Source organism: Heptranchias perlo, chromosome 35, assembly GCF_035084215.1.
Source record: "Heptranchias perlo isolate sHepPer1 chromosome 35, sHepPer1.hap1, whole genome shotgun sequence".
In the NCBI taxonomy this organism is placed as follows: Eukaryota; Metazoa; Chordata; class Chondrichthyes; order Hexanchiformes; family Hexanchidae; genus Heptranchias; species Heptranchias perlo.
The window spans coordinates 27390609-27532739 of NC_090359.1; the positions used below are offsets into that span (position 1 = coordinate 27390609).

Consider the following 142131-nt stretch of genomic DNA (forward strand, 5'->3'; position numbering starts at 1 on the left):
CTCGCCTCTGGCCTCCAACCCCTCTCTCCATGGCAACCTTACTCGAATATTGATTATTTAATCAATAATCCCACAAGCACCTCCTCTTCCCTACATCCTCATCCTCATCCTCAATGTGTTGACAATTCAGACCCATCGTACCATCTCCTACTCTAACGCACTCCTCACCCGGACCACAATACTGTGGAACCCCTCACCTCCCTCCCTCTCCTAGAATCGAAAGGCTTTTAAAACCCAAGCATTAGTTGTATTCATTAGTTAATTAATCAAAACTTGTGGGGGAGTCCAAAACTAGGGGTCATAAACATAAGATAAATAAATCCAATAGGGAATTCAACAACTTGCATTTATATAGCACCTTTAACATCGTAAAACGTCCCAAGGCGCATCACAGGAGCGATTATCAGACAAAATTTGGTCAAAGAGGCAGGTTTTAAGGAGCATCTCAAAGGAGGAGAGAGAGGCGGAGAGGTTTAGGGAGGGAATTCCAGAGCTTAGGGCCGAGGCAGCTCAAGGCACGGCCGCCAATGGTGGAGCGATGGAAATCGGGGATGCGCAAGAGGCCAGAATTGGAGGAGCGCAGAGATCTCGGAGGGTTGTAGGGCTGGAGGAGGTTACAGAGGTGGCGAGGCCATGGTGGGATTTGAAAACGAGGATGAGAGTTTTAAAATCGATGTGTTCCCAGACCGGGTGCCGATGTAGGTCAGCGAGCACAGGGAGTGATGGGTGAACGGGACTTGATGCGAGTTAGGATACGGGGCAGCAGAGTTTTGGATGAGCTCAAGTTTACGGAGGGTGGAAGATGGGAGGCCGGCCAGGAGAGCATTGGAATAGTCGGGTCTGGAGGTAACAAAGGCACGGATGAGGGTTTCAGCAGCAGATGAGCTGAGGCAGGAGCGGAGACGGGCGATGTTACAGAGGTGGAAGTAGGCAGTCTTAGTGATGGAGCGAATATGTGGTCGGAAGCTCATCTCAGGGTCAAATAGGACGCCAAGGTTGCGAACGGTCAGGTTCAGCCTCAGACAGTGGCCAGGGAGAGGGATGGAGTCGGTGGCGGGGACCAAAGACAATGGCTTTCGTCTTCCCGATATTTAGTTGGAGGAAATTTTTGCTCATCCAGTACTGGATGACAGACAAGCAATGTGACAAATGAGAGACAGTGGTGGGGTCGAGGGAGGTGGTTGTCGTCACTGTACATGTGGAATCTGACGTATTTTCAGATGATGTCACCGAGGGGCAGTACGTAGATGAGAAATAGGAGGGGGCCAAGGATAGATCCTTGGGGGATTCCAGAGGTAACGGTGAGGGAGCGGGAAGAGAAGCCATTGCAGGAGATTCTCTGGATAGATAAGAATGGAACCAGGAGAGCGCAGTCCCACCCAGCTGGATGACGGAGGGGAGGTGTTGGAGGAGGATGGTGTGGTCAATGGTGTCAAAGGCTGCAGACGGGTTGAGAAGGATGAGGAGGGATAGTTCACCATGGTCACAGTCACATCGAATGTCATTTGTGACTTTGATGAGGGCCGTTTCCGTACCGTGGCAGGGGTGGAAACCTGATTCGAGGGATTCAAACATGAAGTTTGGGTTCCGCCAGGACCACTCGGCTCCAGACCTCATTACAGCCTTGGTCCAAACATGGACAAAAGAGCTGAATTCCAGAGGTGAGGTGAGAGTGACTGCCCTTGACATCAAGGCAGCATTTGACCGAGTGTGGCACCAAGGAGCCCAAGTAAAATTGAAGTCAATGGCAATCAGGGGGAAAACTCTCCAGTGGCTGGAGTCATACCTAGCACAAAGGAAGATGGTCGCGGTTGTTGGAGGCCAATCATCTCAGCCCCAGGACATTGCTGCAGGAGTTCCTCAGGGCAGTGTCCTAGGCCCAACCACCTTCAGCTGCTTCATCAATGACCTTCCCTCCATCATAAGGTCAGAAATGGGGATGTTCGCTGATGACTGCACAGTGTTCAGTTCCATTCGCAACCCCTCAGATAATGAAGCAGTCCGAGCCTGCATGCAGCAAGACCTGAACAACATCCAGGCTTGGGCTCATAAGTGGCAAGTAACATTCACGCCAGATAAGTGCCAGGCAATGACCATCTCCAACAAGAGAGAGTCTAACCACCTCCCCTTGACATTCAACGGCATTACCATCGCCGAATCCCCCACCATCAACATCCTGGGGGTCACCATTGACCAGAAACTTAACTGGACCAGCCATATAAATACTGTGGCTACGAGAGCAGGTCAGAGGCTGGGTATTCTGCGGCGAGTGACTCACCTCCTGACTCCCCAAAGCCTTTCCACCATCTACAAGGCACAAGTCAGGAGTGTGATGGAATACTCTCCACTTGCCTGGATGAGTGCAGCTCCAACAACACTCAAGAAGCTCGACACCATCCAAGATAAAGCAGCCCGCTTGATTGGCACCCCATCCACCACCCTAAACATTCACTCTCTTCACCACTGGCGCACTGTAGCTGCAGTGTGCACCATCCACAGGATGCACTACAGCAACTCGCCAAGGCTTCTTCGACAGCACTTCCCAAACCTGCGACCTCTACCACCTAGAAGGACAAGAGCAGCAGGCGCATGGGAACAACACCACCTGCACGTTCCCCTCCAAGTCACACACCATCCCGACTTGGAAATATATCGCCGTTCCTTCATTGTCGCTGGGTCAAAATCCTGGAACTCCCTTCCTAACAGCACTGTGGGAGAACCGTCACCACACGGACTGCAGCGGTTCAAGAAGGCGGCTCACCACCACCTTCTCGAGGGCAATTAGGGATGGGCAATAAATGCCGGCCTTGCCAGCGACGCCCACATCCCGCGAACTAATAAAAAAAAAAGTTACGGGAAAGACGGGCACGGATTTGGGAGGTGACAACACCCTCAAGGACTTTGGAGAGGAAAGGGAGGTTGGAGATGGGGCGGTAGTTTGCAAGGACAGAGAGGTCAAGGGTGGCAGAAACATCTTCACCCAGAGAGTGGTGAGAATGTGGAACTCGCTCCCACAAGGAGTAGTTGAGGCGAATAGTATAAATGCATTTAAGGGAACGCTGGATAAGTACATGAGGGAGAAAGGAATAGAAGGATATGCTGATAGGGTGAGATGAAGTAGGGAGGGAAGAGGCTCGTGTGGAGCATAAATGCTGGCATAGACCAGTTGGGCCGAATGGCTTGTTCCTGTGCTGTACATTCTATGTAATTAGGTAACCACTAATTCTCGTTGTATCGTGCCTATAAACATAAGAGTCACAGACCCCTGAGAGACGGGATAGGGTGCGATAATTTTCAAAATTTGGTGCCTTAGCCTTTCATAATTAAAAAAAGTCAGTCAAGGTTGTATTAATAAGGATAACTCAACAGATATCAAAAGCTAGTTGTACCCTGCTGGATACAGAATTATTTGAATGGGGAATATAAAGACAGCGAGAAGGAGACAAAATGATAAGATACAAAAAAGTTTGATGTCTTGTGGGTATTTGAAGCATTGGGCCAGAATTTTCTGTCGAAATAACGGTGACGTTAATGGCTCTCTCCGTTATTTGTGCATAAATGGGACAGCAACTTCAGGCGAGGAGCAGGTGTGCGGTTAAATGCGAATATCTAAACGTTGCTGTTCGGGTTACGCCACTCCGCCGTTAGCTTTGCGAAAATGGCATCTCGCCATCTGCCTGACGTACAATCAATGGCGTGAAGTTCCTGTGTTTGCGCGGGAGATACAAACTAAACTTGCCACAGATAGTTAGGGCTAGTGATTACAAGCCCAAGTACTTTAACGATGTGATAATTGTTAATTACTGCCAATTAACCTCCCTGGCACTGAAAATTAACTATTAAAGTGCGGAGCCCCATTCCTTCAGGTTTTGAATTTTTCGAGAAGAATTTCTTTTCTTACTTTTTCTTTCTGAATCTTACTTTCTCTCTCTCTCTTAATCCAATCTTTCTTTCCCTCTCGTTATTTCTCTTTCTGTACCTGATCTGCCATTGAATTCACTCCCTTTAATTCACCCTCCTGCTCAGTCCTTCCGCTGTTAATTTCCCATTCCTTCGGTCTGATTGATTTAGGAGGTTGCACCGCTGCTTGCCCCGTTCAGTCAGGTCCCTGTGCCCCGTTTCCCTCGCTGCGTCATTATCAGCTCGCACTTTCAGCAACTTTGTGGGCAAAACTGTTTTTGAGCTGAAGGGTGCAGGGTCAAGTGTAACCAACGGCAGACGCCATTAGATGCCCTGCTACAGCAAAGTTTGCCCCATTATCTTCAGAAGTGACACAATCTACTGCGGCAATCTGATAAATAGCAGCAAAATGAAGGGATGCTGAAACAGCAACACGTGTATTCAAATTAACAATCAAAGAAAGAACTTGCATTTCTCCAGCGCCTTTCACAACCTCTGCATGTCCCAAAGTGCTTGGCAGCCAATGAAGCATTTTTGAAGTGTAGTCACTGTTGTAACGTGCCAAAGGGGACAGCCAACTTTCGCACAGCAAGATCCCACAAACAGCAATGTGGTAATGACCAGATAATCTGTTTTAGCGATGTTGATTTAGGGATAAATATTGGCCCAGGACACCAGGGGAGAACTCCCCTTTAATATCCCACCCAGTCTAATCCCACTCTCCCTCACGACCCATCCCCTTTAATATCCCACCCAGTCTAATCCCACTCTCCCCCCTCACTCCCCGTACCCTTTAATATCCCACCCAGTCTAATCCCACTCTCCCCCTCACTCCCCGTACCCTTTAATATCCCACCCAGTCTAATCCCACTCTCCCCTCACTCCCCGTCCCCTTTAATATCCCACCCAGTCTAATCCCACTCTCCCCTCACTCCCCGTCCCCTTTAATATCCCACCCAGTCTAATCCCACTCTCCCCTCACTCCCCGTACCCTTTAATATCCCACCCAGTCTAATCCCACTCTCCCCCTCACTACCCGTACCCTTTAATATCCCACCCAGTCTAATCCCACTCTCCCCCTCACTACCCGTACCCTTTAATATCCCACCCAGTCTAATCCCACTCTCCCCCCTCACTCCCCGTACCCTTTAATATCCCACCCAGTCTAATCCCACTCTCCCCCTCACTCCCCGTCCCCTTTAATATCCCACCCAGTCTAATCCCACTCTCCCCCTCACTCCCCGTACCCTTTAATATCCCACCCAGTCTAATCCCACTCTCTCCTCACTCCCCATCCCCTTTAATATCCCACCCAGTCTAATCCCACTCTCCCCTCACTACCCGTACCCTTTAATATCCCACCCAGTCTAATCCCACTCTCTCCTCACTCCCCATCCCCTTTAATATCCCACCCAGTCTAATCCCACTCTCCCCTCACTCCCCGTCCCCTTTAATATCCCACCCAGTCTAATCCCACTCTCCCCCTCACTCCCCGTACCCTTTAATATCCCACCCAGTCTAATCCCACTCTCCCCTCACTCCCCATCCCCTTTAATATCCCTCCCAGTCTAATCCCACTCTCTCCTCACTCCCCATCCCCTTTAATATCCCACCCAGTCTAATCCCACTTACCCCCACTCCCTGTCCCCTTTAATATCCCACCCAGTCTAATCCCACTCTCCCCCTCACTCTCCCTACCCTTTAATATCCCACCCAGTCTAATCCCACTCTCCTGCTCACTCTCCCTACCCTTTAATATCCCACCCAGTCTAATCCCACTCTCCCCCTCACTCTCCCTACCCTTTAAATATTCCTCTTTTTCGAGCAATTCTTGCATTTCTATTTTAAAAGAATTCATGGATTCTGTTGCAACATTGGGGTTTTGTGGCAATGATTCCACAATCTAACTCCCCTGCCTAAAGAGATTTTTTTTCTGACCTTTATAATTTTTTTTTTGTGATTTGTCCTAAATCTGTTCACGGTCTCGCTGACCAGTGGAAATTACTGACTTGTTCAGAACCCCTTCCTAATCTCGGAGACCTCTGGGTCTGGGAACAACGACACTTTTTTTTTTGCAAACTGAACCATCACCTGATTTTCATTTAATTCCAGGATCCAATTTCGTTGTCCTTCTGTTCAACCCTCCCGAACCAGGGATTTTCAGATCCGTCCGCGTTTTCGTTTCGATGTCCTTTGGAAAAATGCATTCAATTGCGAGCAGCCCTGACCGAGAGAGACTTTTTTTCGTTTAAAAAATAAACCACACTCCGATGCAGAGTTTCCAGAATTTGTTTCATACAATCAGCAAACTTTCGTTCTCACATTTTATATTTGAACAAAAAACGGGTTTCGTTTCCCCCCCCCCCCCCCAGACAACTGTCGTTTTATAAATTACAGAAAATCTCTTTTTAAAGTTTTTTTTTGGACACACGCTGGTGTGAAATTGAGTCTGTGAAAAAGGGGAAATGGGAACTGATCGGTGATCGAACCGTCTGAAAACGAAATGGACAAATCCCAGCTGAAATTGACACTTAGACCCAGGTCAGACCTGAACGAAAACAGGTCAAGTCTGAGTCCTGTCCATGACCTGACCTGTCCTGGCGGTGTTTTTTTGGGAGGGGTTCTTGTTAAATCTCCGTGTGTTTTTCGTTGTTTTTATTTAGATGAACAGATAACAAAGAGAAAAAAAACCAACTTGAACCCAGGTCAAACCGATCCACGTGACGTTTTAGAGAAGGAGTTTATTAAAAACCCACCCAGGGTCACTCTTTATAAGAGAAAAAAAACCCAGCAAAGGGGAAAGTGAGCAGAGTCTCTGCAGCAGGAGTCAAGGAGTGAAGAGAGAGAGAGAGAGAGAGGAGAGCTCACAGCTCACAGCTTGTACCTGAGGAGGATTCACAGGGAGGACTGAGGTGAGAGCATTTCCAACACCCTGCGTTCTCAACAAATTAGTTGCAATCATTTAAACTTTGTGTTACCTGGATTAACTTTTCTCCTCCAGAAATGCGTTTTTTTTTTGGCCTCTTGATTGCATCTTCATCACTTAATAGGAAGTTATTGGGTATATATTCCCGCCAGGTTTGATATAACTAACTTATAGTAGGTTAAGGGCAGATTTAATCGAGGTGTTCAAAATCATGAAGGGTTTTGAGAGAGTAAATAAGGAGAAACTGTTTCCAGTGGCAGGAGGGTCGGTAACCAGGGGACACAGATTTAAGGTAATTGGCAAAAGAACCAGAGGGGAGATGAGGAGAATTTTTTTTTACGCAGCGAGTTGTTCTGATCTGGAATGCGCTGCCTGAAAGGGCGGTGGAAGCAGATTCAATAAAAGGGAATTGGATAAATACTTGAAAAAGAAAAATTTGTAGGGCGATGGGGAAAGAGCAGGGGGGAGTGGGACTAATTAGATAGCTCTTTCGAAGAGCCGGCACAGGCACGATGGGCCGAATGGCCTCTTTCTGCGCTGGTTTGCCCCCCCTCTCCTGCAGGCACTGGCTGGTGCTGAGTCGGATTCCATGGGCACCGACCGCCGCCACCTTCTGGCACCACCCAAATGGCCCGTTCCTCATGTGTGAGCCCGGGCTATTCAACCACAGAGGGGCATCGCGGCCAAGCCCCAATCCCAATCAGCAGTTGGATTGCAGTTATACTGTCGGACTGACATTAGCTGCGCGCGTGCAGTGTAAGCAGCTTTCTCGGCCGCTCGGCCAGTTATTAACCCATCCTTCTCTTGCAGATGTTGCTGTCCCAGTGCATTGCTCTGAATCTGCTGGTGTTGCTGCTTTTCCAGCCAAGTTTTGAACTCGTCCTGAGCAGAGGCAAGAGGCAGGTGAGGTTGTGTGTGTGAGAGAGACAGAGAGAGAGCGAGAGACACAGACACAGACAGACAGAGACACGCAGGTGTCTAGCAGACTGTTTGAGAGAGAGAGAAAGAGACACAAACGAAAGATCCAGGGAGAGAATTGTAGAATTTTACAATACAGCAGGAGGCCATTCAGTCCATCTATTGCTGAAACAGCATTCCCCGACCCTTTCCCCAGGCTGTTTTAAATTTTTCTTTTTAACTATTTCTCCACTTCCCTTTTAAAAACTATTCTGGATCCCCCCCACCCACCCCCCCCCCCATTCCTGGTCGGGAATTTCATGTCCTGACAAGCCCTCTACATAAAATAAAATTCTCCCAGTCTCTCCCTTCATTCTTTTGGTAATGATCTTTATTTAATCCCCTCTAGTTACCAACTCACTGACCAGCGGAACTAGTTATTCCCGATTAACTTAATCTAAACCCCTCATCATTTTAATCACCTCTATCAGATCTCCTCTTTGTGTTCGTACAAAGGGCCTGAGTGGTAGTGTGAAAGAGGAGACATACAGTATCCCCTCCATTGAAGGAACCTTGGTCAGTTTAACCCTTCCCTGACCCAACACATAGGCTGACTGCAGCTCTTCAACCTCCGCACAGACTGAGACCACCTGTTTTTAGTATGGATGCGGTAGTGCAGTGGTTCTGGTACTGGACCAGCAACCTTCAGATCATGAGTTCAAATCCCAACACGGCAAGTTGTCAAATTAAATTTTATAAATGTGTGGGCTGTCCCAGGCTGTCATTTACATCCCAAGTGGTTCACCAGTGCCCTTCAAGGGAAGGGATTTTGCCACCCGTTACCTGGTTTGGCCTAGGCGCGACGCCAGTCCCACACTCTGTGGTGTCACCCGTGGCTCAGTGGGGAGCTCTCTCGCCTCTGAGTCAGACGGTCGTGGGTTCGAGTCCCCACTCCAGAGACTTGAGCACATAATCCAGGCCGACACTCCCTGGGCCAGCGCTGAGGGAGCGCCGCACTGTCGGAGGGTCAGCGCTGAGGGAGCGCCGCACTGTCGGAGGGTCAGCGCTGAGGGAGCGCCGCACTGTCGGAGGGTCAGCGCTGAGGGAGCGCCGCACTGTCGGAGGGTCAGCGCTGAGGGAGCGCCGCACTGTCGGAGGGTCAGCGCTGAGGGAGCGCCGCACTGTCGGAGGGTCAGCGCTGAGGGAGCGCCGCACTGTCGGAGGGTCAGCGCTGAGGGAGCGCCGCACTGTCGGAGGGTCAGCGCTGAGGGAGCGCCGCACTGTCGGAGGGTCAGCGCTGAGGGAGCGCCGCACTGTCGGAGGGTCAGCGCTGAGGGAGCGCCGCACTGTCGGAGGGTCAGCGCTGAGGGAGCGCCGCACTGTCGGAGGGTCAGCGCTGAGGGAGCGCCGCACTGTCGGAGGGTCAGCACTGAGGAAGCGCCGCACTGTCGGAGGGTCAGTACTGAGGGAGCGCCGCACTGTCGGAGGGTCAGTACTGAGGGAGCGCCGCACTGTTGGAGGGGCCGTCTTTCAGATGAGACGTTAAACTGAGGCCCCGTCTGCCCTCTCAGGTGGATGTAAAAGATCCCACGGCCACTATTTGAAGAAGAGCAGGGGGAGTTCTCCCCGGTGTCCTGGGGCCAATATTTATCCCTCAACCAACATCACTAAAAAAAAACAGATGATCTGGTCATTATCACATTGCTGTTTGTGGGATCTTGCTGTGCACAAATTGGCTGCCACATTTCCTACATTACAACAGTGACTACACTTCAAAAAGTACATCGTTGGCTGTACATCACTCTGGGACATCCTGAAATCGTGAAAGGCACGATAGAAATACAAGTTCTTTTTTTCTTTCCTTCCTTCCCTCCCTCCCTCCTTTCTTTCTTTCTTTCTTCCCTCCCTTCTTTCCCTCCTTCCTTCCTTTCTATCTTTCTTTCCCTCCTTCCTTCCTTTCTATCTTTCTTTCCCTCCTTCCTTCAACTTTTTCTGTCTGTCTTTTTTTCTATTCTTTTCGGCTCTGGGGGTGGGGGGAGCGGGGGGAAGAGAAAAGCGGAGAAATTAAAAGTAACGTTGGAATCTTCCTTCCAGGCGGATTCTCCTCCGGATTACGCCGGCCTGAGGTTGCGTTTCTCCGACGATGGTGATTACCAGGAATACACCGACTTCTCCGAGGCAGAGTTCGGGCAGCGACGAGCGAGGGGACCTCTGGTCCCCAGCTTCGGCAAGCCCCTGGACCGGATATTTTCGGAGAAGCGGACCACCCAACGTGCGCGGAACACTCCTCGGTGAGTCAGTCTCTTAACCCTTTGCTCGCCTCCTCTCCCGACGGGGGCTGCTCGGCCTTGAGTTGCCTCACCCAAGGGGCCATTCTCTGTGTGTTTTTTAAATCATTATTTGTTCTCAGGTTGTGGGCGACACTGGTGAGGCTAAGTTCATCGCCCATCTCTGGTTGCCCTGTTGATTGTATTGATATGGGCTTACTTTATGGCTCCTGTGCTCACTGACCGACATTGGCTCCCGGTCTGGCTATACCTTGATTTTTAAAATTCTCATTCTTGTGTTCAAATCCCTCCATAACCCTCGCCCTTCCCTATCTCTATAACCTCCTCCAGCCCAACAACCCTCCGACAATTTTGCATTCCTCCAACTCTGACCTCGTGCATCCGCCAACTTCTTTCGACCCCACCTTTGACCCCGAGCCGCATAAGGAGATATTAGGACAGGTGACCAAAAGCTCGGTCAAAGAGGGAGGTTTTAAGGAGCGTCTTAAAGGAGGAGAGAGAGAGGCGGAGAGGTTTAGGGAGGGAATTCCAGAGCTTGGGGCCCAGGCAGCTGAAGGCACGGCCGCCAATGGTGGAGCGATGGAAATCGGGGGATGCGCAAGAGGCCAGAATTGGAGGAGCGCAGAGATCTCGGAGGGTTGTAGGGGCTGGAGGAGGTTACAGAGATAGGGAGGGGGCGAGGGCCATGGAGGGATTTGAACACAAGGGTGAGAATTTTAAAATCGAGGTGATGCTGGACCGGGAGCCAATGTCGGTCAGCGAGCACAGGGGGTGATGGGTGAACGGGACTCGGTGTGGGTTAGGATACGGGGCAGCAGAGTTTTGGATGAGCTCAAGTTTATAGAGGGTGGAAGATGGGAGGCCGGCCAGGAGAGCATCGGAATAGTCCAGTCTGGGGGTTACAAAGGCACGGATGAGGGTTTCAGCAGCAGATGCGCTGAGGCAGGGGTGGAGATGGATGATCTTACGGAGGTGGAAGTAGGCGGTCTTGGTGAGGGAGAGGATATGGAGTCAGATGTTCAGCTCAGGGTAAACAGGTAAGTATGGAATTGTCTTCTAAACGCGTAACTCGGACTTGATCAGCTGCACGGATTGTGCTCGAAGTAAGGCTGTGTTGACCCTTTCTGCCTGCAGGAGGAGAACGTCCACTCCCTTGGATCAAATTGGAGGCTCCCACTTACCGCACAGGAGAGACTGGTCGGTGAGTATCCCATCCCGTCCCTTTTATTTCCTTCCCAATTTCTCCACTCCTCTCCCGACAGTTCATGGGGCCGCGTCTTTCACTGTGCTACGGTTCTCTGGTACCTCAGCCATCACTGGTTCGGTCTCATCTGGAGTATTGTGTCCAATTCTGGGCACCGCACTTTAGGAAGGATGTCAAGGCCTTGGAGTGGGTGCAGAGGAGATTTCCCAGAATGGTCCCAGGGATGAGGGACTTCAGTTATGTGGAGAGACTGGAGAAGCTGGGATTGTTCTCCTTAGAGCAGAGAAGGTTAAGGGGAGATTTAATAGAAGTGTTCAAAATTAAGAAGGGTTTTGATAGAATAAATAGGGAGAAACTGTTTCCAGTGGCAGGAGGGTCGGTAACCAGAGGACACAGATTTAAGGTAATTGGCAAAAGAACCAGAGGGGGAGATGAGATTTTTTTACGCAGCGAGTTGTTATGATCTGGAATGCGCTGCCTGAAAGGGCAGTGGAAGCAGATTCAATGATAACTTTCAAAAAAATAATTGGATAAATACTTGAAAAGGAACATTTTCAGGGCTATGGGGAAAGAGCAGGGGGAGTGGGACTAATTGGATGGCTCTTTCAAAGAGCCGGCACAAGCACGATGGGCCGAATGGCCTCCTATGATTCTAAGATCTATCTGCCCCGAGATGACTGACCTCGGTGGGGGGGGGCACAGCAGTTGGTGGCCTGGGTCACGGAGAGAAGAATCAGTCGGGGGAGAGTTCCTGCTGCCGATCGCTGTCAGCGAACCACAGTTGGGAAATGTGTGAATGTTGGGTCAGGCCCGGCTGTGATGGCCTTCGTGGTAAAATAGCCGGCCAACACTCATTGTCCAGGCTCACAGATGAACGACATCCCATTGATAATGTACCTGAGATCAGTAGCGGCCAGTAGAGCTCATAGGTACATGGGAACTGGAGGAGGCCATTCAGCCCCTCGAGCCTGCTCCGCCATTCAGTTAGATCATGGCTGATCTGTATCTTATCTCCATTTACCCGCCTTGGTTCTGTAACCCTTAATCCCCTCACCCAACAAAAATCTATCGATCTCAGTTTTGAAATTTCCAATTGACCCCCAGCCTCAACAGCTTTTCGGGGGAGAGAGTTCCAGATTCCCACTCCCCTTTGTGTGAAGAAGTGCTTCCTGACATCACCCCTGAACGGCCTGGCTCTAATTTTAAGGTTCTGCCCCCTTGTTCTGGACTCCCCCCACCAGAGGAAACAGTCTCTCTATCGACCCTATCAAATCCTTTAATCGTCTTAAACATCTCGATTAGATCACCCCTCAATCTTCTATATTCAAGGGAATACAAGCCCAGTCTGTGCAACCTGTCCTCATAATTTAACCCTTTGAGCCCAGCAACTTGTACGCAACGAGAGATAGCGTCTCCAGGAGAGGAAAGGGGATACTGTGACTACAATAACTCAGCAGTGGTTATTACAGGAAATCTCATTAACTGTTTCTCTCTCTCTCTCTCTCATCTTAATCAGGATTATCCGGACACAGACTGGGATTTTTACGAGGATGAGCCGGCAGATTCCAGGACTGAAACCGAACAGCAATAGAGCTGATCAATAATCAATAACCGGCAGGGGATGAGCCCCCAATTTGTAGGAACTCTCTGTAGCATTTCAAATATTGGAGACTCTTCATACAATTTATTTTGCTTGTAATTATTTTATTTTCGGATGAATGTTGTAATTTGTTTGTTCTGAGGTTGTGGGAGAAGCTCAGTGTCTCAACAGAGCTGAAATGAGTCAGTTTAGAGCAATCGGTTCCTTTATTCTGAGAGTGCGAGGCTGTTGTACAAACAGGTCTCTTGTTTTCTGAAACTTTGCCTTGTAATCCTGTGTATTTCGAAGGTATGTCTCCCCGGTGTAAGAAGAGAAAAGAAAGAACTTGCACATTATACAGAGTCTTTCACCACCTCAGAAAGTCCCAAAGCACTTCACAACCAATGAAGTACTTTTGAAGTGCAGTCACTGTTGTAATGTAAGAAACGCAGCAGCCAATTTGCGCACAGCAGGATCCCACAAACAGCAATGTGATAATGACCAGATAATCTGTTTTTACTGATCTTGGTTGAGGGGTAAATATTGGCCTAGGACACCGGGGAGAACTCCCCTACTCTTCTTCAAATTGGTGGCCGTGGGATCTTTTACGTCCACCTGAGAGGGCAGGTGTCATCCGAAAGGCGGCACCTCTGACAGTGCAGCACTCCCTCCGTACCGCACTGGGAGTGTCGGCCTGGATTATGGGCTCAAGTCTCAGGAGTGGGGCTCAAACCCATGACCTTCAGACTCAGTGGCGAGAGAGGGTGCTACCCACTGAGCCACAGCTGACGCTGAAGTCTGTCTGCGCCGTCTCGTGGTCTCCTGGCCTCTTGCGCATTCTTCGATTTCCATCGCTCCACCATCGGCGGCCGTTTCTTCAGCTGCCTGGGCCCTAAGCTCTGGAATTCCCTCCCTAAACCTCTCCGCCTCTCTCTCCTCCTTTAAGACGCTCCTTAAAACCTACCTCTTTGACCAAGCCTTTGGTCACCTGTCCTAATATCTCCTTATGTGGCTCAGTGTCAATTTTTGTTTGATGACGCTCCTGTGAAGCACCTTGGGACGTTTTCCTATGTTAAAGGCGCTATATAAATGCAAGTTGTTGTTGAACTTATTGGTGGGTATCGGAACTGCACTGGCATTCACACCCGCTGCATCCAACTCTGAGATCTCCGATGTGCCGAGTCTGTCTTACGTGTCTCTTACTCTCGAGTATTGCTGTGGACATTTGTGTTGGAGAATAATAAAATAATCAGCATTAAAATTTCGCATTTGTCTTGTTGATTATTGAGCCTCTGTGACACAATAATCCAAGGCTCAGAGTGGTACTATTAAAGAAAGGAGTTGCATTATCCAGCGCCTTATCACATCCTCAGGATGTCCTGAAGCATTTCATTTACAATAAAGTACTTTTGAAGCACAGTCACTGTTATGTAGGTAAGCACAGCAGCCAATTTGCACACAGCAAGATCCCACAAACAGCAACTTAAATGAAAGACCAGTTACTCTATTTTTGGTGGTGTTGGTTGAGAGTGTAACGTTAGCCCAGGACACCGGGAATCTTCCCTGCTCCTTCTCGGATAGTGTTGTGGTATCATTACTCAATAATAAAGGTTTAATACTTCAATAATACTACAGGGGTTCAATAATCTATGTTACATCAGGGTGTTACAAAGGGACATAAACAGATTAAGGGAGTGTTCAAAACAGTGGCAGACAGAGTTCAACGTGGGGAAGTGTGAGATCATTCACTTTGGACCTAAAAAAGATAAATCGGAGTAATTTCCAGATGGTGAGAAACTAGGAACTGTGGAGGAGCAGAGAGATTTAGGGGCCCGTATACAGAAATCACTAAAAACTAGTGGACAGGTACAAAAACCAACCAGAACGGCTAATGGAATATTGACCTTTATCTCAAGGGGACTGAAATACAAAGGGGAGAAAGTGATGCTTCAGTTGTCAGACCCCATCTGGAGATTATAATATTGCAGTACTAAATAGTAATAATACTGCAATACTAAATAGTAATCAAAACAATTGCGGTACTAAATAGTAATCAAAATATTGCAGTACTAAATAGTAATAATATTGCAATACTAAACAGTAATCAAAACAATTATCATAGAATCATAGAATCATAGAAGTTACAACATGGAAACAGGCCCTTCGGCCCAACATGTCCATGTCGCCCAGTTTATACCACTAAGCTAGTCCCAATTGCCTGCACTTGGCCCATATCCCTCTATACCCATCTTACCCATGTAAATGTCCAAATGCTTTTTAAAAGACAAAATTGTACCCGCCTCTACTACTGCCTCTGGCAGCTCGTTCCAGACACTCCACCCTTTGAGTGAAAAAATTGCCCCTCTGGACCCTTTTGTATCTCTCCCCTCTCACCTTAAATCTATGCCCCCTCGTTATAGACTCCCCTACCTTTGGGAAAAGATTTTGACTATCGACCTTATCTATGCCCCTCATTATTTTATAGACTTCTATAAGATCACCCCTTAACCTCCTACTCTCCAGGGAAAAAAGTCCCAGTCTGTCCAACCTCTCCCTGTAAGTCAAACCATCAAGTCCCGGTAGCATCCTAGTAAATCTTTTCTGCACTCTTTCTAGTTTAATAATATCCTTTCTATAATAGGGTGACCAGAACTGTACACAGTACTCCAAGTGTGGCCTCACCAATGCCCTGTACAACTTCAACAAGACATCCCAACTCCTGCATTCAATGTTCTGACCAATGAAACCAAGCATGCCGAATGCCTTCTTCACCACCCTATCCACCTGTGACTCCACTTTCAAGGAGCTATGAATCTGTACTCCTAGATCTCTTTGTTCTATAACTCTCCCCAACGCCCTACCATTAACGGAGTAGGTCCTGGCCCGATTCGATCTACCAAAATGCATCACCTCACATTTATCTAAATTAAACTCCATCTGCCATTCATCGGCCCACTGGCCCAATTGATCAAGATCCCGTTGCAATCCCAGATAACCTTCTTCACTGTCCACAATGCCACCAATCTTGGTGTCATCTGCAAACTTACTAACCATGCCTCCTAAATTCTCATCCAAATCATTAATATAAATAACAAATAACAGCGGACCCAGCACCGATCCCTGAGGCACACCGCTGGACACAGGCATCCAGTTTGAAAAACAACCCTCTACAACCACCCTCTGTCTTCTGCGGTACTAAATAGTAATTAAAATATTGCAGTACTAAATAGTAATAATACTGCAATACTAAATAGTAATCAAAACAATTGCAGTACCAAATAGTAATTAAAATATTGCAGTACTAAATAGTAACTAAAATAATGTCCCAGAACTGCCCCCAAAGCCCCAGAATGGTCCCAATGCCCCAGAACTAAATGGCAATTATAACAAAAAATCAGAACTAAATAGCAATTTAATAAATGTTGGTATGAAATAACACTAATAATTTAACAAGTAACGAGCCAAGCACTGAGTGAAAGTGACCATTTAGTGAATGAATCACTGAACCACCGTCTCCCTGGGGCAGGGGCTCCACTCGCTGTTTCGAAGTCGGTCGCGGTCGCGCTCGGGCGGTTTGGGCTGCGGGGCGATCCGTCGGGCAGGTGCGCCAGGTGTGGGCCCAGGCCTCGGGGCTCCGCCTCACTCACAGGCCGCGGATCAGGAGGAGTGACCGGGCCCGAGAGAGGGAGAGAGCGGGGCCCCGGGCACACAGGGAGACAGAGGAGGAGAGGGACAGCCGCGGAGCCGGATAAGTCACAGTAACTGCTCACTAAACTATATTAACTCATCAATAAACCAGAGTAACTAATCAAACTGCACTAATGATCAAACTACAGGAACTGATCAGTAAACTACTGGAACTGATCAGTAAACTAAAGGGATTGATCAATGACAGTAATTAATCAGTAAACTACAGGAACTGATCAATGACAGGAACTGATCAGTAAACAACTGGAACTGATCAATGACAGTAATTAAATCAATAATCCCGAATAATCAAACTACAGGAACTGATCAATGACAGTAATTAATCAGTAATCCCGAATAATCAAACTACAGGAACTGATCAGTAAACTAAAGGGATTGATCAATGACAGTAATTAATCAGTAAACTACAGGAACTGATCAATGACAGGAACTGATCAGTAAACAACTGGAATTGATCAGTAAACTACTGGAACTGATCAATGACAGTAATTAATCAGTAATCCCGAATAATCAAACTACAGGAACTGATCAATGACAGTAATTAATCAGTAATCCCGAATAATCAAACTACAGGAACTGATCAGTAAACAACAGGAACTGATCAGTAAACAACTGGAATTGATCAATGACAGTAATTAAATCAGTAATCCCGAATAATCAAACTACAGGAATTGATCAGTAAACAACAGGAACTGATCAGTAAACAACTGGAATTGATCAATGACAGTAATTAATCAGTAATCCTGAATAATCAAACTACAGGAATTGATCAGTAAACTACTGGAACTGATCAATGACAGTAATTAAATCAGTAATCCCGAATAATCAAACTACAGGAACTGATCAGATGACAGTAACTAAATCAATAATCCTGAGTAATCAAACTACAGGAACTGATCAAATGACAGTAAGTAATCAATAATCCTGAGTAATCAAACTACAGTAACTGATCAATAAACTATTGGAAGTGATCAAACTACAGTAAGTAATCAGTAAACTACAGTAACTGATCAAGCTGCAGTAACTAATCAATACATTAGTGTATCCAATCAATAAACTTTGGTAACTGATCAATAGTAATGAATCAAACTATGGTAACTAATTAATAACTAATCAAACTCTAGTAACTGATCATTTAATCTACAGGAGCTAATCATTAAAATACAGGAACTAAGATAACTAGTGCAGCTAAAGAATAATAAACTGCAATAAATAATCAGATCATAGTAACTAATCAAACTGCAGTAATTAACTGAACGACAGTAACTAATCAAGATACTACATACTAACCTCAGTAACTCAAACTGAATAGTGATAGACCCAGTAATTGAACAAGTGATACCGTGGCTAAACTTCATCTAACTACACACTAACTTACCTGGTAAGGCAGTACTGTGAGCACAGTAAACAAAACGGACCAGTGCCCACAGTAAACACACGTTGAGCAGCTACCGAGTCCTGTACGGAGTGATCCAGCTGTGAGATACGGGGCGGTGACCGGTGACCGGGTCACTGCGAAGCCGGGACGCACTAGCCGTGCAAGTTAGCGCCAAAGAGCCTAACCTGACACTCTGTGAAATCATGAGCGCCCAGTGACCAGTGAGGTCCTGCTGAGCCAGTAGAGGTCGCCTGGACTTGATGGAGAGCAGATAACCGGGAAGGAGATGGATGATGGGGAGACGGGACTGAATCGAGTCCAAGATGGTAAGAATTAGAATGTCAATTTGTCGCACTGAATGCAGAGAATCTTAACAGTCGCTGACTAAACTTTAGGATAAACTTGGCATTCCTCAGATTTATTGCAGTTTTTTAAAACGCAGCCCTCACCCTTTCTCCTCATTCTTACTGAATATAGAGTCAGGTGTCCTCCAGTACTGCAGCCCACTGTCGGGATCTTCCCGTGTGAGTCCGGACAGTAATATCCCATCGAGAGGGTGATCAGAAGTGAGTCCAGTCCTGTCCTTGCCCGATGCACACACGCACAGACATAGCTCAGTCCTGCACCCGGGTTCACTGTTACCCTCATCAGGGCAGCCCGAGTGTGAGTTAATTCCTGATTCATTTTCCATGTTCTCTCTTGCAGTGTGCCAAAAGTTCCGGATCCTAGAAGATCAAACAGTCGCCCATATCCTGCAAGAACAGGAGAGTGAGTATTGGAGGGGGCGGGGGTGTGTGTGTGTACCTGTGTGTATGCCTGTGTGTGAGTATATGCCTGTGTGTGTGTGCGTGTGTACATATGTGTGTGCGTGTGTACATATGTGTGTGTATATGCCTGTGTGTCTGTGCACGTGTGTGTCTGTCTGTGTGTATACATACCATGTATGTGGATGCCTGTGTGTGTGCGCTTGCCTGTGTGTGTGCGTGTGTGCGCATGCCTATGTGTGCGTGTGTGCACATGCCTGTGTGTGTGCACATGCCTGTGTGTGTGCCTGTGGCTGCCTGTACCTGTGTATATCCGTGTGTTCTCAGTGACTTAATTACCCGTCTCACTTCTCGTTGCAGTTCACCAGCATCTTGCTGCCAACGAGCTGAAGAACCAGCAAGTTCGAAAGAACCTGCAGGTGGCAAGAAAACTGCAGGAGGAGGAGGATGAGCAGAGCAGGCGTCTCGTCCGAAGGCTACACAAACAAATGTGAGGCTCGGGAGTGTTAGTGGGAGCGATGGGGCAAACCCTGCTCTGTATAAAGACAAGGATTTGCTTCTTTCACAGAGGAGGATAGGAAGGAGCTGGAGTTGGCTCGGTCTCAAACTGCACACCGCAGGATGCGTAAAGTCTGCAGATTCCAGATGTTGTACTAATACTAGTTTATTTGTTTACAAATCGCCATTCCCCCTGCACTCAGTTTCTCCCCTCTTCTCCTGAAGGGTCTGACTATCATCAGGAACATAGGAACAGGAGGAGGCCATTCAGCCCCTCGAGCCTGTTCCGCCATTCAGTTAGATCATGGCTGATCTGCACCTCAACTCCATTTACCCGTCTTTGCTCCATATCTCTTGATACCCTCACCCGACAAAAATCTATCGACTCGTCTGTTCCAATGCTCTCCTGGCCGGCCTCCCATCTTCCACCCTCCATAAACTTTAGCCCATCCAAAACTCTGCTGCCCTGTATCCTAACTCGCACCAAGTCCCGTTCACCCATCACCCCCTGTGCTCGCTGACCTACATTGGCTCCCGGTCCCCCAACGCCTCCATTTTAAAATTCTCATCCTTGTTTTCAAATCCTTCCATGGCCCTCGCCCCCTCCCTATCTCTGTAACCCCCTCCAGCCCCTACAACCCTCCGAGATCTCTGTGCTCCTCCAATTCTGGCCTCTTGCTCATCCCCAAATTCCCATCGCTCCACCAGTGACGGCCGTGCCTTCAGCTGTCCAGGCCCCGAGCTCTGGAATTCCCTCCCTAAACCTCTCTGCCTCTCTGCCTCTCTCTCTGCCTCTCCTGTCCTAATATGTGGCTCGGTGCCAAATTTTTAAAATTCCGAATACGCTCCTGTGAAGAGCCTCGGGACATTTTATTACATTAAATGCAAGTTGTTGCTATATAAATGCAAGTTGTTGTTGTCGCTCTCAGTCTTGAGATCGATGGGGTATGGGATCCTCGGGCATCATTGAGTGCCTCTCTCAAATGGCCCATTCTTATGTGTGAGCCTAGACAGCGAGGGGCAGCGGGATATTCGTCTACGGAGTGAATCACAGCGGGCATTTGTCGAACGGAATCCGTAGCTGAATTCTCCCCAGCCTAGAATCCAGCGTGAGGGAGGGAGCTGGCGAGCTGTGTCTGTGACAGATGTGACATCGTAAAAATACCACTCCTGTTCAGAGAGCGACCCCCCCCACCGCTCGGATTTTGCTGCAGTGTGTTTGGGTCTCGGGGCGGGTTTTAACCTGTGTCTGCTTCCCTGGCAGTGAGGACATGGAGAGCGGTTACACTCAGATGATCCAGGAGGAGTTAGACCGGCAAGAGGACGACAGGCATCGGCAGCTCACGTACAGAGAGGTACGATCAACAGTGGGGTTTTAATTTGGGCAGCGGGAGGTCTTTATATGGAAAGAAAGAAGGAACTCCCATTTCTCCAGCGCCTTTCACCACCTCTGGACGTCCCAAAGTGCTTTACAGCCAATGAAGTACTTTTTTTTTGAAGTGTAGTCACTGTTGTAATGTAGGAAACGCGGCAGCCAATTTGAGCACAGCAAGATCCCACAAACAGCAATGTGATAATGGCCAGCTTATCTGTTTTTAATTATGTTGGTTGTAGGATAAATGTTGACCCAGGACACCGGGGAGAACTCCCCCTGCTCTTCTTCGAAATAGTGGCCGTGGGATCTTTTACGTTCACCTGAGAGGGCAGACGGGGCCTCGGTTTAACGTCTCATCCGAAAGACGGCACCTCCGACAGTGCAGCACTCCCTCAGTACTGGCACTGGGAGTGTTGCCTGAATTTTGTGCTCAATTCTCCGGAGTGGGACTTGAACCCACGACCTTCTGACTCAGAGGCGAGAGAGAGAAAGCTCCCCACTGAGTCACAGCTGACATATATGGAAGGTCACAGAGGTGGGTGCCTCAGTGGGTAACTGCAGCACCAGATGTGGTTCAGAGCCATACTGACCAGGAATGTCCCTGCTCCAGGTGTTAGTTGTTTGTGGTGGGGGGGTGTCTACCTGGGGGGAGCGGGGGTATCAGTCCCTGTGTCTGTCTGGAGGTGGGTGTAAGTCTGGGTGTCAGTCCGGGGGGGAGGGTGTCACTCTGGGCATCACTCCGGCTGTCAGTCTGAGGGGAGGGGTGTCAGTCTGTAAGAGTTTTTAAACCCGCTGTTTGTTCTTGTTAATTTTTGTAGGCGAGCAGGTTGAAATCGTTTGTGAGGGGGATGGAACGGCGACACGAGGAAGAAGAGAGGAAGGAGCTTGAGACAGAGGAGAGTGATGAAGGTAGCTGACATCCCAGGGTTATCCTGGGCTCCTGCTTCGGATAAAGCCGCCAGGAACTGTGGAGCGGAAGCTATGCAGAGTCTCTTTCTGTCCTGGTCCCATAACACGCCTGCTTCTCAATTGTTTTTAGCCTTTTTAGGGCCTCCGTCTCCCATTGCAAAGCTGAGTGGGCAACCAGGGCTCTGCCAGTGCTCCTCGGGTCAGCCACAAGGGGGAACAAGAGAGCCCTCGGTCACACAGTCGGATGCTGCCCTTGCATGAAACGCTCTGCTTGGTAATTCCCCAGACCGAACAGGCTGAATGGGGAACAGAGAAACAGACCACTGCATCAGGCTACAACAATCAGGGTGTTAATGCACTGTCTGCATCTGCAGTTAAAGAAAGAAAGTCTTGCATTTATATAGCGCCTCAGGACGTCCCAAAACATAAGACCATAAGAGATAGGAGCAGGAGTAGGCCATTCGGCCCCTCGAGCCTCCTCCGCCATTTAATGAGATCATGGCTGATCTGATTTTTACTTCAACTCCACTTTCCTGCCCTTTCCCCATATCCTTTGACTCCGTCGCTGATCAAAAATTTGTCTCACTCAGCCTTGAATGTATTCAGTGACTCAGCCTCCACAGCTTTTTGGGGTAAAGAATTCCAAAGATTCACGACCCTCTGGGAGAAGAAATTCCTCCTCATTTCCGTCTTAAACAGGCGACCCCTTATTCTGAGACTATGACCCCTAGTTTTAGATTCCCCCATGAGGGGTAACATCCTCTCAGCATCGACCCTATCGAGTCCCCTCAGAATCTTGTATGTTTCAATAAGGTCTCCTCTCATTCTTCTAAACTCCAGTGAATATAGACCCAACCTGTTCAATCTTTCCACATAAAACAACCCTTTCATATCCGCAATCAACCTAGTGAACCTTCTCTGAACTGCCTCCAATGCAAGTATGTCCTTCCTTAAATAAAGGCACCAGAACTGTACGCAGTACTCCAGGTGTGGTCTCACCAGCACCGTGTACAGTTGTAGCATGACTTCCCTGCTTTTATACTCCATCCCCCTAGAAATAAAGGCCAATATTCCGTTTGCCTTCCGGATTACCTGCTGCACCTGTATGTTGACTTTTTGTGTTTCATGTACGAGGACACCCAGATCCCTCTGTACCGCAGAATTTTGTAGTATTTCTCCATTCAAATAATATTTTGCTTTTTTATTTTTCCTCCCAAAGTGGATGACTTCACATTTTCCCACATTATATTCCATCTGCCAAATTTTTGCCCATTCGCTTAACCTGTCTCTATCCCTTTGCAGACACTTTGTTCCTCCTCACAACTTGCTTTTCCACCTATCTTTGTAGCATCAGCAAATTTGGCCACAAGACACTCTGTTCCTTCATCCAAGTCATTGATATATATTGTAAATAGTTGAGGCCCCAGCACTGAGCCCTGTGGCACCCCACTAGTTACAGACTGCCATTTTGAAAATGACTCTTTTATCCCGACTCTTTGTTTTCTGTTAGTTAGCCAATCCTCTATCTATGCCAGTATATTACCCCCAACGCCATGAGCTCTTATCTTGTGCAGTAATCTTTTATGTGGCACCTTATTGAATGCCTTTTGGAAATCCAAATATACTGCATCCATTGGTTCCCCTTTATCCACCCTGCCCGTTACTTCCTCAAAGAACTCTAATTAATTTGTCAGACATGATTTCCCCTTCATAAAACCATGCTGACTCTCCTTGATTGTATTATGAGTCTCCAAATGTCCTGCTACTACTTCCTTAATAATGGATTCTATCATTTTCCCATTGACAGATGTTAGGCTAACTGGTCTATAGTTACCTGCTTTCTGTCTCACTCCCTTCTTGAATAGGGGTGTTATGTTTGCGGTTTTCCAATCCGCTGGGACCTTTCCAGAATCTAGTGAATTCTGGAAGATTACAACCAATGCATCCACTATCTCTGTAGCCACTTCCTTTAAGACCCTCAGATGCAAGCCATCAGGTCCAGGGGACTTGTCAGCCTTTAGACCCATTAGTTTACCAAGTAATTTTTCTCTAGTGATAGTGATTGTTTTTAGTTCCTCCCCTTTGCCCCTTGATTTTCTACTATTATTGGTATATTATTAGTGTCTTCTACTGTGAAGACAGATACAAAATATCTGTTCAATTCCTCTGCCATTTCCTTGTTTTCCATTATTATATCCCCAGTCTCATCCTCTAAGGGACCAATGTTTACTTTAGCTACCCTCTTCCTTTTTATATACTTGTAGAAGCTTTTACTGTCAGTTTTTATATTTCTTGCTAGTTTACTCTCAAAATTTATTTTCTCCCTCTTTATTATTCTTTTAGTCATCCTTTGCTGGTTTTTAAAGTTTTCTCAATCTTCGGGCTTACCAGTAATCTTTGCCATGTTGTATGCTTTTTCTTTTAATCCGATACCATCCTTTACTTCCTTTACAGCCAACGAATTACTTTTTGAAGTGTGCTCACTGTTGTAATGTAGGAAACGTGGCAGCCAATTTGCGCACAGCAAGATCCCACATACAGCAATGTGATAATAACCAGATAATCTGTTTAGTGATGATTGTTGAGGGATGAATATTGGCCCAGGACACTGGGGAGAACTCCCCTGCTCTTCAAAATAGTGCCATGGGATGATTTGCGTTCACCTGGTAGAGCAGACAGGTCCTCGGTTTAACTTCTCATCCGAAAAACGGCACCTCCGGCAGTGCAGCACTCCCTCAGTACTGGCACTGGGAGTGTTGGCCTGGATTTTGTGCTCCAATCTCTGGAATGGGGTGCGAACCCACGACCTTCTGATTAAGAGGCGGGAGTGCCACCCGCTGAGCCAGAGGCATACTCCACTTTCTACGTTCATCATAGAATGATGCGGTACAGAAGGAGGCCATTCGGCCCATTGTGCCTGTGCCGGCTCTTTGAAAGAGCTGTCCAATTAGTCCCACTCCCCCGCTCTTTCTCCGTAGCCCTGCAAATTTTTCCTTATTTAGAGAATGTAAAATTACACTGGGCCCAAGTCATGTGTGAAAAGCGTGAATATTGCAGATTAATAAACACCTCCCAGCAAACAATAAAGTGAAACCGTGGCAACCAAACTAGAATTATGGGAGTGACTGAGCTCCTCACAGCGAGAATCTTGATAAAAGTTGTTTTACACAGCACAGAAACAGGCCATTCAGCCCAACTGGTCTGTGCTGGTGTTTATGCTCCACACGAGCCTCCTCCCTCCCTACTTCATCTCACCCTATCAGCATATCCTTCTATTCCTTTCTCCCTCATGTGTTTATCCAGCTTCCCCTTAAATCCATCTACACTATTCACCTCAACCACTCCTTGTGGGAGCGAGTTCCACATTCTCACCACTCTCTGGGTAAAGAAGTTTCTCCTGAATTCCCGATTGGATTTATTAGTGACGATCTTATATTTATGGCCCCTAGTTCTGGTCTCCCCCACAAGTGGAAACATCTTCTCTACGTCTACCCTATCGAACCCTTTCATTATTTTAAAGACCTCTATCAGGTCACCCCTCAGCCTTCTCTTTTCTAGAGAAAAGAGCCCCAGCCTATTTAGCCTTTCCTGATCAGTATAACCTCTCAGTTCTGGTATCATCCTTGTAAATCTTTTTTGCACCTTCTCCAGTGCCTCTATATCCTTTTTATAATATGGAGACCAGAGCTGTGCACAATACTCCGAGTGTGGTCTAACCAAGGTTCTATACAAGTTTAACATAACTTCTCTGCTTTTCAATTCTGTCCCTCTAGAAATGAACCCCAGTGCTTGGTTTGCTTTTTTATGGCTTTATTAACCTGTGTCGCTACTTTTAGTGATTTGTTCTTTTATTGTTTTTTTGCTTTTTGTAACCTCATTTCTACTTCCTCTCTGGTTTCTGTTGAATCCAAAGACGGGGCAGGATTTACATTCCTGCCTTCACACTAACATCCCCTTTGTTCCCAACTCCAGTTCCCGTGGGGCAAGGAATTCGCTACAGTCAACCCAGGTCTCGCAAGCCCTACGTCGGGAGAGAGACGGAGGAGGGGGCTAAATGGTGTGAGGGAGGGTACGAGACCAGGAGAGAGGGAGGCCGTGACTGCGACAGCAATGGATCGAAACTAGGAGAGGGAGAGGCCGTGGCCAATGGGTCTGACAAGGTTATCAAACAACTGGGAAGGTACCAGTCTCCAGTGTACCACTCCTGTTGTGTTAAACAAACACACGTGATGAGGGAGACCTCCAAGGAAGGGCTTCCTCACAATTCACGTACGAGGTCAAAGGGCCATCTGGAGAGGCCCAGAACTCGGCCTTCTTATACTGAAGAGACCCAACGAGCAGCAAGTGCCAAAGAAAGAGACGACTGGAAGCGGGAATGTCGCTCGGATTGGAGTTATACTGAGGGCAGTGAGTATCAGGTGTCCCCCGGAGACACCTGCCGAACGAAGCCAACGATCGCTGGTAGCTCCCACCGGCACGTCCAGGTGAGAGCTGATTCTTCCAGACCTCCCCCCAACTCCCATTCAGTATTTACCAACGGGAAGGATCTCGATATCTCTCACCGGAGTGTATCTGATTCAGAGTCACACCCGAGGCATCGTAAACACAAACACGACACCGTGGGCATCCGGTCCCATCCCAGGTCTCAGGACAGCCAACGTCCCATCCAAATCAAACAGAACAGCAAAGGATTGTCTAACCAGAACTCTGAGTATGTAAATCACCCTGAGACCGTCAGACACAAAGGCAGAAGCCAAGGGGATCACAGGCCACTGGGAGAGCTCGCAGCAGATAGCCACAGCCAATTGGTTATTAAGCAGAGAGCCAAGCACCTCCATTATCCATGGAGTCCTAAAGAGAGGCTGCGGCAGCAGGGGGATCAACAGAAGGAACAGAATGGGCATCGTCCATTGGCTGTTAAAGAGCAGGAGAAACAAGCCCACCGACTATTGGCTGTCAATGAAAAGCATGTCCATCACCCATTGGTTGTTGGTGAAAAGCAAGCCCATCGTCTATTGGCTGGCAATGAAACGCCCGTCCATCACCCATTGGTTGTTGGTGAAAAGCAAGCCCATCGTCTATTAGCTGTCAATGAAAAGCATGTCCATCACCCATTGGTTGTTGGTGAAAAGCAAGCCCATCGTCCATTGGCTGTCAATGAAAAGCCCGTCCACCACCCATTGATTGTTGGTGAAAAGCAAGCCCATCGTCTATTAGCTGTCAATGAAAAGCCCGTCCACCCATTGCGCCCCAAAGTGAAAGAAAAACAAGTCACTTTCTTATTGGGTCCTGAAGAAAGGGAAAAGTCTGCCCACTCCCCATTGGCTATTAAAGAAAAGCAAGTCCAATATCCATTGGACTTGAAGGGAAAACAAATTCATTCCCCATTGGCTGTCAAGCAAAAGCGCGTCCATTTCCCATTGGCTGTCGAAAAGAAGGGAAAAGATGTCCAAAATTCATTGTTTGTTAAGGAAAAGGAGGTTCAATACCCATTGGCTATCAAAGAGAAGATAAACCCAGCTCATTTCCCATTGGCTGTCAAGAGAAATCCTATCCAATACCGATTGGGCAGCAAGGACACAGAAGCGATTATTGATTACCTATCGGATAAACAGAAAGAAAATGATTCGTCATCTCCAAAACAAGTCAACAAATCGACACCTGCTTCCAGGGAGAACGGCTATCCAGAAAAGGACAGAGACAAACCCGCTGAAAACACATTTGACAAAACAAGGTTGTTACTATCCCAACCAGCTGGTGACATTCAAGAGAATCACGCTCAACCAATGCGTCTGCAAGCAGAGAAAGCTTCCGCCAGGAACCATAGCAGCAATCGCTCCAAGGCATCGTCCGGTCACGCGAGAGGCTCTCGATGGAGAGATGAACGGTCACAGAGGGCAACAAATGGACCAAAGGTGAAGAGAAACTCTTTCCTTACAATTCAGAAATCCAACCTTACAGGGTGTGCAGATAGCGGAGGGGTGGCACGGAGCTCTCCCAAATCAGGATCTGGCAATGTTAAGATCGCTCCATGGTGATCTGATGGGGAGATCCCTCCGTGTTGATCTGGTGGGGAGATCCCTCCGTGTTGATCTGATGGGGAGATCCCTCCGTGTTGATCTGGTGGGGAGATCCCTCCGTGTTGATCTGATGGGGAGATCCCTCCGTGTTGATCTGGTGGGGAGATCCCTCCGTGTTGATCTGGTGGGGAGATCCCTCCGTGTTGATCTGGTGGGGCGATCCCTCTGATCTGTTGGAGATCCTTCTGTGTTGATCTGATGGGGAGATCCCTCCATGTTGATCTGGTGGGGAGATCCCTTTGATCTGTTGGGGAGATCCTTCTGTGTTGATCTGATGGGGAGATCTCTCCGTGTTGATCTGGTGGGGAGATCCCTCTATTGATCTGGTGGGGAGATCCCTCTATTGATCTGATGGAGAGATCCCTCGGTGTTGATCTGGTGGGGAGATCCCTTTGATCTGTTGGGGAGATCCTTCTGTGTTGATCTGATGGGGAGATCTCTCCGTGTTGATCTGGTGGGGAGATCCCTCTATTGATCTGGTGGGGAGATCCCTCTATTGATCTGATGGAGAGATCCCTCTATTGATCTGGTGGGGAGATCCCTCTATTGATCTGGTGGGGAGATCCCTCTATTGATCTGGTGGGGAGATCCCTCGGTGTTGATCTGGTGGGGAGATCGCTCCTTGTTTTTTTTTATTCGTTCATGGGATGTGGGCATCGTTTTGAGGCCGGCATTTATTGCCCATCCCTAATTGCCCCTTGAGAAGGTGGTGGTGAGCCGCCTTCTTGAACCGCTGCAGTCCGTGTGGTGAAAGTTCTCCCACAGTGCTGTTAGGAAGGGAGTTCCAGGATTTTGACCCAGCGACGATGAAGGAACGGCTGATATATTTTCAAGTCTTGGAGGGGAACGTGCAGGTGGTGTTATTCCCATGCGCCTGCTGCCTTTGTCCTTCTAGGTGGTAGAGGTCGCGGGTTTGGGAGGTGCTGTTGAAGAAGCCTTGGTGAGTTGCTGCAGTGCATCCTGTGGATGGTACACACTGCAGCTACAGTGCGCCGGTGGTGAAGGGAGTGAATGTTTAGGGTGGTGGATGGGGTGCCAATCAAGCGGGCTGCTTTGTCCTGGATGGTGTCGAGCTTCTTGAGTGTTGTTGGAGCTGCACTCACCCAGGCAAGTGGAGAGTATTCCATCACACTCCTGACTTATGCCTTGTAGATGGTGGAAAGGCTTTGGGGAGTCAGGAGGTGAGTCACTCGCCGCAGGATACCCAGCCTCTGACCTGCTCTTATTGCCCTGTTGATGCTCCCTCTGCAACACATATCCTTCCTCAGGCCTTGTGGTGATTGGCTGATTACGAGGTTCCTGCATCTGGGACAGATTGTGGAAAATGAAAGGATTTCACTGGTGACAGAATTTTCTTGCTCTGTTTTTGTTGTAAAGGCAGTAGATGAAGGGTGGGGGCAGAGCAGTCATCGGAGAGAAGCTCACCGGCTGAGGTCCCCAGTCAACAATATCAGGGACCGATCAGGAAGAAGCAAATCTGACCGCAGTCAAACACCCTCGCCATTAAACCGGCAGGAGAAAACACCCCGTTCAGGTTCAGGACCGGAAACAGGTACGGGACTGGGTGCGGGACTGGGTACGCGAGTGGGTGCAGATACAGGACTAGGTACAGGTACAGGAGCTGGTGCAGGTACGGGAGCGGGTGCAGGACTGGGTGCAACTACAGGACTGGGTACAGGAGCTGGTGTAGGTACGGCAGTGGGTGCAGGACTGGGTGCAGGAGCGGGCGCAGTTACGGGAGTGGGTACGGGAGCAGATACAGGACTGGGTACAGGAGCTGGTGCAGGTACGGGAGCGGGTGCAGGAGCGGGCGCAGTTACGGGAGCGGGCGCAGATACAGGACTAGGTACAGGAGCTGGTGCAGGTACGGGAGCGGGTATGGGCGTGGGTACAGTTATGGGACTGAGAGGGCAGACGGGGCCCTCGGTTTAACGACTCGTCCGAAAGACGACACCTCCAACAGTCCAGGACCTCCTCAGTACTGGCACTGTGATTATCAGCCTGAACTTTGTGCTCAAGTCTTTGGAGTGGGACTTGAACCCATGACCTTGTGACTCAGAGGCGAGAGAGCTCCCACTGAGCCACGGCCAACACCACCCAAGGCGGTGCATTAACTGACTGAGCCATCAGCTGGGCCTTTACAGACAAAGGTTCAGGCAGCTCGATCTGTTCCTTGGGTCCTCCCTGTATAATTCCGAGTCCAATTCTCGTGCCTTTGTGTTTAACAGTGGAACAGAGAGTCTCAGAAATCAGAACAGACTCTCCCAAAGGCAGATCCAGGATCGCAAGGAACGGGGCCACTGTTCCCTCCTGGTGCAACGATGAGACACTGATCGGTCTTCAGGAGGTGGAATTGAGAGTGAGTAGTGACCGGACAGGAGGGCGGGGCAAACCCGGGCTAAAGCACCACATTTCCCTCTTAATTTGTATTCTTTATTATTCCCAGCATCCCTTTGTGCAACTCATAAGAAATAGGAGCAGGAGTAGGCCATTCGGCCCCTCGAGCCTGCTCTGTCATTCAATCAGATCACGGCTGATCTTCTACCTCACTCCACGTTCCCGCCCGATCCCCAGATCCCTTGATTCCCCTAGAGTCCAAAAATTTATCGATTTCAGTCTTGAATGTACTCAACGACTGAGCATCCACAGCCCTCTGGGGTAGAGAATTCCAAAGATTCACAACCCTCCGAGTGAAGAAATTTCTCCTCATCTCAGTCCTAAATGGCCGACCCCTTATCCTTAGGCTATGCCCCATTAGTTCTAGACTCTCCATCCAACTCTCTCTCTCATTCTCTCCCTCTGTCCTTCTCTCTCTGTCTGTGTGTCTCTCTCTCTCTCTCTCTCTCTCTGTGTGTCTCTGTCTCCTCTCCCTGTGTCTGACTCTGTCTCTCTCTCGTTCTCTCTGTCTCTCGTTCTGTATGTGTGTCCCTCTCTCCCTCTCTCTCTCTCTCTCTCTCTATGTCTCTGTCTCCTCTCCCTGTGTCTGACTCTGTCTCTCTCTCTTTCTGTCTCTCGTTCTGTATGTGTGTCCCTCTCTCTCTCTCTCTCTCCGTCTCTCCCTCTCTCCATTTCTGTCTCTCTCTGTCTGTCTAGGCCTGTCTATCACTCTCCCCTGCCCATGTGTGCCCATCTCTCTCCCCTTCACTGTAATATATAATATCACACCGTACAGCCTGAACCTGATCGCTCTCACTTCAGTGTATATGTCACAGTAAGTGACCCCCCCCACCTTTGGTAGAGGTATTACTGTTGGCCTCAGTACCCCTGGGTTTACGAGAGGTAAATTGAACCAAGGCCCTCTCTCTGTTCCCGGTCCACTGACTCCTGTGCATGTCAGAATCAGATGGCAACAGGATAGGGCGTAGCTGTGATGCCTTTCATGGTCTGATAGTCACTAATAATCATTCCCTGGGCTGACGAAATGGTGATTGGGCAACATAGGGCCTGTGGACCACGTACCACCGTCAGAGGGGAGGTAAAAAGTGAACGATCTTCGGATTTCCTCCTCGGACTCTTAAGTTATTCTCATTCCTCTTCTTTGTAGAAAGCTCAGCTCCGAAAGACAAAGGCGGATGAGAAACTGGCCCAGTTGGCTCAGGATGAGGTGAGTAGTGCTTGCGGGGTTGGCCAATGGCTGACACCAGTGTGCTCATTAGGAGTGAATGGTTTCGAGGTGTTATCGCTGGACTGATGTCTGTGTTCGTAGGGAGCCGGCATTTCAGTTCTAGTCTGGGACGCTCCCGATACATCACATGGTACATACACTTCCCCATGTCCCACTGAGACACACAAGGCAAGAGCCCCAAGCTTTCTCCCCTCGCTTTGCTGAGTCAGCTGTGCCGTTTAGCAGTTGTGGGGGGAGGGCTACAGTTGGTTTCTACAATTGGTAAAAGTCATCTCCAGCGATTTCTGCAGGTAAAGGCCCAGGACAGTAGCGGGCTTAACTGTGATGCCCTCCACAGTAGCACAGCTGCTGACACTGACTGTCCTGGCACTTATATGAAGAATGACCATGCGGGCAAGGTACCAGAGGGCACTTTAACCCATTGGAACCCATCACTCAGTGAGAGTCAGTGTCTGTGGAACTGTCCCCCAGTGAGAGTCAGTGTCTGTGGAACTGTCCCCCAGTGAGAGTCGGTGCCTGTGGAACTGTCCCCCAGTGAGAGTCAGTGTCTGTGGAACTGTATCCCAGTGAGAGTCAGTGTCTGTGGAACTGTCCCCCAGTGAGAGTCAGTGTCTGTGGGACTGTCCCCCAGTGAGAGTCAGTGCCTGTGGAACTGTCCCCCAGTGAGAGTCAGTGTCTGTGGAACTGTCCCCCAGTGAGAGTCGGTGCCTGTGGAACTGTCCCCCAGTGAGAGTCAGTGTCTGTGGAACTGTCCCCCAGTGAGAGTCAGTGTCTGTGGAACTGTCCCCCAGTGAGAGTCAGTGTCTGTGGAACTGTCCCCCAGTGAGAGTCAGTGTCTGTGGAACTGTCCCCCAGTGAGAGTCAGTGCCTGTGGAACTGTCCCCCAGTGAGAGTCAGTGTCTGTGGAACTGTACCCCAGTGAGAGTCAGTGTCTGTGGAACTGTCCCCCAGTGAGAGTCGGTGTCTGTGGAACTGTCCCCCAGTGAGAGTCAGTGCCTTGAAAAATATAAGGCAGGGGAGAAATGTTAGAGGAGGGAGAGAACATTTTTAATTAAACAGAACGCTCGCTTTTACATAGAACCTGCGTTTACCCTCAGAACATCCCATAAATGCTTTACACCCAATGAATTAATTTTCAAATACAGTCCCTGTTGTAATGTAGGAAACACAGCAGCCAATTTGCGCACAGCAAGATCCCACGTACAGCAGTGAGAAAAGTGACCAGATAATCTGTTTCCGATTGCAGTGCTCTGGTGCTCCTGAGTTGGGGACGGGAATGAAACGCTGTCACCTCTCACACCCAGTGATTTTAGGAGGGGGAATCGGGGGGAGGGCGGTGGAGTGAGCACTGACTGATGTCTGAGGCCCTTCTCTCTGTGTAAATCCAGGAGTTCGCCATGAACCTGCTGAGGAAGGAGGTGACGGCTTTGAGTGTGAGTAAAGGACGGAAGCAGCCTGCTCGGTCACACGCGGGACAGGATTCCCCAGATCGGGGGAACGAGAGGTCTCCCAGAAGCTGCAGTCCCCGCTCAGTGAACGTCGACTCGGTGAGTGCCTTTCATTGCTGTTCCACTCCTCAATCTGTTTGGTTAGGTTCAACGTTCTGTTTTATAGTTTTGTATCACCTCTCCTGAAGGCACTGACTCTCACTGGGGTACAGTTCCACAGACACTGACTCTCACTGGGGGACAGTTCCACAGACACTGACTCTCACTGGGGTACAGTTCCACAGACACTGACTCTCACTGGGGGACAGTTCCACAGACACTGACTCTCACCGGGGTACAGTTCCACAGACACTGACTCTCACCGGGGTACAGTTCAACAGACACTGACTCTCACTGGGGGACAGTTCCACAGGCACTGACTCTCACTGGGTGACAGTTCCACAGACACTGACTCTCACTGGGGGACAGTCCCACAGACACTGACTCTCACTGGGGGACAGTTCCACAGACACTGACTCTCACTGGGGGACAGTCCCACAGGCACTGACTCTCACTGGGGTACAGTTCCACAGACACTGACTCTCACTGGGGGACAGTCCCACAGACACTGACTCTCACTGGGGGACAGTTCCATGGACACTGACTCTCACTGGGGGACAGTTCCACAGACACTGACTCTCACTGGGGGACAGTTCCACGGACGACATCCATCCTCCAGTACCTTGCCCAGCTGACCGTTCGACACTGTGAATCCTGATAGTTGCGAAGCAATTCGACTGTGGGAGCTTCATCGCCAACTCCCATCCTACCGTCTCCCAGTATCCGCATACACCCCTTTGCAAGCAGGGGTTACTGGACACTGATCAGGAGCAGGAACTCAGGCAGATTTTCCCCACTGAAGCCCAGAGACTCCTAAGGCCAATTACATCGCCTGTACTGGATCCAGAGGGGAGATGAGGAGAATGTTTTTTAGCAACAAGTTGTTCTGATCTGGAATTCACTGCCTGAAAGGGCGGTGGAAGCAGATTCAATAATAACGTTCAAAAGGGAATTGGAGAAATACTTGAAGGGGAAAAATTTGCAGGGCGATGGGGAAAGGGCAGGGGGAGTGGGACTAATTGGATAGCTCTTTCAAAGAGCTGGCACAGGCACGATGGGCTGAATGGCCTCGTTCTGTCCTGTATGGTTCTATATTGCCGGCTCCGACTGATACCAGCTAACTCGACACAGACCCCCGATGGATTCTCAGGGTGATGAATTGTACTGAAACCCTGGGCGGGGGAGGGAGTCAATTTTTTAAAATTAAACTCAACGAACACCACGGGCGTGATTTTAGCTGGGAGCCGGGAACCCAGCCCGTCTTTGGATATCCGCGCGGGGAAACCCAGAAGCCAAATGAATGCGTCGCAACCTGCGATCGCAACTCAAATGAAGGTAAGTATTCGTGCTTCTGGGTTTCCCTCGCGCCAGGCAGTCAGAGTGACAGGCCGGCTGTCAGGAGGGAATGGAGCAGCGAGTCGGAGAGGGGAGAGAGAGAGATTGTGGACCGTGGAAGAAATTTGAGGGTTGGGGGAAGGTGGGGGGACATCGGGTGGGCCTTGGGCAAGATTGGTGGGGGGGGGGTCCAGCATCCGGCGGGGGTGGGGGCGTCCAACATTGGAAGGTCCAGCATCGGAAAATCAGGGGGTTTTCTGCATTGGGGTGGGGGGCGATTGTGGGGGTCCTATCGGCCAGGTGAGCTTGTTGGGCCTGAACGAAACACTCCTGCTCCTCCGGGCCCACAAGCAGTGCCCGCACTCACCTCATAGACCCGGCCCTTCCCGCCGGCTTTCACCTGACGTGAATCAATAGCAATGGGAAACCCGAACAGGTAAAGTTAGATTTGTTTTACTTTTGTATTACACAAAACATTTAGTATCTCAATTATCGCAATGAGGTACATTGCCCCTTTAAGTATCGGCCCGCCGGCTTTAAGTGGAGGCGGGACCTCCAGCTGTCTGCTGTGCCCGTATCCCAACGTGTCTGTGTTAATCCCGGAAGTGGGTGTGTTGGAGCCGGGCTGTGGTCACATTTTTTTTTAATGCCCCTGTGATTTTTCTCCCTGGGGTGTTGCTCGCAGCGAGTATCTGGGAGATTAATCCTCAATTCCTGGAGACTCTGGGGGCAATGCCGGAGACTCCAGAGCAATCTCGGAGTTGGGGGGGGGACAACCCTTAATCCAGGCACTGACCGACAACACATCACATCCTCTGTATTTATGACCCACCCTCTCCTCCGATCACAGGCTGAACAAACGCAAGTGCCAAAGTCGGCTTACTTCTGAGACGGTGATGGAACGAGCTGCGATTCGCCATGAACAAGGACCGTCTGTTCCAGTGAGTGAGCAGCCCAACACCTGCCCGTAGGGGCAGGATCGAGTTTGGTTTATATTAATTGAGGAAGCCAAGTTAGGGGTCGAGTGCAGGGCACCAGATCCCACAGGGCAGGGCGCCAGGGGAAGGGCCCGGTCCCACGGGGCAGGGCGCCAGGGGAAGGGCCCGGTCCCACGGGGCAGGGCGCCAGGGGAAGGGCCCCGGTCCCACAGGGCAGGGCGCCAGGGGAAGGGCCCGGTCCCACAGGGCGCCAGGGGAAGGGCCCGGTCCCACGGGGCAGGGCGCCAGGGGAAGGGCCCGGTCCCACGGGGCAGGGCGCCAGGGGAAGGGCCCGGTCCCATGGGGCAGGGCGCCAGGGGAAGGGCCCCGGTCCCACAGGGCAGGGCGCCAGGGGAAGGGCCCGGTCCCACAGGGCGCCAGGGGAAGGGCCCGGTCCCACGGGGCAGGGCGCCAGGGGAAGGGCCCGGTCCCACGGGGCAGGGCGCCAGGGGAAGGGCCCGGTCCCACAGGGCGCCAGGGGAAGGGCCCGGTCCCATGGGGCAGGGCGCCAGGGGAAGGGCCCCAGTCCCACGGGGCAGGGCGCCAGGGGAAGGGCCCGGTCCCACGGGGCAGGGCGCCAGGGGAAGGGCCCGGTCCCACGGGGCAGGGCGCCAGGGGAAGGGCCCGGTCCCACAGGGCGCCAGGGGAAGGGCCCCGGTCCCACGGGGCAGGGTGCCAGGGGAAGGGCCCGGTCCCACAGGGCGCCAGGGGAAGGGCCCCGGTCCCACGGGGCAGGGTGCCAGGGGAAGGGCCCGGTCCCACGGGGCAGGGCGCCAGGGGAAGGGCCCGGTCCCACGGGGCAGGGCGCCAGGGGAAGGGCCCGGTCCCACGGGGCAGGGCGCCAGGGGAAGGGCCCGGTCCCACGGGGCGCCAGGGGAAGGGCCCGGCCCCATGGGGCAGGGCGCCAGGGGAAGGGCCCGGTCCCACGGGGCAGGGCGCCAGGGGAAGGGCCCCGGTCCCATGAGGCAGGACGCCAGGGGAAGGGCCCCGGTCCCACGGGGCAGGGCGCCAGGGGAAGGGCCCGGTCCCATGGGGCAGGGTGCCAGGGGAAGGGCCCGGTCCCACATGGCAGGGCATCTCCAGCTATCAAGCTGGGACCCTCCTGCTGCTTGTGGTTCAGTCCCACATTGGTCTGGGCCTTTTAGCCACTGACCCCAGCTCAGGTACTGACTCGTGTGTTATGTTTCACCGACAGGTCTGAGAGCAGGCTGGGATATCCGAGTATGGGGAAAGGTGAGCGGCTGCGTCCCTGTGAATCAGGAGCCTCACCTCCCGGAAACGTTGGGTTTGGAGCTTTGCAGAAACTGTGGGCAGCGGGTCTTCCACTAACACTGTACAGATATTTTTATCGATTATATTTATTTGTTTAATAACAATTTTGTGTACATATCGACGGATGCATATTTTCATTGTAGAGAATTAAATGAATATATTGGTGTACTTTATCAGAAGCGCTGTAAATAAACCGAGCCGTTCTCTGTTACACTGATCACAACCTGTTGGTGCTGTCACTTCCTGAATCTGTTCAGTAACAGGCCAGGTCTGAAGCCCGGTGGGACCTGCTGCTTCCCCTGGGCTTTTATCTCCCCCCTTCTCTCCTGGTGGTGCTGACTCCTGCTGGGGAAATCAGCCGGGGATTCTGCTCCCCTGATCACTGTCCAGTGAGCTCTGCTGGTGACAGGATGGGATGAGGGGCTGAGCTATGACGCCCTGTATGGTACAGTCGCCTGGCGACACTCACTGTTCGGGCTCACACGTGAAGGTTGGCCGCTTGGTACAAAGTATCGGGAGGTGGGCGGTGCCTGCGGAATCCGTACCTCGGTGATAGTCGTCGTCTTCAGCAGAAGATGGAGGTGGGCCGGCTGGGCGGGGGGGAAATTGATGAGAAAATCCCAGGTGCTAATGCCCCTCCTCCAATAGTTCGCCCCCATCCCGATGGTCCTGGTGGGCTGGTGCAATACTTGAGTTTCCTGGTCTTGGACAGTGCAGCAGTTCGGGCTCCATTCGGCCTCCGCACCTCCCGGCCCTGTAAAGGGCAACGAAATCAGCTCAACTTCCAGCACCCACTCTGTATCCAGTACCTCCTCGGGGAAAGTGTTGGTGTTTGGGTGCGTGTTTGCCTGTAGGCGCACGCGCTTGTGTGTTTGAGTGTACGTTTGTTTCTGTGTTTGTTACATCGAGTTTACAGCACAGAAATAGGCTGGGGATTTTCTGCCCAATTGTTGATTGCCTGGCACAGGAACAGAAGATGCCCTGACTTTGTCTCTGGTTAAAGGTGGGGGGGGGGTAGCTTTTGTGGTTGTGATTGGTTAGTGGGCCAGTGTAAAATTCCTTCCTATGTCTCTTTAAACCTTCGTTGTCTGTTAATTTTTAAAACTGAGAGGAAAGTAGATTGGCAGACACTAATCACCTTCACTCCACTTGTAAATTATAAGGAGTTTTCAGTGTATTAGGAACGGTGCAGTGCAAACAGGCTATCTGGTCATTTATCTCATTGCTGTTTGTGCGATCTTGCTGTGCGCAAATTGGCTGCCACACAGGAACAGGAGTCGGCCATTCAGCCCCTCGTGCCTGCTCCGCCATTTGATAAGATCATGGCTGATCTGTGATCTAACTCCATATACCTGCCTTTCGCCCATATCCCTTAATACCTTTGATTGCCAAAAAGCTATCTATCTCACATTTAAATTTAGCAATTGAGCTAGTATCAATTGCCGTTTGCGGAAGAGAGTTCCAAACTTCTACAACCCTTTGTGTGTAGAAATGTTTTCTAATCTCGCTCCTGAAAGGTTTTGGTCTAATTTTTAGATTGTGCCCCCTACTCCTAAAATCCCCAACCAGCGGAAATAGTTTCTCTCTATCCACCCTATCTGTTCCCCTTAATATCTTATAAACTTCGATCAGATCACCCCTCAACCTTCTAAACTCGTTTCCTACATTACAACAGTGACTACACTTCAAAAAGTACTTTATTGGCTGTAAAGTGCTTTGGGAGGTCCTGAAAGGCGCTTTATAAATGCAAGATCTTTTTTCTCTTGGGAGTGAGGTTCAGCTGTGTGTGTTTCTAGATGTTTGCACGGTAGAATTTATTTGGGGGTTGAGATGCAGATTGGAGACAGTGTGTATTCCCCTGTGTTTCTGAGCTCGATCCAGCCAGTAGGTACAGAGATTGCTGCTGTACATCGACTGAGGCAGTTCCCAAGGGACACTGACAAACATACAGGTCCTTGCCTGACCCTGCTCAGCCCTGTCAGAGGTCACGGGAGACAGGAAGATTTAGCGATCCGTAAGATGATCCCCTCAGGTTAGGACTGTGACCACAGGAGTGTTAAAACATCCAGTCACAGCATAAATGGAGATGTGCGTGGGGAGCGACAGATGGCTGACTGGGGGGGGACAGGTGGGAACGATGCAGAGGGACAGGTTTCAGGGAGGTGTAATGGAACCCAGGGAGGTGAACCAACAAACCTCACTCCAACATTCAATAAATGAACAGATGGTCTGCGTTATCAGGAATAAAAGGACAATATAAAGTCCCTGAATCATCGAAAAACACCTTAGAATTTGCAGTTGGGATATGTTGTGCTTTTAGTAGTAGTCCCAACTCTTATTCGACTCCCCTCCCCTCCTCCCCCCCCCCTCCCCCCTCCCCTCCCCTCCCCCTCCCTCCTCCCCTCCCCTCCCCCTCCCTCCTCATCTCATCTTCCCACCCCTCCTTGGGATGTTTTACTACAATAAAGGCGCTATATAAATGCAGGTTCTTGTTGCCGTTGTTAACCACTGCTTTAATGAAAAGAGTCCCAGTTTCTCTAGTCTTTCCACATAACTAAAGCCTCTCATGCTTGGAACCCTGGTTGATTCGCCTCCCCGCCCTTTATGGCTCCGGGCCATTAAGACCAATTGTCTTGTTCCATCTGAGTCACCAGGGAAATTACTTAAATCCGGGAGATTTTAAAAGCTTCAGTGTTTTTTTTGGGGGTGGGGCTTAATTAACAGGCAAGATCAGAGCGTCAGTCAGTGAGTGAGTGAGAGAGTGAGTGAGTGAGTGAGCGAGCTGCTGTACTCCGCTGTCTGCCTCTCTGATCTCAGTGATGGACTGGGGTTGACAATTGTAAACAATTTTACAACACCAAGTTATAGTCCAGCAATTTTATTTTAAATTCACAAGCTTTCGGAGGCTTCCTCCTTCCTCAGGTGAACGATGTGAAAAAAGACAAAGATGTTTTTTCACATCGTTCACCTGAGGAAGGAGGAAGCCTCCGAAAGCTTGTGAATTTAAAATAAAATTGCTGGACTATAACTTGGTGTTGTAAAATTGTTTACAATTCTCTGATCTAAGTGCTCGCTGCACTTCTTAAACTGTCTACGTAAAGAAACCACTGTGCTGCAGATGAGACATTCCTGCACAATTATCGACGCACATTAAAGCCCCACATCCACATTGTCGGTGCTGCTGTGGCAGACCACATCATCTGATGACCTTACTTCCTGGTGATCGTTCCCACCCCGAGATTTTTTTTAAACATAGAATTGACAGCTCAGAAACAGGCCATTTGCAGGGTTTATGGGGAGTGGGACTAATGGGCGAGCTCTCTTTCCAAGAGCCGGCAGGGACACGATGGGCCGAATGCCCCCCCCCCCCCCCCGCCCGCCATGTATCATTCTAAAAGCCCGCGATTAATATTCAGGAACCCCCTGACGTCACAATCAGTTCGAGGCCCCGCCTCCTTGCTGTGCGCGGTGACGTCAGACGCCGCTGCGCGAGGTGGGGGGGGTTTAATCTGTGGAGCGGGCGGGCGCGCGCGCTCGCGCTCTGAGGGGGGGGGGTCGGGGGCGCGCGCGAGCCGGAGCCGGAGGAACAGCCGGAGCTCGAGCCCCGGCAGCCAGCAGCCGCCGCCATGGCCGAGACCAAGATCATTTACCACATGGACGAGGAGGAGACGCCGTACCTGGTCAAGCTGCAGCTCCCGGCCGATAGGGTCACGCTGGCCGACTTCAAGCTGGTGCTCAACAAGCCAAACTACAAATTCTTCTTCAAATCCATGGACCAGGACTTCGGGTAAGGAGCAGGCCCGAGGCTTGGAGGGGGGGGCGGAGAGAAGAGACCCAACCCCATACAGCCCCTCCCCCAACCCCCCCTCCCCTCCCCCAACCCCCCTCCCCTCCCCCAACCCCCCCTCCCCTCCCCCAACCCCCCCTCCCCTCCCCCAACCCCCCCTCCCCTCCCCCCCCAACCCCCCCTCCCCTCCCCCCCCAACCCCCCCTCCCCTCCCCCCCCATACAACCCCCCTCCCCCCCCCCATACAACCCCCAACCCCCACCCCCCCGTACAACCCCCTGCCCCCACCCCCCCATACAACCCCCCTGCCCCCACCCCCCCATACAACCCCCCTGCCCCCACCCCCCCATACAACCCCCCCTGCCCCCACCCCCCCATACAACCCCCCACCCCACCCCCCCACCCAACCCCCCATACAACCCCCACCCCCCACCCCCCATACAACCCCCCTGCTCCCCCCATACAACCCCCCTGCTCCCCCGCAACCCCCCCCCCGCTAACCCCGTCTCCTCCTCCTCATCTCTCCTCCCCCGCCCGGCTCCCATCTCTTCACCCCCCGGCCCCCTCTCCTCCCGCCGGCCCCCTCTCCTCCCGCCCTTCGGGGCCCGTCTTCCCTCCCCCTCAGTTTCCCCCGGCCTCCTGTACCGGACTCCCTGCACCCCCGGGGGGCTAATGTACCGTGCTCCCCACGGGCCCCCCACCCTCAGGCCCCGGCCCCCCTCTCCCGGCCTCTTCCTCCCTCTTTCCCTTCCCTTGTTTGTGTCTCTCCCCTTCCCTTCTCCTCCATTTTGAAATTCCTCACTCTGTCCCGTTGGGATTTTACGGGAAAGTTTCCAGATTTTTGATTTTCTCGCCCCTCACTTTACCGAGAGTTTATTTACCCCCTTTGCCCCCGGGCTTCACTGAGCTGGGGGGAGGAGAGAGCCGGTCTCCCGGCCGGGACTCGGGGCTTTTTGTGTCTGTCTGGTGTTGTGTGTTTTTCCCTTTACTCCCGCTGCTGGGAATCGATGCCAGAAATCTGAAAGTGTTTAAACTCCGAGTGAGCGAGTCCCATCCTAATAGTTCAAATCTGGATCCACTTAAATCCTCTCCCTCGGAAACTTTGGATCTTTCTTACCCACCCCGGAATGTTGTCGAATCCCACTTTATCTCTATTGGGCCGGGAAACAAATTAATTTCCTAGTGATTTCAGTTGAATTTGATGTATCCCGGGGGGGGGGGGGGGAAGGAGTGTGTCCCAATTCCCTACTTTAATTTTCCTCTTGCTGGTAAATTACATCCCGGTCCCCTGTTTTGCTGTAATTTTTCTCGGAATCTGGAGGGTGTTTCTGTGTCTGGAATTGCGGCTGCCCTTTGCTGGCAGCAGGAGTGTCTATGGATCTGTTTTGTCTCCAAGCCTCCCTTTTTTCTCTCTCTCTTTCCCCTCCCTCCCCCCATTCCTGCCCTGCAAATATCCCAGTTCTCTTTCTTTGTACTTCCTTCATCCTTTTTTTTTCTTCTCTTGATCCCCCTCCCCAAAAAGGGTCCTAGCTGACAATTTAAAGTTTTTGCTTTGTGTCTGACCACAGTAAAAGGGATTGAAACTGAGAAAATGGCAGAAAGGAATCTGTTTATTTCTCCTTCTCTCTTTGCAAGGCTTTATTGAAACCTGGCCAAAGGAGTCGTCTTACAACTAGGCTGTGGATTTTCTGAATTTTAACGGGCTTATACAATCTGGACTGGGCACCTGAGAATCCAGTGGTTGCTTGAGAAGGGTGAACTTTTTCTATTAGCCTGCTGCCCCAGTACGTTACAGACTGGCCTCCATTGTTACTCAGTTGTATCTAATGCTATTGTTGGAGACCCAACTTTGTTTTCTTGCAGCTTTGGGGTGGGTGGGGGAAATCACTAGTTCCCTTGTTTCCCCACCACCACTTCAGGGCTCAACAGTAGGTGAACATTCTCCACCCACACGGAAGATTGCTGGGTTGGAAGGGGGGTAATTGTGTGCTGTCACATGTTTGTATCTTGTAGGGTATAAATCGAGTTTGAACACGGTAATTTCAAACACATGACTGAATGATCTGTTTTCTTGCTGGAGCTGAAATGTGTCTGTTTCGAAGCTTTTCTATTCAAACTGTCCCCATCGTGCTGTATTTAGTCAGGCCGATGGACTTTTTTTGTAACGGAAAGAAATCAGTGATATTTTGAGTTGCAACAGTTGAAATTTAGAATTGGGTTTCTGCCAAACCACAAAACGGAACTTGTGTTTTTAATTTTTAAAAGAACTACATACGTGGGAGGGTGTTTGGAGCTGCTCACCGAGTCCTCAGTTGTGATTCCTCACACCCTGATCTGTGCCTTCAGGAAACTATCCTACATTTTCCTACAGGGAAAGGGGAGAAATTAGAGGGCGAATCACCTGATTCTAGTCTTGAGCACTCCCATAATCGGGATACAAAGTGTCGTTGGGAGAAACTTGAGAGTAGGTCATACTCTGCTTTTCTACACAGGCTGAGGATTTTGAAATTGCTGCTTATAAGCTGGTAATTTTGAGCAAAAAACGGGGTGTACAGCGGCTTAGCATAAACATAAGAATATACTGTACCGAAGCATTAACAATATACATGTAGCTTACACACAGTAACTGAATATAATCCAGGATCTAGCACGGCAGTCTGGCGTTTCTGTGGATTGAAGAAAATGCTTAGAGGTTGTCTTAAAACAAAAAGCTGAACGATCAGCCCCTGGTCTTGGATGTCCCCAGAACACAACATTTTAAATCAATTGTTCAGATACTTTCTTCGCACACTGTTCCTCATCTACTCAAAACCTGTTTGGAATCTGTAAAATTGAGATTGACTGAGGAGACTAAAGAACTTGCATTTAAATAGCACCTTTCACATTCTCAAGATGCCCCAAAGCACTAGACTTCAATATTCCTATAGTAGGATGTTCCTGGAAACTGGTCTGCAGGATGTAAGAATCTGAGAACTAAGAATGACATTCAGCCCACTGAGCTCCTTCTGTTTATGCTTTGGTGCTGTAGGTAGCCTGTATTCACCCAATCCCATGGTAACTGTCTTGTCTTGCAATTGAAGTTTTATTTATTTAGTGGATTTTTGTCCATAAGGTGAGGGAAGTTTATGGCAGAAAAATTGATGTTTTTCCACTTATAGCGTCCATTGTCGTTGTTAAGCACTCCTAGGTCCTGTGGGACACTAGCCAGGTGCAGAGTAAAGCACAAAGGAGTGTGGCGATGTACCAGTCTGGGAAAGAGCATGGCAGTCTCATCTGACTGTTTCCAGCTCCTTTCACGCTGTCATATCAAGTACTCTCAGGTCAGGTATGGCACATGTTGAGTGCAGGGTAAAGGTCCTTCTGCTATGCCACAGCAAGGTGTTAATCCTGATCTCAGGGTGATGTTTTTATTTCCACACTGTTGATGTGGGCTCTGAGATCGACCGGACTGAATCATTAATAATTCTGTGCTGTTGGCCTACACCCACTAAGAGTGTGGTTGGAATTGGCTAAAGCTCATTTCACATGGGGTCCATATAGTTGGGAGAGAGTCCATTAGTCTGGGCTGGGAGAGAGCTCAAGTCCCAGAGGTGAAAGTCCGGTGTTCTAATCAAGTGCACGAACCTGCCTGCATTTAATAGATCAGTCCGTTTCCCCTTTGATGAAGACAGAACTGGTGTCCCCAGGGCTGGTTGGCAAATTAATCAGAAGTGAATACCGGTGAGTGGAATACACTGTCTCCTTTATATGGTGCGCGCAAGGCTTGAAACAACGATACAGATTTGGATGAAGAGGCCCGTTCAGTCCATTTGGTCCCATCCTTCCAGAATCCGATCCCTACCGCCTCCCATTACAGCATCCAGCTGTTTCTTAAATGAGTCGTGTCCTGGCCTGGCCTTGCCCACCCTTCTTCCTGTTAACTCTATTCCAGCTGTTGATCACACTCTGTGTAATGAAATATTTCCTGACAGCTTATCCTAAATTTGCACTTCATGTCACTGCCTCGTATTCAAAATTATTGTCTCCAGTTTCCATTTCTTTAAGTATTCTATTCCTGATATGCTCTCCTTTTGAAACGTCTCTACAAGGCTGAAGAGCTCTAGCTTATCCTTTCCTTGTAGCTCTCCCTTGTGACACCGGTGATCAACCTTGCTGCTCTCCTGTGTGCTGCCTTTAGCAATGGATATCCTCCTTGCATCAAGGTGATCAGCACAGCGCATAAAGGAAGAGCGCGCATTTATAGAGCGCCTTTCACTGCCAAAGCGCTTTACAGCCATTGAAGTACTTTTGAAGTGTTGTCACTGTTGTAATGCAGAGAAACGCGGCAGCCAAATTGCGCACAACAAGATCCCACAAAGAGCAGTGCGATAATGACCACGTAATCTGTTTTAGTGATGTTGGTTGAGGGGTAAATATTGGCGAGGACACCAGGAGAAATCCCCTGCTCTTTGAATAGTTCTGTGTGATCTTTTACGTCCGATTGAGAGGCAGACGGGGCCTCGGTTTAACGTCTCTTCTGAAAGACGGCACCTCCGACAGTGTAGCACCCCCTCAGTACTGCAAGTGTCGGCCTTGATTATGTGCTCTAGTCTCTGGAGTGAGACCTTCTGACTCAGAAGTGAGAGTGCTATCGTCGGAGCCACAGCTGGCACTGGAATAGAATAATCGGACCGGAACATGGGGTGCTGTGTTCTTTGTGGCTCACAACTTCTGCAGGTAGTGCATTTACCCACTGAGCTATTGGGTGGTTAGTAAACAGCGAAGTCTTGGGTGGATAAGTTCTTGCCTGTGTCCCAGCCTCTGCTAGATGTTCGCTGGGCTGGCTGCATCTGAGGCTCTTTTTCACTGGGTTGTTGACTGGCTGAGCTGGTTGGGGATAAGCACAGCCGTCCCAAAGCTGAGATGTTGGGATTTAGATGTTTCCTGGTCCCAGTTAAATCTATCATAAATGCCCTGAATTAACTTGTACTGGTATAAACATTTCCTCCTCCCAAGTATTCTGCAGAACTTGAGTGAGATATATTTGTAGTCTGCAACTGTATGAAGTATGAGAGTTTCTGATTGTTGATGTAACCTCTATTTACCCCACTTAACCCACGAGTTTCCGTGTTTGGGTCAGAGATGAGCTTCCTTGTACCGCAACTGACGCTTTCACCTTCACGCCCACGCGCAGCTACATGTAGATTTGAAATGATTGTTTCTCGTTCGGGCTTTCTGTGTCCCTGTGCTGTTTTTATTATTGAAATTAAAACCGGATCAATTATTATTACTGATTAACAAACCAAGCTGTGCTTGGGCTAGCGATCTGTGGGAAAAGAAAGGAACGGGTATGGTGAGAATGTGTACAATGATGGACCTGTACCCACCAGTAATATACCCCAGACCCCAGCGCTATATAGTGACAGACTTGTACCTCTGTTATGTAGTGACAGACCTGAACCCACCGACAGACCCGTACCCACCAGTACTGTACCCATGTTATACAGTGACAGACCTGTACCCACCAGTACTATGCCTGTGTTATACTGTGATAGACCTGCACCCACCAACAGACCGTACCCACCAGTACTATCCCCCAATGTTATATAGTGACAGACCTGCACCCACCAGTACTGTACCCCAATGCTATACATTAACAGACCTGTACCCACCAGTCCTGTACCCTAGTGTTATAGTGACAGACCTGTACCCCAGTATTATATAGCGACAGATCTGTACCCACCAGTACTGCACCCCAGCGCTATACAGTGACAGACCTGTACCCACCAGTACTGCACCTCAGCGCTATACAGTGACAGACCTGTACCCACCAGTACTGTACCCCAGTGTTATACAATGACAGACCTGTACCCACCAGTACTGTACCCCAGTGTTATACAGTGACAGACCTGTACCCACCAGTACTGTACCCCAGTGTTATACAGTGACAGACCTGTACCCACCAGTACTCTACCCCAGTGTTATACAGTGACAGACCTGTACCCACCAGTACTGCACCTCAGCGCTATACAGTGACAGACCTGTACCCACCAGTACTGTACCCCAGTGTTATACAGTGACAGACCTGTACCCACCAGTACTCTACCCCAGTGTTATACAGTGACAGATCTGGGGGCCCAACAGTTGTAGATTAACTTAGTATTACACAGCTGAAACTGCTTGTCTGTGGAATTTGCTGCCCCAGGAAGCTGTGGAAGCTACATCATTAGATAAATTTAAAACAGAAATAGACAGTTTCCTAGAAGTAAAGGGAATTAGGGGTTATGGGGAGCGGGCAGGAAATTGGACATGAAGCTGAGTTCGGATCGGTCAATGCCCTGTGGGTGGCGGAGAGGGCCCAGGGGCTATGTGGCCGGGTCCTGCTCCGACTTCTTGTGTTCTTTAGATTTGTGGTTGGGATCAGATCAGCCATGATCTTATTGAATGGCGGAGCAGGCTCGAGGGGCCGATTGGCCTACTCCTGCTCCAATTTCTTATGTTCTTATGTTCTTATGTTCTCTCCAGACACAACCTAAGTTTGGAAGGACCACACCTATACTTGTACCACCATTACCATCGCAGTTCAAGTAGACATGGTATGAAACTTTCACACGCATCCTTGCAACTTATTGAAATCAGGAAAAAGTGTCTGCATTCTGACTGTGTGAAAGTTTCAGGCTCTCCCCATCATGCCATATTAAACTGGTGACAACACTCCATGCAACACTGATAAGCGGGGCAGGGGGGACGAATGTGACTATTTTTCTTGTTTCTGGGTCAGTCCTTCACATTCTTTTTGGCTAACTGATTAGCTGGGCTGATTGAAATCTGAATATCAAGCAGCTCGTTAGTTCAAGTATTGTGCTGTTCTTTATGAATAGACCTCCAGAACCCACGGCTGTTTCAAAAGGAGACGGGAGCCTTTCCGCAGGCTGGAATTTTTCTTTTTCCTCTGTTAATTAAACACTAACTGTACACTCCAATTAATGGTCCCTGACCACCATGCACATTCCAACCTATCAGTGCTGAAAAGAAATGGGTTTGAATGTCCCCATTTTGTATTTTGAGCTGCTGAATAATGTGCCCATGCTGAGACGTAGCAAGTGTCTGAACAGATGCGCCCCAGAGGTGAGCACATTCACTGCGTTAGGCACTCGCGTAACTTTCTTCATTTTGGCTTTGTGCTCACTTATTTAGGTTATCAAACCCTTTATTCTTCAAAGCACTAAGGGTGAAAGATATCAGTCAGGTCTGAGTCAACTCTATCCCATCACTCCAGTAACAATTTTTTTTCTTCTGCCTCTTCCTTGCCCAAGGATTGCTGACGTTCTGGTCCACAGATTCTGGTAGCCCTTGATATCTCTGCCAAATGACCACTCTTCAATGTGTGAGCCTAGAGAGTGAATGCTGGTAGGCTCTTTGACCATGCAGTCTTCACTGAAGGTCCAGACGTTTACTTTCCAGCAACAGTTTATTGGTTGGTGATCAGGAGCAGGAACCCTGGCTGACTGTTCTCCTTAGCCCTGGGGCTTTGAGGCTAATTGTAGCCCTAGCTTCTGATCCTTGGCTGAGACCAACTAAAGTCAGTACAGAACAGGGATTGTACTTGCGACCTTCTGACCTCTACAGTTTGTTGGGGGTGGGGTGAAGAGAGCACCCAGAATCTTACTGGTTGCTTTATCTATAGAAAAAGCCAAACCCTACCCCACCTTGGGGTGTACCCATAGTGGGAGGTTTAACAAGAACAACTTGCCTTTAATGTAAGGCACTTCACAGATAGGGATAAGAAAATGAACACTGAACCAGGAATCCTGAGATTGGGAGGGGTGACCAAAAGTTTGTTTCAAGAGATTGGAGAAGGAGTTCCAGAGAGGAGGACAGGGTTGGCTGAAAGCTCCACCAACAATGGTGGGTTGAAGGAAGGCTGGGGCCAGATTCCCGAGGAGATAAGAAGATGAAGGAGCTTGCAGAGATCAGGATGGAGTGAGGCGCTGGAGGGACTTGAGACGAGGATTTTAAATATAATGCATTAGGGGACAGGAAGCCAATATAGTTCAGGGAGGATTTGGTACGGGACAGAATACATGCGACAGAGCTTCAGACAAGTTGGAGTTGATGGAGGAAGGGAGACCGACAAGTTCAAAGTGATCCCAACTCAGCAACATCCCTGAAAGGCCAAGTAGTCTTGAACTTTCTTAATTCGTGGATTAAATGAGGATGCAGTTGATATCGAGGCACGTGCTGGATGAACCAGTGATGTGGTACGCAGAAGCACCAACACTTGGGCTGTCAGCTGTTGCCAAGTCCAAAACCAAATTGGGGCAGGGATCACAACTGGAGTTCTGGTGCTTTCTTTGAAAGTTCATTGGAAGAGCTGATGCTTTCACATCATAAGATGTTAAAGTAAAAAAACATTTAAAAGGACATATGGCCCTTTTTATATTGACGGCAGTGGTGTGTTTATGCTCTCAGTTCCCGAAGCTCGGGTCACACACAGCTGGCTGCAAGCTGATTGTAAAACCATTGGGACTTGAAATCGTCAGTTTGGAATGTCCATTTTTAGCGAGACCCCTCTACTTACGGAATTGGTGGGGCAAACAGCCCATGATGCTATTTTCAAAGGGCCCATAGACAGTTGACAAATAAAAAAGGACTTTCTCATTTAGAAAGCAGATTTTTGTTGCCGAATCATAGAAAATTTACAGGAGGAGGCCATTCAGCCCATCGTGTCCACCCAGCCCAATCCACCTTTCCAGCACTTGGTCCGTAGCCTTGTAGGTTACGGCACTTCAGGTGCACATCCGGGTACTTTTTAAATGAGTTGGGGGTTTCTGCCTTTACCACCCTTTCAGGCAGTGAGTTCCAGACCCCCGCCACCCTCTGGGTGAAAAGATTTTTCCTCAGCTCCCCTCTAATCCTTCTACCAATCATTTTAAATCTATGCCCCCTGGTTATTGACCTCTCTGCTAAGGGAAATGGGTCCTTCCTCTCCACTCTAACTAGGCCTCTCATAATTTTGTACAGTTCAATTAAATCACCCCTCAGCCTCCTCTGTTGCAAAGAGAACAACCCCAGCCTATCCAATCTTCATAGCTAAAGTTCTCCAGTCCTGGCAACATCCTCGTAAATCTCCACTGTACCCTCTTAATCTAGTTGGTGAAATGTCCCAACAGCCCTGGCAAAAACTGGACTGTCAAATCCAAAACGGGGCAGGTGGTAATCGTAACCAGTGAGCTACGCCCTGTTTGTTGGTAGTGGGCCGAGCAGGCAGCCCACCTGGGCAGCAGCAAACTATTTTCACAGCTGCAGGAGTCATAACTCTGCATTAAAATGGGCTAAAATAATTAGCTGCCTAGGAACGAGACACCCGATCCCAAAAAACGAAACGCTAAGGACAATATCCAAAGTTATACTCCTTTGGGACACACTTTGCAGTCATTTTCAGCACTGAACTGGTTTCGTGCATTGAAGGAGCAGCAGAGCTTTATCTGATGGAAGACTCCTAGACTCGGATAATCTGGCTACACTCCACAGTGCAACACCTACCACACTCCGTAAACTCGAGCTCATCCGAAACTCTGCTGCCCGTATCCTAACTTGCACCAAGACCTGTTCACCTATCACCTCAATGCTTGCTGACCTCCATTGGCTCCCAGTCTGGCAACGTCTTGATTTTAAAAATTCTCATCCTTGTTTTCGAATCCCTCCGTGGCCTTGCCGCTCCCTATCTCTGTAACCTCCTCCAGCCCAACAATCCTCCAAGATCTCTGCGCCCCTCCAATTCTGGCCTCTTGCGCATCCCCAATTTCCTTTGCTCCTCATATTGACGGCCGTGCCTTCAGCTGCCTAGGCCCTAAGCTCTGGAATTCCCTTTGTAAACCTTTGCGCCTCTCTACCTCTCCTCCTTTAAGTCACTCCTTGAAACCAAGCTTTTGTTCACCTGTCCTAATATGTGTTTGTGTCAAATTTTGTTTATTACATTCCTGTGAAGTGCCTTGGGATGTTTTATTACATTAAAGGCACTATATAAATGCAAGTTGTTATCAAAGAAACTTCAAGTGCTTTTACTTTACTAAGTGCAGCAAACAGTGGTTCAACACCCCTCCCTCTGTCAGCTAATATAAACGGTCCTCTTTACACTGTTGCAACTGTGGAGTGTAGCCAGATTATCCGAGTCTAGGAGTCTTCCATCAGATAAAGCTCTGCTGCTCCTTCAATGCATGAAACCAGTTCAGTGCTGAAAATGACTGCAAAGTGTGTCCCAAAGGAGTATAACTTTGGATATTGTCCTTAGCGTTTCGTTTTTTGGGATCGGGTGTCTCGTTCCTAGGCAGCTAATTATTTTAGCCCATTTTAATGCAGAGTTATGACTCCTGCAGCTGTGAAAATCGTTTGCTGCTGCCCAGGTGGGCTGCCTGCTCGGCCCACTACCAACAAACAATGGAGAGTGTCCATAATCTGTAAATATAAATGGAGCAGACTGGCACAAGGAGCTTGCTCTAAAAATCGGATTTAAAAAAAACCCTAATGTCACCCGTGGCTCAGTGGGTAGCACACTTGCTTCTGAGTCAGAAGGTTGTGGGTTCAAGTCCCACTCCAGACACTTGAGCATGTAATGTAGGCTGACACTCCAGTGCCGTCTTTCGGATGAGACGTTAAACCGAGGCCCCTTCTGTCCTCTCAGGTGGACGTAAAAGATACCACAGCCACTGTTTCGAAGAGGAGCAGGGGAGTTCTCCCCTGTGTCCTGGGCCAATGTTTATCCTTCAACCAACATCACTAAAACAGATGATCTGGCCATTATCACATTGCTGTTTGTGTGCAAAATAGCTGCTCTGTTTCCTACATTACAACAGTGACTACACTTCAAAAATATCTCATCGGTTGTAAAGCGCTTTGGGATGTCCTGAGGTCGAGGAACGCACTGTATAAATGTAAGTTTTTTAATGTAAAAGTGGGCAGTGCAAACTTGGATGGTTAGGGAAGAGATGACAGTATTTTATTTTAAGTTCTATTGAAATATTCACTCATTGACACTCCTCTTTTCCTCCAAGTAAATCATTTGTTTTTTTCCCCTGTACTGCCAGCCCTGAGTTAACAGCATTTCATGCCGATCTTTGTTTAATTTTCAGTGTCGTGAAGGAAGAGATCTCTGATGACAATGCAAAGCTGCCCTGCTTCAATGGGAGAGTCGTATCTTGGGTAAGAAGGCCTTCGCTGTTGGGGTTGTAGCCTTGTGCCCTTCATCTGAAATATGCTGTCGTTGAGCTTTCAGCTGTGGAACCTTGAGCCCCGATTAAGATTTGGGGCAGGAGGGGCGGTTAAACTGATGAATCAATCCCTCTCCCTCCTCTTAGCCACAGAGCATCTGAAAGGACAGTGTGTACCCCCTTACTCTCTAATGGGAGTGGGTGGTGTTTGGGGCTACATATTGTCCTTTCACCTCTGGGATTGTTGCTTGAGGAGAGATTGTGTAGAATGGGCCTATGCTCTGTGTAGTTTAGAAGAATGAGAGGTGACCTCATTGAAACATATAACATTCTGAGAGGGCTTGACAGGGTCGATGTTGAGAGGCTGGTTCTCCTGGCTGGAGAGTCTAAAACTATAGGGTATAGTCTCAGGCTTAAGGGCTTGGTCATTTAGGACTGAGATGAGGAGAAATTTCTTCACTCAGAGGGTTGTGAATGTTTGGAATTCTCTACCCCAGAGGGCTGTGGATGCTGAGTCGTTGAGTATATTCAAGGCTGAGATTGATAGAATTTTGGACTTTAGGGGAATCAAGGGATCTGGGGATCGGGCGGGAAAGTGGAGTTGAGGTTGAAGATCAGCCGTGATCTGATTGAATGGCGGAGCAGGCTCGAGGGGCCATATGGCCTACTCCTCCTATTTCTTATGTTCTTAACAGATGATATTTAACCCAAAAACTAGCTTGAAGGTAGTCGACGATGAAATAAATTAATTTCTACTTAGTGTTGACATCATTTTCAGCCGCAAGCTTTTATTCAAAATCTGTTTGGCAACAGGGAACGCCATGGAGGTGGTGTTTAATTGACTTTGTTGATACGTTGGACAAAATGTGTAGCCCCTTCATCTTATCTGACAGGTGAAAATTCCTCTCTGGCAAATTAAGCTCAGGTCCTCATTCTCTTCAATTCTTGAAACATAGCTGATGAGAAGGTGGCTGTTCGAGCATTAACTTCAGTTCTGGGTCATTCGCTATGTTTTGCAACTGTGTGATGACTCCATCCTCACCCCTTAATGGCTCATCTGGTCGACGGTGAGTTCCTGACCCATACAGACCAGGAAAGTCCCTGGTTTGATTCCCAGTTTGCTCTTAGTTAGCTGATCTCAACCGGCACTTCAGTTGGGGCAGAGGAAAAGTTGACCAAGGTTCCTGCTGCCGACAGCCATCGAGTGACCCTGCTATTTTGTGGGTGTGGGTGTTGGATGGGCCCAGCATGTGACTCGGCCATGCAGTCTGCCACTCGGGTGTGATCGAGGAGGCACGGGCATATGGACAAGAGGGTCGGTTGGAGGAAATATTGCTGTGGAACTGTATCTGTGCGTGAATTCTGCTCCTCCTGGGGGGTGAGTGGGGGGGCAGGCGGGCGGTGGGGAGAATTGGTAACCAGATTTAATAAAAGTAAAATGCAGCTTGCTGGGTTACACCAGCGAGGCCCTCTTTTTATTAGCTGCCTTGGCAGACTGCCTGTTATTAATGGAGGACTCGTTACAGTCTTCACAGGGTTAAATCAGCAGGGTCCTTTATTAGTCGTCCTGGCTGAGTGCCTGTTGAAGTTGTTTCCTTCAGGATGGTAATTAAGGAAACAATCACTTCTCTGATGGGAAACAGCTGTCGTACATTAGAAAGTTTAGACGGTGCTTTGGAGTTGCCATCTATTGTAATGGTTTAAACCGGTAGAGTTATTACAGGAAGCTGTTTAATCAGAATCTCGTTGTACATTGCTCGCTGTGGGATCGGGTTTAATTTCAGTAAGTGTTACTTTATTGAACGACCAAGTGCTTGACTGTCAAATTGGAAGAGACACAGTTGATCCCTGGCACTTGCTGCAGACCGAGCCTGGCAGACGTTAGTGTTTGGCACAGGCCAGGCCTGTCGCAGTCGGTCAAATGAGGTTTGTTTTCCTAGATAGAAAGCCATGTGGAAGTAAGGGGGAGAAGAGAGTCGGGCATGGAGATGGAGTGCATATTGCTGCCCCCTCTCCACCATCTACAGAGGAGGCACCATTTATTGCACTAACCAGTGCATCTGGGTGAAGGTACCTAACGCTTTTCATTGAACCGATTTTAATATTTTTCTCTCTTTAAGTCACGCTTCCTGTGCCTCACAGATGGGGCTGTTCACATCTGAACCCAGTCGGTGCATGTCAGCAAGCTGTTCAGACATGGAGACCACTGCTGCTGAGTTCAATCCCAATGTCCACACGTACGCATTAGAACATAAGAAATAGGAGCAGGAGTAGGCCATTTGGCCCCTCGAGCCTGCTCTGCCATTCAATAAAATCACGGCTGATCTTTGACCTCGACTCCACTTTCCCGCCCGATCCCCATATCCCTTGATTCCCTTAGAGGCCAAATATCTATCAATCTCAGCCTTGAATATACTCAACGACTCAGCATCTACAGCACTCTGAGGTAGAGAATTCCAAACATTCACCACCCTCAGAGAAGAAATTTTTCCTCATCTCTGTACTAAATGGCCGACCCCTTATCCTGAGACTATGTCCCCTAGTTCTAGACTCTCCAGCGAGGGGAAACAGCCTCTCAGCATCTAGCCTATCAAGCCCTCTAAGAATTTGATATGTTTCAATAACATCACCTCTCCTTCTTCAAAACTCCAGAGTATAGGCCCATTCTTCATCTCTCCTCATAGGACAACCATCTCATCCCAGGAATCAATGTAGTGAACCTTCGTTGCACCGCCTCTAAGGCAAGTATATTCTTCCTTAGGTAAGGAGACCAAAACTGTACACAGTACTCCAGGTGAGGTCTTACCAAAGCCATGTACAATTGTAGCAAGATTTCCTTATTCTTGTACTCCAACCCCCTTGCAATAAAGGCCAACATGCCATTATCCAGCAGGGGGTCACTGGACAACAATCAGCCTCGCTGACTTTACCTTTTCCCTTCCCTGACACTCAGACCAATTGTAACATTCCTAACAGTTGTACAGGCAGAGATCAACTAACCCCACATGGATTAGGAATTCAACCCGGGCTCCTCTGGCCTGTGAGTCAGTACCACGTATGAGGGAGGAGTTTTCCTGTGCAGTTTAACCAGAAAGCTGCTATGTTGAACGATCTTAATACTTGTGTAGGTTGTAAGTGTTATTTGAATGGGTCTGTTTTGCCTTCATGCCTGTGCTCAATGTTTGCAATTTTATAATTATAACTTTTTTTTTCTCATAGTTGGTGTCTGCTGAAGGTTCACAATCAGAACCAGCTTCTCACCCGGTTAGCAGTGTGGCAGATGTGCCCCCTCCAATAGAACGGACGGGTGGAATTGGAGACTCAAGACCCCCGTCCTTCCAGTGAGTGATGTCACCAGTTTATTAACCCTGTCACTGAGTTAAGTCACTGGTGTGTAATCTGAATGGAAGAATTGGAGATGGCGACTCTTTGCTTGAATATTTAATATATCTTCGAGACGGAGAGTAATATTTTAAAAGATAGCACCCGAGGTTACAGGATGATGCAGTGACACACTGTTCATTCACCTCTGGGACCTGGGTTCAAATCCCGTCCAGACTATTGGGACAAAAGTCTGTGCGGATCTTGTGTGAAATGGATGTGATAGATTCTCAACCCTTGGGCTCGTAGCACAAAACTATCCCCTTTTGACAGTAAATTAACAGTCTCACGCCGAGGGCTGATGCGAGAAAGTGGCAGAGCGGTGCAATTGGGAGATCGGCATTGAGGCAGATTGTGCGTCGCTGACATGGAAACTGTTCCAATCCCCAGAAGTAACGTCGCTTCCCATTGTCACATAAAAGGCTAATTTAGAAAGAAATGAGCTGCGGAGTGAAGCTCGTGGTTTCAGGGAGTTGTTACCTTTTTACACTAGTACAAATTAAAACAGCTTTATACATTGTATGTTCTACCCGCTGCCCCCAAAAATATATCTCCAAGTCTTCCTTAAATTAGCGCGCGCACCCACTCTGGCTGGCGATCCACCTGCAGCGTCCTCTACAGACAGTGTTGGGAGCGAGCACCCATGTTTAAACCATGTCATTCTTTTCTGGGAAGTATGTGAACGTGGCCCAACGTGAGTGTTCCCAGAACTGGAGCCAGAGGTGTTTGGCAAAGCTCACCGGCAGCAGAGTTTCTCTGGATCCCGGGTGTCATGTTATTAAGTATATTTAAAGAGAGACTTACTTTAGAGGGGAAAAACAATTACTCCCAACAAAGGAGACATCGGATCAACGCCCCCTGGCCGTCCCAAAATTCAGATGGTCTCTGAGCGACTGGGGGCATGTGGGAGTTTCTAAAACCTGGAAGTTTCGGAAGACCTGAAGGACTTAACTTGCGATTGTTGGGGGACAAACCTCTGCTTGCTTAGCCGTGTTGCCACTAGAATTTCAGTAAAGCGCAGTGGTGGGCATGTGAAATTTTCATAAACGGTTTCAAAAAAACTCAGCAGTATATAGATTTTGCCAAATTGGGTCATGTCTGGAGAGAGTATTTTGAACAGTATAATAGGGTGCAGTACTGGCGGGTACAGGTCTGTCACTGGTGGTGGGATCACTTTGAGGTGATTTAAGAGTGTCACCAAAGCAGTACGCTTAAAGATTTTGCCCCCCCCCCCCAAGTTGGGTTGCAAATCGAGTAGTAGGACCCAGGGAGCTTTTGGACCTATTGCTGTGGGTCTGACTCATGAGACCGACCAGTCAGTGTTGACATGGAGCACTGTGGGGCGTCGCCGACTAATGGAAGGTCCCAGTTGTTTTAATGCGGATAAATGGTGAATACCCACATTGCCCTCTGCAGGTTGGGCAGTGGAGGTTCATTGCTGCTTTCTGCAGGTGAGCATGAGTAGTCATTGCTGGACCTGAAGACAAGGAGGAAAAAAGCTTCATAAAGGGGAAACTTTGTACGATGAGGAAGTAAGAGATTGGCCTGAGCGTGTAGTTCCATCTTCCCCAGATAGTTAGGTATTTAATGTTAAAGAAAAGGCTTTAATCTTAACGTTTGTATCTTTTAGCTACGGTTTGCATATGTTTGTGGATCTCATTCTCGTGTGATTCCCCTGAAAGGGGTGTGAATGCTTTTCCTGCTTCTTGCAGTGCAAATGTCACTGGGAGTCGGGAGAATCTGGACAATGAGACAGAGACGGAATCTGTGGTCTTGTCGCGGAGAGAGAAACCTCGACGCAGAGAGAGTATGGAACATGGTAAGAGCGTGGGGGGAATCTGAGGCAATGCTGTAAACTAGGCTTCCGTTGAGAAATTGGTTGTACGTGCAAATATTTGTATCTAGACAGTGAACATTGAAATTCCTAAAGAGCCTGAATGTGAAAGGCGTAACTTTGTTGCTTTCAAGCCCCTCTTAACATTGTCGGAGCTGCCTGGAATAGATATAAAGGCCCCAGTCCAGTTAGCCCATTGACTTTGGTGAATGAATACACTGCATGGTGGGACATGGAGCCTTAAAGATTCAATCACTAGTCTGCAGTGAGTTAGGTGTTATATTTTTGGGAATAGGAAAAATCACCCTGTACTCCAGATCAGTAACACCTGCTGGAAAGTGTGTGCGCACGTACGTGTGTGTATAGTTAGGGCAGGATTACCCTCAGGTGGGATAGCAGTTAAGTGATGTGTTCCGCTCTCTCCTAGGTCCCAGAATTAATGGACATCCAAAGATGGAGCGTCATCTTGCTGGCTACGAGAGCTCATCCACACTCCTGAGCAGTGAGCTAGAAACAACCAGTTTCTGCGATTCAGATGAGGATGATGCAGCTAGCAGGTACTCCTCTCCCATGTATTGACGCTTTTTCTAATCCTTGTTCATAGATTTTCTTCTAGGTCTTAGGCAGAATGCAAGAAAAAGTTTGTTCTCTGATAGGTGATCTCTCTCTTTCCTCCTGTGTGTGGTGTCTTTTCTCTCTCTCTCTCTCTCTCTCTCTCTCTCTCTCTCTCTCTCTCTGGTTTTGCTCCATTTTATCAGTACTGCTACGGGCACTGCTTATCTGACTTTTCCTATCTTGTTCCTCCTAAGCTGTAAACACGCTGTCTTAATTGCTGCTCCTCCTTGCAACCTCACTGTTTGAAAACTCACACAGTCTCCTACCTGAACTCTCACTTTCCCACATCTCAAAGCAGTGGAACACTTGGCTCAGCTTTTCCCACCCTCCTACAATCTACAGGCTTCCAAAACTCAAGCTGAGCATCACCTATTCACTACTAGGCCTGATTTACCTCAGTTCTTCCTCTGTTCTCAGCCGTGGTATCGTCCTAAGCTGTGGGGTTCAGCCCTTCACTTGGTCTCTCAATAGCTCCCATTCTTCGTGATCTCCTTTCAAGTCTGGCTGTATCTAAGCAACCCGTGTACAGGTTGCTACTGATCCGAGTTCTGCTGTGCTGATCCTAACTCGGCAAAAAGAGGGGAGTTCATTGCTGGTGCCTCTGTGATCCCTCAGCTCTGTGGCATTGGGACTTCACTGATGGTGGACCTGCTTGAAAACAGTTCCCAGCCCAACAGTGCAAGTCAGCTTAGACCCAGAGGTGTTTGGGAACCTGGGGTGTAAATTCAGCGCACACGATGACTATGATGCTAGATCTTCAAGTCGGTGTTCCTCAGTGCAGCTTTCCATTCGGAACCCCAAATTGGCTGGAAGATATTCATTGGAAGTGTGTAAAAGAAGGCAATACACGGTGTGTGACTGGGAGGCTGGATTAGCTGCTCTTGGTCCCATGTTCTCTGAAAGCGTATGATCTAGTTGGCCACGGCACTGCCTGGCGTGGTACTAAGCCCCGTGGCCCAGCAGATTTCCAGGTCCCGATTCCCGGTCCATGCTGAGCTACCTGACCTCGGCTGGTGCGGCAATTAGTTGGAGTGCTGCAGCTAGCCTCAGCGCCGCTGGGCTAGGGAGAGGAAAGGGCGGCCAATCGCTATCCAGAGCATCGGGTGGGAACAGAATCTGGCTTGGCCGTGCTGCCCTCCATAGTCGAATGGCCTTCTGCCACTCGCTGTCTGAGCTGACAGATGGAGAGAGAGGGACGGTGGAGAGGCCAGGTGCCCAGGGAACCATACCCTAGCACAGGGCAGCGTTTGAGAGAAGGGGAGCCAGTTTGGTGGGGGGGGGGGTTTGCTGTAGAGAAGGAGAGAGTGGGACGTGTGACGGAGTGTTGCAGCATCCCAGCAACTTCTAAAAAAGACTAAAACTACTTCGCAGCAATCTCTTGGCCGCCTCCATGTCCCTTCTGTAAGGACGCGGGTGGTGAGCACGCCGAGCGGCAGGTAACGTTGAGTTCCGTTGGGATTTTATTTTTCCTTTTTCCTTTTTCCTTCCCCCCTCTCCACCCCCCTCCCCCCCCCAGATTCAGCAGCTCCACCGAACAAAGCAACTCTTCCCGGATCCTGAAGCGCCATCGCCGCAGACGGAAGCAGCGGCCTCCGCGGCTGGAACGTGTAAGGACACAATCGGCCACTGCGTAACTCGCTTTGCAGATGAGGCCTTTCTTTTTTTTTGTCTTTTGAATCGCAAAAGATAAGTACAAGTGAGCGAGACTGTTCGACCCATCTATCTCATCTTTCCCTAGAAACCTACTGTTATCCCCCCGTCCCCCCATCACGGAATCTAACTGCCTGCTGGATGACTCGAGTTTGTGCCTCTACTCCCCTGCTCAGCCCATTGCGGATGTCTGTGTGAAGTGGTGCCTCCGAGAATCTTACAGCACAGGAGGAGGCGTTTCGGCCCACTGTGCGTATGCCGGCTCTCTGAAAGAGCTATCCAATTAGTACCACTTCCCCCACTGCTCTTTCCCCATAGCCCTGCAAATTTTTCCTTTTCAAATGTTTATTCAATTCCCTTTTGAAAGTTACTATTGAATCTGCTTCCACCGCCCTTTCAGGCAGCGCATTCCAGATCATCATAACTTGCTGCGTACAAAAAATTCTCATCTCTCTGGTTCTTTTGTTAATTGTTTTAAATCCTTCTGGTTACCGACCCTCCTGCCAGTGGAAACAGTTTCTCTTTATTTACTCAATGAAAACCCCTCATAATTTTGAACACGTCTTAAATCTCCCCTTAACCGTCTCTACTCCAAGGAGAACAATCTCAGCTTCTCAGCGGTCTCGTCCCCCTTCCCGGGCTGGGTATTGGTGCATGAAGTCGGAGGCTAAAAATGAAAGTAAAATTCACATCGACACCAGGAACTGAATTAACCCCATGAGCTTGGACGCTGCTCAGTGAGAGTTTCAATCCTTAACCTTTTTGGTCAGGGATGGTGAACTTGGGGAGTAGAATAGATCGGCTCTTTGCATCCAGTGGCTTCCTCGAGCTTGTTAGCCAATAGCGAAGATAGAATCCGTGGTGCACTCTGCCCCCCACTGCACCAGTGCGATAGTTTCTGCTACTTGCACCGACCCTTTTCTGACCTTTCAGTATGACAGTGTTCCGTGCATTGTTGAAGTGTGAGTAGTTTTGGTACATTCAGCTTATATCTGCTGAGAGCCATTCATTCAGGACTCTTAGTTATCAGAGAGAAGAAACTACGTCCCCTCCCCCCTCCCCACCACCCCTCAGTATGGGCTGGATTTGCACTCTGCTCTGCTTTTCTATGATGGCCTAATGGGTAAAGCACCATCTGATTCATTTCCCTGCAGACCAGAAGGTCCCAAGTTTGATTCCTGGTCAGTGCTAGCTGATCTCGTGCAGGGCAGCGAGTTCAGGTACCATTGGCCTCAGTGCCCCTGGGCTAGGGAGGAGAGAAAATACCAGGTGAATCCAGATCCTGGCCTCTGTCCAGGGACTGCTGGAAAATAATGCACCAAGACTTCAGAAAAGAACAGGATGGGGCTTGGCTGTGATGCATCCCATGATCAAATAGCAACGATAATGTTCACATGTGAGGAATTGCCACTTGGGTGATATGCTAGAGGGCTTGAGAGTCTATTCCAGCAAAAGTTGGCACCTTCAGCAGAGGAAGATATTTTGGGGGGACACTCAGCTGTCATTTTGTGCTACCCTATTTCTGACTTGGCTTTTCTGTTTCTAAAACCTGCGTAGGCCTCCTCGTTCAGCAGTGTCACTGACTCCACAATGTCTCTGAACATCATCACAGTCACATTGAACATGGGTAAGTGAGTGGCTCTGTGCTCTGGAATGCTGATGGTGTTTGCAGATACTGTACCTCTTGTGTTCAAGTATCTCAGTTTTGTCACAAGGTCCCCACGCTGAGAGCGCAAGCTGGCTGCCTCTAGCTTGTGCAGAGAAATTTCAGCACAGCATGGGGCCATTAGGCTGACAGTCCTGGTGCCAGTACTGAGGCAGTGCTGTACGGTCGGAGGTACTGTCTTTCGGATGAGACGTTAAACCAAGGCCCCGTCTGCCCTCTCGGGTGGACGTAAAAGATCCTGTGGCGCTATTGGAAGAAGAACAAGGGAGTTCTCCCCCGTGTCCTGGGGCCCATATTTATCCCTTAACCAACATCATTAAAACAGATTACCTGGTCATTATCACATTGCTGTTTGTGGGACCTTGCTTTGCACAAATTGGCTGCTGTGTTTCCTACTTTACAACAGTGACTACACTTCAGAAAGTACTTCATTGGTTGTAAAGTGCTTTGGAACGTCCTAAGGTCGTGAAAGGCGCTAAATAAATGCAAGTCTTTCTTTCTAGAAATTATACAAATAATTAAATGCATCAATTCCCGATGTTTATCTTGAACATTGGCAAGTTTCCTGATAATCGAAAAAAAAAAAATCAATTTTCTCCAACTCCAGAAAAGTACAACTTTCTGGGCATCAGTATCGTTGGGCAGAGCAACGAGCGAGGGGACGGAGGGATTTACATCGGGTCAATAATGAAAGGCGGAGCGGTGGCAGCGGATGGAAGAATCGAACCTGGCGACATGCTGCTGCAGGTAACTGGAAACGAGCCTGCCTTATGGGCTCTCGGTGGGACTTCAAACAACGAAGCCGCAGGCCCGGCTTGCATTCTGTTACTGGGAAAGTGTGGGCGCACTGTATCTGGGTGTATTGTATGTGAAAGGGGGAACAACCAGATGTTCCTTATAATTAAGCAATAGTTGCCCCCACCCCTTCCAGTTTTCTCCTGAAGTTGCTGACTCATACTGGAGTACAGTTCCACGGACACCAGTAACCCTCTGGTACCTTACCCCAGATAAGGCCATCCTTCATGTGTGAACTTAGACGGTGAGTGTTGGGCACTTTCATTGTGGGATGGGCGGGGCTGCATCGCACCCTCCGCCAGCATCCACAAATGTGCACTTGCCAGCAGGGGTCACCGTGTAGCGATTAGGAAGGGGGATGCTGGCTCGTTATTTTTTCCCTCCCACTAGCCAGGGAGCTGAGGCCAATTGCATTCGACCCCCCCCCCCCCCCCAACTGAGATCAGCAAACTAAGCACAGATTGGAGATCAAAAATGGGACCTTTGGGTCAGAATGGCTCAATACCACGTTGGGCAGTGCACTTAACCAATTGAGGTAATTCTGAGATACTGGCGTTTAATGTTGAAAGGGCTGTGTTGTGCAGTAGTGATGGGTTGGTACCTGGTGGTTATGGGCTTCTGTGGAACTGTGGGGGGGGTACGGGTCCCTTTTTGTTGGCAATAGAATTGTCGTGTCGAGGGGTTTTTTTTTGAAGAGGGAAAATTTGCAAGGCTGTGGGGAAAGAGCAGGACTAATTGGATATCTCTTTCAAAGAGCCAGCACAGGCACAATGGGCTGAATGACCACCTTCTGTGCTGTATGATTCCATGTTCACGTGTGACAGCTGGGATAGGCTGCTTCCTGCGACATTCATCCCAGGTCCTTCTGTCCCCTGCAGGTGAACGATATAAACTTTGAGAACATGAGCAATGATGATGCTGTACGGGTTCTGAGGGAGATTGTACACAAGCCTGGGTAAGTGACAATGTCACCTGACACTGTTGAATCTTCTGCTTCCACCCCCACCCCCCCCCCCACCAAAAAAAATCCTTCAACATTTTCTTGATTCTACCATGGTTTCTTCCCAGCCATCCCCCACCTTCCCAAAAAATGTGCAGCACAGTTTAAGTCACACCATAAGTTCACAACTCTAGGTTGCCAAAATTCTATTACTGTATTTCAAGAGAGGCCAGTTGACCTCGTCTTCACATGTGGAATGTGGAGATTGTTGTACTTGTTGACCTTGGAGATGGGAGGGGGGGCAGCCCAGATTCACCAGAATGATACCGGTGCTAAAAGGGTTAAATTACGAGGACAGGTTGCACAGACTGGGCTTGTATTCCCTCGAGTATAGAAGGTTAAGGGGTGATCTAATCGAGGTGTTTAGGATGATTAAAGGGTTTGATCGTTTCTCTCTATCGACCCTATTTCTTCTGCGGAGGCCTCCAGAACAAGGGGGTCATAACCTTAAAATTAGAGCCAGGACGTTCAGGGGTGATGTCAGGAAGCACTTCTTCACACAAAGGGGAGTGGAAATTTGGAAAACTCCCCCACAAAAAGCTGCTGAGGCTGGGGGTCAATTGAAAGTTTCAAAACTGAGATTGATAGATTTTTGTTAGGCAACGGGATTAAAAGATACAGAACCAAGGCAAGTAAATGGAGTTAAGATGCAAATCAGCCATGATCTATTTGAACGGGCTCGCGGGACTGAATGGTCTCCTCCTGTTCCCATGTACTGAACGTCCACTGTCTTGTACAAAATGGAGATAAGTAACCAGCAAGAGCAGACAGGCAAATTAAGTCACTAACTGTGACTACCCAGAGGTATTGTACGATAAATGTGCAAACTCACTTCAGATTCCGAGCTAGGAGTTATTCGCCGGTTTGTTTGAGTAGGTGGCTGGGTTGTGAATCCAAGCCTTCCCTATTTTCGAGTTTCCGTTCCCTCCTTGTGGCCAAGTACCTGGTCTTTGCATGATGCCCTTCCTGTTAATTGTATGATTTATATCAGTGAGTGTTAATTGTATCCAGGTGGTCGGTATCAATTGGGGAATCTCTCCTATCCTTTTTATAGGAGAGCTTATCTAGGATGTGGAGTGTGTCTTAAGGGGAATCTCTCTGAATAAAGGCTTGGAAATAACTAAAGCTCTAGTATTCTATCCGTCATCACGTGGCTATCCAATTATAACACTTCCTGCTGGAATCCCCATTGAGAAACTCGAGTCCATATCTCGGGACTTCCCAAAGGGCATCACATAAATCAAATACTTTGAAGTGTGGTCACTTTTGTGCACAGCAAGATCCCACAGCCAGTAATGAACGAATAACTAGCTCATTTGTTTTTTTGTTGATGAAGTAGTTGGAGGAATGTTGACCAAGACACTGGGCAGATCTCCCTGCTCTTCGATGGGATTTATGGACTGCCTCCTTAACCACTGGAGTAGGCAGGTCTTTGTTTAATGTCTCACCTGAAGGACAGTACTTAGAGGATTGAAACATTGGAAAGAGAACAAGCATTGGGCCTAAACTCCGAAAGACATGCAGAGAAAGTCATGGAGCTAAATCTGTTTACACTGGGGGAAAACACATCCTGGGGAACACGGTGCAGGCTTTTAAAATCTTGATGGGAGGTGTTGGGGGTGTAAAAATAATTTGTTGAACCAGTTGGAGAGGTCGGAATTAGAAACCATGATGTTTCCACTTGCGGGGGGTCCAAAACTAGGGATCATAAATATCAGATAGTCATTAATAAATCAAATAAGGAATTCAGGAGAAACATCTTTACCCAGAGTGTGGTTAGAATGTGGAACTCGCTATCACATGCAGGCAAATAGCATAGATGCATTTAAGAGGCAGCCAGATAAGTACATGAGGGAGAAAGGACTAGAAGGTTATGCTGATAGGGTGAGATGAATTAAGGAGGGAGGAGGCTCGTTTGGAGCATAAACACCGGGATAGACCACTTGGACCGAATGGCCTGTTCCTGTGCTGTACATTCTATGTAAAAAAAAAACAAGGAAACTGAGCTCAAAGCAGCTTCAAGAATGACTCTCACATTTAAGACTTAATTTCCAAAAGAGGCCATCTGTTGGCCAGCACAATGAATGTGGGCACGATCGAGACATTCAGACAAGAAACTGGTCAGTTCCAATTTCATCGGGTTGGAATAACTTAGACTCTTCAGTCACAAAAGGAGGCAAATGAGAAGGGCCCTTAAAGACCCATATAAGGTACTAAGTGAAAACGAATATGCTAAGATTCAGGTTAAGCCACGATGAGGACAAAGAGAAACAGACAAACTGGGGTGGGGGGGGGGGGAGCAAGTTGAGGACTAGTGTCATAAGCACTTCACACAAAGCATGTGAATACCTGGATTTGTCTCCGGGGAGGGGAGGGATAAAGTCTGGAATCACTCAGAAGGTGGTTAGACCCTGTAATGGGTTTTTTTAGCTTTCTGTGGCAGGATGAGGTGGATGGGCCAAATGGCCTCCCTCGTCTGTACTTACTGGGAGGGAGGAAGAGGTAAAGATGATTCGACTTTAGCACCAAACAGGAGGAATCTGATTGTAGCAGGCCTTACACCTGGATCTGAATAACTGTATGGCCTTTTCTGATTTTCCCCTTCCTAATGTATTCTGTGATGCTTTTTCTTTCATTTGAGTGCTTCTGTACTTTGTTCGACTGTAATCTGTGTGCTTTTCCTGTTTCAAGGCCGATCATTTTAACAGTTGCCAAGTGCTGGGACCCATCGCCTCAGGGTTATTTCACGTTGCCTAGAAGTAAGTATAATACTAGATGTTTGAAGACTAATTTTTCACTGCATTTAAGATCAGATTGGTCTGTGCCACATAAATAGATTGTTGTTGACTTATCTGTGTAATTTTTTCAATACCTGAAGTTCACCAATTTTGATGACTTTTAACTGTCAGCATGAAATGGTCCCAGGGCAGGTACAGCACGGGTTAGATACAGAGTAAAGCTCCCTCTACACTGTCCCATCAAACACTCCCAGGGCAGGTACAGGGTTAGATACAGAGTAAAGCTCCCTCTACACTGTCCCATCAAACACTCCCAGGGCAGGTACAGGGTTAGATACAGAGTAAAGCTCCCTCTACACTGTCCCATCAAACACTCCCAGGCCAGGTACAGCATAGGTTAGATACAGAGTAAAGCTCCCTCTACACTGTCCCATCAAACACTCCCAGGCCAGGTACAGCACGGGTTAGTTACAGAGTAAAGCTCCCTCTACACTGTCCCATCAAACACTCCCAGGGCAGGTACAGCACGGGTTAGATACAGAGTAAAGCTCCCTCTACACTGTCCCATCAAACACTCCCAGGACAGATACAGCACGGGTTAGATACAGAGTAAAGCTCCCTCTACACTGGGACTAGTTCAAAGAGCAGGCATGATGGGCCGAATGGCCGCCACCTCTGCTGTATGATTCTATCTAGCGACCCCTGCTGGAATCTATGTATGTGGATGTTGGGTGAGGACAAAATCTGGGACACGTGACATACGCTGCTCCCCTATCCCCAATGTTTGAATAACCTGTGGGCACTCGATGCCATGGGCTCACACTTGAAGAATGACCACTTGGGCGATGTACTGGAGGGCACTCAGTGCAAGTGGGACCATAGTCCAGCAGGAGAGGAGTGGGGAGAAATGAAAGGGGAAAAAATATAATGAAAGGAACTTCACTACCACGTAAAATCTTTAATATTGAAGTGTGATGTTACATTGTGTTTAGTCATTGCACCCCTTGACGAGTCACCATGTTGATCATATTCTCTTCCTGTTTTTTTTTTTGCTGTCTTTCTCTCTCCTCTACAGGTGTTCCACACTCACTGATGAGATTCTCTGTGCCTCTTTCTGTAGATGAGCCAATCCGGCCTATTGATCCCGCCGCGTGGGTTTCTCATTCTGTTGCGTTGACTGGAGCGTATCCAGCTTATGGCGCCAGTTCATCCATGAGTACGATCACTTCGAGCAGCTCAATTACTGAAACCGAACGTAAGTGACACCCTTTGGGTGGCTCTGCTGCGTTGAAGAAGGAAGCTTAAACCCTGTAGAACTGTAGAATCTTTCAGCACGGAAGGAGGCCATTTGGCCCATCGTGCCTGTGCCGACTCTTCGAAAGAGCCATCCAATTAGTCCCACTCCCCCTGCTCTTTCCCCATAGCCCTGCAAATTTTCTCCCCTTCAAGTATATATAACTTTTGAAAGTTGCCATTGAATCTGCTTCCAACACCCTTTCGAGGCAGCGCATTCCAGATCATAGCTCGCTGCGTAAATAAATTCTCATCGCCCCGCTGGCTCTTTTGCTAATTACCTTAAATCTGTGTCCTCTGGTTACCAACTGGAAACCGTTTCTCCTTACAGGTGAGGTAAACAACCAGTTTCACAATTAGGTTGACAAAGTTAGGCAGGCTGACCCAACTGTAGCAGGCTGCAGCTGTTTCCGCAAACTCCCAGTGCTGCTGTAAACCCCTCCAGACTCAGAGCCCAGAACAAAGGTAGATATCTGTGGGTTAATATCTGTTCCAGTTTGGTGGAACTTTCTGATACGGGTGGGGGCCATTTTTAAGATTCTCCGATCCAAGCATCTGAGAAATCTGTACCTGTATAATGTGGAGTACACGTCCTCTCCCCATAGGGGCACACCCCACTTAGCCAAGCCCATTGAACCCCAGGGTCCGGGTTCCTCAAATATGTATAGAGGTTTAACCAGCTAAAACAGTGCAGCTTTGCAGCACAGAGCACTAGTGAGCTTCCTGCTGCTTGTCCAGGTAGGACAACCCGTTAAGGCATTGGCTTGCAGACGTTTCTGGAGCTGCGTGGGAAGAGTCCCCCTCCCAGCGACTGGTCTCCTGCTCCACTTTCCATTCGTGAAGTAGGCTAGTTGGCCAGTCGTCAACAGTGCCCGGAGTACTGTGAATCATCCTCGTTTAGGTACTAGGTTTCTGAACATGCCACAGAGGATTGACTTGACTCTGAACTATTGACAGGTGTGTCATTTTGGGGCTACCTTGACCCCCCAAAAAGATTGCGCCACCTTCTCCCTCCCAACCCCCCAGGATAATAGCCACAAGTTGATTACATATTGTGGTACCCAGTGTGCAGTGCCATGGAGTGGTGGAACACAGGTTCACATCTCCAGATGTTGTGTTTCTAATCTTGGCCACCCCGTTGGTTGGGCATGGTAACGAGGCAACTGGCCTCCAGCTGTTGCTGTGCCCCTAGTGGACTGTTGATGGCATTGCCAGAGCCTGGGAGCAGGTCCTGGGTCTGCCAGTCACGGTTGCAGATCTGAAGACGAACAGCAAAAATAAACGGAGCGAACAAATATTCTGCTTGTGTTGGGCCAGTGACCTCTGTTCTGATCTGTCTGGCAATTCTCATGCTGTAATCGGCTCGCAAAATCTTTCTCCAGGGTTTGACGACTTTAACTTATCGATCCACACGGATATGATGTCTGTTGCTAAGGCGATGGCCTCCCCAGAATCTGGCCTTGAAGTTCGAGACAGAATGTGGTTGAAAATTACAATTCCCAATGCATTTTTAGGTACGTTGTTTGTTAATCAGACTAGTATTACCCAACATACAGGGTATTAACACTTCCATGGTCCCAGGTGCAATACAAACAAGGTAAAGATGCTTGATGCATAAATGCACTGAGTTTGTCTTTATTCAACAAGATGAAGATTACTTGATGTGTAATTATAGAGTTCCTGTTCAAGATAAAAGTTATTTACAGTGTAACTGTATGAGGCTTTTGCTTGTTCAGGATAAGGGTTACTTGCTGTGTAACTACAGAATTACTGTTCAGGGTAAGGATTACTCACTGTAACTCCCTCGGGGAGCTATCTGTGTACTGACTGTTGTATCTCAGTCCCCTCTCCCTCGGGGAGATATCTGTACACTGACTGGTGTGTCTCAGTCCCCTCTCCCTCGGGGAGATATCTGTGTACTGACTGGTGTGTCTCAGTCCCCTCTCCCTCGGGGAGATATCTGTACACTGACTGGTGTGTCTCAGTCCTCTTTCCCTCGGGGAGATGTCTGTACACTGACTGGTGTATCTCAGTCCCCTCTCCCTCGGGGAGATATCTGTACACTGACTGGTGTGTCTCAGTCCTCTTTCCCTCGGGGAGATGTCTGTACACTGACTGGTGTATCTCAGTCCCCTCTCCCTCGGGGAGATGTCTGTACACTGACTGGTGTAGCTCAGTCCCCTCTCCCTCGGGGAGATATCTGTACACTGACTGGTGTGTCTCAGTCCTCTTTCCCTCGGGGAGATGTCTGTACACTGACTCAGTCCCCTACCCAAGATTGCCTGCCACTTTTGTCTGTGATGTTGCCTGTTCCAGTTGCCTCCGTCCAAACTTTCTTTGCCTGCAGTTTCACTGTTGCAGAGGTGATTGGACTAAACCTTGTGTTGCTCGCAGGCTCCGACGTAGTGGATTGGCTGTACCACCACATTGAGGGCTTCCAGGATCGCAGAGAGGCGAGGAAGTACGCCAGTAATCTGCTGAAGGCCGGCTTCATCCGCCACACCGTCAACAAAATAACCTTCTCTGAGCAATGTTACTACATCTTTGGGGATTTCAGCGGCTGTGAGAATTGTGAGTGAGACAGAGAGATAGTGGAGCCTCCGTCTGATCTTGGGCAGTGAGATTTCAAAGCGAGCTTTTCAGCAAAATCTTTTCCTGTTAATGGGGTGGAAGTTATGCTCTGCTCAGACCCCATCTGGAGATACTGCATTCAGTTCTGGGCACCTCACCTCAGGAAGGATATATTGGCCTTGGAGGGGGTGCAGCGCAGATTCACCAGAATGATACCGGGGCTAAAAGGGTTAAATTACGAGGACAGGTTGCACAGACTAGGCTTGTATTCCCTCGAGTATAGAAGATTAAAGGGGTGATCTAATCAAGGTGTTTAAGATGATTGAAGGATTTGATAGGGTAGATAGAGAGAAACTATTTTCTCTGGTGGGGGAGAGTCCAGAACAAGGGGGCATAACCTTAAAATTAGAGCTAGGCTGTTCAGGGGTGATGTCAGGAAGTATTTCTTCATGCAAAGGGGAGTGGAAATCTGGAACACCCTCCCCCCAACCTCAGCAGCTTTTTGGGGGTCAATTGAAAATTTCAAAGCTGAGATCGATAGATTTTTGTTAGGCGAGGGTATTAAGGGTTACGGAACTAAGGCGGGTAGGTGGAGATAAGATACAGATCAGCCAAGATCTAATTGAATGGCAGAACAGGCTCGAGGGGCTGAATGGCCTCCTCCTTGTTCCTCTTTCATTGCTGGGGAAAGTGATCTGGGAAAATCATCGAGTACAATGAAGGGATCAAATACCAAGGACACGAATGAAAAATGAGGGCGTTAGGAGTAAGGAAGGAGATCAAATGGAATGTTTGTACCCAGAGGGGTGACCGTGAAGTGGAATAAGCTACCATGGAAGGGCGCCACACCAGACAGTATAGATAGTTTTGAGCCAATTGGACGCACTTCTGGAGGGAGAAGTGGTTGAGGAGGTGAGTTGTAGGGCTAAGGTGAAACAAGGAGCGAGCCGAGAGAAACTGAACAGCCGTTTCCTGTTTTCATGCTGCTCATCTGTCTGGATTTTCAATGTTATTAACTGCTTTGTGTTTCTTTTTAAACTAGACCTGGCCAATCTCTCCTTGAATGACAACGACGGCTCCAGTGGTGCGTCTGACCAAGACACGCTGGCACCCCTTCCCCACCCGGGCACCACCCCCTGGCCGATAATGCATTCCTTCCAGTATCCCTACCCACCGCCGCACCCGTACTCTGCGCAGCCGCCCAGCTACCATGAGTTAACCACCTACAGCTACGGAGGAGGCGGGAGTGCTGGCAGCCAGCACAGTGAAGGTGAGCAGAGTTTTCATAGGATCATACAGCGCAGAAGGAGGCCGTTCGGCCCATCTTGCCTGTGCCGCCGGGAGGTTTAACTGGGGTTTGAGAAGTCCTAAGTGATTCGACCTATTGGAGTTGGTATTCCCACTGAATGGGAATTTCTGTGCCTGTGCGACATGGGTTTCAAGGAGGAGCTGCGCATAGGGAGGGTAAAGAGAGCAATAAGAATGATCCCAAGTGCAAAAGGGATGAGCTCTGAGGGAAGATTTAGAGAAGCTTTAGCTCTACAATCTAAAGCAGGGATGTCCAAACTAGGTCCATGAGCCCCTTGTGACCTTCAAGGCCAAGCAATTGGCCTACAAAGCCCAGGCAACTCACTCGTCGTTTTGTCTTGTTTTAACTTTGTGACCTGGAGATTCGGGAAGGGCTAGTCTCAGCATTGTTGCGTCATTATTTGGAACAGTTAGAGGGCCACCCACACTGCTGTGGGTTCCAGACTTCATACACTAGATCAACTCATTCACCCGCATTATGACCGTGCTGTATTTAATCTGAAAGTGCTTTCTGGGCCAGAGTAGAGGAAGTTTTTATTTCATTTTGTGCTCATTGTGGTGAGGGACGTCCGATCCGGGGAATGGAATAATTTCCATTCGAGGCACCCATTGTGGGGATCAAGTGCTCCCAGATCAGGCCTGGCGCCGCTCGATGCAGATCAAAGCTCCACTCACACTGCCCAAAAAATGGGCTTCGACTCCTCAATCTCACATTTTTTCCCATATCTCACACCAAACCTCCTTGGAAAGAAAGAACTTGCATTTATACAGTGCCTTTCATGACTCCAGGACGTCCCAAAGTGCTTCACAGCCAATGAAGTACATTTGAAGTGTAGTCACTGTTGTAATGTAGGAAACGCGGCAGCCAATTTGCGTGCAGCAAGATCCCACAAATAGCAAAGAGGTAATGACCAGATATTTGTTTTTAGGTGTTGGTTGAGGGATAAATATTGGCCCCAGGGCACTGGGGAGAACCCCCTACTCCTCTTTGAAATAGTGGCTGTGGGATCTTTTACATCCACCTTAGAGGGCAGAACGGGGCCTCATCCGAAAAATGGTACCCCCGACAGCTCAGCGCGCCCCCGGTACTGGCACTGGAGTGCCCATCCAGATTTTGTGCTCCAGCCTCTGGAGTGGGACTTGAACCCTCGACCTTCTGGTCCAGAGGTGTGAGTGCTCCCCACTGAACCACGGCTGACACCTTTGACATGCTCTCGTGACGCTGCCAATTCGTGCTGATCTAGTGGCAGTTTTATGTGCTGAAGGCCCATGCCCACAGGGAACTGAGTCGAGACAGCCCAACTCATTTCAGGTAGGATCCCTTAGGGACCTTTGCTCTGCATCTAACCCGTGCTGCACCCAATTTGCAAGTTCTCACTGTTACCAATGGGTACCAAGCAGAGATTTGCTGATTTTGTGCATCGCTCACTTTAAGCGTAAAATTTTCCCTTCCCAGACTCACGGGGGAAAAAAAAAATCTACCTCCAAAGGACTTTGCCACATGCCAGCGCTGCAGTTTGGGGAGGGAGGGGGTGGAGTCAGTTGCAGTGATGCCTTCCGTTTTGACGCTGGGAATTTTTAACCTTCATTTCGTTGCAGGAAGTCGAAGCAGTGGATCCAACCGCAGCGAGAGCGAGAGACGTGCGGGCAAAGACAAGGACAGTAAGACCGTGGACTCCAAGTCGGGGAGCGGCAGTGAATCGGAGTATTCCACGCGGAGCAGTGTGCGGCGCGAGCACGCTGGCAGCGAGCGCTCGGCCCCCAACAGCGAGCACAGCCACCGGAGCCACCACCACTCGGTGATGGGCAGCGTGCGGTCACACCACTCCGTCCACCCCTACGGACCTCCGGGGGTCCCGCTGCAGTACAACCCCCTGATGGTGATGATGGTGCCCCAGCCGCCCTCGGCCGCCGTGCCCCCGGGAGCGCCGCCCGTCCGCGACCTCGCCTCCGTGCCCCCCGAGCTCACCGCCAGCCGCCAGTCCTTTCACATGGCCATGGGAAACCCCAGCGAGTTCTTTGTGGATGTCATGTGACTCGGATGTAGCGTGGGACCCCATTCTTTTTTTTAAATTTTTATTTTGTTTGTACCGGCGGAAATCCGAGAGGGTGCAGGAGAAGATCAGACGGCGACTTTGTACACTGTAAATAACGTCAGCTTTTCATACCATGCTCCACACGGAAGCCCAGCGCAGTTCCCGAAGCCTGCTCGAAGGTGGTGAGTTTCTGGCTAACGTTCGAGGCAGTTACTCGGAAAGAACGAGAGCAGCCATCGCTGGATCAGAGACTGAGACAAGTATTTTAACATAAACTGCGTTTTAGTATAATTTAATTTTGAAGTACAATTAACAAGTGCAATTCTAGTCTTTTATCTCTTTTTATTTTTTTTTTGTATTATAAACCAAGACCTAGTATTATCCTCCACTGTAATCACAAGATGTCCCCGTGGAGTTTGTATTGCGAACTCCACCCCATCACCTGCAAAATAATAATAAATAAAACGACTGTACAGCCACCCTCCGATTAACTCCCCGGGATGTGTTTGAAATCGCAGCCTCGCAGAGTGTCTGGCTGCTGCCTTCTGACGGGCGGGTAAGCTTTGCAAGTCTCCAGTGCCTTGCGGTGTAACTTAAGAGGAAAGTGGAAGGTCTGGCTTTATTTTTTTTTGTTTTTTTAAAAAATTGTAGAGTAAAAGGAACTCTGTTACGTTATTGGAATGCTTTGGAAGGAAAAAAAATCTGGTAATCAAGTTCATTAGTGCAGTATTGCAATGATTTTGGAGTTTTTAAAAAAAAAAATAAACTTAACTGTCTTGAATCTTTACAGTAAACTTGACCTCGTCTCACTGAAGTTTTCTATCCTATTTTTGCAGCCATGGTCTCAAATGTGGTTTGACGTATAGAGCACACAATGTTTTGTCTCACTTCTTTCTGGAGGCTCACCGACATCGACAACAAATTACACTTATACAGCACCTTTTAACGTAGTGAAACATCCCCAAGGCGCTTCACTGGAGCGACTATCAAACAAAATTTGACACTGAGCCACGTAAAAAGATATTGGGGACAGGCAACCAAAAGGCTTGATCAAAGAGGTAGGTTTTTAAGGAGGATGGAGAGGCCAGAGGGGTTTAGGGAGAGAATTCTAGAGCTCGGCCGAGGCAGCTGAAGGCACGGCCGCCAACGATGTGGCGATGAAAATTGGGGATGCGCAAGAGGCCAAAATTGGAGGAACGCAGAGATCGCGGAGGGTCGCAGGGCTGGAGGAGGTTACAGCGATAGGGAAGGGAGCCGAGGCCACGGAAGGATTCAAACACAAACTTTGTTTCACTGTGGCAGGCGGTGTTGTGAGTTACCATGGGTTTGTGGTCACTGATTTTCGTAGCCCCCTTGTTTTCCCTTTTTTTTTCTCCCTTCCCGGATTCGAGGAATTTGTTTCGGAACTCCCAACAAAAGGCCAGCCAGGTACACTGGGCAGTGGTCGGGTAGATACGGAGAAACTATTTCCTCTGGTGGGGGAAATCAAGAACAAATGGGGGCACAATCTTAAAATTGAAGTTTGGTCATTCAGGAGTGAAATAAGGAGAAAAAAGAGACTTCAATTTCATGACCTCAGGACGTCCCAACATGATTTGCAGCCAATGAATTACTTTTGAAGTGTTATCGTTGTAATGTAGAAAACACTCTTTACCCAAAGGGTAGTTGAAATCTGGAACTCTTCCCCCAAAAGACTGGGGATGCTGGGGGACCATTTAAATTTTTGAGACTGAGATGGATAGATTTTTGTTGGGTAAGGGTATCAAGGGATATGGAGCAAAGGAGGGTAAATGGGGCTGAGGTACAGATTGAATTAGATCATGGTCAATCGTGGAATAGGCTCAGTGGGGGGGCTGAATGACTGCCTTCTGTGTCAGCTACTGCTATATGAGTAGTCAGCTCAGGGCCCTGATCTACCATCAGACTGGCCTGACGAGACAATAAACCGAGGCATCGTCTGCCTGTGAATATTGAAGCTTGCGTGGTATTACTGGATGGAGAGCAGGGAGTTCTCCCAGTGTCCTCCCCACCAATGAATACCATTAACTGGTCTTTCGTCCCCGTGCTATGTGTGGTGTGATAGTGTCTGTTTACATGATAGACATTTAACCTCAGACTAATTCATTGTGTGAAGCTCTTTGAGATATTTTGAAGTAATAAATGCAGTTCCTCCCCCCACCCCGGTCAGTCCAAGCTATAATCCAAGGCCAATAACTCGGCCACTCCCTACACTCCACTGATGCTGATCTGCCTCCTGTGCTGGGAGCAGGTCTGGGTATTATTCTTTTAATTGAAACTATTCCAAGCTGTCGGTAGCATTTATGCCGCAGTGATTGCCACGTCTCCCCTGGTCAATTGGAGATGTTAATTAAAATCCGTTCAAGGGTGAAAATTACAGACTTATTGTGAAAGTAACTTGATTTAGCAAGTGGCTGTTTGCAGTGGAACAATAAAGGGGGAGCTGTGGTAAAAAGGAGAAAGTTAGGAGTAAGGAAGGAGGTCGGACATAACCTTTTCTCACATACGGTAATAGAGTGCAGTAGGGTTAGGGAGGAAGGTTGAAGTCGTCGGTATAGGTGGGATCAAGTTACAGTTAGATGAGTTTCCGGAGAGAATAGGTCGGGATTATGGTGACCAGGTTGGAGGGGGGGGGGGGGGTCAAGGGATATGGGGATCAAGCAGGGGGAGGGGGTCGAGGGATATGGGAATCAGGCGGGGGGAGGGGGTCGAGGGATATGGGGATCAGGCGGGGGGAGGGGGTCGAGGGATATGGGGATCAGGCGGGGGGAGGGGGTCGAGGGATATGGGGATCAGGCGGGGGGAGGGGGTCGAGGGATATGGGGATCAGGCGGGGGGAGGGGGTCGAGGGATATGGGGATCAGGCGGGGGGAGGGGGTCGAGGGATATGGGGATCAGGCGGGGGGAGGGGGTCGAGGGATATGGGGATCAGGCGGGGGGAGGGGGTCGAGGGATATGGGGATCAGGCGGGGGGAGGGGGTCGAGGGATATGGGGATCAGGCGGGGGAGGGGGTCGAGGGATATGGGGATCAGGCGGGGGAGGGGGTCGAGGGATATGGGGATCAGGCGGGGGGAGGGGGTCGAGGGATATGGGGATCAGGCGGGGGGAGGGGGTCGAGGGATATGGGGATCAGGCGGGGGGAGGGGGTCGAGGGATATGGGGATCAGGCGGGGGGAGGGGGTCGAGGGATATGGGGATCAGGCGGGGGAGGGGGTCGAGGGATATGGGGATCAGGCGGGGGAGGGGGTCGAGGGATATGGGGATCAGGCGGGGGAGGGGGTCGAGGGATATGGGGATCAGGCGGGGGGAGGGGGTCGAGGGATATGGGGATCAGGCGGGGGTCGAGGGATATGGGAATCAGGCGGGATGAGTGGGTCGAGGGATGAGGGGGTCGAGGGATATGGGGATCAGGCGGGGGGAGGGGGTCGAGGGATATGGGGATCAGGCGGGGGGAGGGGGTCGAGGGATGAGGGGGTCGAGGGATATGGGGATCAGGCGGGGGAGAGGGGGTCGAGGGATATGGGGATCAGGCGGGGGGGAGGGGGTCGAGGGATATGGGGATCAGGCGGGGGGAGGGGGTCGAGGGATATGGGGATCAGGCGGGGGGGAGGGGGTCGAGGGATATGGGGATCAGGCGAGGGGGAGGGGGAGGGGGTCGAGGGATATGGGGATCTGGCGGGGGGGACCTGCCTCTGGGATTTAGCAGCATTTGACCGATGATGGTAACACTTTGTTCCAGATTTGAGCCCCATTTTGTCCCCTCTGCCATTCGCCCCACCTCAAGGAAATTGCAGACTCCTGATCACCCATCTTACTCATTGTCATTAGGTTTTCAGTAAAAGGTGGTGGTGAGTGTGTGACCCTGTTATACCTTGTAATGCAGATAGGGGGAGCAGTGTCCCTGTTATCCCTTGTAATGAATGTAGGGGGAGCGGTGTGCCTTTAAGGCTCTGAGTCTAACTGTTTGGTAAACACAAGTCTCGAGTTTAATTGGCAAGGAACTTGCAGGGAAGTTGGCTATGGGGGAAAGAGCAGGGGAGTGGGACTAATTGGCTAGCTCTTTCAAAGAGCCGGCACAGGCACGATGGGCCGAACAGCCGCCTTCTATGCTGTATGATTCGAGAAGTTGGGAGCACTGCACTGTCGGAGGTGCCGTCTTTCGGCTGAGACATTAAACTGAGGCCTTCTCTGCCCTCTCTGGTAAAAGATCCCACAACACTATTCGAAGAGGAGCAGGGGAGTTCTCCCTGGTGTCCTGGCCAATATTTATCCCTCAATCAACACCAAACAGATTATCTGGTCATTATCACATTGCTGTTTGTGGGACCTTGCTGTGTGCGAATTGGCTGCCCTGTTTCCTACATCACAACAGTGACTGCACTTCAAAAGTACTTAATTGGCTGTAAAGCGCTTTGGGACGTCCTGAGGTCATGAAAGGCGCTGTAGAAATGCAAGTTCGTCCTTTCTGTAGGTTGATTCACTACTGGCATGATGAAGGTTTGAGTGTTCTCCTCCCCAGCAAAATCATAAACGAGAGCCCAATTTCCCGAGGGTCTAAATGGCCTCCTCCTGTTCCTATCGCCCCTTCTGCCAGGATTTCTAGTGAGGCCCGGTCTCCTGGCTGGAACAGGAGCATCCAAACCACCTTTGCCTCCACTCAGGACTCGAACGCCATGCCAGGGGTCATGTGGCCAATGAAGGGAAGGGGTTCATCTCATTGACTTCCAGTGCGCAGGGTGTCCTCCCTCCTTCACTAAACCGCTTTCCTCTGCTATTTCCTGAATTGCCTAGCGAGGCCCGTAACTCCTGACTGACTCGTTTCCGGTAAAATAAAATTCTGCCGAGGAAGGGCCAATGGTCGTGGATAGTCTCCAAGATCAGTCTGTGCGCTGTGTGGTATTACTCACCGATCCCGACACACCTACTTACAACAGCGTAACTCTCCGAGGAGCCACTCCCTTCGGTTTAGAGGCAGATTATATTTACAGTTCACTGTCTTCTCTCCTTCCCCTTCTGCATTTCTCACCTCAGCAATTCGCTGATCTCCTGGACTGTCGCCAGGTGAGGTTAGGACATCAGGGCGATTTTTTTTTTGTTCTTTTTCTTTAATAACAAAAGGGAAACTTATAAAATAAATGATATTATTCGTGGTGTCCGGTAAACACTCCATGCGTTGCCCACCGGTTGCGGAAGGCCCCAGCTGTACACAAGTGGGCACCACATCCTCCCTCTCCAGGACATGGACAAGACTGCCGAAGAGAGGCAGGCAGCCAGTGAACCCCTTTCTCCCTGTGGGCTGTGTCCAACCTGGACCTGTGGATGGCCACCTTGGCCAGGCTCAGGAGCAGACCCACGAGGTGGTCCTCCGACTTGCCCACCCCCCTCCTCACTGCGTGGCCAAAGATCAGGAGCGTGGGACTGAAGTGCAGCCAGAAGTTGAGGAGCAGCCCCTTCAAATAATGGAAGAGGGGCTGCAAACTCTCACACTCCATAGACATGAAACAAGGACTCATCCAGGACGCAGAGGTTACAAGTGACCTGGGAGCCCGTCAAGTGACAAAAACGGGTATGACTGGACCATTCCGTGCAACACTCTCCGCTCCAGATCCCCAATGGGGCAGGGAAGGACTCCGACATAAAGAGCCCTCCATTAGAGCCCCACCTCCACCGGACGGGGTGATAGAACGCCGGGGTGTCCCCGGACGGGGTGATGGAACGCCGGGGTGTCCCCGGACGGGGTGATGGAACGCCGGGGTGTCCCCGGACGGGGTGATGGAACGCCGGGGTGTCCCCGGACGGGGTGATGGAACGCCGGGGTGTCCCCGGAGGGGGTGATGGAACGCCGGGGTGTCCCCGGACGGGGTGATGGAACGCCGGGGTGTCCCCGGACGGGGTGATGGAACGCCGGGGTGTCCCCGGACGGGGTGATGGAACGCCGGGGTGTCCCCGGACGGGGTGATGGAACGCCGGGGTGTCCCCGGAGGGGGTGATGGAACGCCGGGGTGTCCCCGGACGGGGTGATGGAACGCCGGGGTGTCCCCGGAGGGGGTGATGGAACGCCGGGGTGTCCCCGGACGGGGTGATGGAACGCCGGGGTGTCCCCGGACGGGGTGATGGAACGCCGGGGTGTCCCCGGACGGGGTGATGGAACGCCGGGGTGTCCCCGGACGGGGTGATGGAACGCCGGGGTGTCCCCAGAGGGGGTGATGGAACGCCGGGGTGTCCCCGGACGGGGTGATGGAACGCCAAGGCTTGTCCGGACAGGAGACGAGGGCGAGGAAGTGGAGAGTGTGCCGGAGCAGCCCGTACAGGAAACCCCTCCTCGCAGAGTGAAATGGCACGGAGGGAATTTCCGAGAGACGGCTCAAGTTGTGAGGAGCAGGCTCCCGAGGAAGGTTTCGGGGCCTCGCGCCGGTGGGTAATTCGTCCGAGCTGGGGTCAGATCATACGGGATCGCTCCGCAGGCTCAAATCAGGGCCGAGTGCGGATTTTAGCATCTGGATGGCTTTGGCTGCGGGCCGGGAGTAACGCCAGGACATCCGAGTTGCCAGAACCCCCCATTCCAGCCCGCTCCCCCCGCCCCCTCCATCCAACCCGCAGGACACGTTTGTCCCGCCCCCACCCCAGGTCAGGTAGAGATGGTGATCCACATTAACTTGGGTGGTCACAGTGCTTTGGGAAGATCGGAGACTGGAGGAGGAGGTGGTCAGAGGTGAGTGTGTAATTTGGTGACATTGTCGTGTTCGAGGTCCTGCCGGAGTGAAAAGGTCGGTTAACAGTGGGACAGGTTTTAAGGGGGATAAAAGGGGGTGTTGAAATGCACTAACCCAGGACAGAGAGAATTCGACCTAGTCCTGTAGTCTTTTTGTGGGTCGTATTGCACAGGGTTGATTTAATCCATTCGGGGAGCTCATTATTTAGCTCCTACCCTCTGAGGAAGCAGTTCACACCTGGTAGAATTAACCTGATGTCAGGGAACAGAACCTCTGGGATACAGTTGGGAGTTTTTAGCTCCAGATTTTTTTTTTGATCCTACGCAGTGACCAGCGAAGCAGGAACTTGCTCACTTTTAAGATTGAAGCCAAATTGTACTTGTGTTGTATGGCCAGCAGGTGGCAGATGCAGCTCAGTATGGAACGTAAATCAGCACATTGAATGAATTTGGCTTGTATTCCCTGGAGTTTAGCAGGTTGAGGGGTGATCTAATCGAATTGTTTAAAATGATGAAGGGATTCGATCGGGTAGATACAGAGAAACTATATGCTGGCGGAACAGGCTCAAAGGGCTGAATAGACCACTCCTGTTCCTCTACATGGGTGTGACATTTAGCATGTGGCAGTTGTGACTGCATCACAAAACTTTAAAAAGTGTTTTAGTGGATGCTCTGTTTAAGTAGCAGGATCGCTACACCATGTAATGCCTAATGCATTATTCTGCTGGTAAAGAGAAGACTGAGGGGTGACCTGATAGAGGTCTTTAAAAAAATTATGAAAGGGTTTGATAGGGTAGACGTGGAGAAGATGATTCCACTTGTGGAGGGGCCCAAAACTAGAGGTCATAAATATAAGATTATATTATAATCACATAATTATAAGTCCAATAGGGAATTCAGGAGAAACTTCTTTACCCAGGGAGTGTTTAGAATGTTTAATGTGCTACCACAAGGAGTAGTTGAGGTGAATAGTGTAGATGGATTTAAGGGGAAGCTGGATAAACACACGAGGGAGAAAGGAATAGAAGGATATGCTGATAGGGTGAGATGAAGTAAGGAGGGAGGAGGCTCGTGTGGAGCATAAACACCGGGATAGACCAGTTGGGCGAATGGCCTCTTTCTGTGCTGTGAATTCTATTGTAAACAATTTACAATTGTCAACCCCAGTCCATCACCGGCATCTCCACATCGTGAATTCTATGCAATGCATGAGATAGAGGCATCACACTAGTGTATATTTAAAGTAATTTCCTTCTCGGCTTTTTCTGACCACTAATTGGCCTCAGGATGCCCAAGATCAAATCAGCCTCTGACCTCAGGAGGACACAGTAAATAGACCCTGATCGCTTAAAGGTCACCCCTCAGTCTTCTCTTTTCTAGAGAAAAGAGCCTGTTTAATCTTTCCTGATAGTTATAACCTCTCGGTTCTGGTATCATCCTTGTAAATCTTTTTTGCACCTTCTCCACTGCACCTATATCCTTTTTTATAAAATGGACACCAGAACTGTGCATTTCTCATGGTAAGTTAGATGATGTCCTGTCTTAGAAGCAAAGGAATTTATACCATGCACAATGTACTCTGATAAGGTAGAACTGTATCCCTTTACAGTCACAAAGTCTAATTGTTGTAAAACAGACACAAGCCCAGCTCGCTGAGATTTTATTTATGGTTGTTTGTGCAGAGTTCACGGACCATTGTAAAGTTTTGTCAATTTTGGATCCAGGTCAGAATCATCCAGCATTAAGTAGCTGTATTGTTTTTCCTTTTTTTGAAAAAAAATAGGACCTGTTATTTAGAGAATTTATTCTGCAGGCTTTTTCCCACATCTTCAGTTCACTCATTTCAACCATATTTCCATCACTGGAGCACGTACTACCTTTAAAAAATGTCAAAGCATTCTTGAGAAGACAAATACATTTTGATTTTGCAATTAAGTTTTGAATTATTTGTGTAAGTCCAGACACTATTGCTGTATATCTGGTTGGCTTCATTTTTTGCTTCAGTATAAATTTACTACTTTTAATAAATTAGATTGGTAGATTTAGCCTGAAGGGGAGCTGTAATCGAGAGTTCTGCCTCGTGATTACTATCCCGTAACACTAGCAAAGTGCGGGCGTTGAATGGAAACAGGTTCAGTGTTGATTGTGAAGCTTTCTATGGGAAAATGGTCTGTAGCACTCACTGTGTCGACTCTTGCATGATAAATGGCCACTTGAGGTATTACTTCCCTGCATTTCTCTTGCTGGAAAGTAAGAGAATAATATGGAGTCGGGGCTTTCCCTATGTCAATACCTGCAGTAAAAGTCCTCCATTGTATCCAATTTTGGGCACCACAATTTTTAGGAAGGATGTCAAGGCCTTGGAGAGGGTGCAGAGGAGATTTACCAGAATGGTTCCAGGGATGAGGGGCTTCAGTCCTGTGGAGAGACTGGAGAAGCTGGGGTTGTTCTCCTTAGAGCGGAGAAGGTTAAGGGGAGATTTAATAGAGGTGTTCAAAATCAAGAATGGGTTTTGAGGTAATTGGCAAAAGAACCAGAGGCGACATGAGGAGAGTTACGCAGCGAGTTGCTATGATCTGGAACGCGCTGTCTGAAAGGGCGGTGGAAGCAGATTCAATAATAACTTTCAAAAGGGAATTGGATAAATACTTGAAGGGGGAAAATTTGCAGGGATATGGGGAAAGTGCGGGGGAGTGGGACTAATTGGATAGCTCTTTCAAAGTGCCGGCACTGGCACGATGGGCCGAATGGCCTCTTTTGTGCTGTATGATTGTAACAGCAGGCCCTGTGGTGATAACACAGAGCTTTCTCTACCACTATGAATGCTGGGTTGTACCTGACCCCAGAACTGTCTCTTGCTTTTTTTTTTCCCCCCCGACTCTCCAACAAGCAAAAAACAAAACACCTGGAAATCCCACAGCTGGGCGGCCTGTGATAGCAGGCAGAGAAATGCATGCAAAGTGGAAAAGAAAGAAAACAAATCGAGGCGAGAGAGAGAGAGAGAGAGGGGAAATCATTGCTATTTGCTGCTTTCAATCATTTCTCTTGTTTGGATGAAGTGCCCCGTGGATTTGTTCAAATGTCACAGCTGTGCCTACAGAACTTGATGTGTTTTTTCACTGCGACTGCAAGGGATAAACAAGTGCGTCAGTAAACAAAACTGAATCTGTGGTTTCCTGAAAGCAACTCAGAGGAAAATGAAACTGAAAGCCTTTCGCTTTCTTAGTCGCAGAAATAATCAGTTGCAGAAAGCCCTGTGGGTTTAGAAGTAAAATATAAAATTTAACTTCACCATTTCATCCTCAAAACCTGTTACGTCGGCAAATCGTGATTTTTTAAAAAAAAAACTTAATTCTTCGATAAATGGTTATTTTATAGACATTTTTATTCAGTGGGAATAAACATTGATTACCGCAGAGGAAAGTGATAATTGATTTGAGCAATAAACCAGTGTGTGTTTTGAATGAATTATTAACAGACTATATTCCCTTCTTCCTTCCAACCTCTCACCAATGGGCCAATTGAGTAGCTCACCTGTGCGTAAGATCCTATATATTGAATAATGGTACAGTTCTCCCAGGATTCCCCTCCTAAAGAAAGACTTGCATTTATACAGCGCCTTTCATGACCTTGGGACGTCCCAAAGAGCTTTACAGCCAATGAAGTACTTTTGAAGTGCAGTCACTGTTGTAATGTAGGAAATGTGGCAGCCAATTTGCGCACAGCAAGATCCCACAAACAGCAATGTGCTAATGACCAGATCATCTGCTTTATTGATGTTGGTTGAGGGATAACTATTGGTCCCTGGACACCAGGGCAAACTCGCCTGCTCTTCGAAATAGCGCCACGGGATTTTTTACGTCGACCTGAGAGGGCAGACGGGGCCTCGGTTTAACGTCTCACCCGAAAGACGGCGCCTCCGACAGTCCAGCACTCCCTCAGTAGAGCACTGGAAGTGTCAGCCTGGATTATGTGCTCAAATCTCCCGAGGGGAAGGTGATCCCACAGAATTCTGATTGGAGGCGAGAGTGCTACCCACAGAGCCGAGGCTAACACCGAGTTAACTCTTTCTTTCCCGCTCATGTCTTTGCGTTTAGTCACGGGCGAATGAGGGGGGTTGGTGCTGCTCCATTCAGAGCGTGTTACAAAAATAAAGGCACAGTGCAAATAGATTGCCCCAATTTTGGGGACTTAGGGAAGAATGATTTTGAGCAGCGAGTGGTGTGATGAGGTAGGAAACTTATTTACAGTTTTCATGGAAAAAATGGATGGAATGTGTTCCCAAAAAGCACTGATTGAAAAGAACCCTTGGATTGCAAGTGATAAAAATGCAATTTGACTCCGGCAGTCACCATAACAACAGCTTGCATTTATATAGCGCCTTTAATGTAGTAAAACTTCCCAAGGCACTTCACAGGAGCGATTATCAAACAAAATTTGACACCAAGTCACATAAGGAGATATTAGGCCAGGTGACCAAAAGCTTGGTCAAAGAGGTAGGTTTTAAGGAGCGTCTTAAAGGAGGAGAGAGAGGCGGAGAGGTTTAGGGAGGGAATTCCAGAGCTTAGGGCCCAGGCAGCTGAAGGCATGGCCGCCAATGGTGGAGCGATGGAAATCGGGGGATGCGCAAGAGGCCAGAATTGGAGGAGCGCAGAGATCTCGGAGGGTTGTAGGGCTGGAGGAGGTTACCGAGATAGGGAGGGGACGATTTTAAAATTATCCTGAAAATCAGGATGATGATTTTAAAATCAAGGCTTTGGGGGACTGGCATCCAATGTAGATCAGCAAGCACAGGGGTGATGGGTGAATGGGACTTGGTGCGAGTTAGGATACGGGAAGCGGTGTTTTGGATGGGCTCAAGTTTATGGAGGGTGGAAGATGGGAGGCCAGCCAGGAGAGCATTGGACCAGTCGAGTTTGGAGGTAACAAAGGCATGGATAAGGGATAACTCAATGGCCTTGATGGCGAGTCTTGGTTTGCACAGAACAATCCCTCTGTAGCCAAGGGAGCAACCATCCTAAAGCCTCCTTTAGCCAATGGGCCAATTGCATCATGAAGTAGCAAATTGATAGCGAGATTCATCAAGGATGAGTGACATGCGGCTTGGACCCCTGCAGGGAGAGGGGTAGATGAGGGAAAGGTTCCTTTTGCTTGTAATCTTCCCCCATTCAGCAATAAGGATGCACAAAGGTGGCCTGGTCCTCTCCTTCTCGGCCAGGATCTGCTTAGAAGGGACCCTACGGCTGCTAATGCAAAAAGTGAGGTCGGAGGGGGAGGCAGGAAAAAGACATGAATTGCCACTCACTTTGCTACAATCTATCACGGACGAGACCGTTCACAAATCAGCTCATCCAAGATTGGCGTGGGATTAAACCAATCAACTAGCAAACCTTTCTTGAGTTGGAGTTGTCCTTAGCCAATCAGCGAGCGAGTTGACAGGGCCGTCAACCATGTCTATCCCATTTCCCGCTCTTCTACCCTCAGCCCTTCCCCTTCCCCTCCCTCCCAGAACCATGACAGGGTCCCCCTTGTCCTCACCTTCCACCCCATCAGCCTCTACATTCAATGTATCATCGTCCGCCATTTCCACCACTTCCAACACATCTTCCCCTCCCCTTTCAGTGTCCCGCAGGAACCGCTCCCTGTGCTACACCCTGGTCCATTCTTCCATCACCCCCAACACCCACTCTCCTCCCCATGGCACCTTCCTGTGCGAGCGCAGGAGATGCAACACCTGACGTCCAGGGCCCCAAACACTCTTTCCGGGTGAAACAGTGATTTACTTGAACTTCTTTCAATTTAGTATACTGTATCCGCTGCTCACAATGCGGTCTCTCCTCTACATTGGGGAGACCCCACGCAGATTGGGTGATCGCTTTGCTGAACACCTCCACTCAGTCCGCAACCATGACCCTGACCTGCCGGTCGCTTGCCATTTTAATTCCCCCTCCCACTCCCACTCCCACTCTGACCCCTGTCCTCGGCCTCCCACACTGTTCCGATGAAGCTCGAGGAACAGCACCTCGTCTTTCAATGAGGCACTTTACAACCTTCCGGTCTCAACATTGATTTCAATAACTTCAGATCAGAACCACTGCTCCCATTTTTTCGGTCGGCTAGTGCTGGTAATGGTTCTACTGTTGTCATTTACACCACCTCTGGACCCATCTTTTTGTTTCTTTACCTGTCCCATTACCACCCTCCTTGACTTGCACCATCATCCCCTTTTGTCACTCTTGCCCTCCACCCGATCACAGACCTCCTCTTTGTCCTTTCCTACCTCCCCTTTTCCTTGGCTCTGTACTTGCTTAAAAACTGTTAAATCTCCAACTTCTTCCAGTCCTAAGAACGTAGGAAATAGGAGCAGGAGTCAGCCATTCGGCCCCTCGAGCCCGCTCCGCCATCCAATCCGATCGTGGCCGATCTTCGGCCTCAACTCCGCTTTCCCGCCCGATCCCTCGATTTCCCTCAGCGACCAAAAGTCCATCGATCTCAGCCTTGGGTACACTCAACGACTGAGCGTCCGCAGCCCTCTGGGGTAGAGGATCCCGAAGATTCACCACCCTCCGGGTGAAGAAATTCCTCCTCATCTCGGTCCGGAATGGCCGACCCCCTTTGTCCTGAGACGGTGACCCCCTCGGTTCTGGACTCTGCGGCCAAGGGGAACCATCCTCTGACCAAAGGTCAGTCACCTGAAACGTTAACCCTGTTTCTTTCTCCACAGACACTGCCTGGATTGCTGAGTATTTGCAGCATCTGCAGTATGTTTTGCTTTGCAGGTCCTGAGTTTGGGGGGGGAAGAGGAAGGGTTTGATTGACATCTTCAACCCAGAGCAACAGCTGCCGAGCAAGGGGGGCGTGAACCAAAGGGGAGGGTGGGTGCGGCTATTTGATGATTGACAACCATTAGACCCAATCAGAACGCAGCGCTGTCAATGACCTGGACACGCTCGCGACGGGGACTTGAAACCCCGACCGTTAAAAAAAACGCGTACTTGATTGACAGCCGCTGCATTCAATCAGAGGGGGATAGTGACAACAAAGCTGCCCAATCAAGGGGGGCCGGAGGCGGGTCCTGACGCGCTCGTGCCCGTTGCGCCAACGGACTTTTGTGGAACGTCATCAACCGTTTATGGCGACCGATCGGAAAGCAGTCGTAAAGGGATTTCCGTCCAATCAACGCGCAGAGGAGGCGGGGAAATGGCGCGGAGGAGCCAACGGCATAAAGCAATGTTGGCCTTCAGGGGAGGGGCGGGTGGAGTGGGAGATTGACAGGCGGCTGGACCAATGGGCGCGACGGGCGGGGAGATCGACAGGCAGCTGGACCAATGGGCGCGGCGAGCTGCTGCGCTCGCGGCGCCGTTGGTGTCCGGCGACCAATCAGCGAGGGGCGGGTGGGCGGTGCCATGAGGTCGGCGCGGGTGAGGTTGGGAGATTGATAGACGGTTGGGCCAATGGGCACGGCGGGTCGCGAGATTGACGGCGAGTTTGACCAATGGGCGCGGCGGATTGGTGGGCTCGCGTCCCTTTTGGTGCGCGCTGTCCAATCAGCGTGAGGCTGGTGGGAGGAGCCGGCGAGGGGGGGCGGGTCTTGTTTTAATAGCCGTCGCGGAGACGGCGAGAGGCTTTTTTTTCCCTCTCTCCCTCCGCAAGGGGTTTCCCTGGCTGCAGCGCGGGGTTAAAGATGGACGGGCTGGCGGTGGAGGTGCGCGGCTCGAACGGCGCCTTTTACAAGGTGAGGAGACTGGCGACCGAACCCTCATCCCCTTTTCACCGTGGACCGATTCACTTCACGCACACACTCTCACCCCGCGGCTAATTTAGGGCCTAGGGGGAAGGGCCTGGTTGGGAGTTTTGTGTCTGTTTATAATCAATGGGTCCGGTCTTATTTACCCCTCTGTGGGGTATCTCTGAAGTAAATCCTCCGGCCTGAAGAGGCGGGGAGGGGCCCCCAATGGCCACACTAACCTCATTATTCATCAGTTAATCGCATTAACCATTACAATACTTACAACTTTAATTTATTACCCCATGCAGGCTTTTGTTGGAGGGGCTATATTCATAGGGCAAATATTCCACCCCCTCCCCCTCTTTAACCTATCCCCCAAAGCCCCTCCCCTCGCTTACCCCCCCCTCCCCCTTTCCTCCTCCCTTTGGACAACCCCCCCTCCCCCTTTCTCCCTTAGGACAACCCCCCCTCCCCCTTTCTCCCTTAGGACAACCCCCCTCCCCCTTTCTCCCTTAGGACAACCCCCCCTCCCCCTTTCTCCCTTAGGACAACCCCCCCCTCCCCCTTTCTCCCTTAGGACAACCCCCCCTCCCCCTTTCTCCCTTAGGACAACCCCCTTTCTCCCTTAGGACAACCCCCCTCCCCCTTTCTCCCTTAGGACAACCCCCCCTCCCCCTTTCTCCCTTAGGACAACCCCCCCTCCCCCTTTCTCCCTTAGGACAACCCCCCCTCCCCCCTTTCTCCCTTAGGACAACCCCCCCCTCCCCCTTTCTCCCTTAGGACAACCCCCCCTCCCCCTTTCTCCCTTAGGACAACCCCCCCTCCCCCTTTCTCCCTTAGGACAACCCCCCCTCCCCCTTTCTCCCTTAGGACAACCCCCCCTCCCCCTTTCTCCCTTAGGACAACCCCCCCTCCCCCTTTCTCCCTTAGGACAACCCCCCCTCCCCCTTTCTCCCTTAGGACAAACCCCCTTTCTCCCTTAGGACAACCCCCCCTCCCCCTTTCTCCCTTAGGACAACCCCCCCTCCCCCTTTCTCCCTTAGGACAACCCCCCTCCCCCTTTCTCCCTTAGGACAACCCCCCCCTCCCCCTTTCTCCCTTAGGACAACCCCCCCTCCCCCTTTCTCCCTTAGGACAACCCCCCCTCCCCCTTTCTCCCTTAGGACAACCCCCCCTCCCCCTTTCTCCTTAGGACAACCCCCCCCTCCCCCTTTCTCCCTTAGGACAACCCCCCCTCCCCCTTTCTCCCTTAGGACAACCCCCCCTCCCCCTTTCTCCCTTAGGACAACCCCCCCTCCCCCTTTCTCCCTTAGGACAACCCCCCCTCCCCCTTTCTCCCTTAGGACAAACCCCCTTTCTCCCTTAGGACAACCCCCCCCTCCCCCTTTCTCCCTTAGGACAACCCCCCCTCCCCCCTTTCTCCCTTAGGACAACCCCCCTCCCCCTTTCTCCCTTAGGACAACCCCCCCTCCCCCTTTCTCCCTTAGGACAACCCCCCCCTCCCCCTTTCTCCCTTAGGGACAACCCCCCCCCTCCCCCTTTCTCCCTTAGGACAACCCCCCCCTCCCCCTTTCTCCCTTAGGACAACCCCCCCCTCCCCCTTTCTCCCTTAGGACAACCCCCCCCTCCCCCTTTCTCCCTTAGGACAACCCCCCCTCCCCCTTTCTCCCTTAGGACAACCCCCCCTCCCCCTTTCTCCCTTAGGACAACCCCCCCTCCCCCTTTCTCCCTTAGGACAACCCCCCCTCCCCCTTTCTCCCTTAGGACAACCCCCCCTCCCCCCTTTCTCCCTTAGGACAACCCCCCCTCCCCCTTTCTCCCTTAGGACAACCCCCCCTCCCCCTTTCTCCCTTAGGACAACCCCCCCTCCCCCTTTCTCCCTTAGGACAACCCCCCCTCCCCCTTTCTCCCTTAGGACAACCCCCCCCTCCCCCTTTCTCCCTTAGGACAACCCCCCCTCCCCCTTTCTCCCTTAGGACAACCCCCCCTCCCCCTTTCTCCCTTAGGACAACCCCCCCTCCCCCTTTCTCCCTTAGGACAACCCCCCCTCCCCCTTTCTCCCTTAGGACAACCCCCCCTCCCCCTTTCTCCCTTAGGACAACCCCCCCTCCCCCTTTCTCCCTTAGGACAACCCCCCCCTCCCCCTTTCTCCCTTAGGACAACCCCCCCTCCCCCTTTCTCCCTTAGGACAACCCCCCCTCCCCCTTTCTCCCTTAGGACAACCCCCCCTCCCCCTTTCTCCCTTAGGACAACCCCCCCTCCCCCTTTCTCCCTTAGGACAACCCCCCCTCCCCCTTTCTCCCTTAGGACAACCCCCCCTCCTCTCCCTTAGGACAAACCCCCCTCCCCTCTCCTTCGGACAACTCCCCCCCCTCCCCCTGAGGACAACCCCCCCCTCCCCCTGAGGACAACCCCCGCCCTCCCCCTGAGGACAACCCCCCCTCCCCCTTAGGACAACCCCCCCCCCCTCCCCCTGAGGACAACCCCCCCCCCTCCCCCTGAGGACAACCCCCCCCCTCCCCCTGAGGACAACCCCCCCCCCCTCCCCCTGAGGACAACCCCCCCCCTCCCCCTGAGGACAACCCCCCCCCCTCCCCCTGAGGACAACCCCCCCCCTCCCCCTGAGGACAACCCCCCCCCCCTCCCCCTGAGGACAACCCCCCCCCGCCTCCCCCTGAGGACAACCCCCCCCCCTCCCCCTGAGGACAACCCCCCCCCCTCCCCCTGAGGACAACCCCCCCCTCCCCCTGAGACAACCCCCCCCCTCCCCCTGAGGACAAACCCCCCCCCCTCCCCCTGAGGACAACCCCCCCCCCTCCCCCTGAGGACAACCCCCCCCCCTCCCCCTGAGGACAACCCCCCCCCCTCCCCCTGAGGACAACCCCCCCCCCCCCTCCCCCTGAGGACAACCCCCCCCCCCTCCCCCTGAGGACAACCCCCCCCCTCCCCCTGAGGACAACCCCCCCCCCTCCCCCTGAGGACAAACCCCCCCCCCTCCCCCTGAGGACAACCCCCCCCCCCTCCCCCTGAGGACAACCCCCCCCCCCTCCCCCTGAGGACAACCCCCCCCCCTCCCCCTGAGGACAACCCCCCCCCCTCCCCCTGAGGACAACCCCCCCCCCTCCCCCTGAGGACAACCCCCCCCCCTCCCCCTGAGGACAACCCCCCCCCTCCCCCTGAGGACAACCCCCCCCCCTCCCCCTGAGGACAACCCCCCCCCCCTCCCCCTGAGGACAACCCCCCCCCCTCCCCCTGAGGACAACCCCCCCCCCTCCCCCTGAGGACAACCCCCCCCCCTCCCCTGAGGACAACCCCCCCCCCTCCCCCTGAGGACAACCCCCCCCCCTCCCCCTGAGGACAACCCCCCCCCCCTCCCCCTGAGGACAACCCCCCCCCCTCCCCCTGAGGACAACCCCCCCCCCTCCCCCTGAGGACAACCCCCCCCCCCTCCCCCTGAGGACAACCCCCCCCCCTCCCCCTGAGGACAACCCCCCCCCCCTCCCCCTGAGGACAACCCCCCCCCCCTCCCCCCTGAGGACAACCCCCCCCCCCCTCCCCCTGAGGACAACCCCCCCCCCCCCTCCCCCTGAGGACAACCCCCCCCCCCCTCCCCCTGAGGACAACCCCCCCCCCCCTCCCCCTGAGGACAACCCCCCCCCCCTCCCCTGAGGACAACCCCCCCCCCTCCCCCTGAGGACAACCCCCCCCCCCTCCCCCTGAGGACAACCCCCCCCCCCTCCCCCTGAGGACAACCCCCCCCCCCTCCCCCTGAGGACAACCCCCCCCCCCCTCCCCCTGAGGACAACCCCCCCCCCCCTCCCCCTGAGGACAACCCCCCCCCCCCTCCCCCTGAGGACAACCCCCCCCCCCCTCCCCCTGAGGACAACCCCCCCCCCCCTCCCCCTGAGGACAACCCCCCCCCCCCCCCTCCCCCTGAGGACAACCCCCCTCCCCCTGAGGACAACCCCCTCCCCTGAGACAACCCCTCCCCCTGAGGACAACCCCCCCCCCCCTCCCCCTGAGGACAACCCCCCCCCCCCCCCTCCCCCTGAGGACAACCCCCCCCCCCTCCCCCTGAGGACAACCCCCCTCCCCCTGAGGACAACCCCCTCCCCCTGAGGACAACCCCCTCCCCCTGAGGACAACCCCCTCCCCCTGAGGACAACCCCCCCCCTCCCCCTGAGGACAACCCCCCCCCTCCCCTGAGGACAACCCCCCCCTCCCCCCCCTCTCCCTCCTCCCCCCCCTCTCCCTCCTCCCCCCCCTCTCCCTCCTCCCCCCCCCTCTCCCTCCTCCCCCCCCCTCTCCCTCCTCCCCCCCCCTCTCCCTCCTCCACCCCCCCCTCTCCCTCCCCCCCCCTCTCCCTCCCCCCCCCTCTCCCTCCCCCCCCCTCTCCCTCCCCCCCCCCCTCTCCCTCCTCCCCCCCCCCCCCTCTCCCTCCTCCCCCCCCCCCCCCTCTCCCTCCTCCCCCCCCCCCCTCTCCTCCTCCCCCCCCCCCCCTCTCCCTCCTCCCCCCCCCCCTCTCCCTCCTCCCCCCCCCCCCCTCTCCCTCCTCCCCCCCCCCCCTCTCCCTCCTCCCCCCCCCCCTCTCCCTCCCCCCCGTCCCTGTCCCCTTCTCTCTTAGGCACCCCCCCCCCCCTTCTCTCTTAGGCCCCCCCCCCCCCGTCCCCTTCTCTCTTAGGCCCCCCCCCCGTCCCCTTCTCTCTTAGGCGCCCCCCCCCCCCCCCGTCCCCTTCTCTCTTAGGCCCCACCCCCGTCCCCTTCTCTCTTGGGGGGCCCGCCCCACCCCCGTCCATTCTCTCTTGGGGGGGCCCGCCCCACCCCCGTCCATTCTCTCTTGGGGGGGCCCGCCCCACCCCCGTCCATTCTCTCTTGGGGGGGGGCCCCCCCCCCCCCCGTCCCCTTCTCTCTTCGGCCGCCCCCCCCCCAGTCACCTTCTCTCTTCGGCCGCCCCCCCCCCCCCCCCGTCACCTTCTCTCTTCGGCCGCCCCCCCCGTCACCTTCTCTCTTAGGCCGCCCCCCCCCCCCCCCCTTCTCTCTTCGGCCGCCCCCCCCGTCACCTTCTCTCTTAGGCCGCCCCCCCCCCCCCCCCTTCTCTCTTAGGCCGCCCCCCCCCGTCCCCCGTCCCCCGTCCCTTCTCTCTTAGGCCGCCCCCCCCCCCCTGTCCCCCGTCCCCCCTTCTCTCTTAGGCCGCCACCCCGTCCCCCCCCATCTCTCTTAGGCCGCCCCCCCCGTCCCCCCCCATCTCTCTTAGGCCGCCCCCCCCGTCCCCCCCCATCTCTTAGGCCGCCCCCCCGTCCCCCCCCCTTCTCTCTTAGGCCGCCCCCCGTCCCCCCCCTTCTCTCTTAGGCCGCCCCCCCCGTCCCCCCCCTTCTCTCTTAGGCCGCCCCCCCCGTCCCCCCCTTCTCTCTTAGGCCGCCCCCCCCGTCCCCCCCCTTCTCTCTTAGGCCGCCCCCCGTCCCCCCCCTTCTCTCTTAGGCCGCCCCCCGTCCCCCCCCTTCTCTCTTAGGCCCCACCCCCGTCCCCCCCCCTTCTCTCTTAGGCCCCACCCCCGTCCCCCCCTCTCTTAGGCCCCACCCCCATCCCCTTCTCTCTTAGGCCCCACCCCCGTCCCCTTCTCTCTTAGGCCCCACCCCCGTCCCCTTCTCTCTTAGGCCCCACCCCCGTCCCCATCTCTCTTAGGCCCCACCCCCGTCCCCATCTCTCTTGGGGGGGCCCGCCCCACCCCCGTCCATTCTCTCTTAGGCCCCTCCCCCCCGTCCCCTTCTCTCTTAGGCCCCTCCCCCCCCGTCCCCTTCTCTCTTAGGCCCCTCCCCCCGTCCCCTTCTCTCTTAGGCCCCTCCCCCCCGTCCCCTTCTCTCTTAGGCCCCTCCCCCCCGTCCCCTTCTCTCTTAGGCCCCTCCCCCCCGTCCCCTTCTCTCTTAGGCCCCTCCCCCCCGTCACCTTCTCTCTTAGGCCCCTCCCCCCCGTCACCTTCTCTCTTCGGCCGCCCCCCCCCCAGTCACCTTCTCTCTTCGGCTGCCCCCCCAGTCACCTTCTCTCTTAGGCCGCCCCCCCCGTCCCCTTCTCTCTTAGGCCGCCCCCCCCGTCCCCTTCTCTCTTAGGCCGCCCCCCCGTCCCCTTCTCTCTTAGGCCGCCCCCCCGTCCCTTCTCTCTTAGCCGCCCCCCCGTCCCCCCCCCCTTCTCTCTTAGGCCCCACCCCCGTCCCCCCCCTTCTCTCTTAGGCCCCACCCCCGTCCCCTTCTCTCTTAGGCCCCACCCCCCGTCCCCTTCTCTCTTAGGCCGCCCCCCCGTCCCCCCCCTTCTCTCTTAGGCCCCACCCCCGTCCGTCCCCTTCTCTCTTAGGCCCCACCCCCGTCCCCTTCTCTCTTAGGCCCCACCCCCGTCCCCTTCTCTCTTAGGCCCCACCCCCGTCCCCTTCTCTCTTAGGCCCCACCCCCGTCCCCTTCTCTCTTGGGCCCCACCCCCGTCCCCTTCTCTCTTGGGCCCCACCCCCGTCCCTTCTCTCTTGGGCCCCACCCCCGTCCCCTTCTCTCTTGGGCCCCACCCCCGTCCCCTTCTCTCTTGGGCCCCACCCCCGTCCCCTTCTCTCTTGGGCCCCACCCCCGTCCCCTTCTCTCTTGGGCCCCACCCCCGTCCCCTTCTCTCTTGGGCCCCACCCCCGTCCCCTTCTCTCTTGGGCCCCACCCCGTCCCCTTCTCTCTTGGGCCCCACCCCCGTCCCCTTCTCTCTTGGGCCCCACCCCCGTCCCCTTCTCTCTTGGGCCCCACCCCCGTCCCCTTCTCTCTTGGGCCCCACCCCCGTCCCCTTCTCTCTTGGGCCCCACCCCCGTCCCCTTCTCTCTTGGGCCCCACCCCCGTCCCCTTCTCTCTTGGGCCCCACCCCCGTCCCCTTCTCTCTGGGCCCCACCCCCGTCCCCTTCTCTCTTGGGCCCCACCCCCGTCCCCTTCTCTCTTGGGCCCCACCCCCGTCCCCTTCTCTCTTGGGCCCCACCCCGTCCCCTTCTCTCTTGGGCCCCACCCCCGTCCCCTTCTCTCTTGGGCCCCACCCCCGTCCCCATCTCTCTTGGGGGGCCCCGCCCCACCCCTGTCCATTCTCTCTTAGGCCCCTCCCCCCGTCCCCTTCTCTCTTAGGCCCCTCCCCCCATCCCCTTCTCTCTTAGGCCCCTCCCCCCCCATCCCCTTCTCTCTTAGGCCCCTCCCCCCGTCACCTTCTCTCTTCGGCTGCCCCCCCCCCAGTCACCTTCTCTCTTAGGCCGCCCCCCAGTCACCTTCTCTCTTAGGCCGCCCCCCCAGTCACCTTCTCTCTTAGGCCGCCCCCCCAGTCACCTTCTCTCTTAGGCCGCCCCCCCAGTCACCTTCTCTCTTAGGCCGCCCCCCCAGTCACCTTCTCTCTAGGCCGCCCCCCCGTCCCCTTCTCTCTTAGGCCGCCCCCCCCCCCGTCCCCCGTCCCTTCTCTCTTAGGCCGCCCCCCCCCCCCCCCTGTCCCCCGTCCCCTTCTCTCTTAGGCCGCCCCCCCCCGTCCCCCCCCATCTCTCTTAGGCCGCCCCCCCCGTCCCCCCCCATCTCTCTTAGGCCGTCCCCCCCCATCTCTCTTAGGCCGTCCCCCCCCATCTCTCTTAGGCCGCCCCCCCCCATCTCTCTTAGGCCGCCCCCCCGTCCCCCCCCCTTCTCTCTTAGGCCGCCCCCCCGTCCCCCCCCTTCTCTCTTAGGCCGCCCCCCCGTCCCCCCCCTTCTCTCTTAGGCCGCCCCCCCGTCCCCCCCCTTCTCTCTTAGGCCGCCCCCCCGTCCCCCCCCTTCTCTCTTAGGCCGCCCCCCCGTCCCCCCCCTTCTCTCTTAGGCCGCCCCCCGTCCCCCCCCCCCTTCTCTCTTAGGCCCCACCCCCGTCCCCCCCCCCTTCTCTCTTAGGCCCCACCCCCATCCCCTTCTCTCTAGGCCCCACCCCCGTCCCCTTCTCTCTTAGGCCCCACCCCCGTCCCCTTCTCTCTTAGGCCCCCACCCCCGTCCCCTTCTCTCTTAGGCCCCACCCCCGTCCCCTTCTCTCTTAGGCCCCACCCCCGTCCCCTTCTCTCTTAGGCCCCACCCCCGTCCCCTTCTCTCTTAGGCCCCACCCCCGTCCCCTTCTCTCAGGCCCCACCCCCGTCCCCTTCTCTCTTAGGCCCCACCCCCGTCCCCATCTCTCTTGGGGGGCCCGCCCCACCCCCGTCCATTCTCTCTTAGGCCTCTCCCCCCCGTCCCCTTCTCTCTTAGGCCCCTCCCCCCGTCCCCTTCTCTCTTAGGCCCCTCCCCCCCGTCCCCTTCTCTCTTAGGCCCCTCCCCCCCGTCACCTTCTCTCTTCGGCCGCCCCCCCCCCAGTCACCTTCTCTCTTCGGCTGCCCCCCCAGTCACCTTCTCTCTTAGGCCGCCCCCCCGTCCCCTTCTCTCTTAGGCCGCCCCCCCCGTCCCCTTCTCTCTTAGGCCGCCCCCCCGTCCCCTTCTCTCTTAGGCCGCCCCCCCGTCCCCTTCTCTCTTAGGCCGCCCCCCCGTCCCCTTCTCTCTTAGGCCGCCCCCCCGTCCCCCCCCCTTCTCTCTTAGGCCCCACCCCCGTCCCCCCCCCTTCTCTCTTAGGCCCCACCCCCCGTCCCCTTCTCTCTTAGGCCCCACCCCCGTCCCCTTCTCTCTTAGGCCCCACCCCCGTCCCCTTCTCTCTTAGGCCCCACCCCCGTCCCCTTCTCTCTTAGGCCCCACCCCCGTCCCCTTCTCTCTTGGGCCCCACCCCCGTCCCCTTCTCTCTTGGGCCCCACCCCCCGTCCCCTTCTCTCTTGGGCCCCACCCCCGTCCCCTTCTCTCTTGGGCCCCACCCCCGTCCCCATCTCTCTTGGGCCCCACCCCCGTCCCCATCTCTCTTGGGGGGCCCGCCCCACCCCCGTCCATTCTCTCTTAGGCCCCTCCCCCCCGTCCCCTTCTCTCTTAGGCCCCTCCCCCCCATCCCCTTCTCTCTTAGGCCCCTCCCCCCCGTCACCTTCTCTCTTCGGCCGCCCCCCCCCAGTCACCTTCTCTCTTCGGCTGCCCCCCCAGTCACCTTCTCTCTTAGGCCGCCCCCCCGTCCCCTTCTCTCTTAGGCCGCCCCCCCGTCCCCTTCTCTCTTAGGCCGCCCCCCCGTCCCCCCCCCTTCTCTCTTAGGCCGCCCCCCCCGTCCCCCCCCCTTCTCTCTTAGGCCCCACCCCCGTCCCCCCCTTCTCTCTTAGGCCCCACCCCCGTCCCCTTCTCTCTTAGGCCCCACCCCCGTCCCCTTCTCTCTTAGGCCCCACCCCCGTCCCCTTCTCTCTTAGGCCCCACCCCCGTCCCCTTCTCTCTTAGGCCCCACCCCCGTCCCCTTCTCTCTTGGGCCCCACCCCCCGTCCCCTTCTCTCTTAGGCCGCCCCCCCCGTCCCCTTCTCTCTTAGGCCGCCCCCCCGTCCCCTTCTCTCTTAGGCCGCCCCCCCGTCCCCTTCTCTCTTAGGCCGCCCCCCCGTCCCCTTCTCTCTTAGGCCGCCCCCCCCGTCCCCTTCTCTCTTAGGCCGCCCCCCCGTCCCCTTCTCTCTTAGGCCGCCCCCCCGTCCCCTTCTCTCTTAGGCCGCCCCCCCGTCCCCTTCTCTCTTAGGCCGCCCCCCCGTCCCCTTCTCTCTTAGGCCGCCCCCCCGTCCCCTTCTCTCTTAGGCCGCCCCCCCCGTCCCCTTCTCTCTTAGGCCGCCCCCCTCCCCCGTCCCCTTCTCTCTTGGCCGCCCCCCTCCCCCGTCCCCTTCTCTCTTTGGCCGCCCCCCTCCCCCGTCCCCTTCTCTCTTTGGCCGCCCCCCTCCCCCGTCCCCTTCTCTCTTTGGCCGCCCCCCTCCCCCGTCCCCTTCTCTCTTTGGCCGCCCCCCTCCCCCGTCCCCTTCTCTCTTTGGCCGCCCCCCTCCCCGTCCCCTTCTCTCTTTGGCCGCCCCCCTCCCCCGTCCCCTTCTCTCTTTGGCCGCCCCCCTCCCCCGTCCCCTTCTCTCTTTGGCCGCCCCCCTCCCCCGTCCCCTTCTCTCTTTGGCCGCCCCCCTCCCCCGTCCCCTTCTCTCTTTGGCCGCCCCCCTCCCCCGTCCCCTTCTCTCTTTGGCCGCCCCCCTCCCCCGTCCCCTTCTCTCTTTGGCCGCCCCCCTCCCCCGTCCCCTTCTCTCTTTGGCCGCCCCCCTCCCCCGTCCCCTTCTCTCTTTGGCCGCCCCCCTCCCCCGTCCCCTTCTCTCTTTGGCCGCCCCCCTCCCCCGTCCCCTTCTCTCTTTGGCCGCCCCCCTCCCCCGTCCCCTTCTCTCTTTGGCCGCCCCCCTCCCCCGTCCCCTCTCTCTTTGGCCGCCCCCCTCCCCCGTCCCCTTCTCTCTTTGGCCGCCCCCCTCCCCCGTCCCCTTCTCTCTTTGGCCGCCCCCCTCCCCCGTCCCCTTCTCTCTTTGGCCGCCCCCCTCCCCCGTCCCCTTCTCTCTTTGGCCGCCCCCCTCCCCGTCCCCTTCTCTCTTTGGCCGCCCCCCTCCCCCGTCCCCTTCTCTCTTTGGCCGCCCCCCTCCCCCGTCCCCTTCTCTCTTTGGCCGCCCCCCTCCCCCGTCCCCTTCTCTCTTTGGCCGCCCCCCTCCCCCGTCCCCTTCTCTCTTTGGCCGCCCCCCTCCCCCGTCCCCTTCTCTCTTTGGCCGCCCCCCTCCCCCGTCCCCTTCTCTCTTTGGCCGCCCCCCTCCCCCGTCCCCTTCTCTCTTTGGCCGCCCCCCTCCCCCGTCCCCTTCTCTCTTTGGCCGCCCCCCTCCCCCGTCCCCTTCTCTCTTTGGCCGCCCCCCTCCCCCGTCCCCTTCTCTCTTTGGCCGCCCCCCTCCCCCGTCCCCTTCTCTCTTTGGCCGCCCCCCTCCCCCGTCCCCTTCTCTCTTAGGCCCCTCCCCCGTCCCCTTCTCTCTTAGGCCCCACCCCCGTCCCTTCTCTCTTAGGCCCCACCCCCGTCCCTTCTCTCTTAGGCCCCACCCCCGTCCCTTCTCTCTTAGGCCCCACCCCCGTCCCTTCTCTCTTAGGCCCCACCCCCGTCCCTTCTCTCTTAGGCCCCACCCCCGTCCCTTCTCTCTTAGGCCCCACCCCCGTCCCTTCTCTCTTAGGCCCCACCCCCGTCCCTTCTCTCTTAGGCCCCACCCCCGTCCCTTCTCTCTTAGGCCCCACCCCCGTCCCTTCTCTCTTAGGCCCCACCCCCGTCCCCATCTCTCTTAGGCCCCACCCCCGTCCCCATCTCTCTTAGGCCCCACCCCCGTCCCCATCTCTCTTAGGCCCCACCCCCGTCCCTTCTCTCTTAGGCCCCACCCCCGTCCCCATCTCTCTTAGGCCCCACCCCCGTCCCCATCTCTCTTAGGCCCCACCCCCGTCCCCATCTCTCTTAGGCCCCACCCCCGTCCCTTCTCTCTTAGGCCCCACCCCCGTCCCTTCTCTCTTAGGCCCCACCCCCGTCCCCATCTCTCTTAGGCCCCACCCCCGTCCCCATCTCTCTTAGGCCCCACCCCCGTCCCCATCTCTCTTAGGCCCCACCCCCGTCCCCATCTCTCTTAGGCCCCACCCCCGTCCCCTTCTCTCTTAGGCCCCACCCCCGTCCCCATCTCTCTTGGGGGCCCTCCCCCACCCCCGTCCATTCTCTCTTGGGGGGGCCCCCCCAACCCCGTCCCCTTCTCTCCTAGGCCCGTCCCCCACCCCCGTCCCCTTCTCTCTTAGGCCCCCCCAGACCCCTTCTCTCTTAGGCCATCCCACCCCCTTTAGCCCCCCCCCCCCCAATCTCCATCTCCATCTCCTTAGGCCCTGCTCCTGCTGCTCCTCTGGGCTAAATTCCTCCCCTCCCACTTTCTCTCTGTCCCATCACCTCTCAAAAAAAGAGTTGGAGTGCTTTATGAAGAATACAATAAAGCATTTTTTTTGCTTTGAATTGCTTGTTTTATGGCAATATTTTTTAAAAATCTGACATTTTTGGGGGAGGGAGGGTTGATGGAAGTTAATTTTCCTGAATTAAAGGTTTTGGGCTGTTAATTTTTTTTGAACTCCTTGGGTGAATGGGGGACAAGGTTGCAGATAAAATAACCATCGCACTGATCCCTGATGGGCCACGTTGTGGATAACCTGGAAACTAAGCACACAGGAAAGGTGGTGTAATTCCTGAACAGCACTGACTACAGGAGCCTTCCATTTGTTCTGGCTTCCTTCCTTCCTGGGGCCTTTTGAAAAGGCCTGTGGACATATTCAATGCACAAATCGAATTGCCCTTAAATAACTCCCATCTCTTTTCTCTTGTCAGAAGGTGTGTTAAATTTCATTGCAATAGCTGGGTCCTTTTTAACTGATAGTTATTTTAAAAATGTAGACCCTTTGCTGGTCCAGTGAAGGGACCTGCATGGCCCCATAAGCTTGGTTTAATATTGGTTGCAGTATGTGTGGGTTTAATTCTATTAGCTGCATGTTAATGATTTCCTTTTTCCCTTTACTTTGTCAGTTTGTGTTTTACAGCATAAGCATAGAAATATTGAAACCTCCTGTTGAGTGTGCATTTGTGTAAGGTATTAGATGTACATTCCTTCTGAGATCAAGGAGCATGTTGGGGAAGAAGGGACTTGCAGCTTTAAAGGGAGAAGCTGAGACTGAGCTATTAAGTAGGTGACAGCTGTGGCTCAGTGGGTAGCACTCTTGCCTCTGAGTCAGAAGGATGTGGGTTCAAGCCCCACTTGAGGACAAAATCAAGGCAGCACTCCCTCTGCAATCTGAGGGTGCTGTCTTTTGGATGAGACGTTAAACCGAGGACCTGTCTGCGCTCTTAGGTGGACGTAAAAGATCCCACGGCCACTATTCAAAGAGCTGGTGTCCTGACCAATGTTTATCCCTCAACCTACACCTAAAACAGATTATCTGGTCATTATTTCATTGCTGTTTGTGGGATCTTGCTGTGTTCAAATTGGCTGCTGTGTTTCATGCATTACAAGAGTGACTACACTTCAAAAGTACTTCATTGGCTGTAAAGTGCTTTGGGACGTTCTGAAGTCATGAAAGGCGCTATAAAAATGCAAGTTCTTTTAGGAACAGCAATTTCTTGCTGTTGTGAATTGGATAAGAACTTTGTGGTCTTAGGCCCTGTTTAGGGCTGCTTGCAGTTTTAGCCTCAGTAGATTACAAGTTATTTCTACTGGGGATAAAATCTTGGGTAGGATATAGGATTTTACTTAAAATTTTCAGCAGTTACCTACAGTGGTTAACAAGGGGGCAGAAATCTTGATTTTCTTTGGGGGTGGAGTGGGGCCCTGCAAGTTTAGACGCACAAATTACTATGATTCTGGGCAAACTGCTTGTACCCCAAGACCACAGCAGAATAATTGAGCGCAGTTCCTGTCTTCACCATCTAACGTTGGCTTGTTGCACTGGGTGTCCGCATGCCCCAGCAGTACCTATTTTTATACTCACCCTTGGGTCTTAATGTGTCACACAGCTGGATGAGAGACAGCGTGCTTTCCGTTCTCTGCCAACTGCAACTGGCATTGCCCCAGACTGGCACAAAGCTGGCCTCGGGCAACTCGCTCCCTGACTGATTTGTTCACCATCCATTGCCCTGGTCTCTCAGCATCTCCCCTTTGAGTCATGGGCGAGATCAGGCACTTACTGGCTGGGAGGAATGGGTTTGGATTTGGGCCAGTGTGCCCATGGTTCTTGGAGCATCACTACACTGTACTACCATCTTGCTCCATATCCTGCATTTATGCAATGAGTGGACTGATATTTTCTTTAATCTCATCGTATTTTGTGTTTAAAGCCCACAGTACATTTTCAGAAACCAATTTACTCCTTCATGCATATGGCGGTTACAACATGGAAACGGGCTATTCTGCCCCAACCAGTCCGTGTCAGTGTTTACTCTCCACGAGCATTTATACAGACTGGTTCCTTGGAGTGCATGTCCACAGATCCCTGAATGTAGCAGGACAGGGAGATAAGGTGATTAAAAAGGCACATGGGACACTCTCCTTTATTAGCTGAGGCATAGAATATAAGAGCAGGGAGGTTATGCTCGGACTGTAATAACACTGGTTAGGTCACAGCTTGAGTACTGCGTACAATTCTGGTCACCACATTACAGGAAGGATGTAATTGCACTGGAGAGAGTGCAGAGGAGATTTACGAGGATGCTGCCAGGACTAGAGAATTTTAGCCATAGGAAAGATTGGATAGGCTGGGGTGGTTCTCTTTGGAACAGAGGAGGCTGAGGGGTGATTTAATTGAGGTGTACAACATTGAGGGGCCTAGATAGAGTGGATAGGAAGGACCTATTTCCCTTAGCGGAGAGGTCAATAACCAGGGGGCACAGATTTAAGGTGATTGGTAGAAGGATTAGAGGGGAGCTGAGGAGAAATGTTTTCATCCAGAGGGTGGTGGGGGTCTGGAACTCACTGCCTGAAAAGGTGATAGTGACAGAAACCCTCAATTCATTTTAAAAAGTACCTGGACGTGCACCTGAAGTGCCGTAACCCACAAGGCTATGGGCCAAATGCTGGAAAGTGGGATTAGGCTGGGTGGCTCATTTTCGGCTGGCGCGGACATGAAGGGCAGAATGGCCTCCTGTGCTGTAAATTTTCTGTGATTCTATGATTAAATGTAGAACATGTGGTATTACTGCGGTTGAGCATTGATGGCTGCAACTTGGCTGGCCCAATGATTTGAACAAGTCCAGCGTTATGCTTGTTACATAGTATTTACAGCACAGACAGACCATTTTGCCCAATTGTTGTTGACAAACATCTGTGGATAGAATGTAGAAGCAATATGTTCCTTCATATTTCCATAAAATGTATTTTCTTCTGAATTGGCATTTTTTTTAGCCAATGAAGATGGTTTAGAAGCTGTTGGCATAGCACCGTTCCAACTATTGACGTTTCCCCTCAGCTCTTAATTATTGCAAAAGAAAATTACAGTCGAGTCATCTTAAGCTAAATTGGAATGGTCCAGTGGCATTTAGGAGTCCACTTTGAACCTTAATCTAGGATTGGGTATGTGAAAGGGTTAAGGGTTTTGTGGCTGTGTACATTTCTCTAATCCTACTTAATAATATGCTGCATTAACAACCCTGAAAATAATTTGTAAAGATGTTCTATGAAAGAGAAGCGGTGTGCAATTTAAGAGCTGTTCAGTACTCAAAGGATAAATTCTGTACTGCTCCATGCAACTGACAGCTCGTGTGAGTTTTCATGTATTATTTTTCATTTGTTTTGAATTATTGCTGGGGAAAATATTACCCCTGTGTAATAGTTGTGGGATATTACACCAGAGATGGTGCGTTACCTTTGTTCTTAAGTATAAAGAATCTTGTGTGCCATGGGTGAATTGTGAAGAGCATTTGACCAGACTGCTGATTTTGTTACATCTTGAAGGTTTTTTGGTCCTCTCTAACTTTGCTTCCTAACTGCAAATTTTGTTTTCAAAGCCAACTCTGGGACTTGTGATGTGATCACTCAGGAGGTACTCCGTCCCGAGCGATTCTGTGCCAACCCTCACTTCCCAGAGATGGGGGTATATTTGAGAAATAGTTGGAAATGAGTAACGACTGTAATTCAATCGGGGCTTGGGGTGGTGTCGATTAAACTGTTTGAATGACAGTCTCGTGGTTTGATGTCATCTGACCCCCTTGATTAAATTACAGTCTTGATACTGCTGGTTATCCTATATTTTCAGTGAATAGATAGTTGTTTTAAAACAAGAAATTCTACAGTGCACACTTGAGTTGTTCTCTCACAATTACAAATTGCCATCAGATTGTAAGTGTCATCAAGTCGAAAGTATTAAAAAAAAATCAATGTTCATGTGAAATAATGACCTTGTGGTTTGCAGTGGCAATTTTGTTTTGTGGTGAGTTGCAGTCCAGTGAATAAATGGAATATCGCACTTGGTTGTAGTGGTGGTGAGTCTTCCAGTTGCCCAGACATATTCTCTCGTGCTCAGCGTGAGCATCGGATTGATTTGGGGGTTCTGCCATTGATGGCCCAGATTCTCTCACTCTTATTTCGTGTCCCCACCGTGAATATGACATGAACTTTGCAGAATCCTGGCAGCTTATGCAGATTGTCGGAATGAACATTTAAAAGTCAGGCAGTTCAGAAGCCTTCAGAACTGGGTAGATCTACAATACGGTGGCACTGAACCATACAGACTAGGAACAGGAGTACACCATTCGGCCCCCTCGAGTCTATTCTGCCATTTTATTGGGCATCACAGCACTATCTTTTTAATCCTACTTCTCTTTTTTTTACTTCCCAAGTAGGTATCTACTTGCTTGTTAGAATGTCTCCAGTTGATTGCATCTATTGCCTCCTGGAGTAATGCATTTTGCATTCCCAACTTTTTGTATGAAGATTTTTTTTCCAGTACATTTAACTGGTTTGGTTCAGATTTTTAGATGACGTCCCCTTGTTCTCGATTTCTGCTACTGGGGAATGATTGTTCCTTCTATCGACTGTCAAAAACTGCAGTCAGATCTCAAGCTCCTCACTTCCTGGCGGTGTAGCCCAAGTTTACCCAGTCTCATTCCCCCCCCCCCACCCCATTTCCTTTATCCCAGGTGTTGTGGTGAATCATTGCTGGACTTTCTCCAAGGCCAGCATGTCCTTTTTAGGGTAGGGCACCCCAAGCTGATGTGGTCTGATCAATGCTTCATATAACTATAGTAGTTGTACTGTTCTCTTATACTCTGGTGATATCCAGCATTCCTTTAGATCAGTTTTTCCACCTTCAAGGTAGCTTTTAATGGTGCAAGTAACTGGACCCCTCAATCCCTTTGTTCATCTGCTCCTTCTACTGTTTTCCCCAATTAGACAGTACTCCCAGCTGCCCATTCTTGCATCTAAATTGTACTACCTCACGTTGTCGCTGTTCTGCCCACTTGCTTAATATATTGTCCTTTTCTAAGTTTCTGCTCTTTTCACCATTCACTATACCTCCTGGTTTAGGGCCCCAGCAACGTTTCCCAAAAAATGCTACCTGTCACAACCTGCCATTTGGGAATGGCCCTTTTATCCCAACTGTCAGCCCCCTCCATTCTCCCTAACTAGAGGGGAAATTTGTACAAGGGATCAAAGGCCCATAGTATGGCTAAAATGGGTAAAAGAAATGAGGTAAATCAAGAATTGTTGTTGGTTACGCCAAGCTTGGGTTTCCAAAGCGTGAAGAAGTTTGTGGAAAGGAAGAAAGGAGTTGCATTTTTAAGTTTCTGTGAAAAAATGGCTTGGAGTAGGAAATGGTGCCCTAAGTCTCCATTCCACAAGGTTAACAACATTCCAAACTGGGAAGTGACCTCTGTTTTGCTAATCTGATTTCTGGTCACTGGCTGGTGAGTTTTATGCAGATCAAATCCTCAACTGAATAGTGGAGGAGCCTGTAGCAACATGTCTGCCATTTAACAGCAAAATGTTTGCTACCCGTTCTCCTTCCCAAATGGGTAAACTTGGGCTACAAGTATTGAAAAAGTTGAAAGCTGGAACACTAGTGAGTTTTGCCACAAATCAGTATGGCAAGTTTGTTGTCTTGTGCTTCACATTGTAAATGCCTGACTTTAGCTGAGAAGATTCGGGGCGGTATCTAGCGTTTGAAACCTCATACTGGCACACTGAGCTACGATTCATGCGTGCACTTCCCAGGCTGGTTGTACTGAAGAGGATGACTGTCTTGTAAGGGTTACTGAGCACAACAGTGTGAAGGAACAGAATTAGTGTTGAAATGGCATAAACACTGAAACATCCTGGGTTAATGACTACCATTTAAAGCTGAAAGGCAGCATCACTAACATAGACTTTCTTAATACTAAAAGGAAAAAATAAAAGTTTCCTGCTTTTTGGGATTATTTGTGCCTTTTGTTTTGTGTAAATAGCCTGTTGATTTCGACCTTCCACTTGGAAAGATTTGCCCAGCCAGTCTATCTTCATCCAGTTGACATTGCAGCGAGGGAGATTGGGGAACCATCCAGCATCCTTCTTGGCACTGCAAGACCACTGCAAAGGGTGTGACTTGTTTGGGTCTCAACCATTACTGACCTTGTTGTGCCAGGATCTCAATCTAGAATTAGAAAGGATGTTCATTCCTTCCCAGTGTAAGCAGCGCCTGATGATGCACCTCAGTAGTCCTCTTTAGGTAGATGAACTGGATGGTGACTCTGTCTGGTTGCTCAACCCAGATGGGGCTATCTCCTCTCTCAGATGAGCACAGGTCTTCTCCTATGCCTCAGTTTTAAAAGTCTCATCCTCATGTTCACATCCCGCCATGTGTCTTGTTCTTCCCTATCTCTGTAACCTCCTACAACTCTCCAAGATCTCTGCATTCCTCCAACTCTGGTCTCTTGTGCATTCCCCACTTCCTTCTCCCCACCATTGGCGGCCGTGCCTTCAGTTGTCTAGGCTCTAAGCTCTGGACTCCCTCCTTAAGCCTCTTCGCCTCTCTACCCCTCCTCCTATAAGATGCTGCCTAAAACCTACCTCTTTAACAAAGCATTTGGTTTCCTGTCCTAATGCCTCCTTCTTTGTCTGTCAATTTATGTCTGATTACAGTCCTGTGAAGCGCCTTTTAGATGTTTGCTATGTTAAAGGCGCTATATAAATGCAATTTTTTTTCCTCTTCCCCAAGTTTCTGTAGGAGGGAATGAGAACTATTGTAAGATTGAAAATACTCCTGAGAGTTAGCTTTAACCACATCCAGTTAGTAACCACCAAGCCGGATTTGTCTGATATATTAACAGTAGGGACGGTTTATAAGTAATGGGGCTTGGGGTGGAAGGGAAAGGGAAATGATCAATCACTCTGATAATTTTGAATTGTTAAAATGAGTACTGCTAAGTGACCTTCGGTAAGAAACCTCAAATAATACTTCTAGCCCCAGGCAAGGTGTTTTAAGATGCACAAAGGTACACTGTGGCCCATGAAGGGGAGCTGTCTTTACTGCTTTAGAATATTTAGATTTTTAAAAGATCAAATCTTAGACCTCCTGACAACCTAGCAAGTAAAAACACAGCCAGCGCAGTACTGTCATACAGACCAGAAAGATCTAGCTTTGATTCCTGCTCTCTGCTGAGTTTGCAGATCTCTAGGACGGCATTTCAGGCACTACAATTTCTCTCCAGGGCCCTTGGGCTAAGGATATATGGAGGTGATCTGCTAGGGTTCCCACTCCTGGTTGCTATTCAGTGACCCAGTGGGAAGTGCCTGTGCCTTTGGGGAGGGAAGGAGACAAATACAGATGTTGGCTGAGGATGGGGATGTAGTTCAGCTGTGCTTTCTTCCACGGTGGATTAGGAACAAGAGTGGGTCATTTAGCCCCTCGAGCATGTCTGCCATTCAATGAGGTCGTGGCTGATCTGTGACCTAACTCCATATACCCACCTTAGCCCCATATCCCTTAATACCTTTGGTTAACAAAAATCGATCAATCTCAGATTTAAAATTAACAATTGAGCATCAACTGCCGTTTGTGGAAGAGAGAGTTCCAAACTTCTCCCACCCTTTGTGTGTCGAAGTGTTTCCTAACTTCACTCCTGGAAGTCCTGGCTCTAATCTTCAGTCTATGTCCCATAGTCCTAGACTCCCCAACCAGTGGAAATAGTTTCTCTCTATCTACCCTATCAGTTCCCCTTAATATGTTGAAAACTTTGATCTCAAATCACCCCATAATCTTCTAAATTCCAGGCAGTACTACCCTAGTTTGTGTAATCTCTCTTTGTAATTTAACCCTTGGAGTCCTGGTGGATTTCTACTAAATCTACACTGCACTCCCTCCAAGACCAATATATCCTTCCTCAGGTGTGGTGCCCAGAACTGAATTCAGTACTCTGTGTGGTCTAACCAGGGCTTTGTATAGCTGTAGCACAGCTTCTACCCCCTTGTATTCGAGTTCTCTAGAAATAAAGGCCAACATTGCATTAGCCTTTTTGATTATTTCCTGTACCTGTCCATGACATTTTAATGATCTATGTACATGGACCCCTAAGTCTCTATGGACCTCCACTGTTTCGTGCTTTTCAGCGTTTCGAAAGTACTCTGATCAATCCTTTTTGGGTCTAAAATGGATGACCTCACACTTGCCTACATTGAAATCCATTCGCCACAGTTTTGCCCATTCACTTAATCTATTAATATCTCTAATTTTATGCTTCCATCTGCACTGTTTACAATGCCGCCTATTGTAGGCTGCTGTCACTTCTGCTCCAGGCACGCACGTGAAAAATGGCCTCCGTGCCTGAGATGCTGGAGGGCTGCTGGTATTCCAGTGGAAATCTGATTTTTGTTAGGCAAGGGAATTAAGTGATACAGAACCACGGCAGGTAAATGGAGTTAAAATACAGATCAACCCTGATCTAATTGAATGGCAGAACAGGCGCGAGGGGCTGAATGGCCTCCTTCTGTTCCAATGTAAGAGTCAGCAGCCTCAGGAGAGGGGGCAAAGCTTGACTTTTAATGGTTTTGTGGGGAGAGGAGCTAATATCAGATCTGGGTTTAAAACGTGATATACATGCGCTAGTCATGTTTTGTAAAGTAAGCAAGATTGTAATGTGAAAGATAAAGGTGAGTGTAAAACTCCCTATTGTCTTTTTGAGAATTAACTTCTGACCCTTCAATGAGCTAACCGTGTCAGAGAGAATTTGCAAAGCACGTAAATGTCAATTATAAATCTCAACATGTTGAACGTAAAGTGACGTCCAAGTGTTTAAATTCCTCTCCTATTTTCCATCTGCTATAAAGTCCTGTCTGTAGCCATGGGGATGCCCTGGTAGGCTTCCTTTTACAGACACTCTAGAATGAGGTATACAGAGTGATCAGTCAACCCGAGACAGTCTTATGCCAAGTGAACGTAACTCAACCACCTGCTAAAGGAGCCTGTCGGGCCCCAAGCGCACGTCTTCAATTCTGTTTATTATACTCCTCACAATGATATCCTCCATATTGTTGGTTTTAGTGATGTGCATCAGACCACTTATTTTGTACTACGTGACTATCCTGATTAGGATTGTACTGATCCTTGAGGTTGTATTGTGTGACGGTGTTGGTTTATACTGGGTTATGGACATGTACATAACTAGATAAGTTGCTGATTGAATTATTTTAGAGGATGACCTCAACTAAACTATCTCTGGTTATGGATTTTCAGCTTGTAATAGTTCCATTTTTTTGGGGGCTGGCATTAAAATGTATTGCACACAGGGCTGAGAACTGCTATGGGATATGTTCTGTTAAATATGCATTTCCTTTTTTTCCTCCTTCTCACCACTGTGTGCTTTGATAATGCCAAGCCAGGACAATTTTATAACCCCTTAAATCTTTTGAAGTGTAGAGGACTCGATAGGGAATTGGTGCCCACTGCTCAGCTAATCCATCACTAAATTCTAATCAACAATCTACAAATTGAATTAAAGGGATAAAGAAAAAGAAAGACTTGCATTTATTTAGCACCTTTAACGACCTCTGGACATCCCAAAGTGCTTTACAGTCAATGAAGTACTTTTGAAGTGTAGTCACTTGTAATGTAGGAAACGTGGCAGCCAATTTGCGCACATTTCGTGTCAGCTGTGGCTCAGTGGTAGCGCATTCGCCTGAGTCAGAAGGTCATGGGTTCAAGCCCCATTCCAGAGACTTGAGCACAAAATCTAGGCTGGCACTCCAGTGCAGTATTGTTGGAGGTAACGTCTTTCGGATGAAGCGTTAAACCAAAGCCCTGCCTGCCCCCTCAGGTGGACATAAAAAAAAATCCCATGGCCACAATTGGAAGAAGAGCGGGGAAGTTCTGGCTGGTCTCCTGGCCAATATTTATCCCTCAACCAACACCTAAAACAAATAATCTGGTCTTAATCGCTTTGCTGTTTGTGGGATCTTGCTGTACGCAAATTGGCTGCCGCGTACATTACAACAGTGATTACACTTCTAAAGTACGTCATTGGCTGTGAAGCACTTTGGGATGTCCTGAGGTTGTGAAAGGTGCTGTATAAATGCAAGTCTTATCTTTCACAGCAAGGTCCCACAAATAGCAATGAGATAATGACCAGATAATGTGTTTGTGATACTGGTTGTGGGATAAATATTGGCCAGGACACCAGGGAGAACTTCCCTGCTCTTCTTCGAAGTAGTGCTGTGGGATCTTTTATGTCCATGTGAGGGGGCAGACGGGGCCTCAGTTTTATCGTCTCATCTGAAAGGCGACATAAGAGAACTCCATTTTAATTTTTTAAATGCAGAAATGTTAGCTAATTGATTTCATCAGCCGAACCGGTATGGGTACAGAATTGTAACCAGGCAGCAATCCTATTAAAAGCTTGATATGTTGGTCCTCTTTTGAGGTCTGGAAAGGCCCCCTTACTGTGGGCATCACTCTCTGCATCCGAGTCAGCTGGCAACTGTAAATGATCAATCTACATCAGTGGAATTCAGTGACTTGTCACCCTGTACTAGAAACAGTTCTCAGTATCATTGACTTTTCTTGCCCCCTTTTTAAATAGTGGGTGTGTACTCAAAACCATGTGATGCAAACCAATCATGAAACTATTGAAGACCTCCTTCCCCTAGCAATCCAGAATGACTCATTATGCCCTCATCAGCTACTTCCATCATGTTCTCACTGGCTGAGCTAGCTTGTTGCCTTGCTACGGTCTAGCGCTAAGTCTAATTTGCTTTATTGTGAGCCTGTCTGAATACTTGATTATTTAAGTAACGGGAGAATATTTAATCAGAATTGCTAGGATGTAAAACTGGTTTTGGGCCACTGAAATGGCTGACTCAGTGAATAACTGTAGTGTGGTATGGAGTGATGCAGACCAGCAAGAGCTGTCTCTGATCCCTGCTCTATGCTGGTTGCTGCTGAGATTACAGTTACAGTCTATTCCTCTTGATTCAAATTTGCTTTATTCAAATGACCTCATAATTCAATTTTTTAACAGTGCCAAAAAAAACTTGAATTATCAGGAGTACATTGTACTCTCCCAGGAGTACCAAGGAGAGGACATTGATGGATTAAGTGAGTGGGCAAAACTGTGGCAGATGGAGTTCAGTGTGGGGAAGGAAGTGTGAGGTCCACTTTAGACCTAAGAAAGATCAGAGTATTTTCTAAATGGTGAGAAGTTAGGAACTGTGGAGGAGCTAAGTACAGAAATCACTAAAAACTAGTAGACGGGTACAAAAATAATTTAAAAGACTAATAGAATGTTGGCCTTTATCTCAAGTGGGTTGGAATACAAAGGGGTGGAAATTATGCTAGTTTTGTAAAGCTCTGGTTAGACCCCATTTACAGTACTGCGTTCAGTTCTGGGCACCGCACCTCAGGAAGGATATACGGGCCTCGGAGGGGGTGCAGCGCAGATACACCGCAATGATACCGGGGCTAAAATGGTTAAATTATGAGGACAGGTTGCATAGACTAGGCTTGTATTCCCTCGAGTATAGAAGATTAAGGGGTGATCTAATTGAGGTTTTTAAGGTGATTAGAGGAGTTGATAGGGTAGATAGAGAGAAACTATTTCCTCTGGTGGGAGAGTCCAGAGCAAGGGGGCATAACCTTAAAATTAGAGCTAGGTCGTTCACGGGTGATGTCAGGAAGCACTTCTTCACACAAAGGGGAGTGGAGATCTCTTCCCCCAAAAAGCTGTTGAGGCTGGGGGTCAGTTGAAAGTTTCAAAATTGAGATTGGTAGATTTTTGTTAGGTAAGGGTATTAAGGGTTGCGGAACCAAGGTGGGTAAACGGAGTTAAGGTACCGATAAGTCATGATCTTATTGAATGCTGGAACCGGCTTGAGGGGCTGGATGGCTTCCTCTTGTTCCTATTTGCTGTGGAGTCAGAAAACGTACCACCCCATTAGTCTGGGGTAGATTTATCCCAAGGTCTGAGATAAAAAGCCATGTGATGAACACATTGTACCATCTAGTCCCTTTACAGTAATGGTTTAATTATCATGAGATTTCTCTTTGGCTCAGTTAAATTTGGCGTTGATTGTGTCTCCGGCTTTTATTTCTCGCTTTGTGTATGTGCATCGTGGAGGCCCCAGAATGCATGGTCAGTTTTGAGTTTTACCCCTGTATTGTGGACCAGGGTCTGCATTCCACATCAGTGGATTTCCAGTATAGGCCCTGCTCAGTCTGAGCCCCATTTAATTCAATTCATAGTAAAAATGTATTTCATATATTTAATTCACATCTGGTTTTGATGCTGTTTTTTTTAAGCTTATACAAAGTTTTACAGAACACTGATCACATCAGTGAAGTGTCGGGATGGGGAACTAATCTTTTAATTGAATGTTGAGTATATTGACGATCCTTTAAGTCCTATGGTGAATGAAAAGCTACTCTATTGGATTTTTTTTTTAAACTGAGTGTTCATAATCTTTTCCAGGTTGGGGGAGAGAAAGAGAGAGATCTTAGTTTTGCACTTTGTTTCATCTTTTACCCACTTTTTAAACTCTGTACAACTATGCAAGAGTCAGCTGGGTGACGACATTCCAACTGATTTTTAAAAATATTTTGTATTTTAATGTTTATGCTATTGATATTTCAAATGGAATAATTTGGGAGCCCCTCACCCTCGCCTCCACTATAGACTCCTGAATAGCGAAAGGGAGATAGAAGAACGAATTTGTAGGCAAATTTCTGAGTGCAAAAATAAGAGGGCAATAATAGTAGGGGACTTCAACTACCCTAACATCAACTGGGATTCAAACAGTGTGGGGGGCACAGAGGGTGCAAAATTCTTGATCGGTGTCCAGGAGAACTTTTTTAGCCAGTACGTGACAAGCCCAACAAGAGGGGATACAATTCTAGATTTAGTCCTGGGAAATGAAGATGGGCAAGTGGGTGAAATGACGGTGAGTGACCACAATTCAGTTAGTTCTAGCATTATTATGGAAAAGGACAGGGTTAAATTAGGAGTAAATGTTTTAAATTGGGTGAAGGCAAATTTACAGAACTAAGAGGTGATTTGGCAGAAGTGGACTGGACACAACTACTTGAGGAGAAATCAGTGGCAAGCCAGTGGGAGGCACTAAAAAGTGAAATTCTGTGGGTACATTGCAGACACATCCCCTCAAAGCAAAAGGGTGGCACTGCCAAATTTATAGCCCCCTGGTTATCTAGAAGTATACAGGGCAAGATAAAGCAGAAAAAGAAAGCTTATGAGTGTCACAGAAAACCAAATACTGCAGAAAGCCTAGAGGAGTATAGAAAGTACAGGGATGACATAAAAAAGGAAATAAGGAAAGCAAAGAGTGGGCATGAAAAAATATTAGTAAGATTAAAGAAAACACAAAGATATTTTATCAATACATTAAGAACAAGAGGATAGCTAAGGAAAAGGTGGGACCCATCAGGGATGATGGTAACTTGTGTGTTGAAGCAGAGGATGTGGGTATGGTTTTAAATGAATATTTTGTCTCCGTATTCACAAAGGAAAGGGATGATTCGGACGTAGTAATTAAAGAGGAGAGGTGTGAAATATTGGATAAGGTAAACATAACGAGAGAGGAAGTACTAGAGGGACTGGAATCCTTGACAGTTGATAAGTCACCCAAGGCCGGATGGATTGTTTCCTAGGCTATTGAAGGAAGCCAGGGAGGAAATAGCGGATGCTCTGAGGATCATTTTCCAATCCTCACTAGATTCAGGGGAGGTGCTGGAGGACTGGAAGACTGCAAACGTAGCACCATTGTTTTAAAAGGGTACGAGGGAAAGGCCGAACAATTATAGACCGGTCAGTCTTGCCTCTGTGGTGGGCAAACTATTAGTTTATCCTATCTCTCAGTATTGATTCTGTCACTTGGAAAGGCATGGTTTAATCAGAGATAGTCAGCATGGATTTGTTCAGGGAAGGTCATGCCTTACAAACCTGATTGAATTCTTTGAGGAAGTGACGAGGAGCATTGATGAGGGTAGTGCAGTGGATGTTGTCTACATGGATTTTATTAGGGCATTTGACAAGGTCCCACATGGCAGACTGGTCAGAAAGGTAAAAGCCCATGGGATACAAGGAAATGTGGTGAATTGGATCCAAAATTGGCTCAGTAACAGGAAACAAAGGGTAAAAGTCGATGGATGTCTTTGCAAATGGAAATCCGTTTCCAGTGGTGTGCACAAGGCTCAATGTTGGGTCCCTTGCTGTTTGTGGTATATATTAATGATTTGGATTTGAATGTAGGGGGCATGATTGGCAAATTTGCAGATGACACAAAAATTGGCCGTGTAGTTGATAGTGAAGATGATAGTTGTTGACTCCAAGAAGATATCAATGGGTTGGTGGAGTGGTTGGAAAAGTGGCAAATGGAGTTCAACCCAGAGAAGTGTGAGGTAATGTACTTCGGGAGGGCAAACAGTAAAAGGGAATATGCAGTAAACGGGAATATATTGAGAGGGGTAGAGGAAATGAGACCTTGGAGTGCATGTGCACAGGTCCCTGAAGGTGGCAGTACAGGTAGATAAGGTTGTGAAGAAGGCATACGGAATGCTCTCCGTTATTAGCCGAGGTATAGAATACAAAAGCAGGGATGTAATGATGGAACTGCATAAAACGCTGGTAAGGCCACAGCTGGAATATTGTGCGCAGTTCTGATCACCACATTACAGGAAGGACATAATTGCTCTGGAGAGAGTGCAGAGAAGATTTACAAGAATGTTGCCAGGGTGTGAAAATTGCATCTATGAGGAGAGATTGGATAGGCTGGAGTTGTTTTCCTTGGAGCAGAGGAGGCTGAGGGGAGACTTGATTGAGGTGTACAAAATTATGAGGGGCCTAGATAGAGTGGACAGGAAGTACCTGTTTCCCCTAGCAGAGAGTTCAAGAACTAGAGGACATAGATTTAAGCTGATTGGCAGAAGGATTAGAGGGGACATGAGGAAACACTTTTTTTACCCAGAGGGTGGTGGGTGTATGGAATTCGCTGCCCAAATTGGTGGTAGAGGCAGGGACCCTCAACTCTTTTTAAAAAAAAAAGTACCTGGACCTGCACCTAAAGTGCTGTAAGCTGCAGGGCTACGGACCGGGTGCTGAAAGGTGGGATTCGAATGGGCATCTGGTTGTTCGAGCCAGCGCAGACACAATGGGCCGAATGGCCCCCTTCTGTGCAGTATCTTTTCCATGGTTCTATGAGACAACTTTGATGGAATTAGACTGAACACAATCTACAACATTGCTCCAATCACTCCTCGTGCACCAGTATTGGAAATTTTGGCTGAGTTGCCTTGATTCTCCTATTGATAAGATGCAGGATAGTAGTTATTTATTTTTAACCTCTTCAAACCAACAGATACACAGAAAATAATATGAGCTGTGTATGTGCCCCTCAGTAATGTTGGTGGAATGACTGTCATTAAAACCTGCCTCAATGCCCACATTTTGTTTTCATGCTAAATTCCAAATTAACTTTGACAAACCCTTGTTGCCTCACTTCAATTATTAGTAGAAGTAAAGGCTGACAAACTTCTGATTCGGCCCAACTTCAATGCACTATCGTGTTCACACTGAACATTCCCATTGCATCTTGGCAGTTGATCTGTACCCAGGGTTTTACTAAACTAGAAGGACTGATAAAACTGGCTGGAGTAACTTAATTCAGATTTAGCTTTTTCAACTCCCTGTGAGCTCTAGAATCAACACCGAAGAATTTTTTTTTGTGGGATCAGTGCAATGAATGACCCAAGTTTTCAATCTAATTGATTATCCCATTGTGACAACTTTTCTTACAGATAGCAAGATTTGCAGGGATGGTAGATGTTCACTAAAATGTCTAAATTGTACAAAAAAGGATGAAAAACTCCCAATTTGTGTCATGTCAAACTCTTAAAATCCAATCTTTATGATTGAGTACTGAAGGGAAGTTATGTTAACTCCCTTTTTCTTGAAATGATAGAATATTTTGTTTGCATTCCCAAAATCATTTGTAAAGAATGGTGTCTAATTTAAGATAGGCATGCCACTGAACTGCAAACTTGTCACCTGGTTTTCAGTGGGGCCGTTGATAGGGGAGACCAAAGATGCACTTCCCCCTCAATAGCTATGTTTACATGAGGGTGTCATCTTGCAACTGATCTGTCACTGAGATTTAGTATTTCAGTTCCTAAATATCCCAAATGTAGTTCACCAGTTAGAATTCTAACTTTTACATGATTCCATATTTAACTGTGTACGCATTGTGGGCAAGATGACGCAGCATTTCACTCTTCATTGGTGATCTGTTCCTTGAGTTTCCTCTTAAAGAAGGGGTGCCCAATCTGTGGCCCGTGGCAGTCTGGCTCATGAAGCCCTGAAACTTGTGTTTTATATTTCCGGTTTGTCCTGTTTTGAATGTATGGTCCTGTTCTTGGTCCATAATGCCTCGGTGGATAAATCCTTAGAACACCAAGATCTGATCAGAAACTTGAGAAATCTGGGAGTTAATGGGGATATGGATGTATGTACTTCATATATGGGCACCTCCTCAAAAGCGTCATATTATGTGCTTTTGAATTGCCTGTGGAAGACCCAAAGCTTGAATGGTTCTGCTGTAAAGTAATCTCTCTTAGCCCAGTACTACTTATTATATAATGAAGGTAAAATTTACCAATAATTAATCTGCATGGATATGAATGAGTTGAACAAGTGCAAATTCCACTGTCCATTAGATCCTCTCTAGTCTGCTCATGTTTAAAATCTGTATACGGAGCCCTTGAGTCTTGGCTTTTATGAAGTTTGTCGGGAAAGCTTGAGGCAGATCCCTCCCATCCTCTCCCCTCCCCTTGTTAGATGACGGAAGATCTCTACCAGTTTTCACACTCTGCTGACTTGTTCTTGCCAAAATGACCCTGTATTTGGCAACACCTTGTCAAGAATTAATGCAATAAAGTTTGTTTATCAAATAAATGGAGGAAAAATGGAGATCAATAACCACAATATTCATGTAAGGAATCTTACAACACCAGGTTATAGTCCAACAGTTTAATTTGAAAATCACAAGCTTTCGGAGATAATCTCCAAAAGCTTGTGATTTTCAAATAAAACTGTTGGACTATGACCTGGTGTTGTAAGATTCCTTACATTTGTCCACCCCAGTCCATCACTGGCATCTCCACATCACAATATTCATGGCTTTGTCATATTGGAGGCAAATGTTCGCTTCCTGTGCCCATTTTCTTTTTGCTTGGAGGTTAGGTGGTTAAATCTGGCCTCCCAATGTGTTAAAACCCATCCGCTCCAACAGTTTGTGGTAGTGTGTGTTGGTGGCTGTGGTTTGTGATGGCTATAACTTTTGATATATAAGCCCACCAATGTGTAAGGTGCTTCAACCTAAGCTGTATGTTCTTATTGTGATCTCACCACCACTTCCAAGGTGGAAAATCGAGGACCAAAAATGAGCAAAGAAAACGAATGGGATGTGCGGCAGTATTTAGAACAGTCCCTTTCACCCTTGGAACTAGGATTTGAATCCAGTCACTGTTCAAGCGATAAAAGTTTCTTCTTTGTTAGCTTTCAGGCTCCTGCATGAAATATGATCAGAGTCAACTTAGTGAGCACGACTTTACAGCACAAAGCTGCCTGTAGCTCGACACCAATTGGCTTTAAGTTGGCACTCGTGCATAGGAGGTGATAAAGATGCTTTTTATGCACCGCTGTAAATTGTCAGTGGAACAATTGGAGGGAAAATTTCTGCATGTTACTATGCTGTCATGAGCAGTGATCTGAGGAGAGACCGTTTATTTTTGGGCAGTGGCGGGTGCACAATGAGGTTGCTACAAATACAACTGACTGAGGAGCTTTAGTCGAGGATGTGCCCCTGTTCCAGGATCTGTGTTTAATTTGAGGCACGTGGTGTATAGGATGCAAGCCCACCATTTAGTAGTTTTACCCCCCAGTCTTGTTTATTCCCGTAGCCAATATGAGTGACAATGGCAGGAGTTTTGGGGGAAACCACTCGATGCCAACTGAGGTCGTATTAGTGCACCGTGCTGTATTGGAATGCCTGGGGTAGCAGGATACCATGAAATTTAATCCCTACATTTTGTCAGCTTTAAAGAAAATTCCATACTTGAAATGATTGAGAAGTCTGCAAAGGGCACAAGCTGAGTGGTGGAATCCCTAATAAGGACTTGTCATAGGTTCTGGCATCCACAGCCCCTCTGATAAGATTACCTCTTGGGGTCATATACATGACGAATCAGTGACAGTCACACAGGTGACTTGGGCTGTTGAAAATGTACTCTCCCTTCAATGCAGTCATATTGCTGGGCTTTCCTGCCATGTGTGGCAGTCAGTAGGCTCGGGGGCAAGTGATACAACATAGCAAAAGACTGCAGTGAGAAGAACTTGGAAAAGATTTACTGAAATTGGCTGGTCAGCCTTGCCAGATAAAGCTGGTATTTCTGGTCTCAAACTGCAGCTTATAAGTGACTCCATGTTAAAAGCTTTCTGTTCAGGGCAGGTTCCTGGGGCAACCTGAAACTTTGTCATTCTAAATTTTTTTCATTTTCATTTCCTTTCCAGATAGCTTTAACTGATGACTGTACTCTGGATTATTGTAGTCTTGGACTAGGGTAAACAGGGCTCTAATGAGTATTTAAATGAAAGCAGTGCTGAAGTGTCAAAGGTGTCTCTAGTTCCAATCCCAGGCTTATTTGGTATGTCTCAAGGCCTCGCCCCTCCCTCCTCCCTATCTCAGTAACCTCCTCCAGCCCTACAACTCTCCACGATCTCTGCACTCCTCCAATTCTGGTTTCTTGCACATTCCTGCTTTTTATAACTCCAACATTGGCGGCCGTGCCTTCAGCTGCCTAGGCCCTAAGCTCTGGAATTACCTCCCTAAACCCCTCTCTCCTCCTTTAAGTCTCCCTTTAAAACCTACCTTCATCTCCTTATGTGACTCGGTGTCAAATTTTGTATGATAACGCTCCTGTGAAGCACTTTAGAATGCTTTATTACGTTAAAGGTGCTGTATAAATGCACGTTGGTGTAGCTGTTGTCTCGGGGTGAGTTTGCTTATCGGACAGAGAAGAAAAACTGATTCTTGTATTTACTGAAGTGCACCTCTATAATTTGAGAAAGGAGAGACATTGTCAGTACATGTAGAGCATGCTGTCCCCCAATAAAGCAGATGCCATGGAGGTGGAAGGGTGCACTTGGTCACTAAACTGCAGAAAAGCTGACAAAACACAATGATGGCTCTGGCCAGTTACAATGGCCTACAAGTACCCTGACTATAAGGTGGGATCAATTGTGGATGGTGTTCATTGAAGATTGCCCTTGGGTGAATAAGGCTAGGACACTGTCAATGTCCTAACATATACATGGCATTGGTTTATCACTTGGACTGTAACAGATTTATTTTTGGGCTTTGGACATATCCTGCAGTAGAGCTTCAAAGGGTCCTTATGCTTTTGCAGCTAATAGGCAGGAACTATGTACTGGGGAAATGTAATTGGTGGCAAGAAGTTCTGAACTTTTATTAGCCCTGGCAATTGGGTGGAGATTCATGTCATAGTTTTGTATTTTCCTGCTGACCATTATGGCTGTTAAAAACTTCCTTGGGCAGTTAAATTTTACTACAGTAACACATGTAAAGCACTCTTGCTGGGGAAGAAAACAATTGAGGGCTTTATAGAAGGCAAGGTGGACACTGAACATACAGTAAAGGAGTATTTGGGGTGGAAGAGGAGACTTAGGCTCAGTCAGAGGGTTTCTTTAGGAGGCTTTTAAAGATTGCGACAGAGGTAATGAGGCAGAGATTTTGGAAGAGTTTGAGGTGGGGTGAAATAGCTGAAAGATCTTTGGAGTGAAGAGTCAGAATAAAGGTGTAGAATGGGATGTATGACTGGGGAATATGGCACAAATAGGCAGGGTGAGGCTGTCGGGAGTTTGAAAATGAGGATCTGGAGTAGTACAGCAGCCGGCCTGGAGTCAGTAGTGTTGGAGGATGGAGGAAGCTTGATGTTGCCAGTGCACATTTGGACACACATACCTATACATATCCAGAAAGTGCCAAAAGACTCTCATGCATCTGTGGCTTTCTGCTCAATAAAGACACGGTAACAGTGATTTTAATACAGCTGGGCTGTTTCTGCATTGTAGAATATGGGTGTGTGCCTACGATTGCCCGGACTGAGCTTCCGATCTTGAGGGCACTTCTCCTTGGGAAGATCGGGTGGACACTTCATACAGAGAATGAGAACTGATGACTAGTGCCGATTGACTGCTCTTCAAACAAGATATAGGCCACATAGGTGTCTGACTGGAGTTGGGTGCAGCCCCTCTGGCAGAGACCAGTATCAAGGGAGAAGGAAAGAAATGGGAGTAACTTAACTCCCTTTCCTTCCCTTCCCAAACTCCCCTCCATTCAATGCCACCGCCCCCCCCCCCCCTCCCCAGTCATTAACCAATTATAGCGGCCAATTCTTGCAGTATGCGATCAACTAACTCTGTAGAATTGGACTTGAACCTGGTGTATCTGATGTATATACATTAGTACCCAGTAAACTAGGTTGCACCCAGGAAAATGAATACTCTGGGTGAGCAGTTGGGGAGAGGAAGAAATTAATCTGCCCAGAGTACTTCAAACAAAAATAATGAGGTGAAGAAAATTGAAATGATAAATAGGGTAAATACACCAGATATGATTTGGGCTAGATTTTCTGCCCTTTGACTATGATTCAGGGGAAAAATTAGCCTTGCAGAGTGAGAGTAGAAAAGGACCCAGGGAAAGAAAAAAGACAGACTGAAGTGGATTTTTTACGCAGTGAGTTGTAATGTGGAATGCACTGCCTGAAAGGGTGGTGGAAACAGATTCAATAGCAACTTTCAAAAGGGGATTGCATAAATACTTGAAGGGGAATAAATTACAGGGCTATGGGAAAGAGCAGGGGAATGGGACTAATTGGATAGCTCTTTCAAAGATCCGACATAGGCACGATGGGCTGAATGGCCTCCTGTGTTTCTACTCCATTATTGGAAAAAGTTCTGAGGGACAGTATAAATCGTCATTTAGAAAAGCACGAATTAATCAAGGACATGGATTCGTTAAGGGAAGGACGTGTCTGACTAACTTGATTGAATTTTTTGATGAGGCAACAAGGAGGGTCGATGAGGGTAGCGCTTTTTATGTAGTCTACGTGGATTTTAGCAAGGCTTTTGACAAGGTCCCACATGGCACACTGGTCAGAAAAGTAAAAGCCCATGGGATCCAGGGGAAAATGGCAGTTTGGATCCAAAATTGGCTTGGTGGAAGAAAGCAAAGGGTAATGGTTGACAGGTGTTTTTGTGACTGGAAGGCTGTTTCCAGTGGGGTTCCGCAGGGCGCAGAACTAGGTCCCTTGTGTTTCGTGGTATATATCAATGAATTAGACTTAAATGTAGGGGGCGTAATTAAGAGGTTTGCAGATTTATGAGGATGTTGCCAGGACTGGAGAATTTTAGCCATGAGGAAAGATAGGATAGGCTGATGTTGTTCTTTGGCACAGAGCAGGCAGAGGGGTGATTTCATTGAGGTGTTCTAAATAGGGTGGATAGGAAGGACCTATTTCCCTTAGCAGAGAGGTCAATAACCAGGGGGCGTAGATTTAAAGTGATTGGTAGAAGGATTAGAGGGGAGCTGAGGAAACATTTTCTCACTGAGGGTAGTAGGTGTCTGGAACTCACTACCTGAAAGGTGGTAGAGGCAGAAACCCTCAACTAATTTAAAAAGTACCTGGATGTGCACCTGAAGTGCCATGACCTAGAAAGCTACGGACCAAGGGCTGGAAAGTGGGATTAGGCTGGGTGGCTCATTTTCGGCTGGTGCAGACACGATGGGCCAAATGGCCTCCTTCGTTGCTGTAAATTTTCTATGATACAAAAATGTGGTTGATAGTGAGGAAGAAAGCTGTAGACTACAGGAAGATATCAGTGGACTGGTCAGGTGGGCAGAAAAATGGCAAATGGAATTCAATCTGGAGAAGTGTGAGGTAATGCATTTGGGGAGGGCAAACAAGGCAAGGGAATGCACAATAAATGGAAGGGTACTGAGAAGTCCAATTCTGGGCATCACACTTTAGGAAGGATGTGATGGCCTCAGAGGGTGCAGAAATGATTTATTCAAATGGTTCCAGGGATGAGGGACTTCAGTTACGTGGATAGACTGGAGAAGCTGGGGTTGTTCTTCAAGCAGAGAAGGTTGAGAGGAGATTTGATAGAGGTGCTCAAAATCATGAGGGGTCCAGACAGAGTAAATGTGCAATACATTTCTATGATTCTATGATGCTATGTACCTACTATGATGTAGCACCTTTCATGACCTCCGGACGTCCCAAAGCGCTTTACAGCCAATGAAGTATTTTTTGAATTGTAGTCACTGTTGTAATGTAGGGAATGCGGTAGCCAATGCACGCGCATAGTGCCGTGGGATCTTTTACATCCATCTGAGGGGGCAGACGGGGCCCCGGTTTAATGTCTCATCCGAAAGACGGCACCTCTAACAGTGCAGCATTCCCTCAGTACTGTCTGCCTACGTTATATGCTCAAGTCTCTGGAATGAGATTTCAACCTACAATCTTCTGACTCGGAGGCAAAAGTGCCAACCCACTGAGCCAAGCTAACACTTCAGGGAACTGGAAGATGTATTGCGAGAGCAATTCAGCTAGTTGTACTAAAGGTTTGTACTGCTCTTGCAACATGAACCAATGAGATTGAAACGATGGATAGTAACAATCTGTGCACAGTGGCTCTGGACTAATTGGGGGTGCAAAAAACTTCAGTAATGTGTAACAACCTTTGCTCTGTAAATGTGACAAATGTATGACGTGATCATAGAAGTATTTGCATATCACAAGTTTACTGCTGAAATTATCCTGTGAGCTGGAATAAATGCAGTGGCTGCAAACAGTCACTTATCTGATGTGTACTGAATTGAGTTGGCTGCGTGATAATGGATATGGGTAGGAATGATTGGGAGGCCAAATAATTTGCCAGTTGTTGGGGAGGGTGTAGTTTATTCCAAATACAATACCTCCTGCTTAATGTTGGGATGATTGAGGTTCCCTAAAGTGTCATCCCATGCTCTAGTGCTTCCTAGGTGAGAACAATGGGTTGGTCCTCCAGTACCGCTCTTTGATCAGCTGCAAGGAGGTGTGCAAGACTGACCTGGGATGACTGACCTGGGATAACTCACTGGACTTCACCATGGTGGTGAGTTTATTGACTTTGGGAATGTTGTTTTGGATAAAGCTTAGGTACTACCACTGAGCGTCATACAAGAAGTAGGTACCAAATAATACAAGTCATGGTCAATGTGGTCACCTGGACTAGTTTTGGTTGCCTAGAGGATTTGTAATGTAGATAAATAGTACTTTAGATGAGGCTCCTTGTCCCCAGGAATTTTTTTTTTGTAATTTGCAGCAGGTGATAGTACGGAGAAGGGGGGGGAAGGAAAGAGGGAACAGTTTGTGGTGATCTCCCTGGAAATATTCCCATGGACTATAGGTCACATTTAAAATTTAATGTTGAAATTTAATGACTGAATAACTCAACTCCATCACTTGTCAGTTGTGACTAGCCTCTCATTGACCTGCTTCAGGTCCTCTTTAATTAAATAAAAACCTGAGTTTAATGACATTCTGTTATTATTCAATGTTGCGGTCAGTGTGAATGGAAACCCTTGTAATCCAAAATGTTGTTCTGGATTCTTTGTGTGAAAATTGTTCTCTATCCCTGTGCCAAATGTTGGCGAAGGGCATTGGTCCATCGTTCAATGTTATGGTAGGTGTCAGCCAAAAGCACTCTTGCAGAAAATACTCTCCTAATGACTCTGATTTCCTTCATGCTGGATGTAGCATTCTTGTATAATTCGGATGAAATGCTTTTTGGCTCCAGTTTTACATGTCTTGTCGTTTGAGAATGGGCTGGTCGTCTTCAGTGGTACAGAGCTCAAGGAAAAGGATTATTTCTATATTTAATAGAGCGTGGCTGGATATTGTTCTTATGGGCCTAATGTTCTTTTTCATCACAATCTTATGACCACAGCGTGAAGAATTTGTGAGCCTTTTGAGATTGAACCCAAAATTTCATAACTGTTATGTATGATGCTGGCACTCTGAGGACAGGGTAGTGCTGGTATCTGATGGGTGCCCTTGGTGCTCAGGTGAATATACACTGGTCAACCAAAGTGCAGTGCTGTAAAAGTCTGGTTCTGACGTATTCTAGAGGTGCAAGTTGAAACCTGCTTTAACTTAGTGTGTTCCATGTAATTGCTGGCTTGTGGCTGGAGTATAGAAGTTTAAGGGGTGATTTGAGATTTTTAGGATTTTGAAAGGAGTTGATAGGGTAGATAGAGAGAAACTTTTTTTTGCAGGTGGGGGAGTCTAGGACATGGGGACATAACCTCAAAATAAGAACTAGGCCATTCAGGAGAGAAGTTAGGAAACATTTCTTCACGCAATGGGTGGTAGAAGTGTGGAACCCTTGCCCACAAAAGGCAGTAGATGCTAGCTCAATTTAATAATTTTAAATCTGAGATTGATAGATTTTTGCTAGCCAAGGATATTAAAGGATATGGAGCTAAGGCGGGTGGATGGAGTTAGGATACAGATCACCCACAATCTCATTGAATGGCGGAACAGGCTCGAGGGGCTGAATGGCCTAATCCTGTTCCTATTACATAGAATGTACAGCGTAGAAACTGGCCATTCAGCCCAACTGATGTATGCCGGTGTTTATGCTCCATATGAGCCTCCTTCCACTCCTCTTCATCTAACCCTATCGGCATAACATATTCCTTTCTCGCTCATGTTTATCCAGCTTCCCCTCAAATGCATCTGTTATTTGCCTCAACTACTCCTTGTGGTAGTGAGTTCTACATTCTATCCACTCTTTGGGGAAAAGAAGTTTCTCCTGAATTCCTTTTTGGATTCATTAGTAACTATCTTATATTTATGACCAAGTTTTGGGCTCCCCCACATGTGGAAATATCTTCTCTGTCTACCCTATAAAACCCTTTCATAATTTTGAAGACCGCGATCAGGTCACCCCTCAGCCTTTTCTAGGGAAAAAAGCGCCAGCCTGTTCAGTCTTTTCTGATAGTTATAACCTCTCAGTTCTGGTGTCATCCTTGTAAATCTTTTTTGCAACTTCTCATGTGCCCCGAGATCTCTCTGCTCCTCTACCCCATTTATAGAATCATACAGCACAAAAGGAGGTCATTCAGCCCATTATGCCTGTGCTAGCTCTTTTCTGTACTTGCTGTGGTTTGTAACGAGCTAAGACAAGAAGCTATCGAAGTGAGGGCAGTGAGTGTGCTCCATTACTGCAATGCGTTGATTGACCTACCAGGTCAGTCACACTTCTAGCTGTCTCTGGTCTTGGCCTCCAGGACTGGTATTGATTTCAAATGCTACAGTAGACGCCTGCTTTTTATAGCCTGCCCTTTTTTTCCCATTACATGAAGGATGATCAATCTGGCTTAAAAATAAACTGGGCCAGGGTAAAATTCGCACCTGTACTTTGTTTCACTTCCATTGAAATCAATGGCAGTGTTTTAGGATTACCCCGTCTGGCTTTTCAATGTGCCCTCCAGCTCTTCTGGGAATTCAGGAGAAACTGCTTTACCTGGAGAGTGGTTAGAATGTAGAACTCGCTACCATGTGGAGTAGTTGATGTGAATAGCATTGACGCATTTAAGGGGAAGCAAGATAAACACATGACTGAGAGGCATTGGAGGATACACTGATAGGGTGAGATGAAGAGGGATGGGCGGAGGCTCGTCTGGAGCATAAACACCAGCATAGACCAGTTGGGCCGAATGGCCTGTTTCTGTTCTGCACATTCTTTGTAATTCTATGTAAAGTATAAACGACAATCGTACAACTACAAGCCCGTAGCCAATTTTATCAGTTCACTTTTATTTCTATTATGATGTAAAGGCATCAGTTTTTTTTTGTCCCTTGATGAATTTTCATCCTGCTTTGATCCCATTCCTGCTCTGCCCCAATCTTGTCCACGTTTGGTTTTGGGCTTCGCAAATAGCGGGCAGGGGCTGCTGCCTTTACACTGACACCTCGCCAGCAGCTGTTACTCTGAAAGTGGCCTTCTCTCCACCTGCTTGAGTTATCAGCATCATGGGTGGCTTAGTAATTTGGAACTGTTCTCTGATCAACTACTGCTCGATATAGAAACATTCCTCCAGCTCAAAGACCTGCTATTTTAAACCTCACTGGGACAGTATGACTGCTGTTTGCTTAGATGGCTGACTTTATCTTACTTTGGGTGAGGGTGTGGAAAAAGTCGACTGACGCCATGTAACCGAGGGAGCACCTGTTGATCCAAGGTAACCCGTTTAGATTCCAAGCACTCCGAATGGTTCCAGTTGAGAGAGAAAGTGTGGGTTTAATTCAACAGTATGCCGATATACCTGTGTGCTGCAGTACAAGTGGATAGAATCCTAGGTTGCTGCACGGAAGGAGGCCATTCGGCCCATTGAGTCTGTGCCAGCTCTGTGCAAGAGCAATTCAGCTAGTCCCACTCCACTGCCCTTTCCCTGTAGCCCTGCAATTTTTTTCCTTTCAAGTACTTATCCAGTTCCCTTTGAAGGCCATGATTGAATCTGCCTCCACCACCCCCTCCGTCAGTGCATTCCGGATCCTAACCACTCGCTGTGGTTAGGATCTGGTGTCCCATCAGTCGATGGGACACATCTAATGCATGTCTGTCATTCCACAAGTCATCAGTTCCCAGTACCCCTCCTGTCAAGTCAGAGGAATAGGTTGGATACTTCCTTGCAGCAAGGGATTGGAAAAATGAGGGCAGTTCACTTCCGCTCCCTCTTGTAGAGGCCGGACACCAGTTTCAGAGAACGGTTAGCAAACCTCGAACATTACCTGCCCATTTCTTCCTTTTATTTGAGGAATGGTATTGGGGGAATCTGGATTGAAGTACGTTGAGAAGGGTGTAAGTGTTGAGGATGGAGTCTGCAGTAAGCCGATTCCTTTGGTCTGCTGCATGTCAGATATTCATGTTGGGAGTGACTAGTACAGCGTGGAGCTACATTAGCTATGTGCTGTCTGCTGGTAGGGATCATGCACTTGGGGTCATATAAATACTGTGGCTACAAGAGCAGGTCAGAGGCTGGGTATTCTGCGGCGAGTGACTCACCTCCTGACTCCCCAAAGCCTTTCCACCATCTACAAGGCACAAGTCAGGAGTGTGATGGAATACTTTCCTCTTGCCTGGATGACTGCAGCTCCAACAACACTCGAGAAGCTCGACACCATCCAGGACAAAGCAGCCCACTTGATTGGCACCCCATCCACCACCCTAAACATTCATTCCCTTCACCACCGGCGCACAGTGACTGCAGTGTGTACCATCCACAGGATGCACTGCAGCAACTCGCCAAAGCTTCTTCGACAGCACCTCCCAAACCTGCGACCTCTACCACCTGGAAGGACAAGAGCAGCAAGTACATGGGAACAACACCACCTGCACGTTCCCCTCCAAGTCACACACCATCCCGACTTGGAAATATATCGCCGTTCCTTCATCGTCGCTGGGTCCAAATCCTGGAACTCCCTTCCTAACAGCACTGTGGGAGAACCTTCACCACACGGACTGCAGCGGTTCAAGAAGGCGGCTCACCACCACCTTCTCAAGGGCAATTAGGGATGGGCAATAAATGCCGGCCTCGCCAGTGACGCCCACATCCCATGAACGAGTTTTTTTTTTAAAAAGGCTAGTTTTGCAAGGTCGGGAGTTGGGAAGCGATGATTGTGATTACAAGATAGGATGGAGATGTTTAAGAGTAATGTTGCAGGGTATTTTGTGAATTGTTGAATTTTTTTGCCAAATTTATTTTTAGCAATATGTAGTGGGGATGAGGGAGGAACTGTTATGGGGGCTGTAATACGGCAGAATTGTTTTTTTTGGCAATGTCTTTAAGATAATGAAAGGGTTTGATAGGGTAGATGTAGAGAAGATGTTTTCACTTGTAGGGGAGTCCAAAACTAGGGGCCACGAATATAAGATAGTCATTGAAAAAAAATCTAATAGGGAATTCAGGACTTCTTTACCCGAAGAGAGGCAAGAATGTGGAACTTGCTACCACAAAGAGTAGTTGAGGCGAATAGCATAGATGCATTTAATGGGAAGCTAGATAAGCACATAAGGGAGAAAGGAATAGAAGGATGTACTAATGGGGTTCATGGCATCAGGAGGAGGCCATTCTACCCATCATGCCTGTGCCGGCTCTTGGACAGAGCTATCCAATTAATCCCATTCCCCTGTTCTTTTTCCCCATAGCCCTGTGATTTTTTTTTCCCTTCAAGAATATATCCCACTTCCTTTTGAAAGTTACTATTGAATCTGCTTCCACCACCCTTTCAGGCAGTTCATTCCAGATCATTACAACTTGCTGTGCTAAAAAAAGTTTCCTTATGTCGCCTCTGACTCTTGCCCATCACCTTAAATCTGCGTCCTCTGGTTACCGACCCTTCTGCCACTGAAAACCGTTTCTCCTTATTTACTCTGTCAAAACCCTTCATGATTTTGAACACCTCTATCAAATCTCCCCTTAACCTTCTCTGTTCTAAGGAGAACAATCCCAGCTTCTCCCGTCTTTCCACTTAACTGAAGTCCCTCATCCCTGGTACCATTCCAGTAACCTCTTCTGCACCCTCTCTAAGGCCTTGACATCCTTCCTAAAGTGTAGTGCCTAGAATTTAACAATACTCCAGCTGAGGCCTAACTAGTGTTTTGTAAAGATTTATCATAACTTCCTTGCTTTTGTACTCTATGCCTCTATTAATAAAGCCCAGGATCCCATATGCTTTTTTAACAGCCTTCTCAACTCGTCCTGCTACCTTCAAAGGTTTGTGTCTGCACCACCTTTAAAATTGTACCATTTAGTTTAATTGCCTTTCCCCATTCTTCCTACCAAAATGTATCACTTCACACTTCTCTGCTTTAAATTTCATCTGCTGTGTGTCTGCCAGTCTGTCATTATCCTCCACATTGTTTACTACATTTCTGAGTTTCGTGTCATCTGCAAACTTTGAAATTATACCAGAGTCCAGGTCATTAATATATATCAAAAAGAGCAGTGGTCCTAACACTCACTATCCACTGGTGTACAGTGGAAGTACACCACTGTACACTTCCCTCCAGTCTGAAACACGTGTTCATCACTCTGCTTTCTGTCCCCTAGCCAATTTGGCATCCATGCTGCCACTGTCCCTTTAATCCCATGGGCTTTAATTTTGCTAACATGAAGTAGGGAGGGAGGAGGCTCATGTGGAGTATAAACGCCGGCATAGACCAGTTGGGCTGAATGACATGTTTTTGTGCTGTAGAATTGATTCAGTCACAAAAGCGAGGAGTCAATGATTCTGAAATCTGACACCTGGTGATGTGATTTTGTGATCTGATGGGTTGAAGGAGCAGCAGTCTCTGCACTTATTGGTGGAGGGGCAGGGACACTGAAGCCATAAGGCATATGATTTTAAATGCAGGTTGTCCCTCTACTTGGCCCTTTTTTTTGGTTGTGTCCAGCGCGTTTTTCTATATTTTGTTTAATTCTTTCCATTTTTTTTCTCTCTCAGGGGTTTGTGAAAGATGTCCAGGAAGACGCCATCACCATCGCCTTTGAGAACAAGTAAGTGGTAATGCTATGTTTGACCTTTCACCTCTCTGAATCGGAGGGCAGCATGCACTGAATTCCAGCAATTTGCGCTTCCTGGACTGGTCACGGAGACATAGGGGGTCATGTCATGCTATCTGAAATAGTCTCCCTTCAATCTTATCGCGGAGGCCCTGATTCAGTTGCTGGGTTTTCGCCAGGTGTTTTCCCAGTGCACACTGCCCAGCTTTCTAATTGTTCAATATCATAAAATGATACAGCACAGAAGGAGGCCATTCAGCCCATCTTGCCTGTGCTGGCTTTCTAAAAGAGCTATCCAATTAATCCCGCTCCCTTTGCTCTTTCCCCATAGCCCTGCAAATTTCCCTTCAAGTATTTATCCATGTCCCTTTTGAATGTTATTATTGAATCTGCTTCCGCCACACTTTCAGTCATTGCATTCCAGATCATCATAACTCGCTGTGTTTTAAAAAAAATAATAATAATTCTCCTCATCTCCCCTAGTTTCTTCTGCCAATTATCTTAAAACTGACCCCTCTGGTTGCGGACCCTCCTGCCAGTGGAAACAGGTTCTCCTTAAACCATTCATGATTTTGAATACCTCTATTAAATCTCTCCAGACCTTCTCTGCTCTAAGGAGAACAACCCCAGCTTCTCTAGTCTCTCCACATAACTGAAGTCCCGCATCCCTAGTATCCTGGTGATGGTGGAGGGAATCGCCAGTTTTAACATGAGCGGTGTCTGCGTCCGTCACTGTAGCATCTCATCCTTGTGGGGATGGGAGGAAGGCTGTTGGACCTGAATGCTGCCTTCAGGGAGGGTAAATTAGCTGGAGCATCCCCTTTGATTAACACACAGGGAGGCCCACAGGGTGATGGTGACACGGGTTGAAATTTTATTTACCTTGTTGTAAGTGCATTCCAGAAGCTGCTTGTTTTATTCAGTTGTGCAGTGTGAAGGGTAATACCCCAGGTGACTATAAATAAATGTTTTCAGCATGCCGAACTGTAACATGGCACCCGGGCAGAATAGTCTTGCCGCTGTGCAAAAATTTTTAAGGCCTATTTCCCTCCTAGTTACAGAATTATACTTCAAGAATTCTGACCCTTTGTGCTGTTGGGGTCCTTGTCCTGGCAGGATCAGAAAGTCTAAGTCTGTGTGCGATTGGCAATCCTAATGTTCCATTTTTATATACGGTTGCCTTGTTGTGTTAATAGGGATTTTGCTGCCTTTCTGCATCTCAGTCATTCTGTGCACTAATATTACACAGTGACCAAGCTTGAGCAATAAAATCTATTCTGAGCTTCAGAGAACAGTCATTCCTACACTGTTTGCAACCAATTGCTTTGTACAGTACTGGGTCTGAATTACTTGAGACATTTTATTTTATGATCGTGCACGTAGTTTATATATTTGAGTTATGAATGTGACTGAAGTAATGGTGGTGAGATCTCTTACTTTGGATCAAAACATTCCCATTGAGTGTCATTTAGAAACAACTTGCATTTATTTAGCGCCTTTAACATAGTAAAACGTCACAAGGTGCTTTAAAGGAGTGTTATCGAACAAAATTTGACACGAGCCCCATGAGATATTAGGACAAGTGACCAAAAGCTTGGTCAAAGAGGTAGGTTTTATGGAGTGTCAAAGGAGGAGAGGTTTAGGGGGGGAATTCCAGAGCTTAGGGCCAAGGCAGCTGAAGGCACGGCCGTCAATGGTGGAGCGATGAAAATCGGGGATGTGCAAAAGGCCTGAATTGGAGGAGCGCAGAGATCTTGGAGAGTTGTAGGGCTGGAGGAGCTTGCAGAGATAGGGAGGGGGCAAGGCCATGGAGGGATTTGAAAACAAGGATGAGAATTTTAAAACTGAGGCATTGCTGGACCGGGAGCCAAAGTAGGTCAGTGAGCACAAGAGTGATGGGTGAGTGGGCTCCTGCTCTTGAGAAGTGAGCGCTGATTGACCAGTCAGCTATAAAGGAGATCTGTGGGCAGGACGTAAGTAGACTGATGGGTCTGTGCTTGTGGTGCCAACGCATCAGAACCCCGTGTGATCCAGTTAAAATGTTTTAAGACATTTGAGGCTCCCTGATGCAAGACTCGCTTGTTATCACAGTGTACCGTACTGAGTAATCTGCTCCAGATGTATCTTTGTATCATTGATAAATTGTGCAATTATACAATGTGCTGGCAATGTCCAATAGCACAACATAATTGCAGTATCTGTTTTTATTTATTTTATCTCTCGTTTCTTTTCCTGTTTCCCTGGATCATGTTTCCAGCCCACTTTTTTTGGTCTCTGGGTAACTGGGATTCTAATTAACATTAGGACAAATGGCACATTCAAACACTGCTCCCAGCTTGTGATCTTTGTGCTGGCCTGGGCTGTGAAACGTGACTGGTTATTCTTCTCCCCTCCTTCCCCATCAGACTGGGATAAAGAGCAGATCTGCCCTCCTGACCGTGGTCCTTTCAGCGAAGGGTAGATGTAGAGAAGGAGTTCACACTTGTGGGAAGAGGCCAAAACTAGGGGCCATAAATATAAGATGGTCACTAATAAATCCAAAGGGAATTCAGGAGAAACTTCTTTACCCAGAGAGTGGTGAGAATGTGGAACTTGCTACCACAAGGAGTAGCTGAGGCGAATAGCATAGATGAATTGATGGGGAAGCAAGATAAATGAGAGAGAAAGGAATAGAAGGATATGCTGATGGGGTTAGATGAAGAGGGATGGGAGGTGGCTCATATGGAGCATGAACACCAGCATGGACCAGTTGGGCCGAATAGCCTGTTTCTGTGCTGTACATTCTATGTAATCCTAGGTGTTGAAGCAAAACAGTACAGCAGATATCATCCAATGCATCGGAAGACTTTAACACTTGATTATCATAAACTAGTATCGTACTTTGAAAGGAGTGACCACTCCAGGTGGGGCAGCACTCTTTAATCTGCTTTTCCCAGAAAGGGAGGGAGATAAAATGTACCGTGCTATATGTTGCAACCACGAGGCTGTTGGTGCTCTTAATCTAGTTGCTTCTTGATGAGCGCTGCCTGGTGTTCGTTGGCTTGGCCCCAAACTTGTGTTGCTGAAATTATTTGTGACTCATGCACCCAGACAGAAATAAGAGGGCAAAAGAAAACCTTTTAATGATTATGGAAATAAGTTTTTAGAGGCTATGGGAGAGGTATAGATGCAGTACTGCCTTGTGCTCTCTTGCTATCCTGTCACATCTGCTAGGGTTTTTTTATTCATTCATGGGATGTGGGCATCACTGGTGAGGCCAGCATTTATTGCCCATCCCTAATTGCCCTTAAGGTGGTGGTGAGCCACCTTCTTGAACTGCTGCAGTCCGGGTGGTGAAGGTTCTCCCACAGTGCTGTTAGGGAGTTCCAGGATTTTGACCCAGCGACGATGAAGGAACGTCGATGTATTTCCAAGTCGGGATGGTGTGTGACTTGGAGGGGAACGTACAGGTGGTGTTGTTCCCATGTGCCTGCTGCCCTTGTCCTTCTAGGTGGTAGAGGTCACGGGTTTGGGAGGTGCTGTCAAAGAAGCCTTGGCGAGTTGCTGCAGTGCATCCTGTGGATGGTACACACTGCAGCCACAGTGCGCCGGTGGTGAAGGGAGTGAATGTTTAGGGTGGTGGATGGGGTGCCAATCAAGCGGGCTGCTTTATCTTGGATGGTGTCGAGCTTCTTGAGTGTTGTTGGAGCTGCACTCATCCAGGCAAGTGGAGAGTATTCCATCACACTCCTGACTTGTGCCTTGTAGATGGTGGAAAGGCTTTGGGGAGTCAGGAGGTGAGTCACGTGCCACAGAATACCCAGCCTCTGACCTGCTCTCATAGCCACAGTATTTATGTGGCTGGTCCAGTTAAGTTTCTGGTCATTGGTGACCCCCAGGATGATGGGGGATTCGGCGATGGTAATGGCATTGAATGTCAAGGGGAGGTGGTTAGACTCTCTCTCTTGTTGGCGATGGTCATTGCCTGGCACGAATGTTACTTGCCACTTATCAGTCCAAGCCTGGATGTTGTCCAGGTCTTGCTGCACGCGGGCACAGACTGCTTCATTATCTGAAAGGTTGCGAATGGAACTGAACACTGCAATCAGCGAACATCCCCATTTCTGACCTTATGATGGAGGGAAGGTCATTGATGAAGCAGCTGAAGATGGTTGGGCCTAGGACACTGCCCTGAGGAACTCCTGCAGCAATGTCCTGGGGCTGAGATGATTGGCCTCCAACAACCACTACCATCTTAGTGCTAGGTATGACTCCAGCCACTGGAGAGTTTTCCCTCTGATTCCCATTGACTTCAGTTTTACTAGGGCTCCTTGGTGCCACACTCGGTCAAATGCCACCTTGATGTCAAGGGCAGTCACTCTCACCTCACTTCTGGAATTCAGCTTTTTTGTCCATGTTTGGACCAAGGCTGTAATGAGGTCTGGAGCCGAGTGGTCCTGGCGGAACCCAAACTGAGCATCAGTGAGCAGGTTATTGGTGAGTAAGTGCCGCTTGATAGCACTGTCGACAACACCTTCCATCACTTTGCTGATGATTGAGAGTAGACTGATGGGGCGGTAATTGGCCGGGTTGGATTTGTCCTGCTTTTTGTGGACGGGACATACCCGGGCAATTTTCCACTTTGTCGGGTAGATGCTAGTGTTGTAGCTGTACTGGAACAGTTTGGCTCGAGGCGCGGCTAGTTCTGGAGTGTTGATGCAGTGTATGGAACTGGGGTTCCCTCCTGTCCCATGAATAATAATAAATTGCTTCTATGATCTGAGTTTGGCCCATTCTTTGTTTTACATGGAAACATAGCAGCAGGAGTGGGCCATTCAGCCCCTCGAGCCTGTTCCGCCATTCAGTTAGATCTTAACTCCATCTACCCGTCTTGGTTCTGTAACTCTTAATACCCTTGCCTAACAAGAATCAATCCTGGTTTTCAAATTTCCAGCCTCAGCAGCTTTTTGGGGGGGAGTGTTCCAGATTTCCACTCCCCTTTGTGTGAAGACGTGCTTCCTGACATCACCCCTGAACGGCCTGGCTCTAATTTTAAGGTTATGCCCCTTTGTTCTGGACTCTCACCAGAGGTGCGGTAGCATTGTGGTTATGTTACTGGACAAGTAATCCAGAGACCTGGGCTAATAATCCAAAGTTATGAGTTCAAATCCTGCCACGGCAGCTGTGGAATTTAAATTCAATTAAGAAGGTTATCTAGGATTGCAACGGGATCTTGATAAATTGGGCCAGTGGGCCGATGAATGGCAGATGGAGTTTAATTTAGATAAATGTGAGGTGATGCATTTTGGTAGATCGAATTGGGCCAGGACCTACTCCGTTAATGGTAGGGCGTTGGGGAGAGTTATAGAACAAAGAGATCTAGGAGTACAGGTTCATAGCTCCTTGAAAGTGGAGTCACAGGTGGATAGGGTGGTGAAGAAGGCATTCGGCATGCTTGGTTTCATTGGTCAGAACTTTAAACCAGGAGTTGGGATGTCTTGTTGAAGTTGTACAGGGCATTGGTGAGGCCACACTTGGAATACTGTGTACAGTTCTGGTCACCCTATTATAGAAAGGATATTATTAAACTAGAAAGAGTGCAGAAAAGATTTACTAGGATGCTACCGGGACTTGATGGTTTGACTTATAGGGAGAGGTTAGACAGACTGGGACTTTTTTCCCTGGAGAGTAGGAGGTTAAGGGGTGATCTTATAGAAGTCTATAAAATAATGAGGGGCATAGATAAGGTAGATAGTCAAAATCTTTTCCCAAAGGTAGGGGAGTCTATAACAAGGGGGCATAGATTTAAGGTGAGGGGAGAGATACAAAAGGGTCCAGAGGGGCAATTTTTTCACTCAAAGGGTGGTGAGTGTCTGGAATGAGCTGCCAGAGGCAGTAGTAGAGGCGGGTACAATTTTGTCTTTTATAAAGCATTTGGACAGTTACACGGGTAAGATGGGTATAGAGGGATATGGGCCAAGTGCAGGCAATTGGGACTAGCTTAGTGGTATAAACTGGGCGACATGGACATGTTGGGCCGAAGGGCCTGTTTCCATGTTGTAACTTCTATGATTCTATGAAATAGTTTCTCTTTAGCTACCCATCAAATCCTTTAATCATCTTAAACACTTCAATTAAATCACCCCATAATCTTCTATATTCAAAGGAATACAAGCCTTGTCTATGCAACCTGTCCCCGTAATTTAACTCTTTTAGCCCCAGTATCATTCTGGTGAATCTGCGCTGCCCCCCCTCTAAGGTCAATCTATCCTCTCTGAGGTGCGGTGCCCAGAACTGAGCACAGTTACTCCAGATGGGGTCTGAGTGCTCTGTACAGCTGTAAGATAACTTCCACCCCTTTGTATTCTGGCCCTCTTGAGATAAATGTGTCTCTTCCCCATTCTGGAAGATGCTCCATTATACTCCCTAATAGTGCTCAGTCCTTGATGTGATGAATCACTTTGCTTGTCTCTTTTACCCCCCCACCCCCCACTTTCCCTGCTAAATCTTATCCGATATATTGACCTTTTAAAACATTGGTATTGTTTGGCAGCCATTCAAGACTCTTGTTTAAAACTATGGATATGTGGGGTGCTCTTGCCCGCAATCCGAGCTTTGGCTTTGACGAGCCAAGTTACTGAGGAAAGCTGAACCTGGGATAAAGCCAATAGGTGGATGGGCAGTGAAGGTTACTTAATCTGAGCTTTAAGGAATCGGTAATTGATTTCAGCATATTCTATTGAATTATCCCATAGTACCGAGTTATAATCTGTCTTTGTTCTCATTATTATTGCATTGAATTGCCGTTCTCAGGCAGTTTGTGAGTGGTCACTTTGTATAGAACTTCCCCTTGTATGGCTGTGTAACATCAATGACCTTGTGTGTCGGGACAGTGGGCCAAGGTTGGCACTCTAATAGAAGCAGAACTTCATTATGTTGGATAAGGTGGGGGGAGTTTTACAGATAGAATTCACTCTGACTGCTTAAGTGTTGAGGGATTATGAGGCAATTCACTGGAATGCACTTCCCCTTTTAAACAATTAAGTGAACAGGAGAGCTATCTTTCCCTTTTCTCACTTATTATCCACTTCTATTAGCCAGTGACACGTGATGGGCTCTCTTTAGTTGACACACCAGTACAAAATCCTTGATGAAAGGTGGTGGAGGGGGGTGCGGGGAGGAGGAAATATTCCTTTGAAGTACTCTCTTATTCCCAACATGCTTCCACTGCCCCTTTGTTCTGGGCTCTTGAGTCTGGGAGATTGCTGAGGCAGCTGCAGCCTGCAACAGTTGGTCAGCCTGCCACAGCTGCTCCTGCATTTTGTCAACCTAATTGTGAAACTAGTTGGTTTTTATAAACCCCACCTGTAAGGAGAAACTGTTTCCAGTGGCAGAAGGGTCGGTAACTACTGGACACAGATTTAAGGTAATTGGCAAAAGAACCAGAGGAGAGATGAGAATTTTTTTTTACGCAGCGAGTTATGATCTGGAATGCTCTGCCTGAAAGGATGGTGGAATCAGATTCAGTAGTAACCTTAAAGGGAATTGGATAAATACTTGAAGGGGTTAAAATTTACAGAGCTATGGGCAAAAAGCAGGGCGAGTGGGACTAATTGGACAGCTCTTAAAGAGCAGTCACAGGCAATGGGCTGAATGGCCTCCTCCAGTGTTGTATGATTCTAGGCAGTCTTGCACTACAAGTACAGCCAACAGCAGGCGCCCGATTCTCCTTCTGCCTGCAATCCTTAAAGTAAAGAATTGATATTCAGGGACAGGTGGCATTGTCGACGCATGGGGCTATGAATTTACCCTCAAGTTTTACTAGTGGTTCCAGGGATGTGGGACTTCAGTTATGTGGAGAGACTGGAGAAGCTGGGGTTGTTCTCCTTAGAGCAGAGACGGTTAAGAGGAGATTTGATAGAAGTGTTCAAAATCATGAAGGATTTAGATAAAGTAAATAAAGAGAAACTGTTCCCATTGGCAGAAGGGTTGTGCACCAGAGGACACAGATTTAAGGTGATTGGCAAAAGAACTGAAGGCGACATGAGGAAAAACATCTTTACGCAGCGAGTGATTATGATCTGGAATGCACTGCCTGAAAGGTTGGTGGAAGCAGATTCAGTCGTGGCTTTCAAAAAGGAATTGAATAAATTACTTGAAGGGAAAAAATTTGCAGGTCTACGGGGGAAGAGTGGGGGGGGGGTGGGACTAACTGGATTGCTCTTACAAAGAGCTGGCACGGGCTCGATGGGCCGAATGGCCGCCTCCTGTGCCGTAACCATTCTATGGTTCTATGAAAAGTTACGGCCATTATACAGAGACTCTGTCACTGTCCTAAGATGTGAAAGTTAGCCAGACTAATGTACATTCAGTGCCAGTTCCAAAGGTCGAGCTCCTGTGGTTCCTACATCTTTAGCCCTTGTGCGCAAGGCTGACATGAACATGTGAAATTGCCAGGCCCAGGCAGCTCCCTGATTGTTAACCAATCGGACAGCTGTCTTCCCAGGTGCTCCGGGCCCGGCCATTTTAGAATCGTGAAGTATTCACTCCCGCTCTGCTCCGCTCCCCCCTTGATGCTTTAGTATATATTTGAATTGGCATTGTCCATAAGAGATAGGAGTAGGCCATTCAGCCCCTCGAGCCTGCTCCGCCATTCTATGAGATCCTGGCTGATCTGATTTTTACCTCAATTCCACTTTCCTTTGACTCCGTCGCTGATCAAAAATTTGTCTAACTCAGCCTTGAATGTATTCAGTGACTCAGCCTCCACAGCTTTTTGGGGTAAAGAATTCCAAAGATTCACGACCCTCTGGGAGAAGAAATTCCTCCTCATTTCCGTCTTTAACTGTCCAGATTCAACTGTGTCAAATGATCATTTATCATCCCTGCAATATTCTGAAGTGATTTCTGCAGGAAAAGTAGTTTCCACGTTGGCAGTTTCTGCCCAGAAAGGTCCCATTTCACCCAAGGTCAGTGAAGGCATCACAAGTGAGAGAGAACGAACTTGAATTTACAGTGAGGGTGTGCAATGGGGGAGAGGGTCGGGGTATCGGTCTGTGGCAGCAATCCCGATCTTGTGATGTGAGCTGAATTTAAAGCAACTGAGAATTACAACAGCAACTTGCATTCTTTAATGTAGAAAAATGTCCTGAGGCACTTGAGGTGTAAAGGTGGTGGGGGGCAAGGAACTGAGGCAAAGAAGGAGATATTAGGAGAGGTGACCAAAAGCTTGGTCAAAGAGGTGGGTATTGAATAAGGAGAGGGAGGTGGAAGGGAATTTCAGACTATGGGGCCCAGGCTGAAGGTACTGCCGACAACAAAGGGGCAAAAGCGGGGGCGGGGGGCGGGCGCGCACGCACTGCTGGTTTTGTCTTTCTGTTACACACGCACGTGTGTCCAATATGGAGGTGACCGCTCTGGGACACCCAACATGGCTGCCGTTACTGGTAGAGTCTTACTAATCTGGTACGATGTGTTGAAGCATTCGCCAGGTTAGTGCATGAGGGTAACATACCAACACAACAAATGGACGGGCAGGAAACGACCAGCTGCTCAATCAAGCCGGCCCCACACCATGATGGCCAGACCATCGTGGCTAAACACTTCTTCCCTCCCCCGCAGCCATGTAATCTCCTGGCAAAGGCGAAAAGCCCTAGGGCCAATAAGGGAAAAAATACTCTGTAAAATTCCTCTCCGACCCCCTCAAGCGATCGAAACCGGTCCAGGAGATCTCGGGGTCCAATTGTCCAGCTGGACTTTCAGAAAGCTTTTAAATAAGGTACTTCACAAGAAGTTTCTCTATAACATAGAATATTGTAGAATTAGTGGTAATTTGCCGCGGTGGATAGAGAATTGACTGCCCGTAGGCGGAAAGTGGTAAGTGAGTGGATTCGGATCTGCCTGTACACTGGTTACCAGCGGTGTCGCTCAGGGATCGTTAAGACCTTTGCTGTTTACCATTTCCATTAGTGGCCTAGATGTAGATGTAGGTGTGGGAATTATCCACAAGTTTGCGGACGATACCAAGGTATGTTTGAGGCTTAGGACTGTTGCGATGCTCGACTACTGCAAGCAGATCTCGGTGTGTTGGGGAATTGGCCTCATGTTTGGCAAATGATGTTTAACTTGATGTGTAGTGTTAGGCACATGGGCAGATCAAATACTAAACATACTTACACCTTACAGGGAACAGAATTAAAGCCAGTGGTGAAAGAAAGAGATCTGGGTGTTTTATCAATCTCTAAAGCTATAGCTAAAGAAAATAGGGTTCACTGTTGAATTCACTATAACCAAAGCATGCCATTTTGTCCTCTAACAAGACCACGGCTAGGCCTCAAGTTTAAAATACTATGTCCAGTTTTGGCCTCTTCACATAAATGGTATTTAAGCTTTGGAAAGGATGCAGAGGAGGGCCACAAGATTAATTCCCAGTCTAAAACACCTTGTTACCCAGATAGGCTCAAAGCGCTGGGTCTGTATACTTTAGAGACGTGTAGACTTGGGGGGGGTGCTTTGATCGAGGTTTATAAAATTGTGTGGTGTGTGTGTGTTTCAATTGGATAGGTTGGGGGGGTGGGGCGGAAGAAGTCACGCGTAAAGTTATGTACGTAAGGGCAGAACTAGGTTGGGTGCTCGGCAGTTCTTTTCCCAGAGACTAGTGGACCTGTGGCAGAGGTTGCCCTCTCCTGTGGTGAACGCTGGTTTGCTGTATATCTTAGAGAGTGAGCTGGACCTGTTTCTGGCTGGGGTGGAGATCACCTCGTATGAGAGGTAGATATCTTGAAATATAAATCTGGGTCAGTGTGATCTCCTGGACTTGTTTCGATCGTCTAAAGGGGTCGGAGAAATTTCAGATCTTTTCCACCCAATTGGTTGTGGTTTTTAATCTTTTTTTCACCTCTCCCAAGAGATTACATGGCTCTGGGTGGGGTGGGGAGTGTCTGGTGATGCTCAAGGCATTACAACAATAATGGACAGCGGGTAGTTTCCTGTCCATCGTTTTCATATGTTGGAGACCATTTGGGCCATTAAAATTGCTGACCTGGTTTAAATTGGCTAATTCAACACAAACCAAGGTTGGACCCTCCCTGGTCCCTGCAGCTGTTATGCTCTGCCTTTACCAGCTGAATCATCAGAGCTCAAAGCTCACGTTTTATAAAGGACATACATCACATTAATAATGCTTCCTTATTTCAGGAACGTATGTTGCTTTAGCCTACACGTGACTCCAGTCTCGCGCCTATGGTTGAATCTTAATGCTTTCTGAAGTGGCCTAGAAAGCTACTTGATTGTAAACGCTACCCATAAAGTTCAAGTAGGACTGCAGTGGTTTAAGGAGGTTCACTGCACTTTATCGGGGCAATGAGCGATGGACAATAAATGCAGCATTGCCCATATCCTTTTCGGGAGGGAGTGTCCTGCTTACAGCTCGCGTTCGAAAACTCCATAATTACAATAATCGTGACCTTGGGACACAATTTTTGTTTACAGCTGGCAACCTGAACGACAGCTTCCCTTCAGTGATGTGCGTTTGCCGCCTCCTGCAGATTACAACAAAGAGATCAGTGAAGGGGATGAAGTTGAGGTAAGACAAACTTATCTTTTTTTAAAGTGCTAATATTTGGAGATTGTATCGTCTTTGGTAGATCTTCCTAGCCTGCCCCCAAAATCCGAACGCAGTGCTAGTGGGGACTGCGGTGCTAGTGGGGCATTCATGATCTGCAATAATTGAGGTTCCACCATCACCTCCCTGGTGATTAATGGACATTGGCAGATAAGTGTACCCACATTTTGTCCTTGCACATGTGATACACCACTGGGATGAAGGTGCATACAGCACAAACAACATTTAAATTGATTTCATTTTGGGTGTTGATGTTGATGCACTGTATAATATGGCACTGTCTCCTGCCTCTCAAAAACTCCTGGTAATGGGGAAGCTGGATCATCGGAGGTTCCATGTGGGGGAAGTGTGAGATCATCCACTTTGGACCTAAGACAGATCAGAGTTTTTTCTAAATGGCGAGAAGCTCTGAACTGTGGAGGAGCAGTGATTTAGGGGCCCAAGTACAGAAATCACTAAAAGCTAGTGCACAGGTACAAAAAATAATTAGAAAGGTTAATGGAATACTGGCCTTTATATCAAGGGGGCTGGAATACAATGGGGTGGAAGTTATGCTGCAGTTATATAAAGTTCTGGTTATCCACTCTGATAGGAAGAATAGAAAAGCAGAATATTTTTTAAAAGGTGAGACTAAGAAATGTTGGCAGTCAGAGGGATTTGGGTGTCCATGTACATGAATCACAAAGTTAATATGCAGGTACAGCAAGCAGTTGGGAAGGCACATGGTATGTTGGCCTTAATTACAAGGGGATTGAAGCATGAGTAAGGAGGTCTTGCTGCAATTATATAGGGCTCTGGTGAGACCGTGCCTAGTGTACTGTGTACAGTTTTGGTCTCCTTACCTAAGGAAGGATATACTTGCCTTAGCGGGGGTGCAACAAAGGTTCACTAGAGTAATTCTTGGGATGAGAGGGTTGTCCTTTGAGGAGAGGTTGAGTAGAATGGGCCTATACTCTGGAGTTTAGAAGAATGAGAGATGATCTCATTGAAACGTATAAAATTCTGAGGGGGCTTGACAGGGTAGAGGCTGTTTCCCCTGGCTGGAGAGTCTGGAACTAGAGGTCATAGTTTCAAGATAAGAGGTCGGCCATTTAGGACCGGGATGAGGAAAAATACCTTTGCTCAGAGGGTTGTGAATCTTTGGAATTCTCTACCCCAGAAGGCTGTGGATGCTGAGTCGTTCAGTATGTTCAAGACTGAGGTTGATGGACATTTGGACACGAAGGGAATCAAGGGATGCGGGGGTTAGGGCAGAAAAGTGGAGTTGAGGTCGAAGATCAACCACGATCTTAATGAATGGCGGAGCAGGCTCAAGGGGCTGTACAGCCTACTCCTCCTGTTTCTTATGTTCTTATGACCCAATTTAGAGTACTGCATCCAGTTCCGGGGACCGTACCTCAAGAAGGATATATTATCCTTGGAGGGGATGAAGCGCAGATTCAGTGCAACGATACTGGGGATAAAAGGGTTAAATTATGAGGACAGGTTGCATAGACTAGGCTTGTATTCCCTTGAATATAGAAGAGTGCTTTTTGTTTTCTAATTCCGTGCATCAGTCTATTCATTTTTATTTAATTCTGGAATTTGTGTGCCATGGGTGATGTGAACGAGTCCTAGACTTGGAGAGAGCACCATTTAGACGAAGAGGTTTAGAAAGGCACTGCATCTATTTGTGCCTGCAGCGTTTGAGTATCATACTGGTGGTGGAGTGAGACCGCTGGATAGTGATGTGTGGGAACCCTCGCTTTTTAAAAAAAAATTTACTTCCTTCCACCTCCCCTTACAAAAAAAAGTGACCCCTGCGATTCTTGGTGCAATCCATCACGACTGTTACAAGTATTTAACCATGAAAAAGTGGTATTGTGCTGCTCCCATGGCCATATCCATTGTATAAAAGAAGATAATCTCACAGGGCTGCTGCATAGGTCACTCGTTATTTGCATTTTTAATGTTTCAGAATTGCTTGTTCAAAGTGGACAACAATGTGTAAAATTGTCTCGTTGTGATCTTGTATAACATATGAACAGGAGGAGGTTATACAGCCCCTCGAGCTTGTTCCGCCATTCAATTAGATCATGGCAGATCTGTTTCTTAACTCCATTTACCCGCCTTAGTTGCATATATACATTGCCTAACAAAAATCTGATCAATCTCCGTTTTGAAATTTTCAATTGAACCCCAGCCTCAACAACTTTTTGGGGGAGAGAGTTCCAGATTCCCACTCCCCTTTGTGTGAGGAAGTGCTTCCTGACATCACCCCTGAACGGCCTGGCTCTAATTTTAAGGTTCTGCCCCCTTGTTTTGGACTCCCCCCACCAGAGGAAATAGTTTCTCTCTAT

General features: G+C 49.4%; 4 protein-coding genes across 6 annotated transcripts in view; 3 read left to right on the forward strand and 1 right to left on the reverse strand.

Moving 5' to 3' along the window:
• Positions 1 to 16385: 16385 nt before the first annotated feature.
• LOC137302534 (uncharacterized) lies at positions 16386 to 36485 on the forward strand. 2 transcript variants are annotated; one of them, XM_067972274.1, is made up of 12 exons: positions 16386 to 18206; positions 18586 to 18648; positions 19005 to 19134; positions 20407 to 20497; positions 21336 to 21426; positions 25399 to 27341; positions 28884 to 29058; positions 29735 to 29865; positions 31051 to 31110; positions 32520 to 32678; positions 34864 to 34954; positions 36186 to 36485. In XM_067972274.1, the coding sequence occupies exons 1-11, from the start codon at positions 18167 to 18169 to the stop codon at positions 34900 to 34902; spliced, it is 2922 nt and encodes a 973-aa protein (XP_067828375.1). In that variant the 5' UTR covers positions 16386 to 18166; the 3' UTR covers positions 34903 to 34954; positions 36186 to 36485. The 2 variants fall into 2 exon arrangements, with proteins under 2 accessions (XP_067828375.1, XP_067828376.1); XM_067972275.1 differs by having other exon boundaries at positions 16386 to 16552.
• On the reverse strand, positions 34451 to 40112 carry LOC137302537 (decreased expression in renal and prostate cancer protein-like). Its single transcript, XM_067972278.1, has 2 exons — positions 39940 to 40112; positions 34451 to 37016 (listed from the first exon to the last, which is right to left on the reverse strand). The coding sequence occupies exon 2, from the start codon at positions 36065 to 36067 to the stop codon at positions 35027 to 35029; it is 1041 nt and encodes a 346-aa protein (XP_067828379.1). The 5' UTR covers positions 36068 to 37016; positions 39940 to 40112; the 3' UTR covers positions 34451 to 35026.
• dvl2 (dishevelled segment polarity protein 2) lies at positions 39802 to 72924 on the forward strand. 2 transcript variants are annotated; one of them, XM_067972276.1, is made up of 15 exons: positions 39802 to 40049; positions 51161 to 51230; positions 54458 to 54579; positions 56332 to 56438; positions 56881 to 57010; positions 58585 to 58675; positions 60276 to 60345; positions 60992 to 61131; positions 62058 to 62134; positions 64871 to 64938; positions 65993 to 66172; positions 67593 to 67724; positions 68605 to 68781; positions 69824 to 70051; positions 71689 to 72924. In XM_067972276.1, exons 1-15 carry the CDS (start codon positions 39889 to 39891, stop codon positions 72123 to 72125), a joined length of 2190 nt encoding a protein of 729 aa, XP_067828377.1. In that variant the 5' UTR covers positions 39802 to 39888; the 3' UTR covers positions 72126 to 72924. The 2 variants fall into 2 exon arrangements, with proteins under 2 accessions (XP_067828377.1, XP_067828378.1); XM_067972277.1 differs by having other exon boundaries at positions 66038 to 66172.
• A 13544-nt stretch (positions 72925 to 86468) lies between these two features.
• LOC137302325 (RNA-binding protein FXR1-like) overlaps positions 86469 to 142131 on the forward strand; it is a 90171-nt gene continuing 34508 nt past the window's right edge. The window contains exons 1-3 of the mRNA XM_067971961.1: positions 86469 to 86591; positions 128132 to 128184; positions 139660 to 139753. Coding sequence (XP_067828062.1) covers positions 86541 to 86591; positions 128132 to 128184; positions 139660 to 139753 — 198 coding nt within the window. The 5' untranslated portion in view covers positions 86469 to 86540. The remainder of the gene's footprint in view (positions 86592 to 128131; positions 128185 to 139659; positions 139754 to 142131) is intronic.

What these genes read in the sequence shown, in the direction of transcription:
- dvl2 (XM_067972276.1), top strand. Translation starts at nt 39,889, where the DNA reads ATGGCCGAGACCAAGATCATTTACCACATGGACGAGGAGGAGACGCCG. An exon ending in GAGGATGATGCAGCTAGCAG is followed by an intron (nt 57,011 to 58,584) that starts GTACTCCTCTCC and finishes TCCCCCCCCCAG; the next exon opens with ATTCAGCAGCTCCACCGAAC. An exon ending in GGCCTCCGCGGCTGGAACGT is followed by an intron (nt 58,676 to 60,275) that starts GTAAGGACACAA and finishes AAACCTGCGTAG; the next exon opens with GCCTCCTCGTTCAGCAGTGT.
- LOC137302534 (XM_067972274.1), top strand. Translation starts at nt 18,167, where the DNA reads ATGGATGATGGGGAGACGGGACTGAATCGAGTCCAAGATG. An exon ending in AGGTTCAGGACCGGAAACAG is followed by an intron (nt 29,059 to 29,734) that starts GTACGGGACTGG and finishes TGTGTTTAACAG; the next exon opens with TGGAACAGAGAGTCTCAGAA. An exon ending in TTCAGGAGGTGGAATTGAGA is followed by an intron (nt 29,866 to 31,050) that starts GTGAGTAGTGAC and finishes TCTTCTTTGTAG; the next exon opens with AAAGCTCAGCTCCGAAAGAC.
- LOC137302537 (XM_067972278.1), bottom strand. Translation starts at nt 36,067, where the DNA reads ATGCCCTGCCATGTGGGACCGGGCCCTTCCCCTGGCACCCTGCCCCAT.